The sequence below is a fragment of the Monodelphis domestica genome, chromosome 1 (genome assembly GCF_027887165.1).
Source record: "Monodelphis domestica isolate mMonDom1 chromosome 1, mMonDom1.pri, whole genome shotgun sequence".
In the NCBI taxonomy this organism is placed as follows: domain Eukaryota; kingdom Metazoa; phylum Chordata; class Mammalia; order Didelphimorphia; family Didelphidae; genus Monodelphis; species Monodelphis domestica.
This window is the reverse complement of record NC_077227.1, coordinates 125721015-125858412: the sequence shown is the minus strand read 5'-3', so window position 1 is coordinate 125858412 and position 137398 is coordinate 125721015. Positions and strand designations below refer to the sequence as shown.

General features: G+C 38.2%; 3 protein-coding genes and 1 long non-coding RNA gene across 4 annotated transcripts; 2 read left to right on the top strand and 2 right to left on the bottom strand.

Moving 5' to 3' along the window:
- Positions 1-31794: 31794 nt before the first annotated feature.
- BLM (BLM RecQ like helicase) lies at positions 31795-100246 on the bottom strand. The gene is made up of 24 exons (XM_007479294.3): positions 100128-100246; positions 99356-99473; positions 98874-99066; positions 93798-93899; positions 90676-91361; positions 81908-82085; positions 80470-80597; positions 77739-77871; positions 75337-76097; positions 69722-69913; positions 67037-67155; positions 56251-56364; positions 55548-55646; positions 55095-55243; positions 51012-51118; positions 50120-50280; positions 46012-46207; positions 44331-44521; positions 43240-43387; positions 42214-42413; positions 41662-41854; positions 40388-40510; positions 35604-35805; positions 31795-32289 (listed from the first exon to the last, which is right to left on the bottom strand). Exons 4-24 carry the CDS (start codon positions 93893-93895, stop codon positions 32112-32114), a joined length of 4356 nt encoding a protein of 1451 aa, XP_007479356.2. The 5' UTR covers positions 93896-93899; positions 98874-99066; positions 99356-99473; positions 100128-100246; the 3' UTR covers positions 31795-32111.
- Positions 53695-69728, top strand: LOC103099518 (uncharacterized). The gene is made up of 3 exons (XR_460456.3): positions 53695-53989; positions 65188-65426; positions 67455-69728. It is a non-coding gene; the product is annotated as an uncharacterized LOC103099518 (long non-coding RNA).
- A 3388-nt stretch (positions 100247-103634) lies between the features above and the next one.
- Positions 103635-105479, bottom strand: LOC100014294 (probable E3 ubiquitin-protein ligase TRIML1). The gene has a single exon (XM_056815568.1). The coding sequence runs from the start codon at positions 105477-105479 to the stop codon at positions 104097-104099; it is 1383 nt and encodes a 460-aa protein (XP_056671546.1). The 3' UTR covers positions 103635-104096.
- A 6229-nt stretch (positions 105480-111708) lies between these two features.
- LOC100014255 (cadherin-13-like) lies at positions 111709-118696 on the top strand. Its single transcript, XM_056815564.1, is given in 3 exon segments — positions 111709-111775; positions 117037-117516; positions 117519-118696. Coding segments are annotated over 3 exon segments (1317 nt in total). The 3' UTR covers positions 118289-118696.
- Positions 118697-137398: the final 18702 nt, after the last annotated feature.

Below are 137398 nucleotides of genomic sequence, written 5' to 3'. Positions count from 1 at the left end.
TTGTAAAAAGAGCCCTAGATTGATAGGCAAAAGACTTGCATTCAGATTGAATCTCTTAGTACTTACTTATTTCAATGACCATGGTCAAGTTACAGTACTTTAATTCTACAGGTCTCAATTTTCTTAACTCATAAGATAGGAATTGTGGAAGAACCTTTGCTCAATTTGATAAGTCCCCTCCCTCCCTTTCAATCTACGGGAGATTATAGAATATAGACCTTTATCATAAGGGAACTCATGATGGAATCCCAGTGAGTGAGGCTTTATCAAAGAGGATGGGAGACAGAGTAAGAGGGGATAGACTCATGTCAAAGAAACTGCTCCCTCTCAAGGCCTTAAAAGTGACATTCTAACTCATTATCCTGAGACCCTTTCCCTAGCTTTATCTCCCCTGGACTTCTTGCAAAGGCAATGGAGGAGATTTCTATGCCTCCCTTTCTCCTCTGCCATCTCTGTCCTATTTATTGGCCCTAATGAATCCCTCTATTTGTACCTCTGGGCAAACCCTAGACATGAACCATACCTAAACTTTGTTTTAGAAATTTCTCTAGAGTTTTATTTGGGGGGGGGGGGGCAGAGACAGAGAGAAAGAGTTTAACTCCCTTGGGTTCAGGCTTTCAAGGATTAAACTTGGTTTATATGAACCCATAGTTCCTTTTGGAGATCCTTGCATCACAAGGTATATGTAAAAGGAGGAGATTTAGACTAGATGATCTCCAAGGATGTTGGCACCTAACTGTAAAAATTAAAATTAAATCTTAATAATAAAATGTTATATTTTAAGGGATTTATTAATGGATTACTATTAATGATAATTGGAAATCAAGGAATAAAGAGGATGCTGATCAGCCAGTTCAAATGCCTGCCTTACCGCCACCAAGCTCACTGTCATCATGCCAAAGAGGGTTGGACCCTCCATGTCCCTGCCTAATATCCCCTGTCTACAAGAACTATGATGTAACAACAGGAAGTCAGTGGGCTCCTGGGAAATGTAGTTCTTTTTTTTTAGGATAACAGATTTTCAATTATATATAACAGCTACTTAACAAATGCTTGATGAAGTACCACTACTAGGTCTGTATCCCAGAGATCTAAAAAAGGGGGAAAAGCTTGTACAAACACATTAATTTTTTTATTATTCTATTTTATTTTTTATTATTTATTTATATTATTATTATTAAGATATTTATTATATCTTTTTGTGGTGGCAAAGAATTGGAAACTGAGGGGATGTCCATTAATTGGGGTATGGCTAAACAAGTTGTGGTATATGATTATAAGGGAATGCTACTGTGCTAGAAGAAATGATGAGAAGGATGATTTAAGAAAAACCTAGCAAGAAAAAGGAAAAAACAAACAAACCATGAACCGATACAGAGTGAAGTGAGCAGAACCAGGAGAACAGTACACATAGTAACAGCAATGATATATGGTGAACATTTGTGAATGACTTAGCTATTCTTGGCAATATAATGATCTAAGACAATCTTGTGATGAAAAACGCTATCCGCCTCCAGAGAAAGAACTGATGGAGTCTAAATGCAAACCGAGACATATTACATTTCACTTTATTTCTTCACTTTTCTTTTGTTTGTTTCAAGTTCCCTTTCACAAAATGACTAATATGGAAAGATGTTTTATGCTATTACACATATAAAAATCTTTTAAAAATGCTTCCTGTTTGATTTATTATAGTTGTAAATCCCATGAGTTTATAGTTATTAAAACCCAATACATTTCAGCAAACATTCAGCATGCACCCAATACATGCAAGGCCCTGTGTTAAAGACTAGGGCTACCAAGATGAATAAAGTTCCCATCTTTAAGGAGTACATTATGTCTGTAATGTATACAGACAAAAGATGTCCACAGAGGAGCAGAACACGAACTAAATTGAGGATGGAGAGAGTACTAGTATATGGAAGGATCAGACAAGGCTTCATGGGGAAGGGACCTCTTGAGCTGAGCGCAGAATATAAGGAACAGAAGGATTCTGCTAGGAGGAGAAAAGCAGGAAGTGCATTTAGATGTGGAGAGCTGCTTTTATAAATGCACAGAAGTGGAAGATGGAGTGCTGAGTTTGGTGAGTAGTTAATAATCTAGTCTTCTCCCAGTATGCTCCTTTAGGAATTGGTTTGCCTTTGTCTTGTGTCTCAGTGCCTGGTACAATTCCTTGTGCATAGTAGGTGATTTAATACATGTTCAGTAAATTTAATTCAACTGGGATCCGGGGTGTGATGGAGCCCTCTGAAATGGACCAATTGTTAGATTTTCAGAATCGGCATTCACACCTCAAAAATTGCAAGTTGTAAAGGCAGCTAGGTGGCTAGAGAGCCAAGCCTAGAGATGGGACATTCTGGGTTCAGATCTGGTCTCAGGCACTTCTTACCTGTGTGAGCCTGGGCAGATCACTTAACCCTAATTGCCTAGCCCTTACCTCTTCTGCCTTGGTATCAGTCCCAAGACAGAAGGCAAAAGCAAAAAAAAAAGTGATGGAGAAAAATGTTAGTAGTATAAATTAAGCTTAAAAAGTTTTGCAGTTTTTTTTTTGAAATCCAGTTGTTAAAAATTTACCAATATTACTTCTGCCTAGAAATAGCACGAGTGAAAGGGAATAATGTGAAATAAAGTCAGAAAAATTTCTAGAATTCAGAGTTTGGAAGGTCTTGAATGCTAGGTTGATGAATTTGTGTTTTGTCCCAGAGGCACCAGAAAAACTCTCTTACCACTAGTCAAAATTAAGAGGCATCGTATCTTTTTTCTGTCTTTAATTAATTAAAGAATTTCTTTTATTCATATCGTGAAACTAATACCTTCATCTATACTAGTCTATTCTCCTGTGGTTGTACTGCACAAATTTAGCACATTAAATTGTTGGTATACAGCACTTGATAAAATAAACCCTCTTCATCATCTTTTTAAAAGTTTACTAGAAAACTCACCTCCTTCAGGAAGCCATCCCTGACTAATTTCACTTAGCTCAGCTTATACTGTCATTTTCTCATCATCTCATGTAAATATTGTGGTGAAGTTATGTCCCTCTTTGAACTTATTCTGAAACATCATTATATGTAGGCTTCTGTGGTATGGTGAGGTGTGGTACACTGGAGGATGATTAGAGATAGCCTGGTCCTGGGAGTCAAATCTGGGTTTTAGTCCTGACTCAATAACAGACTAGACTCAACAACCCACTAGAACATCACTCCCCTTTTCTAGATTCTAGAGCAATACCTTGCACATCACCGCTGATTGACAGGAAGTGGCCTCCCTCCTACACTTCCAGTCTCATTTCATATCTTTCCTCTTTATTCATTGTCCATTCATCCAACTGGCCTGCCAGCTGTTCCCCATACGTGTTCCATTTGTAGCCTCTGTGCATGGGTGGTACCTCCAGTCAGAATGATCCCTCTCCTCACCTCCAGTCTTAGAATTCCCAGCTTCCTTGTCCATGTGGTCCTTTCTGCATGAAGCCTTTCCAGATTCCACCTAGTTGATCTTGAAATGATCTTTTATTACTTTGCATATACATGTGTCTCCCAGTAGAATGTAAACTCCTTGAGGACCAGCATTTGTTTATTTTTGTATCCTCCATGCCTAACACAGTATCTTGCACCTAGCTAACCCTTTAGGAATGTTTGATGATTTGACTTTACTCCAATAAAGAAATCAACAGACATTTATTAGGCACTCTGTTAGGTGCTAGGATTAAAGAATAAAAAAATTAGTCTGTTCATGTTCTCACAGCCTCAAGGAGCTAGGTTTTCCCTCTGTTCCTCTCTCTGTGTCTCTCAGTCCCTCTCTTTCTGTCTTTCTCTTTCTCTCCCTGTCTCTCTCACTTTCTGCCTGTCTCTCTATCTCTTTCTGTCTGTCTGTCTCTCACTTTCTGTCTCTCTTTCTCTTTCTCTTTCTGTCTGTCTCTCTACATTTCTCTGTCTGTCTGTCTGTCTGTCTCACTCACTTTCTGTCTGTCTGTCTGTCTCTGTGTCTTTCCCTCTCCATCTCTATCTCTCCCTCTCCCTCTCTGTATCTCTCTCTTTCTATCTGTCTCTCTCCATTTCTCTTTTTCTGTTTCCCTCTGTCCATCTTTCTTTCTTTCTCTGTGTGTGCCTTTCCCTCTCCTTCTCTCTCCCTCTCTGTATCTCTCTCTTTCTATCTGTCTCTCTCCATTTCTTTTTCTGTCTCCCTATGGCCGTCTGTCTGCCTGTCTCTTTCTCTTTCTCTCTCTATAAACTTGTTTTGTTAAATATTTCTTAATTACCTATACACATTTTTAAACATCCCTTTTTAAAAAGTCGAGTTCTAAATTCTATTGTCCCCTGCCACTTCTTCCCCACCCCTTGAGGGACAAGCAATAGAAAGAACTGGGATTTATTGTGAGAGGAAGCTGTGGGGATACAAGCCAATATGGGATTCATACAAAATAGATGCGCAGTGATCTGGTAGGGGACATTAATGACTGAGAGAGGAGTTGGGAAAGGCCTGTGAAGGAAATTATTTCAGCTGAATGTAGAAGAGATCTAGGATTCCAAGAGGTGGGAGTGGGGAGGAAAAGCATTGCAGGTAGGGGGGTGGGGAAGCCTATGCAAAATGCCTGGATGTGGGAGATGGAATATTGTGTACAGAAACGGCAACTAGGCCAGTGTGGTTGGAGTGTAGCATGTGAGGAGGAGTAATGTGTAATAAACTTGGAAAGAAAGGCTGCAGCCAGATTGTGAGTGTTTTAAATGCCAAACAGAGGAGTTTGTCTTTTATCCTTAAGGCAACGGGGAGCCACGGAAATTTCTCAAGTATGGGTTAGACTGAATTAGGAACAATAATTTGGCAGCTGTGTGCATTAGAAAAGGGGGAGATATTGGATGTAGGGAGAAAAGCTATTGCAATAGGCCACCCGAGAGGGACTAAGAGAGGTGCTAGAGTGGTCGCGGCAGTAGAGAAGGGGATGGAGGGGGAAGGTGGTTTGGAGAAACAGGTGAGTGAGAGTGAAGAATGGGGAATGACTCCTGGGTTGGGAACGTGAGTGACTCGGAGAAATGGCGAAGTGAGAGATGGTGTTCTGTTTTGAACATATTGAGTTTAACATGCCTACGGGACTTTCAGATGGAGATGCCCAACAGACAAGCAGTTGGAGATGTGAGAGAGGCTAAAGCTGGATCCATGGGTTTGGGAGCTATTTGCACAGGCATGATAGTTGACTTCATGAGGGCTGCAGAGATGAGAGATAGAAATAGAGAGAGAGGGAAGGGGGTAAGGAGGAGGAGGGAGAGAGAGAGAGAGAGAGAGAGAGAGAGAGAGAGAGAGAGAGAGAGAGAGAGAGAGAGAGAGAGAGAGAGGTAAGGAGGAGGGAGGGAGAGAAAGAGAGAGAGAGACAGAGGCAGAGAGACAGAGACAGAGAGACACAGAGAGAGAGACAGGGAGATAGACAGGGAGAGAGGGAGGGAGGGAGAGAGAGGGAGGAAAGGAGAGAGAGACAGACAGAGAGACAGGGAGACAGAGACAGAGAGAGAGACAGAGAGAGAGAGAAAAGAGGGAGAGGGAGAGAGAGAAAGAGAGAGAAGAAAGAGAGAGAGAGAAGAGAGAGAGGGAGAGAGAAAGGGAGGGAGAGAGAGAGAAAGAGAGAGAGAGAAAAGAGAGAGAAGAGAGAGAAGGAGGGAGAGAGAGAGAGGGAGAGAGCGGGAGGAAAGGAGAGAGACAGACAGAGACAGAGAAGAGAGAGACAGAGAGACAGGGGGAGACAGAGAGAGATGGGGGGGGGGAGAAAGAGAGAAAGAATCAGAAAAAGAGACAGAAATAGAGAGAATAGAGGGTTCAGGAAAAGACCCTGGGGTGTGTCAACCGTGAAGGAACTGGTCTTTAATGATGAGCCAGCAAAGGGTACAGAGAAGAATAATATTGATAGGCAGGAAGAGAACCACGACAGAGAGGTCTACCGAAACAGAGAGCAGAGAGTATTCAGATATCTGGGGTGGTCAGTAGTTTCCAGTTTCACAGAGGTTAAGACGGATGAGGCCTGAAAAAAGGCCATTGAATTTATCAATAAAAAGATCACTGTTGACCTGTAAAGAGTAGTCTTTATGAGAAAGAGGAGAGAAAGAGGAGGCAATGGGCATAGATAGCTTTTTTTTTTTCATTTGACTGGGTATAGAAGAGATAGAGGAGTTGGATTGAATGGAAATATGAATATGAAATAAATCCCCCCTTATGCAGAGAGGGGGCCTTCTATGTTGTACTTCCTAGTGGGGTTGACTTATATACAATGTCAACTGGTAAGAAGTGAGTAAAGCACACTGGAAAGGGAATTGCTTTAGTCAGTGAAAGACCCTTTATTAGGCATTTATTATATGCCAAGCATTGCACAAAGGAAGCACTAGAAAGGTCCCTGCCTTCAGGGAGTAGACATTCAAACAGTCATGTCCAAAAGAGAGAGAAATAATGAAGACCATATTTGGGGAACTATTTAATTTGGACAGCAAAGGACAAAAAGCTAGAAATAACGGAGGCAACTGAGAGGTCCATTGGATAAGAGGAGCCGGAAATTCCAATCTGAGGTCAAATCTGGTCGTAGTAGCTGTGTCCTTGGACAAATAATTTATTTATTTAGTTTTCTTTCAAAAATGTATTTATTTAATTAATTAATTCAGACTATTTTTCCATGGTTACATGAGTCATGTTCTTTCCCTCCCCTCTTCTCTCCTGACTCCTGGAGCCGACAAGCAATTCCACTGGGTTTTACATATATCATTTGGACAAATCATTTAACCTCTTCCAACCTCCATTTCTTCATCTGTAAAATAGTTATAATACTAGGACCTACCTTCCAGGTTTGAGGGGAACTAGGTGGTACAGTGGATAGAGCACTGGGTCTGGAGTCAGGAATAACTTGAGTTCAAATTCAGGCTTAGACATTATTAATTAGATGTGGGACCCTGGGAAAGTCACTTAATCCTGTTTGCTTCAGTTTCCTCATCTACAAAATATGCTGGAGAAGGAAATGGCAAACCACTCCAATATCTTTGCCAAGAAACCCCAAAATAGACAGTTATGTGGTTCAATGGATACAGAGCCAGGTCTGGAAATAGGAGGTCCTGGGTTCAGATATGATCTTAGATACTTCCTAGCTGGTCATTTAAATTTTCTTCTACCTGGGAAACTTTTACTTGGTATCGCTACTAAGACAAAAGGTAAGGGTTTAAAAAAAAAAGGAAAACCCCAAATGGGGTCACAAAAAGTGGGACACGACTGAAACTACTGAACAACAACCATAAAAACCTCTTAGGCTGTGGTGAGGATTAGATGAGATAACCTATATATCATACTGTATAAACTTTAGTGTGCTGTACAAATGCTAGCTATTATCACCACCACCACCACCACCACCATCATCATCATCATTATCATTATTATTATTATTATTATTAAGCCCCTGTTATATCCAAGGTGGTATATTGGCATTACACTAAGCATCTCTGACCTCTCTGAGTTTACAGTTTACTGGGGTGGGGAAGGGTGAGAAAAAACAGAGGCAGAAATAAAATAATACAAAATCATCCCAGGTGCAAACACGCAGAGAGAGCCCAGGAGGTGCCTTTTGAAGGTGGCCCCTTAGCCGGACTCTGAGGGATGCCAGGGATGCTGGGAGACAGAGGCGAGGGGGGCACGCTTTTCAGGCAGGGGAGATCATTTGATCAAAAACACAGAGAATAGAGAAAGAATCTCGTGTTTGGGGAACAACTCACAAGCCAGTTTGACTGGAATGGGGAAGTAAGTGGGTGAAAGAGAGTAAAATGAAATCAGACTGGAAAGGTAGGTGGAAGGCAGATTGTGGAGAGCTCTAAGTGCCAGGCAGGGAGGCTGGGGAAAAGCTGGCTGCAGTTCCATCGTATCTGACATTTACTGAGTATCTCCTATGCACAAAGTATTGTCTTGGGCGCCTTCTGCATGGGGGAGGAATCCTAAAAGATGGGAAGTCGGGGTCTTTGGCCCCAGGGAGCTTGTCATCTCTACTCGGGGCCAGAACACACAGGAGAACAATTGGAGAAGCCATTTTCTGAACAATATATCAGCCGATGCAGATGATTATGGTATATAATGTTCTTCCACTCACATAAAAATGTACATATATGTGTTGAGGGAGTTCATCACTATCCCTTCCAAATGGCACTGAGTCCCAGCTGGTTTCTTCAATCACGATTTATAGTTGATCTCAGTTCTACTTCTGGCCAGATCTTGTCTGATGATGCCGACCGTTCCCGCCCTGGACCATACCATTGAGATGATGTATATAACACGCAATGGGGGAAAGAGTGGGGGGACAGACATTCCCCCCCCCACATCTGATGTCATTTGACGCTCTGTCCTTTTGTTCCCTGAAGCTTGTCTGTGGTTCTTATTTGTATTCTTCAAGGTCAGCAGCAAATGTTTTGGTTTTACTTTGAGTCTTCCATCCATCAGGCATCATCACTTTTTCTCTTTCTTTCTTTCTTTTAATAATATTTCATTTTTCCCACAATTACATGTGAGAACAATTTTTTAATTCATTAAAACAATTTTCTTGAGTTCCTAATTCTTTCCCTTCTTCTCCTCTTCCTTTCTCCCCAAGACTAAAGTAAGCAGTCGTTTGTGATGGGCACTTTTCCTGCTGCCCAAATGGAAGCCCCAGGGCTAAGGGTAAGAGGGAGTCTTTTGGGAAATGGAGTCTCTAGGGCTCTCACTGTTCCCCTTTCCAACTTTACCACCTCCAACCCCTTGCTCAGGCCCCTGACTCGACAGCATGCTAGGGGATAGGTGGGGGAAAGGTTGGGGTTTTCTATTTCACTTCTAGGAAATGTGCGTGTTGGGTTTGCCCACATTAATCTGGCCTCATTAACCTGGGGGGAGCCGCGTCACTTCCTGGCTCCTGAGCATTGAGGGAAAAGCTTCCATACCAATGCTTCTTCCTTCTTTCCAGGAAATTGTAGAGAATTAGAACAGAGATGGTCTGGACACGACTTGCAATTTTTACTGGAAATCTCAATGCTGTTTTATTCTAGATGATGTCATACAAATGTATGGCATCATTCATGGTCAGCCCTTTATATATGGGTGTACCTCTGGTCTCTTTCAGGGAATCCCCGCCCCAGCCCCTATTTGATGCTCAGGATCTGGGTCTTCACTGTGGACCCAGCTGTACTTTGGAAAGAAAAGCTGTGTCAGTGACTGTGGCTGGGTGGCTGGGAAAACTACCCAGCACCAGAAAGAGCTTTACATTCAGAAATCAGCAATGAGACAGCCACAAATCTTCCTGGCCCATTTCACCCTGGGGGAGGAGGGGGGGTTCTCATTTGTTCACCATAGAGAAAGAACCTGAGAGGTTCCAAGTTTGACCTTCCACCTACTGTAAGAATCTCTTCTACAATCATTCTCTTCTTGACTATCTCCAGGGATGCTTCTCTCACTACCTCCTGGGTCTGTCTGTTACATTGCCTGACAGCTCTGTCAGAAAGTTATTCCAGATATTGAATTGAAATCTGTTCCAAGAATTCTTTTTTTTTTAAAGAAAATTCAACTTTATTTTATTTTCAGTTCTACCATCCCTATAACTCTACCCAATGGTTCAACCTCTACCTTCTGGAGCCACACAGGACAAAGCTACTCTTGATGCTGTATGAACTGTACCCTCTTTGAGCAGAAGGGCTGGAGGGAAGTTCATGCAGAGAGGGATTTTCCTTCTGTACTTTCTTTAAGTCCCATCTGCACCCTCAGACTTTTCCTATATATTTTCACCCCAGAGTCATTCAACACTGTTTCTTTGTGTTTTTCCTTGGCCGTGGCCAAATTAATGTGGCTGTTCAGAAACATACAGAACCGTAACATCTTTGAATTGGAAGGAAACTTGGAGAGCACCAAGTTCATCCCTTCATTTAACAGATGTGGAAACAAGCCCAGAAAAGTCACAGTACTGGCTTGTTGGTAGATAGCAGATCTCAGGTCTCCTGACTCCTCGACTGGTGTCCTATCTACTACACCTACTCTTCTATTCCCATTTGAGTTGGCGGAATGGTCCCCAAGGAAACCTGTGTAGAATTGACCTACTTGTATCTTGGTTTCATCAGAGACACTTTCCCCTAATCTCCCCTAGAAAATTGTGGAAAGCCGTTGGCTTGAGTTCTATCCTAGCCTCATGGCCCTCAGAGGACAGATTTTCCAGCTGACCCCAAATCCTCACAAAATAATGATGACAGACAATTGTCAAGCTCTTTTTTTTTTTAAATCTTTACCTTCTTTCTTAGAATCAATACTATGTATTGGCTCCAAGGCAGAAGAGTGGTAAGGGCTAGGCAATGGGGGTCAAGTGACTTGCTCAGGGCCACACAGACTCTAGCTTTTCTTGATAATGTCCAGTGAGGGTAACCTGTCAGTTTCCAATGCTGCCCATTAATTTTGGACAGCTATAATTATTAACAAGTTTCTCCTTACGCTGAGTTGACATCTGGCTTTCTGAAACTTTTTTGCACTATTTCTAACTCCGGCTTCTTCCATATGAAATCCCTTAAAACCTCTTAAAATCTGCTGTAATATCCCTTCAGTTACACATCGAGGGTGGGGAGGGAAGTCAGGTCATTGATCTCCTTCACCTTCTTCTCCACTTTCCCTTCTTTCTGCCATAGTCTCTGATTCTGACATGGGGTTCAGATACCTTTTCCCTTATTCATTTTCCATGAACTGTAGTTAGTTGAGAATCTTAGTTACATTCCAAGATTCCCAGAGGGCAATGTGGAGCTTTAGACTATGGACTTGGATGGATCTCTCTGGAAAAGCTATTTCTTTCTCATTTTGCTCTGTATACAATTCACTGTTATCACAGCATGCTAATTTTTGAATCCTTTGAATGCATGGGGCCAAGATAGAAGGGAATCCAGAAAGAGGAACTAGATACAGACTACAGGTTTATATTTTAATATTTTGACCCAGAATCCATTTAATCTCATAGATGAGCTGACCAGTGATGGTTAAACCTCACTGCTTAGAGCAGTCATACCCAGTGTGGGCTTGTCAGAGTGGGCATAGTTTAGGCATTCACAAATAGAGCACCCTTTGGTGGCCAACAGGGGCATATTGCAGACCCTCAGGAAAGGTTATCTATTCATGTCCCAGAGAAAAACTGACAAGACCATTGAGCCGGTGGCTCAAGTCGATGGATATCTGATAGTAGGTTAGATATTGCAGCCCTGGCTGGATAATTAATGAAATGACAGCTGCCTTCTCTAGGCTGGAAGAAGATAGCACTTAAGCCACATGACCCCAGAGCCCCACCGTAGAACACTTAGGAACCATTCCTTTTCATACGTCCTAGAGTTTCCTGTGCATTTGTTGCTTCATAATTTGTAGACCGTATCATCTTCCCTTTCTAGAAAACTGGGGCATTTGCTTCTCTACAGTCCTGTGGTGCTCCTCCCGCTCTCCACCAGCTTTCAAAGATCATTGGCAGCGATTGCTAATCATCCTGGCTGCCAGTTCTTTCAACCCCTGGAGATGGAGTGGCTGATGTCCATATGGGCTTGGTGACAGACTTCTTGAGGGCAGCAAGGGGTTGTCTTACTGTCCTCACCAAGACCTTCTCCCTTGCTGCAGGGATCAGTCTGGCCCCGTAGGTTGTAGCTCCAAGACTGTGATGGGTTCTTTCTTCTTGTTCCCCACGATGGTGAAGAGGAGCCCAAGGGGCCTGCTCTGTCTATAGATATCTCTTCTCTTCTACTAACCATTCTGCTTCTTAAGCTGGGGCAGCAGGGTGGTGACTTTGTAGGAATGACAAGGTGGGTGACTCTGACCCTAATTTGCTGTGCAACTTAGGCAAGGCGCTTCAATGAATCTCAGTTTCCCCATTTGTAAAAGGGGGAGTGGGGTAGGTAACTTTTTTTTCTGAATTGAAATTTTAATTTAATTAGTTAATTTAGAATATTTTTCCATGATTACATGATTCATGTTCTTTCCCTCCCCTCCTCCCCCACAGTAGGTGACGTGCAATTCTACTGGATTTTACTTGTGTCATTGATTAAGAACTATTTCCATATTATTTAATTGTGCCAGAGTGATCGTTTAGAGTCTACATTCCCAGTTGTATCTCCATCAAGGGGGAGGCAACTTTTAAAATTAGACTAGACAACTTTTATTTTAATGAATTTATTTTTAAACCCTTAGCTTCTGTCTTAGATTCCACACTAAGTATTGGTTCCAAGGCAGAAGAGTGGTAAGGGCTAGGCAATTGGGGTTAAGTGACTTGCCCATAAAGAAGGGAATCATTTGCCTGTCCAATCCACTTAGAAAAAATGATTAATGCAGAAGGTGTAGCGCTGCTTAAGTCCTTCCATGTTTGTGTGGGGCTCAATGCAGTGGACATTCTAGATGCTTTTTCCTTCCCTCCAATCTGCCATTGTGATACTCTCAGGTTAATCTTTCAAAAAAATTGTTTCTATGATGCCACTCTCTTTTCCCTGCTTACTTAAAAAACACCTAACCTTACTTCCTATCTTAGTAACAACTCTAAGATAGACAGCCAAGGGCTAGGCAAACAGGATTAAGTGACTTGACCAGGGTCACACAACTAGGAAGTATCTGACGTCAGATTTGAACCCAGGACCTGTCTCCAGGCCTGGCTCTCCATCCATTGAGCCACCCAGCTGTTCCTCCTTTAGATGATTTTCCTAATCATCACAGAACAAAGCCAAACTTGGCCTGACATCTGAGATCTTCCACAATCTGGTCTGCTTTTCTAATCTCATTTCCTACCCCTCTCAGTCTGGCCCACTTGTGGGCTGTGCTCGTTTTTATTTCTATCCTCATATTTACTCTTTCTATATTCTCCAACCTCTAACCCCCATCTCCATTCCCCTCCTTCTTTAAGGTCCCACAGCCTTCTACAAAATCTCCTGTGGGTTCCAATCCCATGGTCATCCCTCTCCCTTGAAATCTTAAGGCGTTTAGCATGTACTGACATATTTTCTCCTTTTTTGTGGGTAGAGATGGAGCTTCCTAGCTTTGCATCTCCCACAGAAAGCCCAATGCACACCAAATAGGAGGGTTTTCCATCTTTATGTTCTGTTCATGGGATTATAAGATCATAGCTTTAGAACTAGAAGGGACCACAGAGAGGATAAATGACTTGTCCAGGGTCACATAGCTAGTGTTTGATGCAGTATTTAAACTCAGGGCTCTCTGATTCTAAATCCAACATTCTATTCACTAGGACATTTAACTGCCTTAAATATTTGTTGAATGACTCCCTAACTGGGGCCTGGGCATGGAGGAAAAGAAAGATAAGATATATAATTCTTTCCTTCTCTAAATATAACCCCAGATCACGTAAGACACAGGAAAGGCTCCTTCTAGAACACAGAAGGCAAACCGATGGGTTCAAATATTCAGATCCTCTGGACTGAGGGAGGAAGGAAGAAGAGGAGCATAAAAGGTGTGTGGTTGGCGGTTACCAGCCTGACCTACATTACTAGGCTGAGCTGACCTCCATGACTAACCAGACTTCTTGAGTGGGCTGCTTCGTGCGTCTGGATACAAAGCTATCTTGTGACCTGGTTCCTCCAACCAAAAAAAAAAAAAGAAATCTTTTTGGCAGGATCTCTCTGGTAAGGGTGCCTGAAGGCCCTGAAGATTCAGGACAGAGAATGTCATGCCCTTTCTTTCACCTTATTCTTTTCACCCTGAAGGTGCATTTCCAGGGGAACATGCAAGGCCATCATCAGAACATATGGGAAGAGACGTCAGGGGAAACTCATGTCTATAGCATCAAGATTTGTTCATTAAAAACGAGTAGATGGGGCACTAAAAGACTGTCTGCCCTTTGACCCAGCTATAGCACTGCTGGGTTTAGAGATCATAAGGAAAGAGATCATAAGGAAAAAGACTTGTACAAGAATATTCATAGCTGCACTCTTTGTGGTGGCCAAAAATTGGAAAACGAGGGGATGCCCATCAATTGGGGAATGGCTGAACCAATTGTGGTATCTGTTGGTGATGGAATACTATTGTGCTAAAAGGAATAATAAAGTGGAGGAATTCCATGGAGACTGGAACAACCTCCAGGAAGTGATGCAGAGCAAAAGGAGCAGAACCAGGAAAACATTGTACACAGAGACTGAAACACTGTGGTACACTGAAACATAATGGACTTCTCTTCTAGCAACAATGCAATGACCCAGGACAACTTGGAGGAATCTATGAGAAAGAACACTATCCACATCCAGAGGAAACACTGCGGGATTAAAAACACTGAAGAAAAACAACTGCTTGACTACATGGATTGAAGGGATATGTTTGGGGATGTAGATGCTAAGTGATCATCCTAGTGTAAACAACAACATGGAAATGGGTTCTGATCAAGGACACATGTGATACCCAATGAAATTGCGTGTTGGTTGCGGGAAGGGGTGGGGGAGGGTAGGGAGGAATAGAATATGATTCTTGAAACCAAGGAATAATGTTCCAAATTGACTAAAAAAAAAAAAAGAAATAAAAATTAAAAAGAAAAAGAGAGGAAGTCCTTACTGGGATTCACTAAAGATAAATTGTTCAAACCTAAAAAAAAAAAAGAATGAGTAGATGGGATTTAGGACCCATAGAAAAGGATGGCAGAATAATGGCTACAGGCAGGCCAGGTACAAGTGTCCGAGTGTAGGTGTTTGGCAGTCTGGAATCGTCTGAAGTTGCTAAGACTAAGGGACCAGACGTCATCTTTGGCCCAACCCTTCTCAAAGTTGGGCAGTTGCCATGGTGACATGATGTGACCCTAAGGAGCATGGAAGGGGTCCCATGACAAAGCATCCCTTTTTCTCCCCTAACAGAGGGACAAATAACCAGTCACAAGGAAATAATCTGGGTCTGGAGGACGTGAATGATTCTGCTTTCAGGCGTCAAACCTAAAAACAGAGTCTGATCCTGACCTTGTAGCAGGTACCCTGGGGCACCATTTTGCTGCCAATAAGCCTGGCTTTGTGCTTTCCTACATCAACCCCCCTCAGAAAGCCTCCCTCTAGTCTCAGCTTTTACTCCGAGGTTGGCCCAGCTGCTCCTGGTCTTTACCTTCTTGGACTTTTCTCAGGGCTGGACATTTTCCCACCCCAAATGGGCAAATTCCCAAGCTGCCAGGTCATTAGTCAGAATGTCCAGGGACAAGAGAGTTTTGCTGATGTGTCTAATCATCTCTTCACATCTTCTCGGTCCCTGCTTCTCTCTCCTTTGAAAAGTGTAAAAAAGATGTGGTATGGTCAAAGAAATGGTTACTCTCCAGCTTCCTCTAAATGCTGGTTTGCCTCTCATTTGTTGGGCAATCTGACCAGTTTACTACTCGTACAAACCTCTCTGGGTCTCCTGGGTAAAATGGGAGGGTTGGCATAGAGCAGGGGTTCTTTATCTGGGGTCCGTGAACTTATTAAAAAATATTCTGATGGCTGTATTTCAACACAATGGGTTTCTTTTGTAACTACGCATTTAAAAACATTACTCTGAGAAGAGGACCAAAGGTTTCACCAGCCTGCCAGGAGGCGTCTATGACACACAAGCAGGGCGATGAACCCCTGGGCTGGGGGCAGCCAGGTGGCACAGGGGATAGGGCATCAGGCCTGGAGATGGGAGGTCCTGGGTTAAACTCTGGCTATCTGTGTGACCCTGGGCAAGTCACTTAACCCACATTCCCTAGCCCTTACTGCTCTTCTGCTTTGGAACTGATACTTGGTCTAGATTTTGAGGCAGAAGGTAAGGGTTTAAAACAAGCAAATGAAAAGTCCCCGTCCAGCTGATCTCTCCCGTTGCTTCATGCTCCAAATTCTTTGAGAATCAGGAGATTCTTTTGTTCCTCCGACTCTGTATATGGACCTAGAAGAGGCCAAGGAGTGCCCACGGCTGCCACCCAGTGGTTGCCTCCTGTGCCACCACAGCCATTGGGGCCAGGGTAGCCTCCCAGGAGCTGGCCTCAGTCCTCTGATCTGGAGTCTGAGACTTTATGAATGAAAACATTTGTTCCTGCTCCTCAAAGAGAGCTTGTTATTGGAAAGGCAAAGACTATGGCCTCGATGGGTAGTTCTGTGGGGAAAGGGACAGTCTCCTGGGGACGATGGCTGGGTCTTAACTTTGCAAGGTTTTCATTTTGTTCAGTTAAGCATCATTAATCAATCAATTAAGCATCCATTGATTATGCACCTTCTGTGTTCAAGACGTGGATCCAGGCACTGGGGATAGAAAAAGGCGATTGATCCTGTGCCTGCCCTTAAGAAGTTTAATGGAGGAGGGGGAGGGGGATGTACCCAGATAGAAGTATAATGCAATTCATTCCGACTCAACAGACCTTCGTTAGGCTTCGGTTATGGGTAAGGTGCAGCGCTGGACGCTAAGGATGCAAGGAGAAAGCAGCAGAATGCTCTCAAGGGGCTTATTTTAGTGGAGAATGGAAACCAAGCACAAGTAGATAAATAAAAGGATGTTCAAAGTAATTCATAGGTGAGGGCAGGGAATGGCCCCATGTCGGATGGGGCAGCCGAGTTATCCTTTGAAAAAAGCCAGGGTAGAGGTCGGGAGAGAAGCGATGGGAGGTTGGGGGGGCACTTAGAAAGCTGGAATGGAGGGAGCCACACAAGAAATTCCATTGACTCCCTATTGCCTCCAGAAGCAAACATAAAATTCTGCCTGATGTTCAATGCCCTTCATAACCTCCCTTCTTCCCCCAACCTTTCTAGGCTCTTAAAACCTTACACCCTCCACTGAGTACTCTTTGATGCAGTGACACTGGCCTTCTTACTGTTCCTTGAACAAGATATTTCATCCATCTCTTGACTTTTTTTTCCTGGCTACCCCTCATGCCCAGAATGTTTTCCCTTCTCTTGCCCACCTCCTCGACTCCCTTAAATCCCAGCTAAAGTCCTATCTCCTGGAGAAGCAGGGGGCCTCAGTGGATAGAGAACCAGGCTTGGAGACAAGGAGGTCTTGGGTTCAAATTTGATCCCAGACACTTCTTAGCTGCAGGACACTGGGCAAATCACTTAACATCCATTGCCTAGCCCTTACCTCTCTTCTGCCTTGGAGCTAATACTTAGTATTGATCTAAGACAGAAGGTAAGGGTTAAAAGGGAAAAAAATCCTTCCTCTGACAGGAAGCCTTTTACAACCTTTCTTAATTCTAGTACCTTCCCCTTGTTGAATTATCTCCAATTTGTCCTATGTATTTGTTTGTCCCAAGTTGTTTGAATGTTCTTTTCCCCTTTAGACTGTTAGTTCCTTGAGAACGGGCACCATCTTTGACTTTTCTTTGTATCACCAGGCTTAGCACAGTTCCTGGCACACAGTAGACATTTGGTAAATGTATATTGCTTGACTGAGTGCAATAAAACTAAAATAACCCAAGTTATGAAATAACCTCAGGGAGGGCGTTGTGGCAGAAGGAAAAAGGAGAGGGTCAGACTAGGTATGCTAGGAATATTTAGGGATACTTTGAGGGAGAAGGGCAAGATCGAGTGCTTGGGGGTGGTGGAAGAGGCTGGGTGCTTGTCACTAAATGCCCCAAACCACAGTGTACCACAGGCTTCGGGCAGAGGAAACACTTTCATAAGAAACCCAAGTGTGTGGCCATAACCGGCTTCTGCCTTCCTCTTTTTAGCAGCACTTTTTTGGCTGATAAACTGAGAGCTTCCTTTGATCCTAGAAGACCTGGGAGAGAACGAGATCATTGTCTTCTTATATCTGAAAGGTTTCATGTGGAAGATGGAGCTAGATTTGTTTCCTGAAGCTCTAGAGAACAAAAGCAGGGCCAGCGAGTAGATGTAACATGGAGGAAGATTAAAAATGCAAAATAAGGAAAAACTCTTAAGAATTGCCCAATACAGTAGTGACTTCTCCATTCTTTGATGTATTCAAGCAGAGAGAGAACAAAACATTTTCTTTTATTTATAACATTTGATTTATACTTCTTTTATATGAAAGAAAGCCAATATATGTATATAAATTTAAAGTGGTATGTGATAAGCACACACACATACATATAAATATGTTAATATATTTATCACATCACATTTAATTTGTATTATCGTTTGTGCTTAGGATAGTAATCTTGCGGGTAGGCAGCTGTTATATCTTTTTTTGGACATTTTCCTGTGCATTTCCTCCTCTCCCCTCCTCCCCCCTTTTACTTGGCACACAATAGGCTCTTAATAATTGCTTCTTGAATTGCCTCAAATGATCTCTGAGATATTTGAAGAGTGAGTTTTCTATCTGATTCAGAAAGATCAGGAGGGATTAGATGACCACTGAGGTCTCATCTCTATCACTCACAACCTTTGAGCTCCGCCGCAGAAAAGCTCCATGGATGTGAGAAAAGCTCCTTGTAAACCTTGAAGTGCTAGTAAATGAGTTATTATTAATTATCCTGCAGACCAGGAAATTCTTTTAAACATTAAAATAAATAGAATTCTGTGATGGCGAGTCTTGTTCTTTCACTGCTTCCAGAAACTTGGTTGTTGGGGACAGAAAAGCCATCAAGCTTAGACCATGGGCTTCAGAATCTGAGGACCAGGGACAGCTTGGTGGCTTAGTGGATAAGGAGCCAGGCCTGGAGATCTGGATTCTAATTTGACCTCAGACACTAGCTTTATGACCCTGGGCAAGTCACTTAACCTCAATTGCCTAATCCTTACTGATCTTCTGTCTTGGAACCAATACTTAGTATCAATTCTAAGACAGAAGATATGAGTTAAAAAAAAAAATTCAAGGACCAACCTGATGGCTAAAAAAGCCTCCCAGCTTCAGGAAAAGAAGCCACAGAAAAAGTTCCCCTCTACCACCTGAGACACTGATAAGAGAAAATAAAAAAGAGCTTTCTCATGTAGATTTCTAATGAAAAGGAATTTATTGGATGACCTTCCTCCCTATCCCCCCACCCCCCTTATCTTGAGCAAAACTGTCAAGCACTGAATTATTGAGAAATTGACTTTAGGGCAAGTTATTTCTGTTTCATTTGTAGTGACCACATTGGTACTAGTTGATTGCTTCATTTGGTTACAGACAAAATGCATTTATTTCAATATTTAAAAGTTTTCAAAAGAACATTAAGTGCCTACTATGTGTGAGGAACTGTGCTAGTTGTTAGCAAAATAACAAAAAATGACATTTATAAAGCATGTTAGGGTTAGCAAAACCAATGTCACATACATTACTTCATTTAAGCCTTGATAGTCTTGTGAAGTAGTGAACTGGTGTTGTTTCTCCCATTTTACAAATAAGGAAACTGAGGCTTTTTTTTTTCATGGGCATGAGAATGGTCCAATCTCTTTCTCTTGGATGGAAACTGTTCCATTTTCTAGTGTGGTCAACTCTGCTCTTAAGGGAGTTGCTCTTTTTTTCTTTAGGTAACAGCGGAAAGGAGTTTTAGCTTTGTCTGATGACTGGGACTCCAAGGAGCAGATCCTTCTCCATTCTTAATTTAGTTTCATTAAGATGATCCAGGCCTGGTCACCACACAGGGTTTGTTTGTTTTTTTGTTTTTTATCATAATCTTGGCCAGATCTGATACTCAAATATTGCTCCTCGCAAGTAGGCAAATGTGTTGGGCTTGTGAAAGATTTTAAGGCCTCACACAATTTTCCTTGATAAGTTTGTTTTTTTATTTTATTTAAAAAATTTCTTCCCTTCTTACTTAGAATAGGTACTTATTATTCATTTTTGGGTAGAAAAGCAGTAAGAGCTAGGCATTTGGGGTTAAGTGACTTGCCTAGGGTCACAAAGCTGGGCAGTGCCTGAGATCACATTTGAACCCAGGACCTCCTGATGCCAGGTCTGGCACTCCCTAACCACCCTTTCATGAGTTTGGAGATAATTCCCTTTGAGAACCATGGCTTCCCAGTTTCTCAAGGGAAACAGGAGCCCAAGCAAGGGTGGGGGGGTCATTCCATCAAATGGGAATGGTCAGTAAGGCCACTTAACTCTTTATTGGCTCCTCCTATCCAAAGCTAAGAAGCTGGCTCTTTCTCATGGGAGTCCAAGGTCCTATGAACAGATCTTTTTGTAGGCTGAACTCCTATGCCATAGTTAACCCTTAATGTCTTTGGAGTTGGAAGATCCACAAGCTACAATCTGCAAATGCAAGATTTGCACCCCAGGCTCTGGGGTAGGTGCCAGAGCCACAACGCCAACACAACATCAACATCCAGTTCCTGCCCTTCAGTAGCGGAAATCTGATCAGAGGAAACGCCGTATGTACATTCATGTGTCACCAGCCTGGAAGAGCGGGCTGGAGCCAGATCTGAAGAAATTTAAACCCCAAACAGAAGCATCGGCATTTTAGCCTAGAACCAATAGGGAACCGCTGACAAGTTTTGGACAGAAGAGTGCCTGGGTTGGATCTGTGCTTTAGCAATATCACTTTGGCAGCTGTGTGGGGAACGGATTGGAGAAGGGAGAGGCTAGATTCCGAGGTGATAATGTATCCGTCCAGCCAAGAGGTGCCTGAACTAGGGTGGATGTGCTATGACTGCAGGGAAGGGGATGGTTGCCAAGGATGGTGCGGAGGTCGAATCAATAAGACTGCATGCGTGGGACGAGGAGAAGAGTGAAGAGCTGAAGGTAACCCTGATGTGCCATCCTGGGTTACTGGAAGGAAGGTGAAGGTGAAGAGACGTTAGAAAATCAGGAAGAGAATTGGATTTTGGGGAAAAGATAATTAGTTCAGTTTTAGACATGGTAATAGGTAAATAGAAGATCAGGCAAGGGGCCATGAGGAATGGCCAGAAAGGAATGGATGGAAAGGAGAACCAAGAAAGGTGAGTGTCACAGAGAGGAGAAAACACTCAGGAAGTACATTTTCAAGGTGTCCAATGTTGCAGAGATCAAGTTGGACGAAGACTAAGAAAATGCCATTAGCTTTGTCAATTAAGAGATCATTGATAAGTTTGGAGAGAGCTTTTCAGTTGAGTGATGAGATTGGATGCCAGAATTTGAGAGGTTAAAAAGTGGGTGGAAAGGAAGTGGAAGTCATAAGTAAGAAAAGAGTTGAGCGTGAAGAACGTTGATTTGTTTGTCTGTATCAAGTACATTAGCTACCTTTATCCCTCTATATCTTTTGAGCCTGCACTTAATCATTTATAACTTCACGGAATTTGCAATCTCTCCAGTGGTACCGATTACAAAACATCTAATTCTCTGAACTCGGTCCAAATATTATCTGTCCTACCACAATTCTCCCATAGAGGATTTACCCAGCAGACTAGACTTGGTCAGCCAGTGAGTCAAGGAAACTATATTTATTAAGGACTTGTACAGTCTCTGCTCTCTAATGGGGGAGACAGCATGCAAACAACAATGCACAGGATAAATTGGAAATGGTCAACAGAGGAAAGAAAGGCACCAGAATGGGACAAGCTTTCTGGATTAGTGGAGTTTTAGTTGGGACTTTAGTTCAGGAGATTGGGATGAGAAGGGGAACGTTCAGGGTAAGGAAAATGCTGGGAGTCCGGAGATGCAAGGAGGCAAGTGTCACTGGATCACTATACAATGGGAGGTGGAAGAAGACAGGCCAGGTGGGGGATGAATGTCAGATGATGGAGGGCTTTGATTGACCAAGGATTTTCTATTAGATCCCGGAGGTGTTAGGGAGTGATTGGAACGCAGGGCACAACATGGTCCCATCTGTGGTTTAGGAAGATCACTTTGATGCTGAGTGGAGAATGGACTGGTGTGTGGAGAAACTTGTGGAAGGCAGACCAATTGGAGGCTATTGGAGTAGTTCCAAGCTCCAGGTGATGACTTGGACTAGAATGATAGTGGTGTCAGAAGAGAGAGATATATACAACAATGCTAATGAAGGAAAAATTAATAGACCGTGGCAATAAATTGGATATGGAGAGAGGTATTTGGATGACACTTAGATGGCAAATCTGGGTGCCTGAGAAGATGGTGGTATCCTTGATGGTGACAGGGAAATAAGGAAGAGGGAAGGGCTTTGGGGAAAAGATAATGAGTTCAGGTTTGGATGTGTTGAGTTCAGGATGTTTGCAGTTTGAGATGCTCTATAGACATCTGCCTATTAAACTATATATAAAATTTATATATAATAATGTAGATTGAATAATCTATTTAGTATATGGAAAAGTGAACCTGGAGATTAGCAGGTTAGGGCTGGATAAGTAGTTTGGGGAATGATGAGATAGTAACTGAATCCTTGGAGCTGATGAGATGACCAAGAGAAATAGTCAAGAAGGCTCAGGACAGAGCTTTGTAGAAACTCTATGGCCGGCAGGAGTGACTTAGATGAAGATCCATCACAGGAGACTGAGAAGTCAGACAGACAGACAGGAGAACCAGGAGAGAGTCGTGTTAGGAGATGCTAAATCCAGCCTGCTACCTGTTTTTATATTCCCTTCCCTCGTCGCCCACCCTCTCCACCATGGTTTTTGCATTTTACATGCAACAAGATTTTATTTTAAATTATATAAACCATTCTTAGCTCACTGGTCATATAGAAACAGGTGGCAGGTCTGGTCTGTGGTTTGCTGATTCCTGGAAGAGGGTATCCAGGAACAGATGATAGTGTCAAAGGCTGCAAAGAGATCAAGAAAAATGAGGATTGAGAAAGCCATTGGATTTGGCAATTAGGAGATGGTTATCAACTCTGGGAAGAGCAATTTAAATGGAATGATGAGGTCAGAAACCAGACCAGAGAGTTTTAGGGGGAGAGGTTTTCCTCTAGATCTTTTAAGTTTCTATGGGTACCAGAGGGGCCCTTATGCCATCCATCAAATATCTCTTATTATTACATGGCAAACCCATCCATTTTTCCAATCATACATTTCCTGGATGATATATATCTTATGATACTTACACATGAGTCCTAGCCAATATGCTGCAGATAACTTATCTCCAGAGTATGCCTCCTCATTGTCCTCAACTTACCTGCTATTATGATTTTGGATGGGGCAAGCTTATAGTTTTACATGTTTCAGTCTTACAGCATGCCTAGGAGAATATACATGTATTTCTAACCCTTGCCTTCCATCTTAGAATCAATACTGTGTATTGGTTCCAAGGCAGAAGAGTGGTAAGGGCTAGGCAATGGGGGTTAAGTGACTTGCCCAGGGTCACACAGCTGGGAAGTGTCTGAGGCTACATTTGAATCTAGAATTTGGTCTCTCAATCCACTGAGTTACCTAGCTTCCCTGAGAATATTCCTATTAATCATAAACTGTACAAGAACTTCTTTAATCACTAGTATGAATCCATTCTCTTTTCAATGCCTAGGAAAATTCTAATTACTTACTAGTAAATGGGTTTCTCTGAAGATGCAATTGTTTTTCAAAGGATTTCAAATTTCAAAATCTGAGTTATCAACAATCATAAGTGTGCTCCAAGTCACAAATATGCAAATTAAAACAGTATAAAACAGATGAAAACAACTCAGGTTCCATGTTACAACCAATCAAATTGGCAAAAATAGCAAAAATGTAAAATAGCAACTCTAGGGAGGGTCTGTGGGAAAACAGAAATTGATACAATGTTGGAACTGTGAACTGGTCTAGCCATTTGGGGAAGCAATTTAGAGCTAAGTTGGAAATAATTTAATTATGCATACACTCTGACCCAACAATACCACCAGTAAACTTATATTGTATCCCAAGAAGATCAGGGAAAGAGGAAAAGGACCCATCTAAACAGAAATATTTATTGCAGCTCTTTTTTAGTAGTGGTAAAGAACTAGAACCTAAAAGGACTGTCCATCATTTGAGAAATAGCTCAACAAAATATGGTGCATGAATATAATGTTATTGTGTCATAAAGAATGATTAAAGGAATATTTCAGATAAACTTGGGAAGATTTGAATAAAATAATGCAGAACAAAGTGAGCAGAAGCAGGACAATTTATAGAATAATAACAGCACTATAAAGAAAAGCAACTTTGAAAGATTTAAGAACTTTATCGATATAATGACCAACCAGGATTCGCAAAGACCAGTGATAAACCACACTACTAGGGAGCTGATGAACTCAACGTGCAGAATGAGATAGACCTTTCTGTGCAAGGCCAGGGTGGAGATTTGCTTTATGAAACTGCATCTGATACAATTATGGTATTATTTTTCCCATTTTAATAGAGGAGGAAGAGAGGGAAGTTGGAAGGGGAGAGTTAGTGATAGGGTTAATTGGAATTTTAAAAAAGTAAGAAAAGGAGGTCAGTCATTGAAGTATTTAAAAAAATGCACAGATGAGAACAGAATAAAGGTTTGGAGGAAACAGACAAGCAGGACAATTTGAGATAACATGTTGAATTTATTATTTGCTTTAAAAGCAAGCTGTTCATAATACAGATTGGCAGTTCCATGTCTAGTCCTCTTTCTGTTCTGCCTTTTATGTGGAAATGCTAATCTTGATGGGTTGTTGTAAGCATTAGATGAGACATTTTTTTAAAAAATCTTTAAAAAATTTTTTTTCTCCTTTCATATTTAAAAGCAATTTTTAAACATTTTTTATTTTAAAATTTATTTATTTAATTCATTTAGAATGCTTTTCCATGGTAACGTGATTCATATTCCCTCCCCTCTCCTGTTACCAATGAGCAATTCCACTGGGTTTTACATGTATCATTGTTCAAGACCCATTTCCATATTATTAATATTTGCAATAGAGTGATTGTTTAGAGTCTCCATCCCCAATCATATCCCTATTGAACCATGTGATCAAGCAAATCAAACATTTATTTTTAAACCCTTACCTTCTGTCTTGGAATCAATACTGTGCATTGGTTCCAAGGCAGAAGAGTGGTTAAGGCTAGGCAATGGGGGTCAAGTGACTTGCCCAGGGTCACACAGCTGGGAAGTGTCTGAGGCCAGATTTGAACCTAGGACCTTCTGTATTTAGGCCTGGCTCTCAAGCCACTGAGCTACCTAGCTGCTCACTAAACATTTATTTTTAAAAAGTTTTGTGTTCTAAATTTTCTACTTTCTTCTGACCATTTCTCTCCCTCCTTGCCAGCCCCCCAAGGCAATAAGCAATCTGATAAAGATTTTACATGTGTAATCATGTAAAACACCTTTCCATATTAATTGTTTTGTGGAAGTGATCCCCAATAAAAAAAAAGCAACAAAGAAAAAATATATTTCAGTCTGCATTCAGACTCCGTCAGTTTTTTCTCAGAGGGCAGATGGCATTTTTCATCATGAGTCTCTGGGACTGGCTTAGATCACTCTATCACTGAGAAGAACTAGGTCATTCACAGTTGTTCAACAAGAAATACTTCTGTCACTGAGTACCAAGTTCTTCCGGATTGGCTCACCTGACTTTGCATCAGTTCATTTGTCTTTCAGATTTTTCTGAAATCACCCTGTGTAATGTAAGAAAGAGAGGTCCAGGGGGTTGCAATGAGAAGCCAGGCTGAAGGAGAGATCAGCTGAAGAGCAGCGGAGGAGGGGCAGAGAGAGAAGCCTGGGAATTGTAAAGGGGTTAGAACTCTGAAGCCAACTGTCAATGGTCTTCCAGCCTGGGAGGTGAAGGAGGAGGGTGGTTTTCCGGGAGAGGAGAAAGAGCCCATCCGTTTGGGACCCGTTATTTTTTTCTGGGACCCCAAAATATCTCCACTAAGACTTCAAGAACTGGGACCTGAATTCTCAAGGGGATTTTGGACTGGGACTCACACTGGCCAGAGCCATCCAGATATTTCCCTGATATTTCTCTCTCTCTCCCCTTGACCTATTCCTGGACTCCTGAATTTAAAGCTAGTTAGCTGAGGGATGGGGATCAACCAGCAACTGGCCGGAAGAGGATTCACTTAGCCTCGAACCCCAAGAACTTGGGGGACCACTCTTCTAGAGGGGACAAGTGTTAGGGTTTCCTACTTCCCACTTCCCTTGCCTAATACCCCTACCTCTCCTTCCCTGTGTGATGCCAAATAAGTTGTTTACTACTTTAGAATTAAGTCTGGCTGGGTTCTGACACTAGGAAAGGGGACAGAAGATTTGGGGAGAATCACATCTCTCCCCAAAAAGAGGAAGGTTAGCTCAGGATCCCAGTGATCCAAACTGCCTGACCCAAGGAACAACATCTCTCCTTGATAGTGGGGTGACCCCAGGTTCCAAAGGGAAGTGACAGTGGGTGACCAGAGGCAAAAGAATCCATCCTCCCTCTCAACAATAGCTGGGACCAAAGGGGAGGTCATCTTACCACAGATAATCTCTCCAGGTCTTGTCTTCCATCTCCCAGAACTATCCTCTGAGGAGACATTCCATCAGGGAGACAAGACTTGGCTGCCTCTCTCCCTATTTCCCTCTCTCTCCTTCCATTTCTCCTGTTCCCCTCCCAATCCTTCTATTACATCTGCTTGTCATTTCTTATAGCACAAGAGTATTTCATAATTATCATGTACCATGACTTGTTCAGCCATTCCCCGAGTTGATGGGCATCTCTTCAATTTCCAATTCCTTGCTACCACAAAAAATGCTACAATAAATATTTTTGTACAAATAGGTCCTTTTCGGTTGTTGTTTTTAATCAAATGAGATATTTGCAAAGCACTTAGAGTGCCTGGCATATTATATAAAGTGCTTTATAAAGGTTTATTACATTCCCACATTCTATTTGATATTGGTTAAATTCAGAATTAAGAAAAATTATTAGAAATGAGACAACATAACAGAATATATGACCATATTGGAGCCTGGTTCTTCTAAATCAACTAATTAAATGGCAAATGAGAAAAAAAAAGGATGTTTTCAAGATGAAAGGTAAAAAATAAACAGAATTAAAAACAAGGGAGGGGCAGCTGGGTGGCTCAGTGAATTGAGAGCCAGGCCCAGAGATGGGAGGTTCTGGGTTCAAATTTGACTCCAGACACTTCCTAGCTGTGTGACTCTGGGCAAGTCACTTAATCCCCATTGCCTAGCTTTATTCGCTCTTCTGCCTTGGAAACCTACACAGTATTGATTTTAAGATGGAAGGTAAGGGTTTAAAAAAATAAAAAACAAAAAATAACCATCTGATTAATAAGAATTATTGAAATGACCAATAAAGTTGATAAGCCATTTGCCAATTTAATAAAAAAATAGGGAAAAATTAAAATATTTGAATTTTTAAAAGAGGAGTAAATTATAGTAGGGATGGCATAACATTAGGAAGAACATTAGCATAACAAATCATATTACTATTAGAATAATGATTATATCAATAGATGCAAAAAAGGCCTTTGAAAAAATACAGAACTCAAAATTAAAGAAAACCCCAAACCCCACATCTCAAACAAAGGAAGCACCTAAATATTTTTCCTAAATATGGTAAAAAGCATTTATGAGGGGAGTAACTAGATAGCTGGTGGATAATAGAGTCAGGCCTGGAGGGAGGTCCTGGATTCAAATGTAACCTTACACATCACTAAGCTATTTGGCCATGGGCAAATCACTTGACTGCAATTGCCTAGCCCTTACCTCTCATCTGCTTAGGAATCTACACTTAGTGAAGATGTTAAGATAGAAGGTAAGTGTTTAAAAAAACAAACAAATAAGGGCATTTATGTAAAACTGTGGATAGTATAATAAACTTCCAAGAAAAGGAATAAAAATGGAAATGTTAATTATAATAACAAAGTAGATTAAAAACAGAGCTAAACCTATGAATACACACATGAGATTTGAATAAATACAAATACAAAACAATTTTTATGAAAATAGAAGAAGTAAATAATTAGAGTTACTCAGTGTTCATGGTTTGGTCAGGCTAATATGACAAAACTACCCAAACAAGTTTACAAAATCAATGCTAAGCACATCAAAGAACTGATGGAATACATTATAAAACTGGATAAACTAATAAAATGGAAGGTCAGTTAAGAACATCAAGAGAAATAATACAAGATATCAGGAAAGCAGGGAAAGGGTTATTATCTCAAACTCCTGCAAAGAAATAATTACAAAAACTATTTAGCACTAGAGGAAAAAAAAAGTAGATCAGCAAAGATTAGATAAGCACAACCTAGAACAAAATGCAGAAAGCAGTCTTCTGTTCCATAAGCCTGAGCACATGAATTACTTGGGAAGACTTTATTATTCTACCAAGACTTCTGGGAAAATTAGATAGTACTTTGTTGGAAAAAAGAAATTAGACCAACATATTATACCACCTGCTATATACAAGTTCAAAATGGACCAAAAGTCTAATCATAAAGAAAGATCATACCATCAAAAAAAAATCACTTGAAAATGATAAGATATATTTTCCCCTATGTATAGGGGGGAAGACCACCAGTTGTGATATAAAAGAAATCACAAGAAAGATTTTGATTAAATAAAGTTTTTATACAAAAAAGCCAGTACATTCAGAATAAGAAAGAAGAATGAAAATTTTGCATTAAATATTTCTGAAAAAAATCTGAACCAAAAAAAAATCTGGCATACTGATCTTTTCTTCAACTGTAAAATGTAGATAGTAAAGCACTTAACTTTCAAGAGTTGTGAGGATCAAATGAGATAATACTTGTAAAGCACTTAACAGTACATGGCACATAGTAGGTGCTATATAAATGATTATTCCTTTATTCTCCCTAATAGAAATGTATAAAGAATATGAGTTATTTACTATAAGCAGTAAACTAGTATGAAGACAGTTTGCAAAAGAACAAATTAAGAAACTATTTGAAATATATATATAAAAGAATATATATTATATATTATATATGAATATATATTTATTTATAATATATAAATATTAAATATAAATATATAATATAATATACATTTATATATTATATTATATTCTATATATATAAAAGAATAATCCAACAAATGTTTATTGAAACAATGTACAAAGCACTGTTATGTATCAAGTACAGAAAGAGAAAAATAGTGCTTGCCCTCAGAAGCTAACATTTTACTAGGGGATACATATAAATTCAAAGCATACACAAAATAATTTTGAGAAGAGATTGCTAACAATTGAGGTGAATTTTAGAATTTCAGAAATGTCTCATATAGGACATGCTAGGTTGTGCTATGAAGTCAAAGGAACAGAGTCGTAAATTCCAGATTTTTGCAGAGGTTTGGAGGTAAGAGATGGAATGTTATACATAAAGAAGAGTAAATGAAGGTGATTAATATGAAAAAAGATGGGGTAGGTGTGTAAAAATTAAATTTCAAATAACAAAATATTACATTTTAAAGATTTATTAATGCTCATTAGAAATCAAGGAATAAAGAGGATACAAAATAAAAACCACGTGCCCATGGCTGATCAGTCAGTTCAAACGCCTACCTTACCACCACCAAGCTTGGGACAGGAAGTAAAGGGGCAGGACCCTCCATGTCCCTGCCTAATATCCTCTGCCTACAGGAAGTATGTAATGACAGGAAGTCAGTGTGCTCCTGGGAAATGTAGTTCCTTTTTAGGGTAACAGAATTTCAATTATACAGGTGGGAACCAGATGATGGAAGACCTAGAATATCAAGTTGAGGATTTTGTATTTTATCCTAGGAACAATAGGGAGTCATTAAAGGTTTTTGTGTCAGGGGCTGACATGGTCCAGTCTGATTTAGGAATATACATTTGGCAGCCCTGTAAAGGATTGGAGAGGGTAGACTGGAAGACGGGTGAGCAATTAGGAGGCTTAAAAATAAAACAAAACATCTGTACCTTCTGCCTTGGAACCAATATTATACCGCCTGCTATACACAAGTTCAAAATGGACCAAAAGTCTAATCATAAAGAAAGATCATACCATCAAAAAATTGGTTCCAAGGCAGAAGAGCAGTAAGGGCTAGGCTACTGGAACTGGGGTCAAGTTACTTTCCTAGGGTCATACACAGCTAGGAAGTGCCTGATTTGAACCCAGGTCTGACTGCAATCTGCTGAGCCCAGGTTAGGCAAGAGATGAGGACCTGAATTAAGGTGGAGGTTGCATGAGTGGAAAGGAGTAGACAGATGAAGGAGGTATTGTGGGGAGAGCATCACCAAAGCTTGGCAACTAATAGGATATGGAAATGAGAAGTAAAAACAACTGGGAGGCGGCACCTCACACCCAAACTGGCAACGATAGTCAAAGATGACAAAATTCATTGTTGGCAGGGATGTGGGGAAACGGGCAGGCGGATTCATTGCTGCTAGAGCTGTGAAGTGCTTCTATCCTTTTGGATGGCGACATGGAATTATACAATCAAAATGACAAAAATATTCATACCCCTTGAGTCAGAAATCCCACTTTTGGGTTTGTGCCCAAAGGAGGCTGGAGAGAGGAAGAGAAAAACCACTTGTAGAAGCACACTCAAAGGCAGGAGTACGACTAGTGACGGGAAAATCATGCGTTTGAATATTGGGGAAGAGCTAAGTGTGTATATGAATAGGATGGAACATGAGTGCCCTGCAAAGAGCGACAAATAGGAAGGCTACAAAGAAATTTGAGACTAGTGACGTGAAAGAACAGGTTGCGAAAAGGCCCCGAAGAAGGATCTATAAATGGAAGGGACTGTAGGTAGAAGATAACTTCAAGGCGCAGGAAAAGCATGGGAAGGGCATGAACAAGGCAGAGATCTGCCTCTCACAGAGCCGGTACTTGACTTTATCAGCTGACAAATAACAGGTTTTTTTTTGTTTTTTGGCTCTTTTTGCTTTGTTTGGCTTGATCACCATCATTATTAGTACTTCACTAATGCACTGCGTGGCCCCCTTCTGTGGATATCCCGACATTGCAGGGGAGCAGAACTTAAAACAATGTTTATGAATCACAAACTTGAGAGGCGCTATTCTAACCCGGGCGGTGTTAGGATAGGTTTATACCCCATATTGTTCCTACTTTTTAGAAAATTCTTGGCACTTTCTCAGACTCCCCAACCCGTGCAATCTCACTTTGCTTGTTCCTATTCCATGAGAATCAGAAGGGTAGACGAGGTCGAGAAAGGGCTGAGTGCGGTGTGTGTGTCCATGGGGAGAGGGGATAGAGCCTCTCACAGATGCCCGACTCCATACATTTTAGGAGGGAGAGAATGGCTGGGAGAACCCAGAGAGAGATCTCTTCTCAACAGGAAGGCCAGGTCGGGCAGCTGCTAGAATTCTGACTGGCTCAGAAGCAGCAGGGAGCGGGGTGAGGCACCGGCACCATCGGCTCCGTTCAGGTGGAAGGTTCTGGGGAAGGTCTGGAAAGCTCTTCTGCCAATGGGACGGTCCTGTTTCTGCCCCAGAGGAGTTGCAGCCAAGCTTCTTTTGTCCCTAAAGTGGGGAGTGTTAGAGGACACAAAGAGGCTCCCCGCTCCCGACTTGGGGTCCACACCGGCAATATCTGTGGTGTGAGGAATTCATGATGAGGAAGTTCTTTTGATAGGGATCTGCAAATGATTTTAGAGAACGGCCCGGGGAAAGCACTGAGAGATAGAGAGCAGGGCATAACTCGTGGTCATAAGGCTGTCACAGGCTGATCTTGAAGCTGACTTCAAGTCACCAAAACCGGCTGCTTCCAGTAACTGAAGAAAAAAGTTTTTAAGAAAAGGATGTTTAAAAACATTAAGTGACCCTGGGCAGGTCACTTAATCCTCATTGCCTAGTCCTTACCACTCATCACCACAGATAATAATGAAATAAAAATAATAATCAATTTAGATAGGCAATAGAGGAAAGATATTTTATGTTTGAAGAAATCGAGAATAAGTTCAGTTTTAGACATCAAGAATTTAAAGAGATGAAAGGAAATTCAAATGTAAATTTGGAAACAGTAAACATGGGACTAGAGCTTAGGAGGAGAATCAGGGCTAGAAACATTAGAAAAAGTTGTGTATTTTTGTATTCTTGAAATGGAAAACCAGAGCAACCACAGGATTTTAGAACACTTTATTATTAATTTCACTGGCTAGATGATACTCCAGATGCTGTTACAGACTATTTTGAAGAACATCGACCGTGGTTATATGTAGTAATAGCAAACTATGAGTATCTGAGAGAAACGTCCCTCTCCATTCCAAAAAAAAAAATATCATTCAAATAACAGGAAAGATCTCTAGTGTTTAAATAACATATACTTCATTAAAAAAATTTACAAGTTATATTATAGCACAATTAGTAGCCATTACAGTCAGTGCAGGTCAGATGATGACATATAAAAACAAGAACTATGTAGGTTCATGTATGGTTGTTACAAAAATGAATATGATGGTTGAAGGAATGGTCTATTTTTAGGCTGTGGTGGAGCCATAATCCCTAACTTTCTACTGGCTCCTGAAGTCATTTGAGAACTATAAGATGCTGAATTGGCTCCAACTGCATTTGAGGATTTGCTTTTAGAAGATGCCTTTCTGCATGTGGAAGACACCCTAGAAATGTGACCAAAAATACAAATTAAACCATGTTGATTTCATTTTGACAAATAAAATTATGCTTACCATGACTTATTTTAAGCAAATATCTAAATAAAACAACCAAACCAACTGAGAAAAGACAATGAAAAATACGCCCTTGAAATCAGTAACAAGAGGTAAAATGATCTGCAAGTTCAATTCTATCATCAGTAATAATATTTCCTACATTCATATAAGAATTGTCATATTGAGTAATACACATAGTTGGCCCAATACTGTTTTTTGGTAACCCTAAATATATTTTAGAAGTGGTTATGGTTGCCTTCCTTATGCTGAAGACGTTTATTTCCCCTAATAATCCATTATGGATTTATCTAATCCCTTTTTATATCTATTTGTATTTTCATTCTGTACAGCTTCTTGGTGTAATAAGTTCCTTGAGCTTATTTCCTGATCTGTATCCTTTTTCATTTACCTATGTATATTTTAAAGAAAGTAATTCCTAGATCAAGGAACAAATTCTATTTATCCATAAACATGTTATGATTGTGTAGATTTTGATTTTTTTATATTTTGTTCCATTTTGCTATGGTTATTCACCCAGTGCTGATTTTGTTTCAAACCCATTAAATGAATGAAAACACCTTAAAGTAAAGCCCCCAAACTCTTGGCCCATGCGTACCACGTAATCATATTCACATTTCAGGAAAGAGTATCTCTGGAAAGAAGCGGTGAGAGGGCCGTTTTCTCATTCCCAAACAGTCTATTCTTGGCATGGGCAAAACTGCTAGAGTCGGTAGGTAAAACTGTGCTGAGCTGGTTGGCTGGGTGGGCTTAATGGGCAAAGGTAACATGAGCTGCTTTTGGCCCCAGTCCACTAGTCTCGTGTGGGAGGAGCAGCTTTCTTCAAGTGGCTTCCCTGACATTTTATCCCACTGCTGCTCCCAACTCTAGGGCCAACTGCCTTTTAACTCAGAAAGAAAAGTGGGAGTGGAATGGCAGACTAAGAAGGTGAGGAAAGCTTCCAGCTGCAGCTCTCACTCCCCCAAAATGGTTTATTCCCAAGTCCTCCCAGCACCACCACTTCCCCTGCTGACCTAAAGATAATGGCTTTTAACAAAACAAAAACAACCCCCCCCCCCCCCCACACGGCCAGACGGCTTACAAAGATAATGGCACCGTTATCTATAGAAGCTCTTTGCCACAGAGCTATTTCCTGCTGTATTGTAACTGTGCTGAATTTATGCCCAGCATTAATTCCACGGCATTTTGACATGCCATTAGTGTTTCTGCATTGCTGTTAGGGCAATAGCTAGTGCTAGTGTTCTTTCTGTAGTGAAGACTATTGAGATTTTTGTTTAATTAGCCCTTGATCTTCTTAAGTAATTTAAAGTATCCCATGGCAAGGGTGAATGATGAAGTGGTCAGTCTTGGCTGTTCTGAACTGGAAGGGGAACAGTTTTTCCAGTTTCCATAAGCTGACCTCTTGCTGAGAAGTAAAACCTCACAAGAATACCTGCTATTTTTCCTGGGATTGCAGAATATTAAGTTTACAGATAGTCACTTCCACTTCACCTGGGTAATTTCTTTTACCCACAGCCAGAATGTCAAATACACAACCGGCTCATTGTTTACTGTTCTGAAGAGGCAAAACATGGAGACAAAAGGGCTAGGGTGAAGGGCTCTGAAAGACAAGGACTGCAGAGTGACAGTCACCTGGGTGAGCAGGAACAAAACAATAAGCAAATTCTCTTCTCCAGCAGCATGATGAGCAAAAATGGAATAGGAATAACAAATTGGCTTTTTATTTCTAAGACAGGGTGAGTTGTGGAAAAAAATGGATGACTAACAAATAGAAGAGAATTTTAGAGTGAGAAGAGATTCTCATGCCTGATAACATTATTAAAATTCGTCAACAAAATCTGTGAAGCTGTTTGGACCAAGCTGAGTTTCATTAAGACGGATAAGATTTGATGCCAGATTATTGGGGGAAATGTTTCTCTTTTATAGGTAAACAAAACAGCCCCAATATCTAATAATATGGTTTGTCTTAAGATTAGACCAAAATTAAAATAATTTGAAAGATCATTCACCTGTTTAGGAAACAATTACATTTTGTGCATACCCTATTGGGGAAATAAAATATTTCCCAAAGCAGCAGAGCTAAGGAAGAAAATAAGAACATTAAAATCCCAATGGAATAGCTGCTGGTCTCTGGTGTACTGAACACCATAAAATTAAATTCATGCTTAGTAATGAGCTAAAATTTCTGGGCATTGGCAGAAGAACTAGCATATAAAAGGTAGCAGTTCCACCCAGAAAGTGATAACTAGGGAAAACATGACCTCTGTCCCAACCTCAAACCAATTTTCAATTTTACTCTCTAGGAGGAAACAAGGGAGAATACAACAGCTTGCAAGTCTTACTACAGATTTTTCCCATTATCTAAAAACATCTCTGTGAAAACGTTGTTATTTTTAGTTTTACATTCTTTAGATTTAAGTAACAGCCACAACCCTACCCATCCCTTAACTAAAACAGCCAACAATTCAGAGCCCACTTGTAAGGCTATAACAGGAAGGCTTGCAGAGAGACAAGGGTATAAAGAAATGAAAAATGGCCCCCAGACCTTTGACTCATACTAGTCTGTGTAGACTCAACAAATCCAACACCTGATGCTTTTCCCTCCTTTACCAATAACCATGTTCTCCATTTTCTTTTACCCTAAATTCACCAAATATTCTATTTCTGGTTTTTAGTTGCCTCCTAAAATGATAGGTCGATGATATCATATGCTTTTGGTGTTTTAGAAATAAGAAGCAGCAAATATTAGATAATTCCATGGTGATCAGTAACTATTTGGTATCTATGTAAGGCTACTATGAACTAGTATATAATTGATAAAGACAGTAAATATTTTGGAAAAATAAGCTCAAGAAAATCACCCATTTTGAAAATAATTCAGGCTGAATCACTGCAGCCCAGAAAAGATAACTTTTTCTCAAACCTGAGTTACCAGTTTGTTAATGGGAAATGTACCCACTAGTTACTTTGTCACTTTAAAGCCCTGGTTTCTTCATTTGTAAAATAGTAAATACCTGCCTGGAGTATTGTCAGGATGAAATGAACTTAAAATATGTAAAAGTATTCTGTCAAGTGAAAAATGCTAAACAAACACAAGGTATTATTAAACAGCACTTAGAATGTATGTACTTTTATAAATATTTGTTGAATGAATAATAAATGCTTCCAACCAAACCAAAGCTATAGTTGTTTTCTTCCTGCTATTATGGATTGCAAAATAGAACTGAAAAGCAAAAGAAACATACCTCCTTGAATATGATTGCTGGTTCCCGTGGCTTGTTTTTTTCCTTTTTGCCTTCTGAAAGGTTGGCAATCTTCTCCTCTTTCTCTCATTTTTACTTTTATTTGAAAAATAGTGAGAAGATACTTGTGTTTCTTCTTCATTCACATCTTCCTCATTACTTCTGGCATTGTGAGGGCTTAGCCATAGCGAATCATTATCAGTAGCTACAAATGGGAAATAATGTATACATACTCTTAGTCAACCGTGTTTTGGTTTCAAAGAAACATTTTTAGAGTGGAGGGAAATAAAACTTTTGGACACACTGCTTCCTGGTATCCTGGCAATTTTTGTGGTGGAATTTAGCAAAGACAAGAAAGAACTTATTGGCTTTCAATCTTGGAGTTAAAATCTTTTCTCTCTCAGTCCCATAAAGGTAGTAATTCATTCATAATGTAGCCACAGCTCAAGAAGCAATTCTCGGCATTTTGGGAGTTATGACACTTGCTGGTTTATTCATCATTTTCATAACATCCCTCTCCTACTCATACGCCAAATACTCAATGGCAATACACATACATACACAACTAATGACACAGCTATTTATCTATCTACATAGGTCTACATATATAAATTTTTTACAATACCAGCTCTCAGCATTCAATGGTACTACAACTAATTATAATCACATCTAATAGGTAAAAGCTTATTTAACAATTAAAGCAACAAAACATTTCAGACCAACTTTTTCTTTTTCTATGCACAAACACATCTTCACATAACAGCTGCGAACACTTCACTAATTATGTTGTCAAAGGGCTAGGCAAGTAGACTTCGGCAACAATGAGAATTTACGGACTGATTTGCATCTCAGAACACAATTGTGCCTCTATCTCTATTTCATAAAGAAAATCATTTGCGGATTGGTAAGCCAGGGCAGGGAGGAAAGGAGAGATTTGTGCTCCAGTCCACCCCATCATGAGGATGATTCCTCATGTTGTCCCGACCAAAGGCTTCCCTGTCCATTATGGTCCTATTTCATCTATGCCTGAGCAGCTTTCAAGTATTTATCACACTAAAAACAATTCCTTTTCAACAAAGGAGAAGAGAGTGGTGTAATGAAAAAAGTCCTGGCCGAGTGGCAGGAAATCAGGGTTCTAAACCTGGTTCTGCCACCCCCAGGGGTGTGATTTTGAGCGTGTTATGAAATGTCTTTGGGTTGCAGATTCTTCATCTCTCAAATGAGGGGATGGACTGGATGACCTTTACGGTCTCCCTTTAGCATTAACATTTGATGATTCTAATCTATCTATTTAAAGTAAGGCTCAATTCTGGATAACTATTACCCCCCCCCCCCCAAAAAAAATCAGGAGGATCCTATTAGCCCAACTTCCCAAAAACATTTTTTATCATAAAATTAAAAAATAATGATGGAGAAGTCTCGTCAACACTGTGACTAATTTTAACGCCAAATTAACCGTTAAACAGACTTCCCTCTTCTTGGCAAATAGTGGACAATAACTAGGAAACAAGACCCATGAGGTTGGATATGAGCAATGTGTTGCCGAATGGAAGTTCTTCATTAAAAAAGGTTTTATTAGAGGAGTCTGGGGAGTAACAGGCATATGACAAAGAAATCAACATCAATACGACACTGGCGGTGTTGGAAAACCAAATCTGAAAAAGTCCTTGGCATGGTGGATGGAGTGCCGGGCACTGGGCTAAGTGCTGGGGATACAAAGGGAGGCCTCAGGGAGCTCCGTCTAATGGAGGTGAGGTGAGGGAGACGGGGTGTCGAGGAAGGTGCTGACATGAAGGAAGACTGCACAAGGTGGGCTTGGACGGAAGCCCAGAGGCAGACGTGAGGAGGTGCGCCTGGAGAGGGAACATTAAGGGGGCTGGAGTCAGTAGCCGGGAGCGTGCAAAGAGAGGAGGAGGGTGCGAGGAGCCTGGACAAGGGACCAGGCCATGAAGGGTCATGAGAGAGGTGACAGGGAGCCCCTGGAATCTGGTGGTGGGGTGTCTTTGATGTGGGGCCAAGTGAGGAGCTTTGGCACAGATTGGCTACAGGAGGGAGAAGGAGACTCAGATTTTGAGCCTGAGTGACTAGAAGGATGGTAGTGCCCTTGATACAATTCAATCGTGTACTGGTTGTGTCCATTACCTTTTGTCTAAGTATCAATTAGAAGTCAGAAGAGTCACAAAGTCTAGGCAATCAGGGTTAAGTGATGTGCCCAGGATCACACAGTGACAATGTCTGAGGCCAGACTTGAACCCAGGTCCACCTGACTTCAGGCCTGGCCACCTAACTGCCCCTGCTCCAGGCATTTTTCTCATTTCCAACAGTGCCCTTATTAAATTTGATATATGTGAATATCAAGAGGGCTATAGTCTTTTTTTTTTTGCTACAAATAAGGTCTTTATTTGTTTATTTTTTTTAAAAATATATTTTATTTGATCATTTCCAAGCATCATTCGTTAAAGACATAGATCATTTTCTTTTCCTCCCCCCCACCCCCCATAGCCGACACGTAAGTCCACTGGGCATTAGATGTTTCAAGAGGGCTATAGTCTTGATCAATGACACGTGTAAAACCCAGTGGAACTGCGCATTGGCTACAGAGGGGGTTGGGAGGAGGAGAGGGAAAGAACATGAATCAATGTAACCATGGAAAAATACTCTAAATTAATTAATTAAAAAAATTTTTTACAAGACAAGAAAAAAAAGAGGACTGTAGCTATAGAAATTTTTTTTGACAATGCTTAATTGAATGCTTAGAAAAGCTATTTTCTTAGGAAAAATTTCAAAACATTTTATATGGACAAAGAAGAATACAAAGACTTTATAAGTGTTTGTTTAAAAAAAAATCCTAATCTACTTTTTGACTTTATATCATTCCTAAAAATGGATCGGGCATTATTTCCATCTTGTAGATTGTGAGACTGAGGCCGAGAAGTTTAGATATAGCTTTCCAAGGTCACATAGCTAGTTAATAACTCTATTGGAATTAACATCCAGAACAAACAATTCCTCTCCTTGTATAAATCACTGGTCACTAAGAGCAAACAACCCTCAACTCTTACCTTCTGTTCTTTCATTCCTATCTTTCTTAATCCTAGTCTCGCCACCCCTCCCCCAAGTCCCCCTTCCCCTGCTGACCCTCACTGCCTCCACTTTGTCTCTCACTCCTCAAGTCTGGCTTTAGCCTCACTCTCTTTAAAGTGACTAACTACGTCTAATTTCCAAATCTGACGACACCTTCTCAGGCTCCATCCTTTACCACTGTCTGGAGTCAGCAGCACCGACCACTCTTCCCTCTCCTGGTGGTTTCTCCAGCTCACATCTACATCAGCCCCTTTCTCTGGGGCTCCCGAGGGTCCTGCCCAAGGTGGCTCTCTTCTCTCTCCCCCATATTCTCCCTTGGCTGAACTCCTGGCTCATAGAGCCTCCTGTCAAATGCCTACTGGGCCCTTTACACAAGATGCCCAAAGACATCTCAAACTCCATGCTGCCAAGGCTGAAGCCATCCTTCTCCCTCTTCTTGTAGAAGGTGCCAGCATCCTTCTGGTTTCCCAGGCGACTGATCTTGCTATCATTTTGTATTCTTCGTTCTCCCTTGCCCCATGTGTCCAATCAACTGACAGATCTTGCTGTTTCTGGGTCTGCAATGTCGCTTATGTCCGACGCCTCTTTTTTGCTCACAGAGCCACCGTGTGGTTAAGGAGCTCTTGCCTCATTTCTTACTTGTCTCCTCTCTGAAGCTTCGCACCCTTCCTGTCCATTGTCTACAGTGCTAGACAGGTGATTTCCTCAGAAGCCCAGATCTGCCCGTGTTACTGCCCTTATCACTCAGCTCCAGGGGTCCCTACTGCTTCTAGGATACTCTACAAACCCCTCAGATTAGTTGAGAAAGAACTTCCCGATCTGGCTCTGGTCACATACAGATTTTCCAAGTTCCTCTGGCACTCTCTGTCCAGTCAAAACGTCCTTCTCTTTGCTCCTCGAGAGATGCTGCCTCCTCCATCTGTGCCATTTTAGTGGCCAGTCCATGAGCTGGCATCATTCTTGTCTCCCCTCAAAGATGCAGCTCAAGCACAGACTTCTTCATGGCCTTTATGGCTTCTCTTCGCTGCTCTTGCTCTTTTCCTTCCCAAACTATCTAGAATGTTTATTCATGTCATCTTTATTCTGCACCCACACATATCTCTGCCATAAGAATGGAAGCTCCTCGGGACAGTGACTGGCATGCAGTAGGGGCTTACTGAGAACTACTGTTGATCTACTGTTTTTCCACTAGATCCTGTTATTCCATGGCCCCACTTTTAGTCTTCTCTAAGGTGAAAATTAAGCTTAATGAGTTATATTCCAGTGTACTAACTAGTGCCTTGATAGTTTGAAAAAAAAATAAGACAAAACAAAATCCTTACTTTGTGTCTTAGTATCAATTCTAAGACAGAATAGTAGCAAAGGCTAGGCAATTGGGGTTCAGTGATTTGCTCAGGGTCACATAGCAAGGATGTGTCTGAGGCCACATTTGAAGCCAGATCCTCTTAAATCCAGGCCCTGTGTTACCTTGCTGCCCCTGCCCTGACAGCATTTAAGATTTAATGTAACTTTCAAAGGGGCCTATCCTGAATAATAGTTGGGGGGTGGGTGGGTGGGGGAAGGGTCAGGCTTTCTGTGTCAAAATACTTAACAGAAAGTAGAAAAAGTCAAGTGCTGATCCAGGGGTTTATTTTTTAGAGACAGATTATATAAATAACTCTTAAATAAACAAAATGAAATATTGTATTGAAGAGCTACTGAACCTGGCAATGTCCACTCAGAATATTTCTGGAGCACTGAAATAACTTCAGCACCGTATTTTTCCAGTTTGTCTTCTGTAACACCATCAATCTGAAGCAAAACCTCAGGATCAGAAGATAGAGATTCTAAGCACAGGTAAAAAACAAACAGAAATCAGAAGTTATAAGCATCATTCTTATTGAACATTTATTAAATAGTATAAACTAAGCAATTGGGGGGGGGGGTTAAAACACATAAAAAAGTCTCTGTTCTTGAGTTTATAATCTAGCCAGAGGCATGGGACACACAAAGGCAGAAACAAATATTAATGTTATTAAAGTTCTTGTTAAGGACCAAACAAATGGCAATCAGTGTTATAAAAACTCAGGAGAGGGAGTAATTAGCAAGTGTATAAGGGAGCATGTGCCTGATTTGACCAGGAACACAATGAACAGATTTGTCTGACTGGACTACTGGGGGCAATCCTGGAGACCTAGGCAGGAGCCAGAATGTAGGTAACAGGTTTGGAAGTATCTGAACTGGAGGCTACGTAGTGAAGTGGAGAGCAGGGTTTTCAGCTTTGGAAGCAGAGTTTGGGATGGACTGGTTGGGTAAAGAAATTGAAGAAGTGGAGAGCAATGTGATCCCAGCAACCATCTAACAGTTGAAAGGGACTGGGCTAGGATGGTGGGGAAAGAATGGTAAGGAAGCAGGGATTATGAATGACTGGAAAGAAGACTATAGTAGAAAACAAGTGTTATTCTCAATTAATTATGGGAATATTTAATGCTGCTAGGGATTCTAATGAAAAAGCTGGTAAGACCATAGAAACACTTCCTATCTGAAGGTATGATATCAGAGAACAATCTGAAAAACAATGTAATACTGGATTTATTCTAAAAAAAAAAAACAAACAACAAAATAAAAACAAATCTCTTACTTTGTTTTAGTAATAACTCTAAGACAAAAGGGCAAAGGCTAGGCAAATGGGATTAAGTGACTTGCCCAAGATCATACAGCCAGGAAGTATCTGAGGCCAAATTTAAACCCAGGTCTTCTTGATCCTAGGCCTGGCTCTCTATCTACTGTGCCATCTAGCTGCCCTCTTCAGGACATATTCTTATCAAAGAGCTACTTTATCTTTATTTTATTAAAATTAAACTACATTTTTAGGTTTTCAACTCCAGAGATCATGAATTTTAGACAAAAAAAGCTATATTTATGATAAGGATTCTTTAGCAAAACTAATTTTTCCTCTATTAACTTATAGTTCAAGTAACTGAAGGTCCATCCATACCTGCAAGTTTTTTTAGAGTAACAGTATTAAATATATTGAAGTAATGGACACCAAAAACCTTCCCGAGGCCTTTGCAGACCTCAGTAAGTTCTCCCAGGCACTTCTTAACCAGTTCTTCTCTTTGGGATGTCTTCTCAACTAAAGCTTTTTGCTTTCTCATACTGCTGAAATTCTCAGTTTCTAGAAAGTCCACCTTCAGGAGAAAGAAAAAGTTATGTACTAAAATGCATATAAGCAAACAGATGCTTTAGAAGTAAAAAGAAAATCATCTGTCAGAGATCTGATGGTTGAATAAATTCTACTAAATTTTGATGTGACCAAATATGAAGTTTTTATTTAAACTTCCAGAGGAAATGAATAGAAATTCATAAGGGCAGAATGACCACAAATTTATAAGACTCTTTTATAAAATCTGTATTTCAGTAAAAATATGCCTACACACACATTCAAACATACAAATATTTATGGCTTCCTAATATATAACTATTTCCCCTTACTTACTTGAAAGATGCAGGCAGAAGGTAAAGATAAATTAAATTTCAAATGACCTACCTTTAAATACCCATTCAGGACAGCCTGGGCTTTCTCTCCCAGCATCACATAAGCGATTGCTTGGTCATTAGCATTAATATACAAATCTTCATCCAAAATTTTGTCAAGTATCAGCTTTTTCAGAAGTCTTTCGGCATTATGTCGTGAATAAGCAGCTCCCTTCCCAAATATGCCTGACTGAATCTTAGCACTTTTACTCCCTGGTGAGAAAGCATAAGAAGTTTCTTTAGCATTTTTAAGTAATAATCACCAGTATCACACTCTCTAATGATTCCCACAGGTTGATAAACTAATTTACATAGGTAGTCTGAACTAGACAAAACAGATTAAGTCTGAATGTATTATTTCACAGAAAAACTCATGGAGAGATATAAAATATATTATATATTTTTGGATTTTTTTTTTCTTTAAAATCATCTGTGCATAGAGGGGACAGCTGGGTAGCTCAGTGGATTGAGAGCCAGGCCTAGAGACGGGAGGTCCTAGTTTCAAATCTGGCCTCAGACACTTCCCAGCTGTGTGACTCTGGGCAAGTCACTTGACCCTTATTGCCTAGCCCTTACCACTCTTCTGCCTTGGAACCAATACCCAGTATTGGTTCCAAGACAGAAGGTAAGGGTTTAAAAAAATTAAAAAGAAATAATTAAACAGATGCCAATTGCCTCAAAATAAGCTAAAGAAACACAAGTAATTTCTGAATAATGCACCAACAATTCCAAAATAGATCTAAAACAACATAGAGGAAAAGGATGGAAGAAACTCTTAAGAAGTTTATTATGAGAACTGATCTGCGATAAAATTGGATAATAGACTTTTAAAATGGCTTTCCTCTAAAATTAACACCTGCATTATTTTCATATAAACTTTCATAATGGTTTAATAATGGTATAATTTTTAAAAACGAATTTTGTATTGTTATAAAACTTAAATAAAAGGGGAATATTTAACTGCATTTTTCTTCTTATCTATAATGAACTCCCTGGATTCTGTTTACATGGAGTAAAATCTACCAATGAAATAACTTACCCAGGAAAATATCGGCCAGCATGTTCATAGTAAATCTTCCACAAGAGCCCCTCATCTTTTTATTTCTTTCTCCATTCAGTGAATCATGCTCTTGAACAAACTTTATGATGTTTTTCACATCTTCTGTCACATCCCTTGTCTTGTAATCCTACCAGCAGGAAACAATTGTTTCTGTTGTAACTAAGATGGCAACTTATTTCCAAACTGCCAGGGTTGAAAACTCACTTCTATCTGATTATACCGTATATTGCTCTGCATTTATTGGTCTTCCTTAGAAATCACACTGTCCTGTTCTCTAATTGCTTCACAGATATTTGTCTTATTTCCTTAACTAGATTATAAAATATTTGTGGGTAAACGGCATCTTTTTCTTCCTTTGGGCAAGGATCCAGAGAATCTTGTACAATGAGAAACTCACAGCAAGGATTGATGCATATTTGTTTGAATTAACCAAACTTCTAAAATACAGAAAGGATAATTAGGTAAATATAGTAACAGAAAGGGGGTCAGGTCTTACGAGACTAGCAAATTATTCCTGAGATGTAAGTTGGAGAAAAGCATCTGCTGGCATCCTATACTTTTCTCCTCAGATGGCAGTCCAATATAATTGATCTAATGAACACATGGAATTACAAATCTGTTTATTTTTCTAGATGAGGATAAACCTTATTATTAACCTAACTCCGGTGAAAACAATAGCTTTTATCCTATTCCATAAAAATATTTTGCTTCATTTTGAATATTTCTTCTTCCTAGATGCTTTTGATATGTCATCCAACACATCCTGAAAAATTCTAAAAATTCAGCATAACTAATAAACACACAAAAAACTAACTATTCTAGTATTAGATAGCCACTCTTATAAGTCTCTAGGAAAGGAAGTAGCATAAATTTGCTGGTCACAACACATTTTTTAAAGTCTTCATTTTATAGAATCAAGACTTGTTTTCTTTTTGTTCATCCTTAGATTGTTAATCTTTTAAATCTAACATAATTCATTTAAAAAGCAATCAAGTGACCACTCCATTCCCAACATTAAAAACAAAAGAAATCCCACCCCAACAAAAATACATAAAATCCCTTCATTTTACCTTCTTTTTGCAGCAGTTATCACAAGTCACATCAGGGTATTCCTTACAAAAGTTAGGATTGAATCCATTTTCTCCAAAGTATGACAAAAGTTGAATTCTTCGACATTCTATTATGTTTTCACAGTAATGTACCATGCTATATAGATTATTGAAGTGAGTCTGTCGGGTATGACTGTTTCCATCTTTCTCCACTGAAAAATTTAAAGTGTATCACAGAAAAGTACACTTATTAAAACAAGATATCCATAATCTTATATTTTGCCAAAATGTCACTGAAATGACTTTTTCCTCGGAATAAGTAATTGATAAGGTAGGTGAAAATCTTTTTATCAGAAACTTTTCAGTAATAGGATATGGTCTATTAAATATATATTGATATATTTTAACTGTTACTTTCTGATTTAATAAAAACTCTTAAGACAGAAGGGCAAGTATTAGGAAATAGGTTTAAGTGACTTGCTCAGGGTCATAGCTAGGAAGTGTCTGAGGCCAGATTTGAACCTGTCATCCCAACTCCAGGCCTGATGCTCTATCCACTGTGCTGCCTAGATTCCTTTTGATCTATTAACTATTACTGAATTAATGAACAAGTATTTATTATGCCAGGCACTGTTAACTTCTAGTGATACAAATGAAAAGAAAGTTCTTGCCTCCAAATGCTTCAACAAAGCACTTAATGAACTTTTTTTAATACATGGTATAGAACCAAGCATTTCCCAAAAACATTGACCTAAAATGGTTAACATGACGTATATATTTAACATATTTATATTTAGGATTGGATTAAAAGTTCCAGTAACCTTGCTCATAACATTTCAATTGTCCACTGCAGAACTCGATAACAATTCAAATCTATATCACATTTTATATTTTATTAAGTGCTTTCCCCATAATATCTGCTGTGTAAGGAGCCTATTTTACTACTGAACTAAGAGGCAGGTTATAGTAGAGGTCTTAACCTTCTTTGTGTCAAGGATCCCTTTGGCAAGCTGATGAAGCCCATGGACCCCTTTTTCAGTATGAAATTTTCTGGCTATATTCATAATCGAAAGAAATGCTAGAATTCAGTTAGAAGTCAATGAAAACAAAGATATAATCCCCCCTCCCCCATCCAAGATCACAGAACTCCTGAAACTATATTCACAGATGATGTGGGGATCCAGGATTCCAGATTAAGAACCCCTTGGCAATACATGAATTTGCCCATAGAAACAGAACTAGAAGATATCAGGTCAAGGACTCAAATGCAAGGTCTCTTATGGTGCTGCCCCGCCACTTTGTATACTATTAATATTTGCTAAAGATTGTCTCAAATCTTCATTAAGCAAAACAAATCAACACATCAAATGCCATCTCCAATATATCATCTCACCCTTCAAAGTTTAATACTAAAGAATTATTATGAGTATTTAAAAATAATTAAAAATGGGCCCTTCATCAAATTTTAGTACCAATTTTGAAAATGTTAGTCATTTTAAAAACACTATCTAAATGGGGTATTCCAGAAGTCTTAGTTATAGATCTAAGAATTTATAAATCTTATATCTGTAACTAAGGCTTTTCGGACGCCCTGTATAAATATTTTGGTTGTTCTATAATTACATGCTAATCTAAAGGTAATATGACCAAGGGGTACAGAAACTAAAAACTCCTTAATATCCCAAAGAAAATTTTAGCTTACTAAGAATAAGTCTTTTAAGTCTGGTTACATCATGATAGTTGTAGAAAAGCAGACAGTGAGACATTTCACCATCTCTTCCAGCTCTGCCAGATTCCTGGTAATATCCTTCTACTGATTTAGGGAGAGATGAATGGATAACATAACGCACATCTGGTTTATCGATCCCCATGCCAAAAGCAATTGTTGCACAGATAACCTGAAATAAAATAGAAAATATTATCATGTTATAAAAACCTCACAAAATCTTAGCTTTAAGTTATGAATAAAAATGTTTAGGTATAATGAAGTATTTTATTTCTGGTAAAACCCTTAACTTCCACCTTAGAATCAATACTCTGTATTGGTTTCAAGGCAAAAGAATGGTAAGGGCTAGCCAATGGAGATTAAGTGACTTGCCCAGGGTGATAAATCTAGGAAGTGTCTGAGGCCAGATTTGAACCCTGGATCTCCTCTCTCTAGGCCTGGCTCTCAATCCACTGAGCCACCTAGCTGCCTCCCATAATGAAGTCTTTTTGGTTGTAATTTATGTATTTAGAATATTTTTCCATGGTTACATGATTCATGATCTTTCCACCCCTCGAGCTGACAGTTCACTGAGTTAGACATGCACCATTGCTTAAAATCTATTTCCATGTTATTCATATCTACAGTAGAGCGATCCTTTAACATCAAAACCCCAGTCATATCCTTATCACACTACATGATCGATCACATATTTTTCTAATGCATTTCGGTTCCCACATTTCTTTCTCTGGATGTAGATAGCATCCCTTCTCATAAGTTCCTCTGGATTGTCCTGGGTCATTGCATTGCTGCTAGTAGAGAAGTCCATTATATTCGATTGTACCACAGTGTATCAGTCTCTGTGTACAATGTTTTCCTGGTTCTGCTCCTTTCACTCTGCATCAATTCCTGGAGTTCTTTCCAGTTCACACAGAAATACTCCAGTTCCATAATGAAGTTTTTAATGAGAGTAAGATTATACAGAAAATATCAATAGCTTTCTGGAATATTTTTAAAAGAACTTTAATGTAAAATTCAAAATCACTCAATAATTTTTTTGATATATATTATATATATATTTATATAATTTATTTATAATAATATATTTAATATATATTAATAATAATATAAAATAATATAATTAAATAATAATAATTTTCCTTATGAATACAAAACTAGTATTGCATTTTATTCAATACACAGGGTGTCCCAAATGTTTAATGCAATTTTAAGATATTACTCTGTATAGTCTCCAAAGAAAAATGTAAATACCAGATGCTTCTAAGAGTTGCATCACTAAATTTTACTTTAAAATGTTCTAATGAACTATTCACATTAGGCTGATATTTCAGTTTAGTCACCCCAGTGAGCATGAATAATTCTCACATTGGTAATGTAGAGTCTCCAGAAGACTCCAAAGCAAAGAGAGCCTGAGCACCACAGTAAAGTATCATTTTCCTGAAGCTTTCTTGTAACCAAAGACGAGAGAGCAAAGACCACCATCAGTGACAGTCAACCTTGAAGTTTGTACATTTGTTCTTTTGATGTTAGAGATGCTAGGAGCAAATGGTGCTCTAAATGCTGCGCGCCTTCAGTTAGTCAAACAATAACAAACCTCTCCTGTAATTAGTCATGTGTTTTGCTTTAGCTGCTCTTACCACCAGCTCAAAGCTTTCTGTTCTCATAGATTGTCATGAAACAACCCCAGGTTTGCAATAACACTAGGCCAACTTTTAAATTCAAGATGTGTCAAAGTTTAATGGAAATTCTAGCAGCATAATGCCTTCCTTAAAGTATATGCTGGATATGTCTGTTGACTGGAAGAATCTTGTGAGGGTCAAAATTAAAAGTGGATCAATTCTGAAAAAAGACTTTCTCCAGAAAGCACAATATAATTTAAAATTGAGAGGAATTAAATACCAATTGATGACTGGCGAGTCTACCTGGAACCACCACATCATTAGAAGTCCCAGCCATAACTCCTTTTCATATTGGTTCACTCTCTGATCTACTCCATCTCCACACTATGTTGGTCCATTGATGTTCTCCTCCCTCCCCACCTCTTCTTCTTCTTTTTTTAAATAAACCCTTACCTTCTGTCTTGGAATCGATACTGTGTATTAGTCCCAAGGCAGAAGAGTGGTAAGGGCTAGGCAATGGGGATTAAGTGACTTGCCCAGGGTCACACAGCTAGGAAGTGTCTGAGGCCAGATTTGAACCCAGGACCTCCCATCTCTAAGCCTGGTTCTTAATGCACTGAGCTACTCAGTTGCCCCCTCCCACCTCTTCTTTAAAGGCTGTTTTTACTAATCAGAATATGAACTACATGAGAATAGGGACCATTTTATTTTCATTATCATCATCATTATTATTTTTAAAACCTTTATTCTCTGTCTTACAATTGATACTAAATACTGGTCCCAAGGTAGAAGAGTAGTCAGGGTGAGGCAACTAGGGATCAGTTTCTTGCCCAGGGTCACACAGGAAGTATCTGAGGCCATATTTGAACCCTGGATCTCCCCTTTCCAGACCTGGCTCTCTATCCACTGAGCCACCTGACTACCTTGAGGCCATTTTATTTTCTTGTTCTCGTATTACCAGTGCTTATCTGACAAAAGGCAAGCACTTAATAAGTGCAGTATCTATCATGTCCCAAAAATTATCTGTCAGTGAGAAGTTATGTCATCAATACTTTCAAATATATTAATATGGAAAAAAAGCTATATGACTCAGGTTGTACTACATTACACAAATAAAATTGTTCAGATAGAGGTTGACAAATTAATCTCCTATAAAAAAAAGAATACATTTTGCTGATGTTTTTGCTTATAGCTTTTTGCGAAAAATGTGTTGTTTTTGCAAGAACAGAATTTCAAAAGTAAGTGATGGTGATACAGAAGGAGGAAATGTGGCAGACCTGTTTTACAGCTGAGCCTAACATCAGAAAAGGGATCTGCAGGTTACTGAGTGTTTATCTAACCAGTGTGTCTGTACCCTTATTAAAACAGAGGGTAACTGTGCTGTACTCCAGGTTACCTGTCCTTCCAAAAATAAGAGGCACTACCATCAAGGTCAAATTTTCTTATAAGGAAAAGTATAATGAAGCCTCTTGTGGCAGATGGCAGGGTGTCCAGAGTGCCATATAAACACAACAGTGGAATAATGAATAGTGAGTGAGGATTTCATTTAAAGGTAACTGCAGTTTAAAAAGGACATCTTTGAGCACATGATTATAAGGTATGCTGCAAAGTCAGAAAACATCTAAAGAGCCGAAGCATTTGACATTTTTCTTGAAAAACCCTTACTGTCTATCTCAGAATCAATAAATATCAGTTTCAAGGCAGAAGAACAGTGAGGGCTAGGCAGCTGGGATCAAGTGACTTGCCCAAGGTCACACAGCTGGGAAGTGTTTGAGGCCAAGTAAGAACCTGGAACCTCCCATCTCTAGGTCTGGCTCTCTATTCACTGAGCCACCTAGCTGCCCCCAGACATCCTTCAACTGGGAAATCTTGTTTAGTTGCTAATTCCTCCTTTTATTTTCCTTCAAGATATATCTGTGTTTAAAAACCACTCACTATGAATTTGGATAATTTCTTTGAGAGGAGAAGATTTCATAGAAAAGTTAGCACTTTATAAAAAGCCACAGAATCAGGGCCATCACTTTAGCTAACTGGAGAGAGGAAAAAGTATATTTGTGTGTAGGGGAGGGGAAAAGGGACACAAGTCTGAATCTCTCTTGTGAATTCAGCAAGCTCAAGCCTTTTCAACAGTACAGGATAAAAATTCACCATGACTGGAATGGCTAATCTAGTAGCTCACACACACAAAATTATGATTTGATTTGAATGGTTTTTATAGTTTACTTTAAATCTGACATGACATTAAGAAAGCTGGGGGGCCAGAGCTAGATGCTATGGTAACATTTGGCTCAACTCAGAATTAAAAAGTTTAAACTTTATCTTTATAAAAGTTAGAGAATGTACTAAGTGCATCTGTCTTCCATCTGAAATCAGACTTGTTTCGATGTTGACTGCTGAATAGCTCTAGTTTTCATGTGAACTCTTACTCATCCTGTAAGCATTCACATCCCTTGCTTTCATGATACCTGGCAGCCATCCTGATTAATCCACTTGTGCTGTACTTCATCTCTAGCTGAATCACTGAGGCCGGCATGATAAGAAAGGGCAGCAAGACCATCCTTTTGTAAGGTGTCAGCCATCGTGTCACACTCACGCCTGGAAAGGCAGTAAATTATGCCCGAGTCATCTGTTAATAAATAAAAATAACTTACACTGAGAAAAATGGCATATTTTATTTCAATACTAGTTCTGTTTTGTTTTTGTAAAGGATGAATGAAGATCACACAGAAAGCACAGTCTAAACAGGGGAACTCTGTGAACTAGGTGTTAGGGTATTTAGTTCTAATTCTAGCTCTGTTCTTGAAGGGCTGAGATGACCTTGGATAAATTATTTTCTCTTTTGTAGAATCTTATTAATAAAATGGGAATAATAATCAATACTCTTTTTCTTTCTCAAATAACAATATATAGTCTTAATTCTCCATGGTAATGAGAGAAAAGAGTTGTGTGGATAAGTGAAATTAACCTGAGGTCTCATTTTCATATAATTAATTTTAAAAGTAGGAAGTGGGTGGGAGAGGGCACAAAAACAAAAAAATCTGGATTATGAACATACTGATGCTAAGCCAGAGAAAGTGATTATCTACTAAAAAAAAAAAAGAAATCACAATTGAGAGTTAACAACAATACAGATGCAGGTGGTGTATTTCATATATTTTGTGCTGATGATTACTGTCAAGCCAAACAGAGTTTTACCAACTCCAGAAATCAAAGAGTTGAAATATTTTGTACTATAAATAACTGCTTAGTAGTCTTATGAGAAAAGAATTATTTAATATGCAGTCTTCTATAGTCCATGTGGTATTAAAAAGACATTTTTTTAACACTTCCAAACATAATTCACAAGTTTCTACTCACGTGGGTGATGTTTTCTGATCCATTCTAAGCAATCAAATGCCACCTTTTTTGGTTTTTTGGGTAACACACTGTACTTCAGATTATGTCTGTTAAAACTCATGCTAAATCTAAAAAAGACCAGAGTACAAAATTCAGTCTTTTTGGAGAACTTGACTTTCACCATCCTCAGAAGTTCAAAGTAATGAATCCAAACTGAGAGCTAAAATAATGACATGTCTTAATGACCTGATTGAGGCTGAATGAACTGTATACAATAATGAAATAGAAGTGAGTAAAGGGTGGGATTGAGGAGAAACATATTAACTATTAAATCTCCTAACTTGCCATAATTTTTCACAGGCTTGCAAAATCTTGACCAACATTACCCATATATACAACATTGTATAGTTGGCCTTCCTAGGTCTTAGTTTCCATAACTTTAAAAGGAAGGGATTAGACTAACTGATCTTTAAGGATCCTTCTAGCTATAAATCCAGTGCTGAGACACATTATGTCCCATTTGCTTAGGATGAGAAAACACAGGTGTCTGTCTATAGCAGTGTTCACCAACAGCACAATTTTTCCTTAAAAAATTTTCACAAAAGTTATTCAGGGAATTCCCATTTTTTTTCACTATGGGCATATGAAAATTAGCATAGTTGATGCAAAAGGATGCTAACTGGCAGTCGCCATAACATAAGGCTGATGGAAACATGATGAAAACTATTTCTATTTTTTCACTTAAGCTTTCACATATCAATGCAGTGTTTAGAATTGATTTTTGCATATGGCATACATACTAGAACCTTAAGTATAATATTTAATATATTTCACATATAGAATATCAATTTTGTTAAATATGAAGGGTAGTACCTCACATATTTTATTCACATCTTTCTGAAAGTGACATTGCACTAAAATATTTAATTCTATATTCTGAAACTCATCAAATTTCTGTATTGAAGTACCAAAACTTAATTCTATGGAAAATAATATTAGTCCTAGATACTAAAACTAGAAGGAAGCTTAAATTATTTAAATTTCTTATTTCATATTGTTCACTTTAACACTTGTCAATTTAGTTTGCAATGTTTCCACTGTTATCTAAATCAAATGTCCTTTTTTGTTTTTATATAGAACTTTTGATTTCTATAAAAAATCCTCTATTAATCAGACTAATTCATTCGTCCTTTCTTCTCTTCAAATACCTCCATAAGTGGCTGTTTTTACTTATCTCAACATCCTCTTCATAACCTTTCACCTTTAGCCTAGCCCTCATTTTCATCCCGGATTTAAATGCTGTTACATGGCATAAAAATGAATATTCAAATGGGTCTGTGGTCTTATTATGTGGAATTTTCTCTCAAGTGATGCTATTTTTCATCTCATCTATCCTGAGTAATTCTTGTTCTCTGACAAATTTGTCACAAGGGGAATCTAGCTAATATGATAGAGACACCTTCGAGTTTTCCTGACCCTGTGAAGATACCAATGGATCATATAAGTTTTCTATTGGTCATCTCTCACTCTTGCCCATCCTTGGCCAGAACATGTTATATTTTGGTCATACTGCATATTTTAAAATGACATCCTTTACTCTTTTGCTTTGTGTTCCTTATTTGCTATATGTTGCAGCCTGCTCACATCTATATCTCTTCACTAAAACTTTAATTCTTGGAAGGCTGAAATATTCCATGACTAGAAGTCATAAAATAACATGATGGAATATTGGTATTAAAAAGATGAGCCTTTTTTTCTGGGAGAATTTTGGGACAATTAAAGGAACTTTGTAGTTTTTCATATGCAGTCCAACCTACTCCCTTTCTCTAAAGTTCTGAGTCTAATTCACTGTCCACATATAGTGATAAACAATGTCTATAGTTATCTAAATGCGTATCACAATCTGGACAACAGACTGCCTTCATTCACTTGGGTTTGATCTGGGTGATGGATAGGTCAAAGTATTTTTGAGCTTTTTTCTTTCTTTTTTTTAAAAAACACTTTACCCTTACTCTCTGTCTTAGAATGGATACTGAGGATTGGTTCCAAGGCAGAAGAGTGGCAAAGGGTAGGTTTTTGGGATTAAGTGACTTGCCCAGGGTCAAACGGTTAGGGAAGGGTCCGAGTCCACATTTGAACCCAGGACTTCTCATCTCTAGGCCTGGCTCTCTTCTAGAATGCTCTGCTATGTTCCAGGTCTTGATATAGCCATAATGGTGTTGTCTAAATTTATAAGAATAAAACCTACTTTCTAAATAATAAAAGGCCAAAGACTATGAACAGGTAGGTTTCAAGGAAAAGATTCTGAAATACCTATAGCAATATGAAAAAACGTTTCAAGTCACTAGTAATTGGAGATACGCAAATTAAAGCAAGTTAACAACAACAACAACAAAAAAGAAAATGGCAAATATGAAAGGGATATAGGAAAACACCTAACTAATACCCTGTTGAAGGAGATGTGAATTGGTCCAGTCATTCTAGAAAGCAATTCATAACTATTCCCCTTAAAGTGCCAGATGTACATAACCTCTGACCCATAGATACCAACACTAAACCTATATTGTAAAGGGAGCAGAGAAAGAGGAAAAGGACCCATAGATACAAAAATATTTTTAATACCTCTTTTTGTGATGGTAAAGAACTGGAAACTAAAGAAAAAGGGTATCCAACAACTGGGGAACTATTGAATAAATACATTATATGTGGTGGCTAGGCTATCACATCTACACTCCCAATCCTCTCCCCTCCCCAATCCAGTCCATCATAATACTGGAATACTATTATGACATAAAAAATGATTAAAGGGATGGTTTCAGAAAAATCTGGGAAGACATGTGAATTGATGCAGAATGAAGTGAGTAGAACCTAGAGAACAATTTATACAATTACAAAAATAACATAAAGCAGATAACTTGGACCTCTGAATAAATGACCAATGGCAATTCTATAAGACTGATGATGAAGCACACTACCCAGACATGTATTTTCTGGACACGGTCAGTATAGGAATTTGTTTTATTTGACAATGCGAATTTGTTACAAGGGTGTTGTTGTTGTTGCTTTTTTAATGGAAAGGAAAATAAATTTGTAATTTAAAGAAGTACTATCTATCTACCCACCTCAAAATAAGTAAATAAATGTTATCAGCAAAAAAGCAGTAGCATGTAGAGGACCTCATCATCTAAAGAGAATTCTTTCTTCAACTTGTAATCTATGTTGAACCTCCTTCTGTGCCATCGAGGATCATCTTTGGTGGACATACATCCTTATTTTATGTCTTATCTATTTTTTATCCTAATTACATGTTAAATTACATGTATTTGTTTTAAAATTATAAATGATGGGACTAGAATCAAGTATAGTCAGTATATGTAGGGACACTAAATATGTATTTAAAACCCTTCCCTTCTGTCTTAGGACCAATAGTAAGCATTGGTTGCAAGGCAGAGGAGAGGTGAGGGCTAGGAAATTGGGGTTAAGTGACATGCCCAGCATCAACATAGCTAGGAAACATTTGAGGTCAAATATGAACTTCGGACCTTCCATGTCTAGGCCTGGATTGCTATCCATTGAGTCCAGCTGCTCTGACACTATGTTATTTTAAATTTCTGGATGACTACTGTATAGGTGGAAATAAGAAAAGAGTTTACTGTTAGGATGTGAATAAGCTGAAAAATGTTTTCTATACCTTGAGAACAGTTTCTATGACCACAAATAGCTAAACAGAATATTAAAATGTGAGGGAACGTAAGGTTAGCTAGTGAACTACATCCTAGACCATGGATTTGGGTTCAAGTCTTGGCTCTGTCATTTATCAGCTCTGTGGCTTTGGATGACTTCCTTGGCTTTAGTTTCCTCATCTATAAATAGGGATATCTGCGCATTTACCTTATAGGGTTGGTATAAGACTTAAATGACATAATTAATGTGTAAAAAAATCTGCAAGCTGTAAAGTGCTAAATAAATGTCAAAAGTTATGAGCCCATAAAATAGAACATATAATTTAGTACTCCTAAAACAAATAGTGGAACATTGTCATGTATTTCAGAAAGAGAAGAGCAATATTGGAGAATTTTAATAGCAATTTTTTCAACAACTTACACTTGAGGTTTCAGAATCTTCAGTTGAGTTAGGATATCCTTTTGTACCCTGGGGTTAGCAGTGGCTGTAAGAGCCATCATTGGAACAGAAGGAAATTTTTGTCGAAGCATATTCATTCTCTTGTAGTCTTGACGAAAATCATGTCCCCACTAGTTGAAAAATCAAAGAACTTTTTCTAATTATTCGACTCTTCATTTGAAAAAGACTACCACAAAACAAAATCCTGTTAGTATTTTGTACCTTAATAAAAACATCAGAAAAACTATGAAACCATCAAAAGAGGCTATAAAGAACTAAACTGATTTAATTCATGGTTTTAAAATCATTCAATATGGTTTTCATACTAAGGATGGTTACATGATTATGGTTACATACTAAGGATAGATTTAAATTGAATATATTATATTTTTTACAAGATGCAATTTAAAAATATTTCAAAAAGACAATATTTACCTGACTGACACAGTGTGCCTCATCAATGACAAAACGTGCCAATAATTTTCTCTCATATAAATTTTCCAGAGTAGAAATCAGCCTGTTACTTGCACAGACCTAGACAAAAAATTTATCATGATAAAGTTCTAAAAAGTATAAAAACTCATGCCATTTCTGATACAAAGTAAGCAGAACCAGGAAAATATTATATACATCTAAAAACAAATAAAAACAATAATAACAAACCCATAGTTATAATATCTAAGCTTGGCAAGAAGGTGGCCCTCCCTCTTGAAGTGAGATGGAGGATGTGTGTGTGTGTGGATTATGGTTGTGGAACATTCTAGATGTCAGACTGTTTTTTTCAATGTGTTGGTGAGTTTTGCTAAACAAATTTTAAAAACTCTTAAAACTCTTTTTTATGAAGGATGGCTCTCTGGGAGGGAAAGTAGAAAAAGGCTAAATTGGGATATGTAAAGTGACATAAAAATAAAAGCTACTAATAAAAATATCTTTTATAAACTTAAAATAAGCTTGTTCAGGTAAAAATGTTATAAGGAACAAGGTTTTAGTAAATTGAGCATTTCTGGAATTTCAATTTGCTTTCTATGCTGGCAAATATATCTTTTAAAGTTAAAACACTTTAGACAATATGTCTAGAAAAATAGATATGATGAGCTTTCAAAAAGCAGAGTATGTTTCAAATAACATAAATACAAACCTTTTCTGGAGTAACATATAGAAGTTTTATAATTGGATCTTTTTTTGACAATTGGAGATAAATATTTGCAGCTTCAGAATCAGTCTTATCACCTGTCAGATAAGTAGCTGGAATCTAGGGGAAAAATTGTGCAATATATATTTTTACATATTTATTTAAGTTTAGTTTTGCATTTTAAGGCAATAAATTATATCTGACAATGATGACCAGATTGGGGCATTTTAATAAGTTTTATTGTCCAGGAATTTTTGGAAAAATTATATTCTATGACCCTAGAGAGTCAGGCATTTGGTTATCAAAAGGGAGAGATTTGAAGGTCAAATGGTGCTAGGTAGATAATAAAGACACCCTGGACGACAATGTTCTACATTTAAGAGAAAATGCACAATATTTGATAAACCTCTCTTGGGAGAATCAGTACCCGGGAGACTGACAAGAAACCCACATTTTCCCTACAGGATACAAAATCTCAAATAAATTTGCTGAGAATACGTGAAAGTCAAAAAGATCCTGACTGACTTCCGGTCAAGATGGCAGCTTAGAGAAAGCTAAAGTTCAGAGCTCCAGAAACCCTTCCTTACCGATCTCAAACGGAATGCTCCTAGGGCATCGAAATTCAAAATAAACAGCAGAATAGACCCCAGGAACACTCCTCCTGGACCTGGATCAAAAGGTACGGCCCCCCAAGAGTCGGAGCCCGAGATCACTCGGATCGAAGGGGAAGGCAAAGGGAAGGTCCCAGGACCCATCCCCCTCAACCCAGAGTGCTGAGTCCAAAGCAGCAGCAGGAACCTCAGGGCAGGCAGGGGGGACTTGGGAGCCGGCTGTTCTGAGGGCTGCCCCCTGAAAACGACCTGAGCCAGTCACGGGGGCACCCAGACAGCAGGGAGGCAGAGAGAGATGGGGGGGGGGGTGGGGGTGGGGGTGCAAAATACAAAGGAGCAAAAATACAAAACACAGAGGAGATAGAAGAGTAAACACAAGCAAATGCTCCGAAACCTTCCAAAGGAAATGGAAACTCTCCACAAACCCATGAAGAATATGAATCAGAAATGATCAAAAAGATGGAAGCCTTCTGGGAGGAAAAATGAGAAATAATGCAAAAGAAATCCACGCATCTACAAAACCAAGTTTGACCAAAGTGAAAAGGAAAACCAGGCTTTAAAGCAAGAACTAATAAAGCAAAGCCAAAAGACCAAGAAATTAGAAGAGAACATAAAATATCTCACTGACAAGGTGACAGATTTGGAAAATAGAGGGAGAAGAGATAATTTAAGAATAATTGGACTTCCAGAAAAGCCAGAAATAAACAGCAAACTCGACATTGTAATACAAGAGATAATCAAAGAAAATTGCCCAGAGATTCTAGAACAAGGGGGCAATACAGCCACTGACAGCTCACAGAACACCCTCTACACTAAACCCCCAAAAGACAACTCCCAGGAATGTAATTGCCAAATTCCAAAGCTCTCAAACAAAAGAAAAAATCCTACAAGAAGCCAGAAAAAGACAATTTAGACATAAAGGAATGCCAATAAGGGTCACACAAGACCTTGCAAGTTCTACTCTGAATGATCATAAGGCATGGAACATGATTTTCAGAAAGGAAAGAGAGCTGGGTCTTCAACCAAGAATCAGCTATCCAGCAAAACTGATTATATACTTCCAAGGGAAAGTATGGGCATTCAACAAAATAGAAGATTTCCAAGTTTTTGCAAAGAAAAGACCAGAGCTCTGTGGAAAGTTTGACACCGAAAAACAAAGAGCATGGAATACTTGAAAAGGTAAATATGAAGGAAAGAGAAAAGGAGAAAAATGTTATCTTCTTCTTTTATTCAAACTCTCTTCTATAAGGACTACATTTATATCATTCTATGTATACTAACATGTGGGGAAAATATAATGTGTAAATAGGGGGAAAAGAAAGACCAAACAGAATAATCTTTCTCACACAAAGATTCACATGGGAAGGGGAGGGGAAGGAAACTCCTATAAGAAGGAGAGGAAGAGAATTTTTACTTAAACCTTAATCTCAGGGAAATCAGCTCTGAGAGGGAAAAACACCCAGATCCATTGGGATCTTGAATTCTATCTTACCCAACAAGGGTAGGGAGAAGGGAAAACCAAGGGGGGGAGAGGGGGAGGGAAAACAAAAGGGAAGGGAAAGAGAGGGGGGAGGGGGAGGGAAGAAAAAGGGAGGGACTAAAAAAAGGAAACATATCAAGGGAGGGGACAAGGGGGACTGATTCAAAGTAAATCACTGGACTAAAAGGTAGAGCTGAAGAAGAAAGGTTAGAATTAGGGAAGGATATCAAAATGCCAGGGAATCCACAAATGACAGTCATAACTTTGAACGTGAATGGGATGAACTCACCCATAAAACGTAGACGAATAGCAGAATGGATTAGAATCCAAAACCCTACCATATGTTGTCTTCAAGAAACACACATGAGGAGGGTTGATACACACAAGGTCAGAATTAAAGGATGGAGTAAAACCTTTCTGGGCCTCAACTGACAGAAAGAAGGCAGGAGTGGTAATCATGATATCTGATAAAGCCAAAGCAAAAACAGACCTGATCAAAAGGGATAGGGAAGGTAATTATATTTTGTTAAAAGGGACTTTAGATAATGAGGAAATATCACTAATCAACATGTATGCACCAAATAATATAGCACCCAAATTTCTAATGGAGAAACTAGGAGAATTGAAGGAACAAATAGACAGTAAAACCATATTAGTGGGAGACTTAAACCAACCATTATCAAATTTAGATAAATCAAATCAAAAAATAAATAAGAAAGAGGTAAAAGAAGTGAATGAAATCTTAGAAAAATTAGAATTAATAGACATATGGAGAAAAATAAATAGGGATAAAGAGGAATACACCTTCTTCTCAGCACCACATGGCACATTCACAGAGATTGACCATACATTAGGTCACAGAAATATGGCACACAAATGCAGAAAAGCAGAAATAATGAATGCAGCCTTCTCAGATCACAAGGCAATAAAAATAATGATTAGTAATGGTACATGGAAAACCAAATCTAAAACCAATTGGAAATTAAACAATATGATACTCCAAAATCTTTTAGAGAAGAAATCATAGAAACAATTAATAATTTCATCGAGGAAAATGACAATGGTGAGACATCCTTTCAAACCTTTTGGGATGCAGCCAAAGCAGTAATCAGAGGTAAATTCATATCCCTGAATGCTTATATTAACAAACTAAGGAGAGCAGAGATCAATCAATTGGAAATGCAAATGAAAAAACTGGAAAGCGATCAAATTAAAACCCCCCAGCAGAAAACCAAACTAGAAATCCTAAAAATTAAGGGAGAAATTAATAAAATTGAAAGTGATAGAACTATTGATTTAATAAATAAGACTAGTAGCTGGTACTTTGAAAAAACAAACAAAATAGACAAAGTACTGGTCAATCTAATTAAAAAAAGGAAGGAAGAAAAGCAAATTAACAGCATTAAAGATGAAAAGGGGGATAGCACCTCCGATGAAGAGGAAATTAAGGCAATCATTAGAAATTACTTTGCCCAATTATATGGCAATAAATACACCAATTTAGGGGATATGGATGAATATATACAAAAATACAAACTGCCTAGACTAACAGAAGAAGAAATAGAATTCCTAAATAATCCCATATCAGAAAATGAAATCCAACAAGCCATCAAAGAACTTCCTAAGAAAAAATCCCCAGGGCCTGATGGATTCACCAGTGAATTCTATCAAACATTCAGAGAACAGTTAATCCCAATACTATACAAACTATTTGACATAATAAGCAAAGAGGGAGTTCTACCAAACTCCTTTTATGACACAAACATGGTACTGATTCCAAAACCAGGCAGGTCAAAAACAGAGAAAGAAAACTATAGACCAATCTCCCTAATGAATACAGATGCAAAAATCTTAAATAGGATACTAGCAAAAAGACTCCAGCAAGTGATCAGAAGGGTCATCCACCATAATCAAGTAGGATTTATATCAGGGATGCAGGGCTGGTTCAATATTAGGAAAACCATCCACATAATTGACCACATCAACAAACAAACCAACAAGAATCACATGATTATCTCAATAGACGCAGAAAAAGCCTTTGATAAAATACAACACCCATTCCTATTAAAAACACTAGAAAGCATAGGAATAGAAGGGTCGTTCCTAAAAATAATAAACAGTATATATCTAAAACCATCAGAAAACATCATCTGAAATGGGGATAAACTAGATGCATTCCCAAGAAGATCAGGAGTGAAACAAGGATGCCCATTATCACCTCTACTATTTGACATTGTACTAGAAACACTAGCAGTAGCAATTAGAGAAGAAAAAGAAATTGAAGGCATCAAAATAGGCAAGGAGGAGACCAAGTTATCATTCTTTGCAGATGACATGATGGTCTACTTAAAGAATCCTAGAGATTCAACCAAAAAGCTAATCGAAATAATCAACAACTTTAGCAAAGTTGCAGGATACAAAATAAACCCACATAAGTCATCAGCATTTCTATATAATTCCAACACAGCTCAGCAGCAAAAACTAGAAAGAGAAATCCCATTCAAAATCACCTTAGACAAAATAAAATACCTAGGAATCTATCTCCCGAGACAAACATAGGAACTATATGAACACAACTACAAAACACTTTCCACACAACTAAAACTAGACTTGAGCAATTGGAAAAACATTAACTGCTCATGGATAGGATGAGCCAATATAATAAAAATGACCATCCTACCCAAACTTATTTATCTATTTAGTGCCATACCTATTGAACTCCCAAAATATTTCTTTACTGATTTAGAAAAAAACATAACAAAATTCATCTGGAATAACAAAAGATCAAGGATATCCAGGGAAATAATGAAAAAAAAAACACATATGATGGGGGCCTTGCAGTCCCAGACCTTAAACTATATTACAAAGCAGCAGTCATCAAAACAATTTGGTACTGGCTAAGAGACAGAAAGGAAGATCAGTGGAATAGACTGGGGGAAAGCGACCTCAGCAAGACAGTATACGATAAACCCAAAGATCCCAGCTTTTGGGACAAAAATCCACTATTCGATAAAAACTGCTGGGAAAACTAGAAGACAGTGTGGGAGAGATTAGGAATTGATCAACACCTCACACCCTACACCAAGATAAATTCAAAATGGGTGAATGACTTAAACATAAAGAAGGAAACCATAAGTAAATTGGGTAAACACAGAATAGTATACATGTCCGACCTTTGGGAGGGGAAAGACTTTAAAACCAAGCAAGACATAGAAAGAATCACAAAATGTAAAATAAATAATTTCTACTACATCAAATTAAAAAGCTTTTGTACAAACAAAACCAATGTAACTAAAATCAGAAGGGAAACAACAAATTGGGAAAAAATCTTCATAGAAACCTCTGACAAAGGTTTAATTACTCAAATTTATAAAGAGCTAAATCAATTGTACAAAAAAATCAAGCCATTCTCCAATTGATAAATGGGCAAGGGACATGGATAGGCAGTTCTCAGATAAAGAAATCAAAACTCTTAATAAGCACATGAAGAAGTGTTCTAAATCTCTTATAATCAGAGAGATGCAAATCAAAACAACTCTGAGGTATCACCTCACACCAAGAAGATTGGCTAACATGACAGCAAAGGAAAGTAATGAATGCTGGAGGGGATGTGGCAAAGTAGGGACATTAATTCATTGCTGGTGGAGTTGTGAACTGATCCAACCATTCTGGAAGGCAATTTGGAACTATGCCCAAAGGGCGACAAAAGAATGTCTACCCTTTGATCCAGCCATAGCACTGCTGGGTCCCCAAAGAGATAATGGACAAAAAGACTTGTACAAAAATATTCATAGCTGCGCTCTTTGTGGTGGCCAAAAATTGGAAACTCTTTGTGGTGGCCAAAAATTGGAAAACGAGGGGATGCCCATCAATTGGGGAATGGCTGAGCAAATTGTGGTATATGTTGGTGATGGAATACTATTGTGCAAAAAGGAATAATAAAGTGGAGGAATTCCATGGAGACTGGAACGACCTCCAGAAGTGATGCAGAGCGAGAGGAGCTCCAGGAGAACATTGTACACAGAAACTAATATACTGTGGTATAATCGAACGTAATGGACTTCTCCATTAGTGGTGTTGTAATGTCCCTGAACAATCTGTAGGGATCCAGCAGAAAAAACACCATTCATAAGCAGAGGATAAACTGTGGGAGTAGAAACACTGAGGAAAAGCAACTGCCTGACTACAGCGGTTGAGGGGACATGACAGAGGAGAGACTCTAAAGGAAACCCTAATGCAAATATTAACAACATAGCAATGGGTTCAAATCAAGAACACATGTAATACCCAGTGGAATCACACATTGGCTACAGGGGGTGGGGGGGGGGGGAGGAAAAGAAAATCATCTTTGTCTTTAATGAATAACACTTGGAAATGATCAAATAAAATATTATTAAAAAAAAAAAGATCCTGACCTTTTAAGAAGGAAGAAAGGAAATAGTCAGGAACACTAGAGAAGATAGATTTCCCAGCAAAGAAGCCAGGTGCCTGAAGAATAAAAGATGGAAGATGGAAACAAAGAATTTAAAGGGAAAAAGAAGACAGGCAGTTCAGATCGAAAAGTACTGCAAGGAGATTTAAACTTGTACAATGGCGCATTCTCTTCACAGCACCATAACCTTTCTGGGTCTAAATTTTCCTATCTGCAAAATGAAGGGCTTGGAGCAATAAGGCACGTTTCAAATCTTATATTCTATTTTTCCTATGACTCTATGGAGAATTCTATAGACATACAATGAAAGGTAGTTGCCATTAAGGTATTCAGAGTGATCTAATAAATTTATCATCTCACATTAGTGTTCTAACACTAGGTCATACTCCTCTCCCCATTTTCTGTGGAAAAATAACTTTGACAGTGATCTTGCTTTGGGAGGTAGCTGGTGGGGATATTGACAGATACCCAAAATATGCAGGAGGATTAAGCTGTGATCATGTGTACTATAAGAAAATACAGCAGACATTCCTTGTGAGGATGAGAATCATGCTGGCTTGGCAGCATATAAAACATCTTTTATTATAAATTTAAAAATTTAGATTAGCAAAAAAGGGGCAAGAGTTCCCTTATTTTTCTATTACACACACACACACACACACACACACACACACACACTCTCTCTCTCTCTCTCTCTCTCTCTCTCTCTCTCTCTCTCTCTCTCTCTCTCTCTCTCTCTCTCTCTCTCTCTCTCTCTCTCTCTCTCTCTCTCTCTCTCTCTCTCTCTCTCTCTCTCTCTCTCTCCTTCTGTCTGTCTTAGAATTGATACTAAGTACTGGTTCCAAGGCAGAAGAGTGGTAAGGGCTAAGATAGATAATAGGGGTAAAGTGACTTGCCAAGGTCACCCAGCAAGGAAGTGTCTGAAATATTGGAACCCAGTACCTCCTGTCTCTAGGCCTGGCTCTCAATCTACTGTGTTACCTAGTTGCCTCTAAAGTCAAATTTGAACCCAGGTCTTCCTGACTCCAGGTCTGGTACTGACTAGATGGGTTGAAGCATGTCCATCCAAGAAAAATGACACTGCAACAGTAGTGATATTTCTATTAAAGGAGATTATACCTAGACATAGCATTCCTGATACCATAAATTTGGACAAGGGGTCCCACTTCACTTCCTAGGTTCCACAAGGAATCTATAAGAACTTGGAGATTAAGTGCAACTACCATTCAGTTTATCAGCCCCAAAGTTCTGGTCAGGTCAAGCATATGAACAAAGAACTGAAGACACAGATAGGTAAACTCTGTTCAAAAACACACTTAAAATGGACAGATGCTATGCCTCTAGCTTTGATCAACATAAGAACCAGGCCTAGGACTGATTTGCATATATCACCATTTGAAATGCTATATGGTCAGCCACTTTGGCATGATAGGACAGTAAAGCCACCTTACTTGTCCATGTTAAAAGGGGAATGCGTTCTTCATGAATATTTAAAACAGATACAACGCAGAATTAAAGAACTAAGGAAACTGGGTTTGTTTGTGCAAAGAATACCACTAGATTATTCATTGCATAGGATAAAACCAAGTGATAAGGTATATGTCAAGAACTTTAATAGAGAATCTCCTACAGAACCAAGATGGATCGGACCAACAATGGTTGCAGTGACAACCTCAACATCTATAAAGGTGGATCAAAGAGATCCATGGTTCCATGCTTCACATGTAAAATTGCATCACACCCATACTGTTGAGTAGCCCTAGGAAAATAATCAACAATAAATAACAGTCTCTAATAAAAACAAAGGAAAGCACACATGAAAGTACATATCAACAGATAGTACAGAAAAAAGAGCATTGCACATATTAAAATGACAACAGGAGCACCCCTGAAGCAAATAACTCAGTTTCTGAAAGATAGATATACAGCCAGCAACACAGACAAAAAGGAAAACATGCATTTAAAAGAGTAGCAGCCACAGAAAATCTCTATATTATATACAAAGCCTCTGCCAGCCACAGTAACAGAACAGAAAGAATGTTATTTCAAATGAATACATAATTCGCTAAATTCTATCTCCAAGAAATAATTACAGTAACCATACAATAAATCTCCTTGTGAAAAAGTCAAACATCAAAGATTAGAAAAAACTTCAAAGCACTATTCATAATGAAATCCTAAGAATGTATGCACAATACTATACTGCTTACACCCATTCATGAAGATGTACATATGCAAATCTTACTTCCACTCATGAAGATAAACACATGTAATGCTTACTTCCACACACGAAGAATACTGATAAGTTCTGACAAGCATTCATGAAGAACTCAGCTTACTTCCATGCACATGAAAATTTCAATCTTACATACATGCACATGTAAAAATCTCACATGCATGCATGTTCATGATTGTTCCAGGTGTTCCAGAATGGAAGAACACAGATCTTCAATGAAGAATGAAAGAAGACAAGACTGGCTTGCTGACCAGAGACCAGATGATGAAGACAGAGTTTATACAATCAACATAAAAGGACATGGAAGGATTGTGAAATTTTGGACTTTTGATCATGAGGATATGTAAGAATGCATCATATATGTTAACATCACATATATGCATGCACATCCTACATAGAAATGGAAGCTATCTCATGGAATGGGTAAGTATACAACAGCATGGCTGCAAAACAAAAGACACACTGATATAAATTTCTGTAGAAAATTCAAACAGGCTAAGATATTTCTTATCTGCATGAGTTTGCACAGAAATCTAAAACAATGAATATGCATGTACATAAGTACAACTTATGTACGTACACATGTAGAGACTAATGAACTAATAAACTAACTATATTAGAATAGTTTATTAATATTCTAATAGCTAACAATAATAGTGCCAGCTTAGTGAATTTGTTCAAGTCTTAGGAATGTAGAGACAGACATAGAACTACTTAAGTATAGAAGTAGATTGCATTATGATTTTAGGTTAGCAATTATTAGTACTATTTCCTTAGTTGAATTTATAGACATTAGGAGATAGGACAATTGCATATTCAAAATGTTATGAAAATTATTGGAATGGTTTGAAAATTGTTACATGATTTGTTATTATGTAAAAACCATGTTCATGTAAATCCCTATTACCTAAACCATTTTCCTATACCCAATCTTAGCATAGAACTAGACAGGATAACCAAGATAAGTTAGGATTTGTTATCTTGGGCGGGTAAAGGAATATTGAAGATAGTATAGGGTAAGAATAGTTAGTTAAGAATATATAAAAGGTAAGCATCATTAAAATTTGCTGGGTGCAAATTTTTTTAAAAGATAAAAAAGGGAGGGATGTAAAAGAGAGAATATACATGCATGCAAAGGACATCATCTGTCAATCAAAAGGTATTTGGAATGTTACTGGGAAAAACACGTTGGAGCTAAGCTAACAGTTGAACTGGACTGGACCCCTCTGGCTTCTAGAGCTGAGGGAGAGGCTTGTGAACTAAGTTTTTGGTTGTTTGTGGCTGATGGTGGAGAAGAAACTATTTGTATCAATGGACTTGAATTAATTAACCAGGCTGGTTGGCAGAAGAAAAAAGACGACAGAGAGTTGTCCTCATACCTCCCTGACTGACTGTGTCACAGTTGTGATAGAACTGTCATTTCCCCAATATCCTCCAAACCAAGGCTCCCTGCATAGAATAGGGAAAACCCCATCCCTCTTACCTTATTCTCCATCCTTTCCTGTCTTCTCCAATAAACCCTTACTTGAGTTAAAGAAAAGAGTATTTTCTCTAAAATATCATAGTTCACACTGAGTGAAAGTGAAGGGAAAGGGGGAGGGGAAGCTGAAGACTTCTGAAGAAGGGAGGGAGATTTGAAGAGGGAGGAGAGTAGGTAAAACTTGATCCATTAGTCATCTAGAATCAATAGACACCCTCAGAAACATCTATTACAGTACTCTATCCACTATGCTACCTAGTTGCCACTTTGCCTTTTCTTTTTTTAAACCCTTACCTTCCATCTTAGAATCAATATTTTTTATTGGTTCCAAGGCAGAAGATCAGTAAGGGCTAGGGAATGGAGGTTAAATGACTTGCCCAGGTTCACACAGCTAGGAAGTTACTGAGGCCAGATTTGAACCTAGGACCTCCCATCTCTAGGTCTGGCTCTCAATCTATTTGAGCTACCCAGCTGCCCCCTCCTTTGTCTTTTCTTACTAGCATTATTTTGCGGTTATTTTCATAAAAGGTTTTAACTTTGAATTCTCACTTACATCCAATGAAGTTAATTTTTGCACTTGGTCTACTATTAATGATCTCAGTGGAGAGATCACAATGGTAACTCCAGGAGAAACACAAGCTGGTAGCTGGTAACATAGACTTTTACCTCCTCCTAAAAAAAAATGAAGAGAAAACAGTCTATTACGCTATGGAACACAAAGACCAACATTTAAAAGTTTTAACATAAAGTGATAATGACCTAATTGGATAGCCAGTTATTTTCTAAGAGTGCCAACATTTTGGAATTATACTCTAAATTATACTTGTTCATACTGTTGACCTCAGTAATATTACTAGTAGATATATATTCTAAAGAGGTAAAAGATAGAAGGAAAGGTCATGCAGAGTATATGTAAAATGGTTGTGAACAAATCGGGGTATATAAATTTAATGTAATATTACTGTTCTCAGAATGACAAATATAAAAGAATTTGGAGAAACTTTGGAAGACTTATGTGAATGGAGGCAGTGAATTACCAGAAGCAGGAGTGCAATTTATATGATGAGCACAAAAAAGTAAAAGAAAACACTATCAAAAGACTTCAGAATTCTGAACAATGCAGCAACTGATTATGACAACAGAGGAGTAAGTGAAGCAAGCTTCATGAGAGGTGATTTTTTTTCCCCCTTGAAAATACTTATTTGCTACAAGGGGATGATTGTGGTGGTGAGTCATTGGGAAGTGACGAGCGTTTTTTTTTTTAAAAGAGCATCAATAAAAAGTTGCTTTCATAAATAAATAAAGCTAACTACTACTAGGTTTACATTCCAAAGAAAGGAGATCTTTTTATGTATAAAAATATTTATCTGCAGGGACAAGATAGTGTAGTGAACAGAGTGCCAGGTCTGAGGTCCTGGCTTCAAATTTGGCCTCAGATTTCCTAGCTATGTGACCCTATGCAAATCACTTAACTCCAACTGCCTAAACTTTATTGCTCTTCTGTCTTCAAATCAATTCAAAGATAATTTAAAGATTGAAGGTAGAGGCTTAAAAAGTTTATTTCAGTTCCTTTTTAGTATAAATAACTGGAAGTTAAGAGGATGAGAATCAACTGGAGCATGATAGAAAAAAAATTAGTTTATGAAGGTAATGAAATACTAAAGGGCTATAAGAAAGAAAAGAATTTCTGAAAAACTGTGGGAGACTTGCACATACTAATATAGAATAAAGTGAGCAGAACCGGGAGAACAACTTATACTATAACAACCCCTTCATTTTATAGATAAGGAAATTGAGACTGAAAGAGGATAAGTGACTTGCCCAGGGTCACATTGCTAGAAAGTGTCTGGGCCACATTTGAACCCAGGACCTCCTGACTCCAGGCCTGGCTCTCTAGTCACTGGGCCACCTAGCTGGTACATTTCTGAGGCAGTTTTTGAACTCAGGACTTCCTGATTCCTAACTTGGTCTTCATTCATTCACAGCATCACATACATGCTTCAGTTATCGCTGTTCCATATATATGCAGAAATGCTAATTAAAGAGTTCCAGTTACTAAAATGAGGATAAAAGAATTTTCTATAGTAAGAGGGAAAGGACAGTGCTCATTAATGTCCCATTTTCAATATTCTCTTGGTATGAGGAGAGTAGGAATATTCTCTGGATCTGGTGGGGAAGGCATGTTTCTAAATCATGTGCCTTTCACTGGAAGTGAGCAAAAAGTTACAGGGAGCATCTGATGACAAACTGACTCTGATTATTCTTAGGTTGTCAAGTTTAATCTGACCACCAGGGAGCTGGGAGCCAATGCTGGAGAGTTTTAGAGCCTAAAGGCTTTACAATTATAGAAATGATATTTGTTCTCTATTGTATTTTCAAGAAGAATTATTTTATTCTGTGCTACACAACTAAATGGAAGGCAAAAAATGATTAGCAAATTTGTGAAACTTGAGATGCTAATGATTAAAATTCAATATGCACTATGAAATCAGTTTGTAAAATGTTCAGCTTTGCCAATATTTAATGTAGTTATTAAGTGTTAAATATAATTAAACTTTTGAAGGATCTGAAGAAAACCCATTAACTTGTGGAATATTTACTAGATGCTTACTGACAAATTCTTATTTTGGACATCAATGAATTAGGGTTTGTAGGTAAAGGATAGTATGCTTGGATGGTTTTAAAGACTTTCAAAATGGAAATGTATGTGAACAGTTTAAAAAATGAACAAATGTCCTGTATTAAAAAGGCTTTCAATAGATTTATGACAAAATGTCTCAAATCTTTTCTGGAAGCATAAAATGTATAAATCCTACATAAATAAAAAAGGCAAAATTGATTTACAGTGAATTTGCCTCCCTTATACCAAAATCTCCCTCAGAGGAGTTGCACAACTTTTAAAGTTAACAGAGCAGCAAGGGGTATTGAATTTGAGGCAAAAGATAACACTGCAAATCACTGTATTCAGGCTGCTTGAAAAAGTGGAAGATTTCATATGAAACAAATCAATTCATTGTCAATATACCAACTTGATGGGAAGGCAACTGTTCCCTATAGTCACGATAAGAATAGAGTACTTGGGACAAGTCTAATGCATTTTCCCACTACAGCAGAAAAATTTTAGTTACTGAAAGACTCTTACAGGTATACTTTTTTATTTCTTGTTAAAGAGTTTGCATGTGCTTTCATTTAACATCTGCCAATGGACTCTTGCCAATTCATATCTATAAATACATACCAGTGGGCATTAGGACGAAACAGTCTTCACCAAGCAGAACAGCATTGATTGCCTCTAGCTGATTTGTACGAAAATGATGTAGGCCAAACTTTTTGTGAAAAATCTTCATCATTTCTTTTGTATGTGGAAAATCAAGACTTTTGAAATGCTCATGTTCTGGATTTCTGGATGGTCTATTTTGTACCGATTTATCTTGTAAGAAAAGAATCAATATTATGAAAATCAGTGTACATCTGCAGCAAAGATAGAATTTTTATTCATGTGCTATACACCAAGTCTCAAATCTTAGAGGGTTTAACATTTAGGACAAAAGAACAAACTATATTTTCTGCCTCTATTTCTTAAAACTATTTACCCTTCCTGAGTTTCCTCCAATCCAAATACTAGTTTCCTCTAGTATTTGGTTCCACAACTCTGGAAAAACTTGTCTCAAAAAGCCATCAGTAGCTCCCTTATCAAGAAAACCAGCCTTAATTTGCTTGGATTTCTCTAAAGAAGGAGACACTGTTGATCCTCTCTGCTTTTGAAACTCTCCTCCTTTGACTTTCCTGACACTCCCTTTGTTCTCTTCCAACTGCTTTTTTTTTTACTGTGATAATTGGTTTTAATGGCTGTCAGGTGAAAAAGATACCTTACAAAGCCATGTACTTCTAGAGGGAAGAAGTGGATTCATTGTTGGCTGTGCTTAGAGTTAAATGATTGTACCCATTTTTTCAATTCCCAGCAATTATGTAAAATTTTTTGGTTGAAATCTGCCTAGTGAGTTTCCATCTTTCCTCATATTAGAGAGACAAGGCATGGGTCTGTGGCGGGTAGGCTCCAGGTCTGCAGATTTGCTGGTCCAGATGTGGAGAAGGGAGATGGATCAGGGCAGATGGGAAAATGTCAAGGTAGACCATGTTTTTCTGGTGATGGATGGCTTTGATTTTCTTCCAAGACATCCCATGGGTTGGGGGAGGTCTTGGGTCAAAGGCCACAGAACTGAGAGTTTTGTGTTTGGTTTGCTCCCACTGCTGCTTGCATCTGCTGTACCCGTTTCCTCTGGGTTCTCCTTGCTGCAGCAACTACCAGCTATGAAAATTTTCCTTTTCTTATGAAAGGGAAGAGAAGAACCCAGGTGGGCAAGCAGGAAGTCTGAGTCCCTAGGACGAATTTTCCCCATGCAGGATTAACCTGGATGTCTGTTCTGCCTTCCCTTCTATTCCTGAAATGCCCTGGGCTCTCTTGCATTGAAGAATAGACATCTCATCCATCCTTTCAAGAGGGTGAGGACGTCCATGAATTCAGAAATCTGGGCTTGCCTGTTATGGTTTCAGCCCAGGACTCTGCTCTTTTGCTCTCCTGAGGTGTAAGTGGTACGTAGGAAGCCCCCATTTCACCTAACTTCCACCCAGACTGAGGTCTTGGAAGGACTCTGAAGACCCAGGAAGGAGGGCCTTCCTGTCTCAGTTTGGAGCCTCAGCTCCATGGGGAACTGAATGATGTGCCAACTGTCCTATGATGATTCCTTTTATCTTCCTTTGAAGTCTTTGGGAATGAGGATCTACCTGTCCTTATTGCTGCTTGGGCCAGGGGGCATATGAGGCGGGTGTTGGGTCTACAGTGGAGGCAGAGGTAAGCGGACATAAGGATGCAGGGATCAGAAGAAAGAGGTTGAAGCCAGGCAGAGAATCAACACCTGCCTGAGAAAGGCATTTGTTTAGCTGACAAAATAAAATAGCCTACATTGGGCACAAGCAGAGAGAAAGAAGGAAAATGGAAGAAATCAGGCAGCAGTTGTGCGTACACAGAAAAACCCCAATATATTTTCATATGCTTCCTGGATCATCTTGTGGGTCCACCATGGAGTTCACTGGCTTGGATAATGGGTATTCTTCATTCACCTAGCTGTTCCTCTGCTGCTAATTCATTAAAAAAAAAATCTTTTGATATTCTTACATGTATAGGAGATAGCCTGTTGGAGAACAGCTTTTAGAGCAGTCTCTTACTTTACTGTATCAACTAATTTTTCTATTAAAAAAACAAATACGGGGGCAGCTGGGTAGCTCAGTGGATTAAGAGCCAGTCCTAGAGATGGGAGGTCCTAGGTTCAAATCTGGCCTCAGCCACTTCCTAGCTGTGTGACCCTGGGCAAGTCACTTGACCCCCATTGCCTAGCCCTTACCACTCTTCTGCCTTGGAGACAATACACAGTATTGACTCCAAGACGGAAGGTAAGGGTTTAAAAAAAAAAATACAATGGGATTTTGGTTTTTTACCTTTCAGTGTGACTATAAAGGTATGAGTTATTTTAGAATATTGAATATTGTTTTCAAAAGCCTGCCTATTCATCCTTATACCTTCATCAAGGATGATCTTAATGTAATTTCCTTAAAACTTATACCCTTCTACTTCTAAATCTATGCAAATACTCCTGTATTTCACATCCCTCCCTCTCCATTTTCTATAAACCTAAGGCCTGAGACTTACCTTACCTATCCTGAGAATCTATTCCACAACACCTTCATTTATTGCCTGTCTATAGTATGAAGTATTTAAAAGATGTGTACTTGATCCGATCTAGCTGTTTCCCCTATTTTTAAAATTTCAGTGCCTAATCCTCTTTTCCACATCTGGAAAGATAATTTAGAAACTAAATGTGAAAAAAAAATTAAAAAGAAAGTGTAGCTCCACTACTTTTAACAATGAAGTTTATTTTAAAATGCTTATTTAAAATAAAGTTGAAGTTTATTTTTAAATGTTCATAGATCTTCCCCATTTTTTCTGTTGTCCTCAAATATCTATGGGATGACTTTGCTTAACTTCACTGCTCACCAAATATTATTTAAATTTGTCTTTCTTTTCCTGCTTGTTTTGAGGCACTACTTATACTCTTACACAATCCTCCTACATAGGATTTTAATAAAAAGAGTTCTTTTCTATTCTATTTTATTTCTATCCACCTGGCAAGGAAACCAGATGTTTACCAGTTGAGGTAGTTTCTAGAATTTAATGGTTTTTTTCATTATGACAACTGATTTATGTAAGTTAAACTTCTTTAGAAAATTATAGTATTCTGTTCTTTGTTGTTAATGGCATGTTTAAATTTGTCAAGTTGGAGCTTGTTTCAACTGCAGACTGTATCTGTTCATTTTTATTCTTTCTCAACTTTTAATTTTGATACCTTGGTATAACAAATTGGCTGTTTGGCTAATAAGCTGATTTTAGAAATAATACAGAAACTTCTACAGCAATTTTGAATTGTTTCCTAAATAAGAAAATAGAATCCATTTCATTTGTGGTGACTTTATTTGTGCTTTCAACATGTGCAATTCCAAAATCTTTCCTCTAATCATTCAGGATATATAGGCATCAGGGCTTCCATATGGTCTACAGGTCTTTGGCTCCTCATTTTTTACTCCTGAACTATTATCTTCCAATTTATTTTTCACTGTTTTCACTTAACTATGACCATCTTTATGTTTAAGTTACTGATTATCAAGATATATTGATGTAAATTTGTTGGTCCATATAAAATCCTAGATGTATTTTCTCTATTTCTTCATCTTCTACAAAAGATTCTGATACACAAACTGTAATTCTTTCCATAGTGGTTTACTGAAAATTCAGGATGACCCTAAAGGCTTGGGGCAGTTTTAAGCATGGGGAAAAAAAAAATTACTAGGATGTGTACTCTACTGGCATAGCTCTGGCAGCAAACTCAGATCATACAAATCCACATCCCATGATTGTATATCACGATAGGACTTAGTAATAGACAACAATCCTGAAATAACATGTTTAGTAAAAAGGAATCACTTTTTACAGTAGTTAATAATATAGGGGGAAATTAACTCATATTTCACAATACATATTATGATAAAATATACTTATTTTATCATAAAAGATAAAATAAAAGGGAATAAAGGGAATAAAAGGGAAAGAAGATATATTTGTAGCTAGGGAAGAAGTAGTGTCTATTGAGAAGAGAGAGATGTTTGGCTACAGAAAAGTGTGAAAATTCTTGCATGTTTAAATACAATAATAAAATTTCCAGAGGAAAGTAACGGAGTGGGGGGAAATGTGAGACACATGTAACTGATAACAGCCTTCTCTCCAATATACATTTGACTTTTTCCCTATCACATTAAACCCAATATGTTGAGAACAGAATTCTTCTTCCTCCCCCAAAGCCAGTTTTGCCTACTAGGCTCCCACCTGCCAACTTCCCTATTTCTGTTAAAGGTAAAACCATTCTTTCAGTGACCAATTGCAGCCATCTCATCCTTCCTTTTCCTCACCTCCCACACTGAATTAGTCACTAAGTCCTGTTGATTCTTCCTTCACAATGACTTTTCCAATTCCTCCTGCCACCATTCTAGTTCAGAGTAGAGAACAAAATACACTAATCTTAGCTCTGGCACTCACTCTAACTGCAATACTCAACTGTCTCATAAAGATATTTTGTACATCAATTATGACACATAATTTCATCATATTACAAAAATAAATCAATTAATGTGCAATTTTAAAGGTTAAAAAAACAAATCAGAATCTTCATGCAACAAAAACAGGATTATATTTTCATGAAATTTTACACACAAAGTTATTTCAGCTAAAAAATTTCTTGTAAAATTTTATAGGGCTGATGTAAGGTTTCATTATGTTTTGGCTTTCATCTGTTATCCTTTTAAAATAACTCCTCTTTTCAGAGGCTAATTTAATGTTTCTAAGTTTCCCTCACAGGGACTTTAATATGTAGTAAATAAACAATTTTACTTTATGAAAGTTGTGACTCCACAACTCCCTGGGGCCACATTATATGCTGAATATTTTAGTATGTAAAACTTCATCTTTTGTTGAACTAGATCCTTAATAACATAAAAAAAAATTAAAAAACTAAAATTCAAGAAATGCTTTTTGCTCTCTCTATCCTAAAGAATTATTAATCTAATTGCTTTAGAGTCAATACAACTTTATTTAAATGTAAAGCACCAATAATGTATTTTTTAATTACAAAAGATAGTTATAATTTCATATTTTTGAAAATTACAATGGCTATAAGCCATAAAATAACATTTTTGGGGAATAGACTTTTTATTTATTATTATTTTTTAAAACCCTTACCTTCTGTCTTAGAATCAGTATTTTGTATTGGTTCCAAGGCAAAAGAGCAGTAAGGACTGGGCAATGTGGGTTAAATGACTTGCCTAGGGTCACACAGCTAGGAAGTGTCTGAGGCCAGAGTTGAACCTAGGACCTCCCATCTCTAGGCCTGGCTCTCAATCCACTGAGCCACCCAGCTGCTCCTGAACTTATAATTTATAATGCAAATACAAACTTGGGTAGAAATAATGAAATTTCTAAGTTGAAAGAATTGCCATGAAATTTTTAAGACAGTTTTGTCTTAGAATCATGGAACTTTATGTTAATTTTGTTTTGTTTAAAAACAAAAATGCCTTTACCTTCTTCTGTCTTGGAACCAATATAAGTATTGTTAATATAATATAATATAATATAATATAATATAATATAATAATAAATATAAGTATCTACTGAGTTACCTACCTGCCATGAACCTTATGTTTAAAAGAAACTTAGAGATCAGTACACTGACATTAAACATTTTAACTTACCAAAGCAATTCTGAATTGAGATGCTTCTATTCTGGTTAGCAGATGCCATCAAAAGACAGTTTGTCTTGGTCATAGGAGTTCTTTCTGAAAATGATTTAATTGGCTGACCTTCCCTAATAGGCAAATATTTATTTTTGGATGATTTTTCCTCTGCTGAATTATAATTTGGGTTTTCCCAGTCAGAATCATCAAAGTCATCTACATCAAAAATATCAATATCCTGGGTTTCAGAAAAACCGTTTCTCAGGTCATTAACTGAATTAATGTGTTTATTCTGATCTTTTATAGCAGTGCTCGTGAGAAAATTGCCTAGGAGATGAGACCTTTTATATTTCTCTTCTGTCTTTGATATTTCAACAGAATTGCTACTAATAAAGGGTTCTGGTGATTGGGAACTGGATGATATTCTTTCAGAGTCATTTCTCTTGTCAGATGATGACTCTGACTTGTCTGGAGTAGTTCTTTGTGTGCTGCACATCCCTGTTGAAATATCCAGATTTGGAAATGTCCTTGTAGTTTTATCAAGAAAATTTCCTTCACAATCAGTAGTAGAGACAGGTTTGGAAGGAAGGTGTAGAGATTTAAACTCTCTAACTAAATTGCCTGTGAAGGCAGATTTACCCTTTTGAAATGAATGCAGAGAAGAAAAAGCTGTCATGTCATTTACAGACAGGTCATGTGAATTAGCCTGGTATATCCAATTCAAAGGTGGAGGACTAGTGGCATTTTTGTTGGAATTTGCATCAGCTAAGAGTTTTCTTCTAAAAGAAAGAAAAATAAAATGACATCAGGTCAAAATCTATTAGCTACAAAAATAAATTTTCTGTTCTCATTCACCTTACCTCTCATCATTAAAAAAAAAAAATCACTTTTTCCCCTAGCTCAAAAATTTGAACTAAAGGATTTTTTAAAAAAGGTAATGATTAAAAACAGTAACTATAGTTTTAGGCTGATTTAAGATCATCCAAACACAATTCTCAGTCAATGTCTGAACAGTTTTGTATGGAGGTCTGCACTTACCTTTGCTTATTTCAAGAGTTTAGGAGTAGGGTAAATTTAGATGGGCCTGCCATATTTCATGGTGGTAGAGAAAGAGAGATTACAAGGGTCTCACATATATTCATCCACTCACATGGTTGGGGTTGGGGATAGCAGGCAAAAGGTGAGATTGGTTCATATTGGGATGCTGGGAGTCCTCATTCAGGCAATGAGAATCAATTAAAGCTATACACCCAAATTAAGGGCAAGCTCACAGGTGCAATAATAAAAAATGTTGGGGAACACTGGTTCAGAGATAGATGATGAAACTAATTTTTAATTTTGGATTTTTAAAATTTTCCAATTAAATAAAACTTTACAGTGGACAGCAATATTATGCCTTTGTAAATAGAAATGGATTCTTTTTTTACATCAAAATATATGAATAGTAAAATATACTTTTGGCAACTGTGGATTTATAATTACAATGATTTCCCTAGTATGTGATCTCTTTCCATGAAGACAATGACGTTTTGGTATTCTACTCTTCAGATACTTTTACATTACATGTTGCACTATTACATTATTTCTTTTTTTAAAAACTTTAACCTTTGATGTTGGAGTCAATATTGAGTATTGGTTCCAAGGCAGAAAAGTGGCAAGAGCTAGGCAACTGGGGTGAAGTGACTTGCCCAGGGCCACACAGCTAGGAAATATCTGAGGCCAAATTTGAACCCAGGACTTTTTTTCTCTAGGCTTAGCTCTCAATCTACTGAGCCACCTAGCTGCCCCCTCATATTACATTGCTTATTATACTGTACTCAAAGTACTGCTGTTTTTGTACTCAACTTCAGCTGCTTGTTTTCTCTGAAGCTACCTGTTATAAACAGCTTTGATAATAAAAAGAATGAAAGCCAGAATTTTTCTGACTCTGTCCTATCAGAAGTGGGATCATTACTACTATCAATTCAATAAAGTTTTAAAAAGAGTCTGAGTGATTAGGGCAATGATTTGTTCTGTTCTATTCTTTTCTCTCTCTCCCCCTCTCATCTTCCTTGTCCCATTTCTTGAAGAAAGGGTTTAAATTCTCAGTTCTTTTCTTAGAGGGATCTCAAACTGCATAAGCCTGTTTCCTTTTCCTCATGCCATATAAACTATTTTTAATTGCTTGTTATTCACTTTTGAAGCTTCCAATAGTCATTTAACATAAAATTTCTAATGATTAATTATGCTACCCAAGCCTCTTGCCCCTAAAGACCTATTATTAGAATAGTACATTCACAAGGATATACAGAATATATATTTAAGGATATTCTATACTTATGTATTTTGAAAGACTAAAAAATTTTGAGTGGCTACATCACCTTACAAATATTTTGTACATAGATGAAATATGTATACCAAATAAGAAAAATTCAAGATACCTAAGATCTCGATGTTGGAGAAGTTTGTTTCCGCAATCCAAGCCTTTAAGTTGAATAATAGGAATAGTATCAACTAATGAACAGATATCCTCCATCACATGAAAAAGCTGTTGTTGCAAAGTTAACAGTTTACCTGAAAAATAATATTATGGTTAAACCTGGGTTTCTCAATAAGTAACATTTACATTTTAAGATATACCCAAGAACCAGTTTTCTTTATTTAGATGATTAGAAACAGTAACATTAAACAATTTTCTTATGAATATTGTCACCTTCCTTATACTAAAGTTCTATCATGTTCTCAAAGGCTATGCTGGTCAAATTGTAAAAGTGTGGGTATTCACTTTGGTTTGAGGACAAGCCAGGCTAGGCCTGGAGAAGCTCATGACTCATTTGTCCCTAGGGATATTGATTTTAAATGGTGAAAGGAGCCATACAATCCACACTAGTGGTGAGGAGTCATACTCATGAAATCCAGGTGTCTGTTACCATGTCTGCTATTTTCATAGCTTAAATAAGAAGTGAATAACAGGATCTTTTACACTTATCCTCACTTCTTAGCTTAAATTGGCCCACCTTTCTGACCAAATAATAAATGAATAAAGAATGATAGGTTAGAACTTGAAAGGACTTCTGAGATCATCTCACTCTTCTCTTTTTACAGGTGTTGAAGTAGAGGCCCATAAAAGTCAAATAAAGCTTATGCTCATAGAACATTTTGAAACCTCAAATTATTAGGAGAACCAATTAAATAAAGATCAATGATGATGACTATAAACATTCTTCAAGAAAAGCTTTGTGTACAAATGTGAAACATTGAGTGATATTATAGAAAGGAATCCTGGCTTCATAGAAGGAGACACTGATTTGAGTTCCAGTTTCTCCATTTACTAGTTATATAACTTTAACTTCATGAGGTAACAATGAATTATAAAAATGAGACAACCCTAGCACCACTTACCACACAAGGTTTCTGTGAAAGATGTTTTGCACATAATCAATTAATCAATAATAAAAAACAAATAAATAAATGCACACAATAAATTGTTAATATTGTTTTGACTTCATGTCTTTCACTAATGTTTGTCTTAAAAGGATGTTCAAACTGGTGGAAGTTACAAATGTGAAGAAAATGTTTTCTTCACATGTAATTTTAAAAATTAAGTTATTAATACTATTCAATTCTCCTTATGCTCAGAGACTATAATTTTGTATTGTAATATTGCACTTACATTATGGTCACTCCTATTTGGTGGGAATAGTATAGGGAAATATATTCGTTCCATGTCAGCCCTATCTCTGGTGACATGCTCTAAGATCAAAATGGAGCAGAAGAATTGGAGTATTCTCATCTAGGGGAAGAGTTAGTTGCTAGTAACATTTAGGGAAAGGTATCTGGCCCAGAAAAAAAGGGAACATGAGAGAGAAAGAGATAAGTGATATAGAATAATAGCTTGAGAGAACAGCAAAGTTTAGGAGAGGTGTGGGCCTGTCTTGAGAAGAAGGAAAGGGACCCACAGAAAGGGACATAGTGAAGATTAGAGAGTGGAAATCATAATGCATTAGGGGAAGCCTAGTGAAGAAAATGGGAGGGCAGCTGAGAGAGGGGGAATGAGAATCAAGGTAATTAGAAAGGGATTGGCCTTAATGAGAAGGCCACTTTTTCATAAGAGACTGAAGTAAAAAAAGAGGAGTGTTGTCAGGGAGTTGTGAGAAGATAAGAAGAGGGAGCTTGGAAGAATGGTCATTTTTCTCAGGAAAGAATGAGGAGAGGCTTTCCTTTAGCTTGTGAGTGGGGAAGGAGGGAAAGAAGCACTTCAGTGCCTACAATATGCCAAGCTGAGAACTTTACAAGTGTTATCTCATTTGATTCTCATAACAATACTGGGAGGTAGGTGCTATTATTGTCCCCATTTTATAGCAGAGGAAAGTGTGGCAAACAGGTTGAGTGATTTGCTCAGCTAGGAAGTATCTGAGGCTGGATTTGAACTGGGGTCTTCCTGACTCCCTGAGGGGGAGGTTTAAAGAAAGAAGAGAAGAGAAAGAGGAGTAACCAATGAGGGTACTGGGATAGAGTCAGTTACAGAAGAACAAAAGAACTGCTTCACCAAAGTGAGGACCTAGTTGAGGCTAGATAGTAAACATTTATAATGGACTGGCCAGTGTGGTTGCATTATTTCTCTAGTTACTGCATTTGAGGAGAAAGATGGTAGTAGAAATCCAACATTGGAGAATTGCCATGGTCTTTACAATAATAGTACAAGGGACTTAAAGAGCGGAAGATACGGGCAACTGGGGGCTCTGTGGATAAAGAACCAGGCCTGCATTCAAATATGACCTCAGATACTTCCTAGCTGTATGACCCTGGGACTTTACCCCAATTGCCTAGTTCTTATCACTCTTCCGACTTAGAACCAATACTTAGTATTAATTCCAAGACAGAAGGTACAAGTTTTAAAGAAAAAAGAAAGTTGAGGGTAATATTGAGTGGAATTGTTTAACTAAATGGTTGAAATTGGGAATGGAGGAAAGTGAAGCTGGAGCAGGGTTTAAAGTTTATGGAAGTACCTGTGAAAGCCCTGGGGAAAATAATCATAAAAGAAATGGAAAATTAATCATATTTTATATATGACCAAAGATAGAAAGTAAACAACTGAATAAAGCTCAGTTGCTTCATTATTCTCAAATGGGAATAACAAACATTTGCTATATCTAAAATATTTTTTCATACCATCATGTTTTGTACTGGTCTCCTGTATAGGCTGTAGGCTAGTTGTTTTCTCAGATTCTGACAGAAAGTCATCTGATAGCTTAGTACCATTTTTTTCCTTGTCACAGGTGGAAGACTCCTTTAGAGTACTACAAGTAACAAAAGAGAAAATAATTATAATATAGACTAAACAAAAATAAATATATTTCTAAGATATTTCATTTGTACCTGATATTCCTCAATGAATATTGACAATAAGGTACAAATAAAATTAATGATAGGAATATGATTACAAAAAAAGTTCTTTGCATAAAGCTTTTTTTCATATTCAATGGGCTGTGCAAAACAAGAATGTTTTCTTGATCTAGTAATACTAATTTCTTCAATGAATAATCTTATGAAAACAAGTTTAACAGTCCAATGCACACAACAGGCACTTAATAAATGAATACTGTATTGTACTGTTTACATAAGAATCTTTGTTTAATGTAATAATGGGCCTCTCTACTTCCTTTACAGAAGTGGAGAGAGCATGTGGAACATTGTAGCTACTTTCATGATTGACAGGATTTGTTTTGTTGAACACTTTTTGTTTTTTATTCTCTCTCCTAAGGGATAACTACAAGGAGAGAGGAAAAGATATGATGAGAATAAAGATAATGCAAAACCAAAAGATTATCTAAAAACTAAATCTAAAAAAGAAACAAGTTTGTATAACTGAAACTTTAATAATATAAGGTTTTAAGTGCTGTGGGAAGGGGAAAAAGAGGAACTTTTTAATAGTTTTATTATCCTATCAAATAACAATTATGCTTTGTCTTTGCATTCGACCTCTAAATTCTAATCAATTGCTTCCTAAAAAACGTATGAACAGAAAGTGGTGTAGGATATTCACAACACTTTGCCTCTCCTGCTACGGAACATAATGGAATTTTGCTATACCTTAATTTTTAGGAAATAAACCTCACTCAATGGTGGTGGTGGTCATGGGTTTGATTAGGAAAAGGAAAGACCACTTAGTTGGTGATGCTTTACTTTGGAGAATGACGTTAGAAGAACTCCATAGATTCCCCTCTGAAATATCAACCAAACTTCAATTACTGTGATGTGCCAGCTTGAAAGTAATAGGAGTAGGGGACAATCATACCTCCCAGGGTCCAAAGAACTCCTTTTTCCTTTCTACCCAGAAGGGTGGGGGATGTCTCATCTAGTGATATTTCATCTAGGCTCAGAAACCTAAGAATGAGTCTTCATTATTAATCCAATCATGCTAAATAGCTGGGAGGCCCATGAAGATTTCATATGCATAAGTTGAGCAGGGATTTGGGATTTTTTTTTCAGAATGAACAAAAAAGAAAATAAAACACTAATATACAGAATTAGGGAAATGTAACATGACTTAGCCAAGTCAAATTATTTAAGGCAACAGAAATGTTTGCTTATCAGTTGGCTATTTTACCTAAAATACTTCAAAGAGGAAGAGCAAGAGGAGGGAGAAAACACTTCTTCCTCTGGAGAAGGTGGAATAAAATCTATATCAAAATCATCTTCATTAAATTCTGCAAAGTCAGCACCTAAAGATTCATCAGCTGCATGTTGTTCAGTTCCATTAGGATATTTCTTCTTTTCGTTGTCATCTAAAATAAAACAGCTAATGAACATATATTTTTTCCATAATTAATAAAGACAATAGTGACTTGAGTACTTTAAAGAATCTTTAAAAATAAAAACATTAAATCTATAAATAAATCATAAATACAGTTGTTTTAATGTTTATAAATTAAACAGAAGCTATTTAGTTCTCAGAATATCCTTTTAAATGGAGGGCAGGGGACTCTGTATTAAGAGCCACTGACCCTCCTGGGATGGAAGAACAGAGCAAGATCATATAATTTGAAAAAAAATTTAAGTTTTGTTCCTTACTCCTCTCCTTCCCATAAGTCAAACCCATTTTTAAAGCATTAAGACATGCATCACTTAAGACAACCAAGAGAATATCATAAGACAACCAAGAGAATATCCTTTATTTCTTATACATGAAATTGTCAGGACAATTCTAAACAAGGAATTCTATAAACATTTTGCACAATGGTGGCATTATTGTAAAAAAAAAATATACATCTATACATACATACATCTATACATCTATACATACATACATACATACATACATCTTCCCAAAATGACTTCTTTGTAGAAGACATTTGTGTAGATATCAAGTTCTGACATATTTATAAAATAAAGAACTGTGTGACTATAAAAATGATTTTTTTAAATAGCCATACCCCATATATCAGTAAGGGAGCAAGAAAGGGGAAACCTAAGGGTACAAAACAAATACAGATAAGGAAAAGCCAGAAAGAGATCTACACAAAATACTCAACAGAACATACATGTACATATGTGTATCTGCACACTCTCAGGCCCACACCACCCCTGAGTTGCCATAGTTGGAGAATTTCATGAAATAACAGCTCCATCCTGTGGCCTTTTAGGATACTGACACTGTAGACTTAGAAACTGGAGTCTTGTTTTCACAACTATAGGCATAAATAGAGCTATTACCTTTTGAATTTAAGTAGAGGGCTTAGGGTTCCCTACAAGTTAAATGAATGAAAGATAATATGAAGAAGGAGAGAATACTAATAATTAGAAAGTTCTGGAAAGGTTTCATAGCAGTGGTATATGACTTGTCATGTATGAGTTTTGAAAGGAAGTGATGATTGAGGGCTTTGCAAGTATAGAAGAAGTTTGTGTGAAAGCATGGAAGCAGAGGATGTTGAGTTTGGGAAACAGTTAATAGCTTAGTTTGCCTGGAGTACAGAAAGAATGAAAGGAAATCTTATGCAATAAAGTTGAAAAGGTAGGCTGGATTCAGACCATACGACAGCTAATAAGCTGGTACTTTATCCTATAAGGGGTCACTAAAGATTTCTCAACAGGGAAATGGAATGATGAAACTTGTCCCTTACTTGGGAATATGATTCTGGCAACTGTGTAGATGGGGAGAGATGAGAGTCAGGGAGGCCACTGAGGTAGCTATTAGCCCAGGCTGAGCATATGAGGGCCTAATTAGGACCAGTGTAAATGGAGAAGCAGGGACAGATGTGAGAAATATTACAGAAGTGGAATCAATAAGACTTGGCAACTAATTGTATATGAGGAGGGGATAAAGGAGAGAAAATGTATGGGTTAATTCTGAGGTGTGTGGGAGAATGGGAAAGATGATTTCACTGAGATCATCTATAGATCTATCAGACTATAGAAAGAGAAACATATCTAGGACACAGTGTCAGGGGACATTCAGACTCAGGAGAGTGTGCTGGGATATGGAAGAAAGATCCAGCAAAAGATACTGAGCAAGAACACTCAAATAGTTAAGATGAAAACTGGGTCAGTGTAGTATCATAGAAGCCAAAGGAAGAGTGAAGATCTAGGAAAAGGTGGGAAATGGTGGCAAGAGAGAAGGCAAGGACAAGTAGGATTGAAAAATGGCTGCTGAATTTAGCATTTAAAAGATCATTAGAATTTTGACTAGCATGTATGACTTTGAAAAGCTTTTGCATAAGTAAAATCAATGCAATTAGGATAAGAAAGGAAACCATCAATTAGAAAGAATGTTCATTTCAATTATGTGATATCCACAAAATGTAGGGAATTACAGAACCAAAAAACATTCCTCAAGGAATTAGTAATCAAAAGGATATGAATACTCCCCCCCCCCCCAAATTATAGCTTTTTCCAAAAAATTGTAAGTGCTATCACTAACAATAGGAAGACTGCAAATCAAAAAATCTCTAAGGTTTTACTTCACACTCAGCAAATTGGCAAAAGAAAAAAGAAAAAAAGACATGAAAATACTCAGTGTTGGAAGGTGCTGTGAAGACAAGTACATGAAATACTATTGATGGAGTTCTGAATTGTTTCAGCCACTCTGGAAACCAATTTGGAATTATTCTAACAAAGCAAGCAAAATGTTCATATCCTTTGGCTCAGAGATCACATTGCTAAGGTAGAAGATAGAAAGGTCTCACACACATAAAAAATATTCCTAACAGGATTTTTTGTGCTGACAAAAAACTAGAAACAAAGTATAGTAGATACCTGTCAATTGGGGAATGGCTTTTAAACCAACATGCATGTAATGGAATATTATTATACTGTTGGAAACAACTTGAAAGGTTTAGAGAAGTGTGGGAAGATGTGATGCAGAATAATCTGAACCAGGAAAAGACTAAAACAATTTAAACAAAAGAACTAAAAGCCAATGCTGAATGTTTTTGATGACCAAGATTAGTTCTGGAGAAGAGATTAGAAAATTTACCCTTTTCCCTCCACCAAAAAAAGAAAATATACTTCACTACTAGTTTCCAATGTCCAAATACTGGACAGGCTGCCCAACTCCCATACTCTTGCTCTCCAGCATACCTCCAAAAGCAGCAAGAATGTTGGGTTCTCCTGAGAAATCCTCAAGGTGGTCAGAAACCCTCAGGTGGATACTTTTGAATGTTCTGGGGGAGCAAGCCTGCTCTAGGCACCAAAAATATGGCAATATACCACTAGGCCATGTACAATTCTGGCCCAAGCACTCTGATATCCCTTCTGTTAACATTCTATCCTGAGATACCAGAAAGAACTCTGAAGAACTAGCATTATAAATCTCAAAGATCCAGGTGATATAACCCTGAGAGATGAATGCCACTTCAGGAACCTAGGTGACCCAAGCAGGGCAAGGTAAGAAATAGTAGGGTGAACCATCCTACCTAAAAGGGTATGGAAACTGGCCCTAGCATGAAGTTCCCAATTCAGGAAAGTTGGAAAGATGAATAAAACAAAGAAAACACCTATTAATACAAAAAAATCATTGCAAATTGGGGAACCCCCCAAAAGAAAGTAACTTGGTAACAACTGAAAAGGAGAACAAACTCAAGGTGTAAAAAGAGATTCTCCACAAGGACTACATGAATACTGAGAAGAAATAAAACAAGATAAAATAATTTTAAAGATTTCTTGAGAAAAGAATTAGGAGGAGAATAAATAGATAAGAAGAAAGTGGTTAACTCTGCCCAGGAAATAGGCTAACAGAAAACTAGAATGGAACAAACAAACAAACAAAAAAACAATGACTCAGCAAGAAATATTAGAACAAAATCAAAATATTGGAAAAAAAGAAGAAAAGATGGGGACAGCTGGGTAGCTCAGTGGATTGAGAACCAGGCCTAGAGACAGGAGGTCCTGGATTCAAATCTGACCTCAGACACTTCCCAGCTGTGTGACCCTGGGCAAGTCACTTAACCCCCATTGTCTAGCCTTTACTACTCTTCTGCCTTGGAACCAATACACAGCATTGATTCCAAGATGGAAGGTAAGGATTTCATTAAAAAATAAATAAATAAATAAAAAGGTAAGTTATCTGATATTAAAAACAAATGCTTGGAAATCAGCCCAGGAAAAGAAATAAGTATCATTCAATTCCATGAAAAACCTTAAAACAAAACAAAACTGTCTGAATACCATATTTCAAGATGTCAAACAAAAACTGCTCAGATCTGTAAGAACTAGAGGGATAAAGTAAAAATAGAACAGTGACACCAATTACTTTTAGAAAGGAAATCCCAGGAATGTCAATGCCAAAATCCAGAGCTCCCACATAAAATTAAAAAAAAAATGCTGCAAGCTTCTAGAATAAAGCAGTTCAAGTACCAAGAGACCATAGTCATACAAGACCTGGCAGAAGTTATGAAAAATGAAAGAAGTTCTGGGAGTGTAATATTCAAAACAGTAAACTATATAGAATTACAACCAAGGCTAATAGCCTCTAGGTCAAACTAATTCAATAAAAATGGCAATATTAACTAAATTAATTTACTTATTTGGTACCATACCAAATCAACCTACCTACCAAAGGACTTCTTTATAGCACCAGAAAAAAATAAAAACAAAAATCATTTGGAGGAATAAAAAGGTCAAGTATATCAAGGGACTCAATGAAAAATGAAACAAAATGAAAAGAAAGAAAGGAGCTTAGCACTCACACTATACTATAAAAGCCATAATTGTTGAAACATTTTGGGGCTGGGTAAGAAATAGAGGTTGATTTTAGTGGAATAGAATAGGCTAATAATATACAGAAACAAAAAAACCACAGCCACCCGGTGTTTGAAAAACCCATAATTCTCAGCTATTGGGGCAAGAACTCACTATCTGACAAAAACTGTTGTAGAAGTAGAAAAAAGGGTTGGCAGAAACTAGGTACAGAGCATTATCTCAAACCATATACCAAGATAAGCACCAAATGGGAATGAGATTTAGACACAAAGTAACATCGTAAGCAAATTAAAAGAACATGGAAGAAATTACCTGCCAGATCTATCTTTGGATAGGGGAAGAAATCATGACAAAATAAGAGGTTCACAGGAGGTATTTTGATTACATAAAATTAAAAAGTTTTTGAAAAAACAAAACCAAAAGAACTTACTATGAGAAATGAAAGCAATAATTTCAGAGAATCCTGGGGCATATGAACTTGCACAAAATAGAATAAACAGAACTAGAACAATTTAAATAAGGACAGCAACACTATAAATTAAAACAACTTTGAAAGATGAATTCTGATTAATGCAATGAAGAGCTATATCTCTAGATGATGTAAACCTTAAAATTTCTTAGACTTATGAATGTTGGAAATTTCCCCATTGTGAAATTTCATACTTGAAAAATTTCCTACTGATATTAAGAACTCTACTGGAATGTGAAAACTCTTGGCATGGGAGGGTCCTTCTTCTCCCTACCTAAGACTACTTTAGGACAGAAACCTTTTGCTAAAAAATGGAAAGGGCTTTGATCTATGCTTAAGCATAGAACAGGAAGTTCTTTGAGTCATGATTGATTTTAGAATTGATACAATAGAGATACTTGGAATGACAGAACCAGGTCTTGGAACTTACAATCTCCACCCTACTCAGTCTAACAGGATTTAGGAAGGGCTGCAGCATAGATCAAGATTTAATTATTTGAGAATATGACCTACAACAGACATGTGGAAAGGAAACAGACCTCTGGGCGGTCCTGGGTTAAGCTAGAGCCACCATTGGCAGAGGGAAGACATGGACAGTGATTGGTAGATGTGAGAACTGAGGGGAGGGAACTTAGATGGTTTCCTTAAAGATAGCGGGGTCTGAGGACTGGAGAGTTGGAGAGGTTTTGCTCTGAAAGGTTGTACTCTGAGAAGTTTTGCTCCGAAGGAGGCTGGAGGTGGAGGTCCCTGAGACTGTTTCTCCATTTTGGTCATGTGAGTGATAGGGACTGATCTCTTTTCTAAGGGGTTGGGCCTTTTGGTCTCTCTCTCTCTCTCTCTCTCTCTCTCTCTCTCTCTCTCTCTCTCTCTCTCTCTCTCTCTCTCAATACCTTTCTTCCTCCTGTTTGTAATTAAAAACTCCATAAAAGGTTGACTTGAGTTTTCATTTAGGAATTACATAACTGAATTCCTTGGCGACCTTAAATTTATATATCAGTCTTTTAAAGTGATTTCCTTGTCACATGATGAAGGATATGACATCTCCCGGTCGAGATGATAGATAAAAGGTACAGAAGTAGATGTACATTTTTGGACAAGGTTACTACATGGTTTTCTTTTGCTCAACTTTGTCTATGTTACAAGGGTTTTTTTTTTTACTTTTTCTTTTGGTTTTCAGTGGGGAGGTGGGATGGGTTGGAGGGAAGGATCAGCAATAGATGAGAATGAGGGCCACTGAGAAATGCACAGAACACAGAAATACAGAAGAGCAGTACATATATAATATTATGTACTTAAAAAAAAAACAAATAGTATGAAATGGAGATTCAAAGTTTAATGGAGAATATCCTTTTTATGCTCAGCTGTGGGTATGGAAATACTATTTTATGGTTTATATTTTGAATAAAAATCACCTCAAATTTTAATAAAAATAAGATCAGGCAGCCAGGTAGTACAATGAATAGAATACTGGACTTGGTGTCAGGAAGACTCATCTTCCTCAGTTCAAATACGGCCTCAGATCCTTACTAGCTGTGTGACCATGGGCAAGTCATTTGCCTCAGATGCTCAGCTATAAAATGAGCTGGAGAAGGAAATGTAAAATCATTTCATTTATCTTTGCTAAGAAAACCCCAAATGGGGTCACAAAGAAGTGGACACAACTGAAATGAATGAACAATAACATCAAAATTGGATTAATAAAATGGAGAAATCCTTTACCTTTGTTATAGCAGTTTCAGAGTTATGGGGCTGAGAAGCTTGTGGGTGATCAGGAAGTGAAAGAAGAGAATGTTTGTAACTCTTTCCAGGAGTTAGGCAGTGAAAAAAAAGATAGGTCCATGCAGGAAGGTCGGGTTAGATGAAAAATTTTTTTAAAAAGGCAAGGGAGATCTAGGTATATTTTCTAATCAGTAGACAAGGAATTAGCAGACAAGGAAGAGCTGGAGGAGGCAGGGAGGAGGTTGTCTTGGGCCTCAAATGATTCAATCAGTTGTAAAGTACTTTCAATTCCACCCTAGTAATCACTCAAAGGGCATTTATCAAGTGCCCACTGGGTGCTAAGCACCAGAGATACAAAGACAATGGCAAACAATTCTTGTTCTCAAGGGCTTGCATCCCATGGAAAAGAGATCGCACGTGCACACACACTCAAAATAAACCCAAAGGTAGCTGAGTTGAGTCTTGAAGCAAACAAAGAATACTGAGAGGCTGAGGTGGGGAGGGAGTGCATTTTAGCCATGGGAGTCAGTTTAGAAGCATGGATAGGAGTGATGGAACAGTGAGTGTGAGCCAATAGCAAGAAAGCCATTTTGGACTGTAGGGCGCATGATGGGGAATAATGCATAATAAAGCTAGAAAGAGAGACTGGGGCCACACTGTGAAGGGCTTTGAATGCTTAATAGAGAGAAGTATGTCTGATTTTAGAGATAACAGGGAATCTGCTGAACTGGAGGTTAATGAGCAAGGGAGAGATACTGTCAGATTTTTTATTTAGGAGAATAACTGCTGTGTCAAGGATGAGTTAAAGAAGAGAGATGAGGCCAGGTAAGCAAAATGGAAGCTATTACAAGTCTTGAAGTAAGATGGCAACTCTAAGTTGAAAGGGAGGGATTTGAGAAATGTTGTGGAGGTAGAACTGAGAAGAATTTACAACTGACTAAATACAAGAGGTACAGGAAGGTTAGCAGTTGAGGACATGCCAAGATTAGAAACTAAGTGATTAGATGGATGCTGGTGCCCTTATTAGAGACAGGAAAATTCAGAAAAGGGGTGGGTATTGGAGAAAAGATATCATTTTCTGTTTTAGACATGCTGAGAAAATGAACATCTGGAGCTTTGCAAGAGATTCTAAGTCTAAGTATATTGTTTTAGGAGTTGTCTACTTAGGAATGATATATAATTAAATAAATGGGTGCTGATGAAGCTTAATCTGCAACATCTCTCATTGATCCTTTCTCTTGTCACTACAACAGCTGCCTGCTTTAACCAAGGAAACAGCCTTCTTATAGATACCACTGGAACATTCCTTGAGCACAAATTTTAAAAATCTATTTAAAATATGTTTAGTGGCTACCTACTGATTACCAAATTCATTTCCTCTGTCACTCAAAAATCTGACACCACCCTATCATATTAACTTTATCAGATACTGTCCTCTATACTTTACTCTAATCAAAGTAGTATTCTTTTTTACCTTGACCCTTCCGCCACTAACCACCAATGTCTGGAATTCTTTCCAGTATCCTAATTCAAATCTTTTTGAAATCAAATGCATCTTCCTCCAGGAAACCTTCCAGGATGAGTTACTAGACCTTCTCTCTCCTAATTATCTTTTCCCTCAGGCCTCATGTAATGCTTTATTTTGTAATTTGTAGCATGTACTATTATATATTTGAGCAATCTATGTCATCTTCTCCTTCTTGACCATGGTTCCTCAAGGGAAGGGACCATGTTTTACTGAAACTTTCTACATTCTCCTGAGACTCACTTGCAAGTGCCTAACATATACTCTGTGCATTAATATATTTTTGTTGATTATGCAGTAATTTATTAGACATTGAAAGGTTAATGGAAACAATAGCTAAGATATAGTTAGGACTCTAGGAATTAATTTCTTCAGAGTTAGCATAGATCTCCATCCAGGTCTAATATTTTATAAGCCTAAAATATAATTAACATATTGATAGAAAAGGTTCTATGACAATCATTACCTCTTTCCTTGCACAGATGAGTTTTTGAAGCATGACTTTCTTGAATATCTTCATTCCTAACCTCTTCGGAAACATAATCATCAAGGCAAATCACAGGACTATTTAGTTCTTCTGATTCAGGCAACTCTTTTCTAGTCAATTCCACTTGTCTGCTTTTACCAGATGGAAAATTCAAAAGCTCTGGATCAATTTTCTTCCCACTTGTCTGTGTTTTAGATAGGTTATTTTTATCCGTTTTTGATCTCTGAGTATTGTTTAGTTTTGTAAAATGAGTTCTGGAGGGTGTAGTAAAAGTTTTTGAATTGCCAGAAGTATCAAAGTCATCTATGTCATCCCAGTCATTGACAAGGATGGAGTCAAATGAAGAATTTGTTTCTAATATCTTAGAATCTTTACACAATTCCTTTTTGACACAGTTTTCTTTTGTAGGAGGTTGTGAAACTTTTGATGTTTCCTGGGTGTTCTTTGAAGAATTTAACAATATCTGGTTTGAACAAAACTTCTGGATTTGCTGTGCTTTTGAAGTTTTCTCTGAGGAGTCACTGATACTTGTCTGCTGGTTCTTGGCATTGAAGAAAGCCTTACTGAGAGGAAAGGTCTCAGTAACATTAACATCCTTATCGCCTAACACAGGAGCATGAGTAACACTGTTGCCAGGAGGTATTTTCTTTTTAAAAGTGAAACCTCTGAAAAGGTATATTATATTATTTTAACATCCCCATAAAAGACAACACATTTTATTTTTAAAAGAAAAACAAGATATTCCTAGTTAAGTTTTAAAATATAATTTTTACCAATATCGTATCATCCTCCCTGATATGTTTTCTTTAAAATCTATTTAATAATCTAAGACAATACATTCACTATCCAATTCTGGCTTTTTGAAAAGATTTTTGGTTTCTAACCTTATTGTACTATAAGAGCTGGATGCTCAAGACAAAGAGAGATGGTAACTTCCTTAAGGTCAGAGAGCAAGTTGCCAAAGGCAGAACTTCTAGCCACTGTCATACCACCTCTGGGACTGTTTGGGAGTTGATCATTTATTTTACAAGCAAGGCCTTTGAGTCCACTTTTCTGAGTCTTTTGGTATTTTGTTCTCATTAATTAACACCTCTTTCTGAGGATGAGCAGAACAAAATCAAAGAAACTCTAGCCATTTTTTTTGCTAGCCCTGGTACAGATTTTGTAGAGGAATATGAAACTACTGGCTAAAATGCAGCTGTTAGAGGATTTCAGTTCACAGTGCTATTTTAATAGCCCACTAGTACCTTTAACTCTATTTATTTACAAAGTTTTAATATTTAAAAATAAACATCTCTGACAAGTTTTATATAAGAGTCCTAGGGAACAGGGGCAGTTGGGAACTCAGTGGATAGAGCACCAGTCTGGAGGTAGGAGGTCCTATGTTTAAATCTGGGCTCAGACCCTTCCTAGCTGTATGATGCTGAACAGGTCACTTAACCCCAACTGCCCAGCCCTTATCACTCTTCTGCTTTGGAACTGATACTTATTATCAATTCTAAGACAGAAGGTATGATTAAAAAAAAGTCCTAAGAAACAAACATATTAACGTTAAGTCAAGCTTAACTACCCCAAACAAACAAAAAATGCAGTTAATTAGATCTCCAAGATCATTTCCTGACCTTTCCCCTTTTTTTAGAGAAAAGTAAGGCATCAAGAGGTCGAGTGATATGTTTAAGGTGACGGAAGTATTAGGAGGTAGAGGCAGCCAAGATCTAAACCTACATCTTCTAATTCTGAATTCAGGGCTTTTCATTATTCTACTGAAGAATAACTAAAGATATTTATTAAATAAAACCCCAACAGGTAATTTTTCTTATCAAATGTCCTAATATAGAACACCACAAAACAGAACAAAAACTTATAGTTTAATCTCTTAAAAAAAATTCAGGGGGCAGCTGGGTGGCTCAGTGGATTAAGAGCCAGGCCTAGAGACGGGAGGTCCTGGAACCAATATACAGTATTTATTCTAAGATGGAAGGGAAGGGTTTAAAAAATAATAATTCAATGTTCTAGATTTGAACTGATATATAGAAATAGAGGCAAAAAAATTTCAAGTACTAGCCAGCCAATTATAATAAGTTTGGCCTGCTAATATTTTAGAGATTGGAAAGATTCCAGATAAAGCCTCTGCATTTAAGTTATTAACAACATTAACCTGACTCTCCTTTGAATGAATGAAGATCAGGACAGAAATGGAGGGTGAGGGAAGGAGAAGGACATTCAGACTTGATGCAGAGTCTTAGAAAATAATGGTCAGAGAGAAATGGAAGTTCTCTGAGAGAATTACCTTGAATTAGTTCTTACAAGTCAGTATTGTTCAACTTTTTGCAAAAGTTTCAAATTCAAATCAATTGCAAATTGTTTAGCCAAAACATTTTCTACATTAACAAAGACAATAAAGGATAAAATGGTGAAGAAGTGAGTTGAGACCAAAGAAGACTGAGATGCAGAATAATGGATTCAGGGCAGGCAGATAGCACAGTGGATAGAGGTCTGGAGCCCAGAGGAGTCAGGTTCAAATCTGGCCTTAAATACTTCCTCTACATGATCCCTGAACAAGCCAACTTAACCCTAATTGTCTATTCCTTAAGGATCTTCTGCCCTAGAATTGATACTTAGTATTGATTCTAAGACAGAAGATAAGGGTTTTAAAAAACTCTAAGCATCTAGGCACTGATCTACACTGAGCAGGTGTATATTAGGTCAATCACAAGTTGACTCTGTACCTTCCATTCCTTGTGTATAAACAATGGGGTTATACTAAATGATTTTTATCTAAGATTCTTTTCGGTATTAAAATTCTAGGATTTCATGGATTTGTATCATCTTGTATCTCATAGGGATAGGGACTGGCCTTGTGATCTCATTGATATAGTGAACTCCCAGATGAGTCGTCCCCCTACTAAAGTAGAGTAGCACCTTCTTTGCAGCTTATAGTCTTAGGGAGCTGTCTATTGCATTGAGAAGTTATGACATGGCCAGTGTGTGTCAGGGGCAGGAACTGAACTCTGATCTTTCTGGCTCCCAGGCTAATTTTAGTCCTATCCTCTTTACCATATTACCTTTCATGTAATGGCATAACAGACCATAATACTTACGTAGATTTGGGTCTCAGAACATTTAATTTATTCTGAATTTCTTTGGCTGAATGACGCTCTAGTTGCTGTTGCAGATTATTCTGAGGAATAACAGCCATAATCCTAGATGAAGAGAAAGAAGTGATATCAAGTGTTCCATATTTATCACTGTATTTATAAGATGGGAGGGAAAAGATGCAGGAACTACTGACCTTCAAACCCAATCTTTCTAAAGTATCCAGAGTGATAATATGCTTCTTTTTGTACCATGTTAAGATGTAGAGAAAATACGTTATAAACTTTAAGATGTCATAATATTATTCACGCACTAATGTCCTACTTTGATGCCTCATTATAGAAGAGGCAATATATGCTCTAGAATAGGGGTCAGTAGATGTAGGCCCAGCTGGCCACTTTATGAGCCTTAATAAGAATGGTTTTTATATTTTTTTAAAAGTAAAATCGTTCTTACTTTACCAGCCATGTATACAAAAACAGACCATGGATGGCATTTGAGCCATTAGTAGTAGTTTGGTGTTCCCTGCTCTAGAGGCTCTTAAGCTAGAAAGACTTCAAGTTATATGCCTAGAAATATAGTTAATATACTTTAAATGGACCCCAGTTTGGTTAAATTTGTAGACAGCATGTTAGGATAGGGGAAGAATTAAGATCTATGTTGCCAAGAGTACCTTTACCAGCAAAACTAGAGATTCTTGAAGCATCATTAGGATACAAATAAGTAGAGAGGGTTAGGAGAAAAATAAAACAAAACAAAAAGAAATCGAAAAGTCTAATTAAATAATGGAAGAGAGTATATATTTCTTGGGTGGAGGTAAAATCAAGGAACAAAGAAGAAATCATAGTCAGTGGTAACAATGGTTTATTAAAGACAGATTTAAGGAACATAGCCCAGAAGACTTCAACACAAAAAAAGATTTAACAAAACATATTTAATATTTTCTAAATATCAAGTGCTTATTGCTAGAGTTTAGTGTCAAAAGAAAATCATGCTTACTAACAGAAAATGGTTTTGAAAAATTTTAAGAGATTTAATTCTTAATTCATGACTTCAAGTACTTAATAGAACTCCATGAAGGTGAGGACTTTTTTCTATTTTTATCTTTAATACACCCTAGTATACTGCCTTGAATACATATGGCAGTTGCATTAAACAAAAATCTAATTTTAACTAAAAGTGCTAATAATTCCAAATTCTCACAACCCTTATCAGCAAGTGACTTGTACTTCCTCTTCTTGTACTTTGTTCTGATAGTTGTTTGGATGGGGTGCTAATCAGGCATGCAGAAATATTCTGGGCAAGAACTAACATTAGTTAAATCTCATGTTTGTGATAGCCTAATTTCTCAGTTCCTCAAAGAACCTCCTGATTTTGCACCCATTAGGGTCAGCTATAAGTTCTGTACATCTGTGATTCCCCAGATCCTCTTCTTTGTAAGTCTTTCATACCATAAAACATGATGAAAAGCCTAATTCAGCAGTTTAATCTCAAGAGTTTAAATCACTTATGGAGCTCCTTGAAAGTATTGTTTTATACTTTGTATTTGTATCTCTAGAGTCTAATATAATGCTTGGCACAAAGTAGGAATTTCCCAAATCCTCTACATTTTGATTACTCCAAGAGTCACAAAGGACTTCCATACTTTTAATAATGGAGCAACTACCACCAAATGCTGGTAGGATTAACTATTTCTTCAAACCAGAATCCTTATAAATTCTAAGAGTTGCTTGTTTACAACTCTTTCTGAAAGCAGTGATGATGATGGTAAATTAGACAGGACCTAAGTAAATTCAGATCTCCTGTAAATGGCCCAGAAAAGCTTAAAAATACACCAAAAGGAACAATGACAGAGAAGAGCAAAGAGAAACACTCTAAGCTCCTTTATCCAGTGCAGGACTAGAAAACAAACAAACAAACAAAAAACACACCAGAATCCTATGGAAGATCTGATCAAAGATGAGGCTAGGAAGGTAGAAGCTCAAGTATGGTCCTTCCTAGTCTACAAGACAAGGCCAAGACTGATGCCCAAGTAGTGTAGCCATGCCCAGGGTACAGCAATACAACAGTATCAAGGTAGTCCCACCTAAGACACAAGAAGATACCAGTGCCCAGCATACCGCACATGAGGCACAGCAAGTCCCTCCCATAAGTATCTTCAGTCCCCAGAGCTAGGTGGCCCAGGCCTAAGCCACCACAAAAGGGCAGATTAGGGCAATAGTTGGGAACCACAGCCCCTATGATCTTCTAAGATGCTTGTTAATAGCCCCATGTGAAAAATAATTTGACCCCTATCCTATTTTAGTAGACCCCTGCCTGTCTTAAATCAATAATTTTAGACCTGATTAGTTTTAATCAGTATTATCTAGTTTAATGTGATTTCATTGGGTTGGTGATTATTTATTAATAGACAATAAAAAAGCAATTAATTATAGGCCCTAGTTGAATAGGTTCTAGAAATGAGTCTTTCCCTTCATGTTAAACAAGCTTCAATGTGGAAGATATATTCAGTTCCAAGATATAAGAGCCCTTCTGGCCTGTATGACTTCATCCTCACGATCCATGTTAAGCAGACCTGGAAAAGAGGCTTGAACTAATATTGAAACATTTCAATTTAGAAGCTATTACAAGACACCAGAGTGGGTATCTTGAGGATGGGCTATAGTTGGGCTGGTTATTAAATACCCACCTAATTGTTTGGTAGCAACGTGACTGGAGGTATACCAAGAGTTTGGGGGCCACCAATGAGATAATGTGCTGATGCCTGGATAGTCCAGGCATATAAGGATGAGCACTGAAAAGAATAAAAGCTGTAATCTGGAGAAGCTGGGAGTCTCAGACCATAAGGAAGCTCTGGGATCATATTTCTTGGAGGGAGTGAGGTTCTACTAATAGTTATAGGCTTGGAGCTCTGTCCCAGTTGTTTTATTGCAAACTGGACAAATTTCTGGCATTACAACCACCAATAACTTCAAGGTAGGATCTTGTCAGGTTTATATCAAGGGTCAGAGTCAGATCTGGGTTTGGAATTGTGTGAAAAGGAGCTAAGGCAAAACTTAAATCACACCACAAAGAAGCCAAGGCAAATGCCAGTTATTACTATAGAAGTTGGAGCCTACATTATACTAAGCATTTTAAGATGGCTATAGGACATTCAGTTACAAGATATTCCCTAAGCAAATGAGAACAAAGGCTGGGAGAGAGATTAAGGCTGGGCAAAAAAAAAGTATGCAAGGCAATTGCATAGATTTTATGATATGAAAAGATATGAAAAAATATGAAAACTGAAAATGCAGAAGCTGATGAGATTACCAAGTGAAATAGTATACTGAGGGATGACCAGGGGAGACTCAGGAGAGAGAGGTCCCTCTTGGTTGACTAGGGTAACATGAAGGAGAATCACAAGAGAACATTGCCAGAAAAACCCAGGGAAGATATTTTTCTTTGATTTTGACAATGATAAAGGCTGTAGAGACAGGAAAAGGATGACGATTGAGAAAAGGGCATTAGATTTGGCAATAAAGAAAACATTAGTAATTTATTTGTTTAAATGCAAAATTAAAAATAATACTATCACTAGTGACAACTACTGGTGAAATTCTACTGCTTCAAGGATCAGTAATTTCATCCACATGGGCAACCACTGACTCAGATCCTGTTCTAACTTAATAAATGGTTTCATGAATTGCTGTTTAGGGAAAATTCATAATCTTGGTGCTAACCATGTGAATTGTTAGAAAGGTCCGTGAATGAGATATACAAACCTTCAACATCACCATTAGGAACTTCTCCTATTAAGTTTTTCCAATCTTAGTAGATTCTATCAGATATTAGAACCTGTGCTTAGCTGACACAGGCCTTAAGAACCTACATATACACAGTCACGTGTACAAAGAGGAACAGAGTAGGATTCTAGTGTAGAATTATTCTCCTACTTTCCTCCAATATGCCCATCTGTGCTGACCACAATGCACTTTTTGCCATGGAAATCATGCCTTCAATATCTGAAGACCACCTAGTCTAAATCTTTCATTTTATGGATGGAAAAAATCCCCACAAAAACCAGAAATGAAATGAACTATCCAAATTTACATAGATAGCTTTGGTGGATGAGGTAGAACTTGGATACAGGGCTATACTCCATTAATACATCATAATATCTGATGGGAATGGATTCCTAGTCCACTATTTTATGACTATATCAGGTTATCTCCATAATGAGAACCAATCTCAGAGCCAGGAAGACTTACTTGATTTCAAAGTCTTGTCTCTGATACTTGTTGGATGTAGAAACATGGGAAAATTATTCATCTCTTAATATGCCAATTATGTTGCAGAGAAGGTGAAAATCTGCATTGATGGAGGAAGTTCCCCATAGTAATGAAATCAGGAGTTCAATCTCTATTCCTACTCTATCCCTCAAATCTTTGACATATATGCAACCATTGGCAAGGAAAAGCACATTGCCAACTCTTAAGTTAAAAATGAATACTTTACGTGGTGTATTACTGCATTGCTGCAGAAACTGGTACAGGCTTGCATAAGTCTAAATAGAAACCAAAGACACTGCTCTAATAAAACTTTTTCTTATTTTTTCATTTTTCTCCTTCCTGTTCTTCAGATTTGTCAGTAGCATCGCTTAGCTCATAGCTTAATAAAGTGCTGATCATCGGTATAAATGAACTTGGAAAAAATCTTGAAAACAGTAGGTTTTTACAGATACAGAAACTAAGGCTTAGTGCAGTACTCTTCTTCCCATCTTCACTTTAGGACTGCAAAGAGTGAAAACTCTTATGAGGAATAAACGGAGGGATTTCGTTAACAGGAGAGTCACATTGGCCTGGGTGGGAGTCAAGGACCGTGGGTACAACGGACAAGGTAACAACTTGTGTGCCCTTGTGTCACTGTCTCCTTCTGGAAGGTAAGGTTGGCCTTGAAGATTCCGAGAGCCCCTCCCACTCCGCTCTCCGACCCCGTTCCCGACAAGGCAAGTCCCGGCAAAAAAGTCCCGCCACACCAGGAGAATATTTCCCTTAACGGTACAGGAGCTCTTCCTACCCAAGTTGCACCCACAAACTCACCGCGTGGAGGTTCAGCAGCCACTGTCGTTAAAGGCGGAAAAAACACGGCAAAAGATCCCCAGGACAAAACGCGAACAGTTTCGCGCGTTGGAAGGTCGTTCGCCAATTGGCTTACTGTCGTGGGAGCGGGCCAATAGCATTGCTCTCTAGACATGGTAACGCCCCATCCGAGACGGAAGCAAATGGGCGGCCACTGAGGAGAGCAGAAAAGAAGGCGGTCCATGAATCACATGATTAGGAATTGCCTACCAGGTGGAAAGAGTTGACTCGAGCGCCGGAAATTGCGTTTTGTAGCGGCCAGAGGGGCCTATAAAGGTCCTACCCTTTCTCGTCTCGTTACTTGTGATTGGGTGGTTCTTAAAACGTGGCTCGGCCTTGTTTATTTAGGAAGTTCTGAGTATTCCTTGAAATACAGTGGAAAAGAAACAACAAACAAATTGTGACCTGAGGAATTAAGGAAGACGGTCTCATAACCAACTTACATTTTATCTCTTTGTATTTGTCCCTTCTCACCTCTGCCTCTGATAATAGTAACTCATCTCAATATCGTACTTTGAAGTTTGGAAAGAACTTTACATCGTCCTGATTCATTCACAAACCCTGGGTGGAAGCATAGATATTTTCGTTTTACAAATGAGGAAACTGAGGCTCAGCAAGCTGAAGTGACATAGACATGTTATTGTAAGATCTTAGGATTTAAAGCTGGGATCCTCCTGATTCCAGTTACAGTGCTCTTCCTGCCTTACATTAGTGAGTTTTAGTATACTGCCATGCTTTGTGTTAGGGAAAATTCGTAGCTCACTGCAATTCAGAACTTGTGCTGTCAACATGGAATAACAGTGCAAAAACTCACCAATATGGCAGTTGTGCAAGTTAGGTGACCCAGATGATTACAATGCTTAGTTTTCCTTGCATGAAAATGAAAATGTTTGTAAGATCCACAATTTACAGATATCAAATCTATCAGGTCAATCTCAAACTACTAAAATAATAATAGGATTTATCTAGAGCTTAAAGATTTGCAAAGCACTTTACAAATATTATCTTTGATCCTTAAAATAACTTCTTTATTTTTATTTTTTAAAAATATTTTTCCATATTTACATGATTCATTTTATTTCCCTTTCCCTCTCCCCTCCCAGAATTGACAAGCAATTCCACTAGGTTATACAAATGTTATCATTTGATACCTATTTCCATATTAATCAATTTGCAATAGAGCAATCTTTTAAAACCACAACCCAAATCATGTACCTATATAGACAAGTGATGCATTTCTACTTCCGCAGTCCTTTCTCTTGATATAGATAGCATTCTTTTTCATAAGTCCCTCAGGATTTTCTTGGATCATTGCATTGCTACTAGTAGTAAAGTCCATTACATTGGATTATTACACAATGTTTCACTTTCTGGGTACAAAGTTCTCTTGGATCTGCTCTGCTCATTTCACTCTGCATCAGTCATGGAGGTTCTTCCAGTTCATGTAGAAATCCTCAAGTTCAACATTCCTTTTAGCACAATAGTATTTCATTACTATTATATACCATAATTTGTTTAACCATTCCCCAAATAAGGGACAACTCATTTTCCAATTTTTTTTTTGCCACCATAAAGAGTAAGGCTATGAATATTTTGGTCTAATGCTTTTAACTTATCTCTTTGGGGGACAAAACTAATAGTGATATTGCTGGATCAAATGGCAGGCATTCTTTTAAAGCTCTTTTGGCATAATTCCAAATTGCCTTCCATAATGTTTGGATCAATTCACAACTCCACTAGCAGTGCATTAGTATCCCAGTTTTGCCACATTCCCTCCAACATTTATTACTTTCCTTTGCTGTAATGTTAGCCAATCTGCTAGGTGTGAGGTGGTACCTTAGAGTTGTTTTGATTTGCATTTCTCTAATCAGGAGGAATTTAGAATACTTTTTCATGTGATTATTGATAGTTTTGATTTATTTGTCTGAAAATTGTCTATTCGTATCCCTTGGCCATTTATCTTTTGGGGAATGGCTTGATTTCTTGTACATTTGACTTAGTTCCTTATAAATTTGAGAAATTAGACCTTTGTCAGAGGTTTTTATTATACATTTTTTTTCACAGTTTGATACTTTCTTTTTTCCTTCTAATTTTGTTTGCATTACTTTTGTTTTTCCAAAACCTTTTTAACTTAATATGATCTAAATCTTTCATTTTACATTTTGTAATGTTCTTTCTCTCTTGCTTGGTCTTAAATTCTTTCCTTTCCTTTAGATCTGACATGTATACTATTCTATATTAACCCAATTTACTTATAATTTCCCTCTTTATATTTAAGTCATTTACTCATTTTGAATTTACCTTGGTATAGTGTGTAATCTGTTGATCGAAACCTAATTTTTCCCATACTGTTTTCCATTTTTCCCTGCAGTTTTTGTCAAATAGTGAGTTCTTGTCCCAAAAGTTGAGATCTTTGGGTTTATCGAACACTAGCTTGCTGAGGTCATTTACCCCAAGTATATTCCATTAATCCATCCTTCTGTTTCTTAGCCAGTAATAAATTGTTTTGATGATCACTGCTTTATAATACAATTTAAGATCTGGTAATGCTAGGCATCTATCCTTTACAGTTTTTTTTCATTATTTCCCTTGATAGTCTTGATCTTTTGTTCTTCCAGGTGAACTTTGTTATAATTTGTTCCAATTCTATTAAAAAAAAGTTTCTTGGTAGTTTGATAGGTATGGCACTGATTAAGTAAATTAATTTGGGTAGGATTATAATTTTTAATACATTAGTTTGTCCTACCCATGAGCAATTGATATTTTCCCAATTATTTATATCTAGTTTTAATTATGTGAAGGGTGTTTTGTACTTGCGTTCATATAATACCTGTGTTTGTCTTGGCAGATAGATTCCTAAATATTTTATATTATCTAGAGTGATTATAAATGGAGTTACTCTTTCTAACTCTTGCTGCTGTTGGTGTCAAGGCTGCATTCAGAGGAGACTGAGAGGGCCTGGCCTCAACTAGTTCCACCCCCCCACCATTGGGTGTCTTCCTGCCTTCCTTTTGTTAAATTTATGGGTGGACTGAATATGTTTAATTGGTAGCCAGGAATTTAATTACTAAATCCCAAAAATGAATTACTAAAGTCAGAATGGAATTTATGGTAGTTTATTTTACAATAGAGGGGAAGATATTAAGGAAGAAAGAAAGAGAAAAAAAGGGAAAGAGAGAATGTGAGAGCTCCAGCTTCCTCTGAGCCAGGTTGGAATTCAAAGGCCCCATCCAGAGAAAAGGAATCTCAAGATGATGGGCCTTTCTGGAGGCTGATGCCTCCAAAAAGGCTGAGGAAATGAAGTCAGCCTTTACACTCACCATGTGACAGTTCAATCAGCAGATTCTTTATTAGCCTTAACTCTAGTAGAACTGCTTCTTACAAGAGGTTCCACTCCAAGTGGTGAGTCTTCACTCCAAGTGTGTCTCTGTTTCCACTTTTAAAGGCCTTTTTCTCTTGCGCCACTTCCCCTAAATTTTTATGTCTACCAATCACAGCCGATACTCTACTCCAGGACTGCCCACTTTTTCACACATGGGTCACAGACCTCCCATTCAGAGTATGAAATGGGTGTTCATATCTTTTTGTGGTTAAAATCCCAAATGGGTAGCTCTTCATACTCAACTTTAAGTACAATGCTTACATTTTTGAGCATTAAAATCTAAAATTAGATAGGGGATTACAATTTAATCTTCACAATCAAGGAAGAGCTAAATACCTTCATTGTTACAATCAGGGGAGATCCAAATCCAATCTCCACACTTTCTCTGTGCCCTGAAGCAAGGTGAAGTGCTCTGTTAGTATCTGCTTTCTTTGGGGGACTAAAAAAGCTGGCAGTGGGGCTGAGGTCAAGAGGAGTCTGGGGCTTTGGGTCTATGGATGCAGTTTTCAGAGCATGGGTTCTTTTCCTCAGGACTCTCCAGAAGTGCTTTTTGGTTTTCTCTTTCACCATGTTAGGCAAAAGGAGGGTTTTTGGCATGGGCCTTCAGAGTTCTACATCCTTTCCCTTGTAAAAATAGACTTGAATCCAGGTCTTCAATCCCCAGAAATCCTTGCTCCACTTCCCCAGAATGCCCTCTAATCTCACTGAATTCTCATCTGGGCCGAGAGCGAGATGGGGTATTTAAACCTGGTTGTGAATAGGCTTGGGCTCTTTTGGACTTCTGGAGCAGACGCGTCTCTTTCATGATGTGAGGTTATCCTGTCTAGGCCTCTCTGGTCTAGGTATGTGCTTTCTTATTCTGTATTTTTTTTAATCCTTAACCTTTAATAAACCTCATAAAAATATAATACTCCTTGCAGAGAGAAACTAATTTCTACCTGCCTCAGTTTCCCTAATTTTTAACTGTTACACCCTGTTACCCTTGGTTTCTCCCTGAGGCAGGAAGCAATTTGGTATCCCTTATGCAGGTGCTGTGTCCATATTTCTGGTGCTGTGGAAGAGAATAGGTAAAGAAAATCCCTTGGTGGGAATCAGTTGGCTAATGTTAGGCTTCCCTATACATTCCAATGTCATTGGACCTCTCTCTGGTGGTGGAAAGCCCTTTCCACCCTGAGTACATGGCCTCGCTTGACTGCCCTGCCAGGGAAGAGCCCAGTTGTTGCTTGGAGAGTATTGGCTGGTTTCCTGCTCACTGCTCTCCTGGCTCTGCTGACTTCACTCCTCAGCGGTCCCTGTCAGTCTTTCCAGGTTTTTCTTGAACACTCCCCATGTCCCCATGTTTTTGAGCACTGTTCCCATTTCAGCACAATGATGTAGCACCACCTGGTTCCACCATTCTCCAACTGCTGGAAGTGGCTCTCCATTTCCTATTGTAGTTTTCCTATCACCACCAGAGCTGCTCCTAATGTTTTTGTAGAAATCTGTCCCCAGCCTCCCACCTATTCTTGTGATCTCTTGGGCATCAGGACTTAGGCAGAGTGTGGCAGAATCAGCAGGCAAGCAGAATTTCAGAGCCCTTCGGGGCCATTCCCAAAATTGTTCTCCAGATCTCTTCGCCCCTTTTTTTGTGGTTTTGTTTTTCCTTTTCCATTGGTAGCTCTCTGGTGCATTTTCTTCCTGTTGCAATCTCTGGGTGTTACTTGCCAGTCCCCAACCTTCTCAGTCATGAATTCTTCACATGATGGATCCTTTCCCTGAATGGAGCCTCAGAGCCTAGGCAAGGTGGAAGGGCATGAGCTCCCTCAGGAATGAGGGCTCAGTGGACATATGGTGACAGAGCTGGGCTGGTTGTCTTCATGGATAAGGCCAGGAGAGAAGAAAGGCCTGAGAGGACCTTGGAAGGTGACTGGGGGAAAGGCGTAGATCAGGCAGCCCTGGGTCACATTGTAAAATGACAGGTGTCCCTCTTCGTAGTGGAGGAAAATGCCCAGCCTGTGCAGTGGTCCTGTGTCGTCAGGGTTTCCCATGGTGTGAGAGAGCCACAGGTTGAATTGGTTTCTCATTTTGAGGTGGGCAAGGGAGAGCACGCCCCCATGGATGCTGCCCTGGTCGTTTCCTGGCTCTCTACAGATGCCCACTTCCCACTCCATCTTGCTTCCTACCTCCACCTCCCAATAATGTCTCCCTGAGGTGAAGCTCTGAGCACCCAGCACAATAAGAGGACACTCTGCCTCTCCTTGCAGGTTGGCCAGTAGGTCCCTCCAGTGGAAAGCAAGCCTCACGCTCTTCAGATCTTCAGAAAGGATGAGACTGGAATGGGCTGTTCTTGGATCCAGACTGATGTGGCTTTGAAAGACCAGTAGGAGCTCCCTCATTCCAGTGATTCCACACAGAGTCCAGCATAGGGCAGCAGGCTCTGGACAGCAAAGCAGCAGCTCCCGACTCCTTTGCAAAGTGCTCCTCCCAGCCAGGAGCATCTCCACCAGGGGCTGCTCCAAAGTCTTCTCCAGCTCCTCAGTCATCTTCTCTAGGCTTTGGACATAGCGAGAGATTCTGGCCTCACTGGCCCTTAATCTATTCATATTCCTTCTCTTTTCTATGTCCAGGAGATCCTGTTGTTGGTCCTCTGTCCAGACAAGGTGAGTTTTGATGTATTCGGGCAGGATGACCCGCTTCAGAATGGCGGCCTCCCTACGGCACCTCAGCCTCCTGGCTCTCTCCTGCTCCAGCAGCACGTGGGCCTCTCTCTCCTGGGCCCTGGCCTGGCCCAGGGCTTCCTGCAGCTGGCCCTTGAATGTCTCCGCAGACTCTTCCAGGGGATACACACGATGACCTTCGTGCTCTTGGGGGAGTAAGCAGGAGACACAGAGGGGGCTGAAGTCATCTTCACAGAAGAGCTTCTGAACGGCTTGGTGTTGGCCACACATGTCTCCAGGAAGTCTCAGCTGCCTGCTGATGCTGGTCAGGTCCTCCAGGACCCGGGTGGACTCTAAGGCTCTGGGCCTACTGCTAGCCCTGCACAGCGGGCACGTCCATGGGACTTGGGCTTCCTGCCAGCTCCGAAGGACACACTCTCTGCAGAAGCTGTGCCCACAGTCAAGGGTCACTGGCTGGGTGAAGAGATCCAAGCAAATAGAACAGGTCAGTTCTGAACTGAGCTTCTCAGTCATCTCACTGACATCCATCTCTCTGGGACTTGATTTCTCCCTGTCTTGGCAAGACTCTCCAGAGGCTCCAGCTCCTGGGCTGATCTCCCAAGTGAGCAGTTCTCAGGTGAGCAGTTCCTTGGCTTGCATTCCTTTTTATAGCTCCCTGGGCTCTGCCCCTGAGTTCACACCAAGATGGGCTTGATAGCTGGGTTCACACCAAAGGGGGCTTGATAGCTGGGTTCACACCAAAGGGGGCTTGATAGCTGGGTTCACACCAAAGGGGGCTTGATAGCTGGGTTCACACCAAAGGGGGCTTGATAGCTGGGTTCACACCAAAGGGGGCTTGATAGCTGGGTTCACACCAAAGGGGGCTTGATAGCTGGGTTCACACCAAAGGGGGCTTGGTAGCTGGGTTCACACCAAAGGGGGCTTGGTAGCTGGGTTCACACCTTTGGTCTCCTGGCCCTGCTCTGCAATTAGTGTCAGGGCTGCATTCTCAGGAAGCTGAGAAGGCCTCCTCCCTGCTAGTCTCCCCAGTATTAGATGTCTTCTTGCCTTTCTTTCTATGTGCCCTGAAGCAAGGGGAAGTGATCCTTTGGCACTTGCTTTCTTTAGGGGACTGAAAAAGCTGTCAGTGGGGCTGAGGTCAAGAGAAGTCTGGGACTTTGGGCCTGTGGAGTCAGTTATCACAGCATGAGTGCTTTTCCTTAGGACTCCCCAGGAGCGCTTTAGGTTTTCCCTATGAGGTGGAAGGACAGTTTTTTGTTTTGTTTTGTTTTTTTTTTGCACGGGCCTTTGGAGTTCCACATCCTTTCCCTGTGAAATAGGAGGATAGTCTGGATTGATGGTTTTGTTAATAGTGAAATACCAAGGTTTTGATAGTTTCTTGGTAACCCACAGTGAAGGCCTCACAGTGGCCAGCATGCTATTTAGACTCTTTGAAAGATTTAAACCAGGACAAGGGTTTATTTTAAATACAATTGGATTAAGGAATTTGGATACTCTAATCTAAGAGATCTAGCTATTTCCCCCTTTGCAAATTTATTTCTTCCTTTCTCTTTTAGCTCCAAAAAATCCCTACACTGGCTACCTAAATTCCTTGGCTATCAGACTACCTGACACTACAATCCTCTCAGATAAATTTTTGTAAGGTGTACAGTTCTTCAAAGTAGTTTAGTAGTTTCTCTCTCAGGTTTCAACCCTGGCCAGTTAGGCCTAAAATGACTGTAGGCCTTCCCACAACAGTCATGTTCACTGGCTTTCCAGTCACAGATCTTCAGAGCAGATAGGAACACTCTCTCAGTTGATAGAAAACAAGAGTGGATCACAAAGTATGGAGGATTTCTCCAAACAGGTCACCAGAGTTGATAGCTTTGGCTTCAAAAGGATAGGAAACAAACTCCCCCCTCAGCTCACAAAGATTGCAAGGAGGAGGAAGTTTTAGCTTCAGGCTCTCTCAGCAACAGGAAATCCCAAATACCCCCCCCCCCAGTCACTCCTGATGTCCACTTTTATCCAATCCCCACATTCCAGAACAGTTTATGCACTTCCACAGCATGTAGTAAGGTCCAGTACACTCCCTCTTTGCAAACTCTCCTCTGTTACCTGTTTGCAACCCATTTCTCTCCTTCCCTCATAACATTCCATCTTTTTGCACAGATCAAAACTCATTTTGAAAAAAATGCTTTGGTGTCTGTGCACCAACAAACTTAATTCTCCTTATCATATTCCTATTCTAAAGTCTTACTCCAAAATAACAGTCTACACTCACTTACCTTATCCTAGTCCTATACTACCTTACTCTAAGGAATTGAACTAGGGAAAGGAAAGGAAAAAAATTTATAATAAACAGTTACAAAGATCAAAACAAAATGCAAACATTTGCAAAAACAAAACAAACAAGAAAATTTTCTGAACACAAATACAAACTATAAAGTATAAAAGAATGCAATAAAAAAGTTCAAAATGCAACCACAAAACTTTTGCAAAAACAGTGTAAAAAAACTGATTACTGCTACAGGAAGACTTGTAAGCAAGTGCAAGCCATGGAACTTTGAAGATCTGTCAATCAGAAAAATTCCAGAGAAGAATGTGGCCAGGGAGAAGGCAGTTTGAATAAACTGGCACACAAACTGATTTTACTCACCCTTCTTCCTTGAGACTCTGATGAAGAAAGCTGACAGAGAGATTTACTTTGTAGTTTTTGGTTACTGGTTTCAATTTGACAATTTGGGCTTAGCTCTGAAGATGTTTTCAAATTATTAACAATATTCCCTTTAAGACAATTCAACTCTACTTTCTTGATATTGAATTTATAATAGACTAGGGAAACCCAAAATTCCCTCCACCCTTATTTCCTACTCCCTACCCTTTCTTCCTTTAAAATAAATCCTTTTCCAGTATTTTGAAGTGAAATTAGTCTGTTGAAAGCTGCTATAACTTACCACCTCTGAATAGCTGTTAGGATCAAAAGAAGAAAGCAGGAAGTGGGTGGGAGGAGGAGAATTGAGAATTCAGTCTCTTCTTGGCCTTATTTCTTAGAGTCATTGTTTCAGCTTTTCTCTTTACCTTAAATACCCTAGTAATTGAGCCTCAAATATGTAAGTTGATACACAAAACAATCTTATCTAAAAAACACTGTTATAGCAGTGTATAAAAATAGAAAAAATTACAATAAAACACAATGTAGCATAAGTTTTTACAAAAATGCTATCTGACTAAAAAATAAACTCATGCAAAATGCATTTAAAAATCTAAGTTGAACAATTCAAAATAAGACTTTTACTATGTTAAATGCTATTGCTATTACATAAAACAAAACTGTCTATATAGAACTGTGACACTGAATATCTTAGCCTAAGAATAAGTTTTTGCAACATTTTAACCTATTCACATATATTTTACATAATCTATACATATATTTACACAAATGTATGTTACATATGTACAGAATCATAAAAACCTTTTGTATTATAGCAACTATCAACATTGAAATTTATATATTTTACATACATATACAGAATATACAAGATTATATATACACATACATACATTCCCTATATTACAATTATGTTATCCCAAACTATGTTACAAGTATATACATATATGTACAGAGCTATTTAAATATGTGTATAATGTGTACTACATATTGTGAACCTTAAAAAATTCACAGACCCTAATTCATAAGGTTAGGATTGTGAACCTTAAAAATTCCCCATTGGGACCATTCCCCATTGGGACCATTCTTATTTTGGGCAGTGAAGGTACTGAGATCAGGAATGTGAGAACTCTACTTAGATCAGGAATGTAAGACCTCTACTCCACCCGTACTTACTTAAGCCTGCTTTAGGGGAAAAAACTCCTTGCTGAACAATGAAAAGTACTTAAACCCATACTTAAGCCATGCCTATTTTAGGACTAATACAAAAGGGTGCTAAGTACCTATAAAGGTCAAGCAACTTGTGAATATACAAGGAACAAAGAGGTGAGAAACTTACTCAGAGCTTTCCTGGTGTGAATTACTCAAAAAGATTAGTCTACTCAGGTGTGAACTAAGAATGGTCTGTCCTTTGAAAAACATCTACTGTGATTGGTAGATATAAAGACTTAGGGGAGGTGACATAGGAGAAAATGCCCTTTAAATAGGAGCTCAGATTCATTCAGATTCAGGCATTGAGCTGGTGGAGTCAGCTGAGATGAAGCTGGTCTGGTGTCACTAGAATCCTTGCTTGGACAGATCTTGTGGTGAGTGATTAAGGACTGACTGATCTTTCTTTTAAGGGCTTAGGCCTGGGTTGGCCAGGGCTGCCCTGGGCTGGCCTATCCTTTTCTCATTATTCCCCTTTTTCTCTCTTTCTCTCCTTTTCTTTAATTCCTCATTTGTATTAATTAAAATCTCTATAAAACCCAGCTGACTTGGGTATATTTGAATAATTGGGAATATTTCCCTAGCGACCACCTTATATTTGATTTAAAACAAAACACTGTAGTGAAAACATATTTTCTGCGGTCACAAATTTACTCATCCACTCTTATATCTACTACAATTTAAGTCTTCTACTATTTTAATCACTACAGTTTATGACACCAACCATTTTAATTATTACAATGTGACTACCCTTTTGTGAATCTTAACCCTAATCTCCACATATCTCCCTGTCTGTTCTCTGATGTTACCTAAACAGAATATCTCAAATCAGATCGCCTATTTAGGTAAGACCTTATTGAAATTAATGTGTATAGCTAATCTACTATTATCCTAACCAATTTCTATGGTATCCATTTATCCACATGGATACTCTTGCTTATTTAAGATTTTATAACATTTAGTGAGAAATGTATCCTATATGTATATGTTGGATATACTCATACCTACCAAGTTCTTCAGACTCTCCTCTTCTCATGTTGCCTGTTGATTCTCTTCTGCCTTCACAGTTCTCAGTAATATTGTGTCGTGTTACATGCAACTAAAGTGGAAATGTGCTATGTTTAATGACACAGTATCTCACAGTCTCATGTCCATTAAATGTCTGTTCCTCTTCTGTGCAGAAATCTTATAATGTTTTTGTTACTCTGTGTGATAGAGACAGGAAGAGAGAGGTTTTGCAGGACTTTTTTTGTGTGGTTTTGTGGACCAAGATGCAAAGAATGCAAAAGCCAGGGTTCCAACAGAATGTCCCCAGTTGTTGGAGGTTGAGCTGACAGGGGGGAAGGGTTTTTGAACTTAGTCTCTGTCTCTCTGGATCTGAGCAGTTGGAGCTGAGAGGGTGCTTCTGGTCTCTGTGTCTCTGACTGGAAGTCACTTTTTTCCCTGGAGGCTTTTGCTGGCCACACTCTGAGAGGAGAAACTGGTTTTTGGACTTTGTCTCTGACTGTGAGCAGTGGAAGCTGATCAGGGGAGAAGCTTTTGAGTTGGTGATCTATTTGGCTTTTGAGCTGGCCAGGAGAAATTTAGAGACTTTGAACTTTGTTTCTTTCTGGGGTTAAGCTGAGAGATTTGGCTGAGTTGTGAAGCAGAAGAAAGAAGATCTTGAAAAGCCATTGACCTAAATCTTTCTAACTGTCTAAGAGCTACAATTGTGACTCCCCAAACCCTCAATTTTATCTCATTTAGATTAGGGGTTTCCTCATCCCTGTTACCTCAGTTTCCCATCCTGTTATCTCCATAAACCCCTTGACTGAGAAAGCAACTAGAATATCTTTATAGTTCACTCAGGAGGGAGGGAAGAAGCAAAGGCTTCAAAGATTTGGGAGGTGAGGGAGGAAAAAGGGAGAGTTTGGTAAGGGAGAGAGTGAGGGAGGAAAGGGTTTAGGAAATAGATTGATCCATCCAGTCAGTATGGATCAATAAGTAAACCCCAGGGCAGTCCCTTATAAGCAGTGTCCCCTATGTACCAGCATCCCTGTGGCAGCATCCCCCAGCATTTCTGTTCAACCTCCATTATAAATAAACAGGTTTAGGTTCCTGTAGCAGCCCTCTCTAGTCACAGCCAGCCAGAGAACGACAGCCATTGTGAAGTAACAGGTTCCCCTCAGTTTACCTTCTCTATCTCAAGAAGTAATAGTTTCCTCAGTTTACCTCTTTATTACATCTGTCAACTTCAGATCAGCTGCTTTTAGTCTGATTCTGCTTATGCTGTCATCTTAAGTTCTGCTTCTATGCTGTTATCCTCCAGTCTGCTTGAATCTCCTCTTCTACTGGATTTATTCTCTCCTTACTGAACTTTTTTACTGTCTTCCCTGTATGCTAGTTTGATGTGTGAGCAATGAAACCATGATTTTTCCTCTAAGATCTTAACTGCTGAAGATGAAGTTAAAATAACACTGAAAGGACCAATCCAATTCTCTTGTGTGGCAGATGTTTTTGCAAAGTTCTTAATATAGACTGAATCTCCTGGTTTTATATTGTGCAAAGAATAGTCCAGAGGACCAGACTGGACTAACATTCCCATGTCATGTAGTTCTTTTAGTGTCCTTTTGACACCAGATCCCTCCCAAAAGTATGTTCTTGGCAATGTATCCCAACTATCTGTTTTGACTTCTGGATAGCTGCTAGCAATTCTGTTATTATATCTGCATGTGCTATTTGTTTTACCCCAGCTGTGATGAACTCATGGTTTTTCCAAATTGCACCTGTTGCATGACAAATCAAAAAATGCATATTTCGAGTCTGTGTATACATTAGCTATTTTGACCTCTGCAAGATTGTAGGCTTGCTTCAACAAGATCAATTTGGCCCCTTGTGTACTTATGTTTTGGGGTAGAGATGCATATCACAGAGTCTCAAACTCTGCGATTACTGCAGTTCCCATGTAGTGTATACCATTATACATGTAAGAAGAACCATCCATAAAAAGAATTAGGTAAGGGTTCTCAATAGGGGTATCTCTCAAGTCCTGCCTCAGTTGTTCCACTAGTTTAACTACTTCTTCACACTCATGCAATGACTCCTCACTAGTTAGTAAGTCAGATAATAGTGTTGCTGGATTTAATATATTATACCTCTTTAGTTCTGTAAAATTAAATTTAGCCTCTAACAGTTAAATTAGTTTCTAGTAATAAAAAGTATTATATTTTGTGAAGTTTATTAAAGATTATTAGAAATCAAGGATACAAAATAATAAACCACATGCCTAGGGCTGATTAACCCATTCACAGCCTACTTACTACATGTTGCAATGACTGAGTAGAGGAAGCAGCTCTCAGGAGGCAGAAAGCCCGTTAAATACAAAATTGTGATCTCGCCCAGGTTGAGACTCAGGTGAGATTATAGGGAATTCAGGGAAGTACTAAGAACTTCTGGGAATTGAAGTCTGGGGTTCAAATCTCCATTTTTACATATCACCCTGTGATCATATTGGGAAACCAGTTTCCCCAAAAGGATCATGGAAACATAATCAACTTAAAGATTACAATAATTTGAGGATAAGAGGAAAAAAACAAAACAAAACCAATGATTACTAGGTGCATTGACAAAAAGCCAGTAGGGAGCAGTCCCCTTTGGCATAAGAGTATACATACAAATAAATTTTCAATCAACCACACCTAAAGTTCATTATTGATCTTCTCATGCACAGCTTGTGGTCTGTGGAGGCATCTTCATGGTGTCTTCTCCAAACAGTTCAGTTTCTGGATTTGGAGAGGTAGCAGGTTTCTTAACCTAAAATTTCTCTCTCAAGGAATTTAAACTTTGCAATTTAAAATAATAATAAAGTTTACATTTTTACATACCCCCCCCCCCCGCCGAAGAGGGTGATTGAAAAACACAGGGATCACTTAGGGATGCATGACTGAGTTATGAGGTATATGAATCAATTGACAAAAGAAATAAAAAAAACATTAAAAAATCCAAATAAAAAAAGATAATTTCTGGGTGAAATACAGACTATCAAAGTCTTATGTGTAAAAATTCTAAGTAAAGGAAAAATAAATCTATAACAGGTCTTTGAATCAGGGCCCAATTAAAATGGTATAAGTAATTAAGCATTTACCCAGTTAGTAGCCAGGACTACAGAAAGTTGTCACATTATGAAAGACAGAAAAGGGACTAGATTATAGGAGCCAGGTAGGAGCCAAATTTGAGATACTTGTCTGTAAGTATTTTCAAGAAGAGTGTGGATACAAGGAAGGCCTACGTCTTAATGTATGTTAAGTGTCTCAACCTCAATTCTCACACTAGGTTCAAGTCCTTTGTATTGGCTTAGAAGTGCATCAATCCTACCTGGATTGGTTTCTTTTTCTTCTTTTTTGACCTGTGTGCTCTTTTGGCACAATTCAGGTTTAGCTTTGTGATTCTTTGGCCCTGTGCAATGCTCCTTTTGTATATTTTGTCCTGGAATCAGACAGAATCATTAAGCAAAGTCACATAATTTTTTAAAACAACCAATGGCATCATTTTTTATAGTCTCAAACTTTTGGGACATGCATTGACATTATAGCAAATGTATTTTAAACTTATATTACTGCTACATCAAAAAGTTAAAGAAAATCTTATTATTGGTGACATGTGCTTCAAATATAAAAAGGAGAGGAAAAAATAAAAAACTGAAATAGTATATTGCACATGCAAGCAAAATATAATAATAATAGAGTTTTAAGATTCAAAATATAGCTTATAATCATTGACACACTGTGTCAGCTAAGGAAATGTAGAATACAAGGCTTTCTCACCAAAAATGAGACCCACTTCCTCTTCATGCCTGGCCATGATCGACTGGGAGTATGAGCAAATGAATTTCACAAGGTAACAGTTTTTAAAAAATAAAGAACAGTAGTAAAAATATGTAAGTATCAATATCCCCAAAATTCTCAATAGCCCAATTAATTACAATAGCAAACAAAAACCACTATCATTTTTACATGAGTCTGCTGTATGACATTTAAAGAAAATGAATACTTGTCACAAGTTTTTCAGGTTTAGCAATATTTCAACATTGGCAAACATATTTCTAAACAAAGTAAAACTTATTTGGGTCTAGAACATCATCAAGAAATCTAGATATCATTTAAAAATATGGCAGAGGAGTCTAGGAAAATACCTCAAAACTCTGTACTGTTGATGTTGGGTAAAGTGAACTGAAGAGTTATAAATGAGAGATGCTCCTCTTTGGGGAGTGTAAAGATTACAATTTTGGGGAGACTGAGGCAGGTAGAAATTCGTTTCTCTCTACGAGGAGTATTATATTTTTATGAGGTTTATTAAAGGTTAAGGATTAAAGAAAATACGGAATAAGAAAACACATGACTAGGCCAGAGAGGCCTAGACAAGATAACCTCACATCATGAAAGAGACGCGTCTGCTCCAAAATGGAAGTCCAAAAAAAGGCCGAGCCTATTCACAACCAGGTTTAAATACCCCATCTCACTCTCAGCCCAGGTGAGAATTCAGTGAGAGTAGAGGGCATTCTGGGGAAGTGGAGCAAGGATTTCTGGGGATTGAAGTCCTGGATTCGAGTCTAGTTTTACATTCCCCCGTGTGATCCTTTGGGGAGGACTTCCCCAAAGGATCATAAAAACATAATCAATTTTAAAGATTACAAAAATTTGAGGATAAGAGAAAAAACCCCCCAATAACTGCTGGACGCATTGACAAAAAGCCAGTTAGGGGGCAGTCCCCTTTGGCATGAAAGTATACATACAAATAAATATTCAATCAACCACACCCAAAGTTCATTTTTGTGCAGCTTGTGGTCTGGAGGCTTCTTCATGGTGTCTTCTCCAACAGTTCAGTTTTGGGATTCAGAGAAGTATCATCTTTCTTTACCTAAAATTATTCTCAAAAGGAAATTTAAACTTTGCAATTTAAATAATGATATTTTTTTACATTCCCCCATTAAGAGGGTGATTGAAAAATACAGGATCACTTAGGGGTGCATGGCTGAGGTATGAGGTATATGAATCAATTGGCAAGAGAAATTAAAAATCATACAAAAATCCAAATAAAAAGAAAAATTTCTGGATGAAAATATAGACTATCAAAGTCTTATGTGTGAGACTTCCGGTCAAGATGGAGGCTTAGAGAAAGATAAAGTTCAGATCTCCTGAAACCCTTCCTTACCGATCTCAAACCGAATGCTCCTAGGGCACCAAAATTCAAAACGATCAACAGCATAGACCCCAGGAGTCCTCCTCCTGGACCTGGACCTAGATCAAAAGGTACACCCCCCCCAAAAGCCAGAACCCGAGACCACTTGGACCTAAGAAGAAAGGTCCTAGGACCCATCCCCCCCAACCCAGAGCGCCGAGTCTGAGTCTGAGGCAGCAGAGGCAACCTCAGAGCCCCACGGCCTGCTATTCTGAAGGCCACATCCTGAAAACAACCTAACCCAGTCAAGGGGGCACCCAGACAGCAGGGAAACAGAGAGAGATGGGGGAGCTCGTAACCCCCTGGCTGGATCCTTCCATCGAAGTCTCACGAAAAAAGTCCCTGCCTCAAGGCATACTAAATTCAACCCAGGGAAAGCTAATCTCATTAGGAGCCCTCGGAGCTCCTGGAAAATGAGGGGATGCCCATCAATTGGGGAATGGCTGAGCAAATTGTGGTATATGTTGGTGATGGAATACTATTGTGCAAAAAGGAATAATAAAGTGGAGGAGTTCCATGGAGACTGGAACAACCTCCAGGAAGTGATGCAGAGCGAGAGGAGCAGAACTAGGAGAACATTGTACACAGAGACTAATACACTGTGGTATAATCGAATGTAATGGACTTCTCCATTGGTGGTGGTGTAATGTCCCTGAACAATCTGCAGGGATCTAGGAGAAAAAACACTATTCATAAGCAAAGGATAAACTATGGGAGTGGAAACACCGAGGAAAAGCAACTGCCTGAATACAGCGGTTGAGGGGACATGACAGAGGAGAGACTCTAAACTAAACTCTGAAGCAAATATTGACAACATGGAAATGGGTTCGAATCAAGAACACATGTGACACCCAGTGGAATCATGCGTCGGCTATGGGGGGTGGGGGGGAGGAAAAGAAAATGATCTTTGTCTTTAATGAATAATGCTTGGAAATGATCAAATAAAATATTATTTAAAAAAAAGTCTTATGTGTAAAAATTCCAAGTAAAAAGAAAAATAAATCTATAACAGGTCCTTGAATCAGGGCCCAATCAAAATGATCTAAGCAATGATGCATTTACTCAGTCAGTAGCCAGGACTTCAGAAAGGTACCACACTATAAGAGGCAGAAAAGGAGACCAGATTATAGAAGCCAAGGTTTTGGGGACACTCATCTGTGAGTATTTTCAGAGTGAGTATGGACACAAGGAAAGCCTATGTTGTAACAACATGTTAAACATAGTAACCTCGAGTCTTCACAATAGGTTCAAGACCTTTGTATTGGCCTAGAAGTGCATCAATCCATCCTGGATTGACTTTTCTTTGGCTCTGTGAAATGGCTCTTGTGTGTATATCTAGTCCTGGAATCAGACAGAATCATTAAGCAAAGTACCATAATTTTTTTTTAATAATTAGTGGCATCTTTTTTATAGTCTTCTAGCTTTTGGGGTATGCATTGACAAATGTTATTTTAAACTTATAGTACTGAAAAAATCAAAAAGTTAAAGAAAATCTTAATACTGGTGACATGTGCTTCAAATATAAAAAGGAGAGAAAAATAAAAAACTCAAAAAGCATATTGCACATGCGAGAAAAATATAATAAAAGAGTTTTTAAAAATTCAAAAATGTAGCTTAAAATCATTGACATTCTGTGTCAGCTAAGAAAATATAGAATACAAGGCTTTCTCACCAAAAATGAGATCCATTTCCTCTTCATATCTAGCCATGATCACTGTGAGTATAAGGCAAATGAATTGAACAAGGTAACATTTTTCATTTTTAAAGAACAGTAGTACAAATATGTAGATATCAATATCCCCCAAATTCTCAATAGCCCAATTAATTACAATAGCAAACAAACACACTATCATATTTCACATAAGTTGCTGTATGGCATTTTTTAAAAACTATGAATTGATGGATATTTGTCACAATTTTTTACAATCATAGCAAATCTTTCAACCTTGGTGAATAAACATATTTTTAAACAAAGTAAAACTCATCTTGGGTTAAGAACATCATCAAGAAATCTATATATCGGGTTGGAGCCTGGTGTTTGGAGTGGAGGAGCCCACAGACTGTTTCTCCATTTTGGTCACACTCTGGAAAACCCTAAATATGAACTGATCATTGAAGCTCAGGACATGGCTGGTTTGGACGTTGGTTTAACTGGGACAGCAACAGCTACCATTCTGATTGATGACAAAAATGATCACTCCCCAAAGTTCACCAAGAAAGAGTTTCATGCCATTGTCAATGAAGGAGTTGTGGGAGTGATTGTCAATTTAACAGTCCAAGATAAGGATGACCCTACTACTGCAGTCTGGAGAGCAGTCTACACTATCATCAATGGAAATCCAGGGCAAAGTTTTGAAATACATACGAATCCCCAAACCAACGAGGGAATGCTTTCTGTTGTCAAACCTTTGGATTATGAGATTTCAGCATTTCACACACTATTGATCAAAGTAGAAAATGAAGACCCATTGGTTCTTGATGTAGCATATGCCCCAGCTCTACAGCCACAGTCCAGATAACTGTCTCGGATGTAAATGAAGGCCCAGTTTTTCACCCTGACCCCATGACAGTGACCAAGCGTGAGAACATCACTATTGGCAGCATGCTGTTGACAGTAAATGCCACAGATCCTGATTCCTTGCAGCATCAGACCATTAGGTACTCTATTTATAAAGATCCAGCAGGATGGCTATACATCAACCCAATCAATGGGACAATTGATACAGCAGCTGTCTTGGACCGTGAATCTCCATTTGTCCACAATAATATATACACTGCACTTTTCCTTGCAATAGATAGTGGTGATCCTCCTGCAACTGGCACTGGAACTCTACAGATAAAACTGGAAGATGTGAATGACAATGCTCCTCTTATTTACCCCACACTTGCCAAAGTTTGTGATGATGCCAGAGATCTCAATGTGGTCATTCTGGGTGCATCAGATAAGGATCTCCACCCAAATACTGATCCATTCAAATTTGAATTGAATAAACAAACTGGGTCTGATAAATTCTGGAAAATTTCTAAGATCAATGACACTCATGCCCAGGTAAGCCTTCTTCAGAACCTGAAGAAAGCCAACTACAAACTACCTGTCATGGTGACAGACTCGGGCACGCCACCTTTGTCAAACACCACAGAACTAAGAGTGCAAGTTTGTTCCTGTAAGAAATCTAAAATGGACTGCAGCTCAGCTGGGATCCCGCATATCAGAACCACCTTAGTTCTGCTTCTTTCATTCTTCAGCTTAGTATGGCTGTAAGAAATCCTGACATTTGAAGCTCTACTCCCAAGTTGCCATAGCAACGGAAAAAAAAAGAAAAAGAAAAAAATCGATCTGAAGACTAATGTTTACCGTCACTGTACTTCTCAACTAGGCCTCTACTGCTCCAGATTTCAGTTTTGTCTGCTACTTCACTTAATTTCTCAAACTCTGCTCCAGTGTCTGACAGCTCCTGCCTTCCTTTGTAATCGATGGAATCCTCTTGCAAGTCCTGATGGCCACGCAGTTACCCCGAGCGCTGAACGATCATGATCATGGCATCTCACTTGACCTGGGAATGGAAGAAAAAAAATATTCAAGGATGACTACTTGTTTTTGATATCTGTTGACATGTTGCTATTCAGCTGTTCAAAATGCTTTGTCTGTGGGTTGGTATTTGTATATGTATGAGTATGCGTATGTGTATATATATATATATATATGTATATACACACACACTGTATTTATATAGAGAGACTATACACCATAGGTTAGTTTTACTATGTTGTTCATGCTGACAGATCAAATGATAGAGGGCCAGAGTAGCCCAGCCATTGAGGACGAGCTCTGAGCTAAAGCAGCTGCCAACACCTGAGGGTGCTCAACTTCTAGATACCCACTAAAGCCCTGAGGTGCTCCATACTTGTCACTGGGACTCCAGGACCCAGTGGCTGCAGAGCTGGCTTATCTACCCTGATGTTCCTCCTCCAGCATGTAACAGTTAAAATTTAGGGAATATGGGGAGACTGAGGCAGGTAGAAATTAGTTTCTCTCTGCAAGGAGTATTATATTTTTTAGAAGTTTATTAAGGATTAAGGATTAAAGAATATACAAGTAAGAAACATGTGCCTAGGCCAGAGGCCTAGACAAAATAACCTTACATCATGGAAGAGACGCCTCTGCTCCAAAATGGAAGTCCAAAAGAGCCCCAAAAACCTTTGCCACCAGGTTAAATACCTTCTCGATCTTGGCCCACCTCAGAATTCCCGTGAGATTACAAAGCATTTTGGAGAAGTGGAGCAAAGGCTTGTGGGGATTGTAGTGCTGTATTCGAGTCTATTTTTTACAAGCATGGGCCTTAGCCCTAAAGACGAATGTTCTCTAGTGCCTAGTAAGAAATGACCAGGCAGGTCTGTCCAAAGGGAGTCTGCAGCGGAATGTTCTGCCAGGCAGGGAATTCCTTCTCCTAAGTCTCAGGGGGTTCTAGAACTCTCCAGACCAATTTCCATCAGTATGATAGTCCATGATTCTGGGGAAGTTATAAGGAACAGAGTAGGGGAAATAAAAATCCTGTACCAAGCAAAGGGCTGAAACTACTCTACATGGGCACCAACCCCGCGTGTCCATGCGCCTTGAATATCTGGGTGTCACTGGAGTTTTCAGGGACATGGGTCATCCAAGAGATGCTACGGTTTCTCCTCAGTATGTGATAAATCCACCACAGCTAGGTGGTGAGGTAATGGGCATATTGAGGAATACAAGCAGCACTGTATTTTATAAATCTAGAAACACATATACATATATACATGCACACAAGTTTGTTTTAACTATACAAATACATATACATATACAATACAAGAAGTCTTGTAAATAACTTTTTTTTTTCCTTCTGGTGAATCAACCACCACGATTTGCAAACCTGATAAAAAAGGGTGTTCATAATGTATGAAGAGGAACTGATTTTCATTAAGTGAGCATGTAAAGGTTACGAAGAAGCTACTGCTTGCCCTGAAACTTCCATCTTGTGAATAAAAACTGTACATGAACCATCAAAGCTCACACCAAATTTTTATATAAAAACAAAAGTAGTGACAGATTGTAGCTTTTCCTAGAGCTTGCCAGTAACTAGGTAAGGAAAGTGTCTTAGCATATTTTACTGCAGTTGCTTACTAAAGGGTTTAACCACAGAAAACAGAACAAAAAAAATGCTTTCTTATGCAATAGGTGTTGGCATCTGCATCCTTTAGTCAGAATTTTCTAGTGATTAGGGGTCACATATTGTCTTTCTTGCTATGAAGTTATAAAACTAGTGCTCCATACACTGTATTTGTTTCAATAGTAAATCTTTTGGATGCATACATAATACAAAGCGTTTTTTTCTCTCCATTAAATAAATGGGTATTGGTGGTTAACACTACTTAAACAACAACAACAACAACAACAAAAAGAAATCTATATATCATTCTGGTGGAAGTAAAATAGTGAACTGAAGAGTATAAATGAGAGATGCTCCTTTTTGGAGGCTTTTTTAGGGGTACAAATGCCCTGAAATTAACTGCCCCAGCTTCCATTCACATATTTAGAAATGCAGGAAGGTTGGGGGTTATAATTGTATTTCACTTCAGCTATGGGCCTTACTGCATGGTAGGGGAAGGCAAAAATAACCAGAGATTGTTAAAAAATTACAAAAATCATATTTAAAAAACCCTTAAAATCAGTTTGAGATATTTAGCACATTAAATTTTCCAAAGGTTGTTATAGCAAGTGTAACCAGTTCTGATGAAGTCCATCTATCCTCTATGTGACAATTTACAAAGTTAAACTAGAAAGGCTGTTTTTTTTTTATATGGGCTTTTAATTACAATGATATTTTTTCAATATATGGTTATAGGGGAAAAGCAACAGAATTTTAAAACTCAGTACATTAAATGAACAGTATAACAGAATAACATTGAGTCCAGTAATATATGTACTTCAAATCACAAAGTTAAACCTTGAACAAAAGCAAACAGTAAAATGCAATAAAATACAGAGATTTGTATAAACCATTGGAGTCTGAAATGCCTTAAAATTTAGTCTCTTTAAAGTTCCTTGGGTATATATATATACATACATATGTATATATATATATATATAAATTATTAATTATCCATTTAAATGTCTATTATCAGAAGGCAGAGTGGTAAGGGCTAAGCAATGGGGGTTAAGGGACCCATCCAGGGCCCCACAGCGGGGGAGTATCTGAGGACAGATTTTAACCCAGGACAGCATGTCTTTAGGCTTGGCTCTCAGTTCGCTGAGCCATCCATTTGCAAATTCAAAGTTAAAGTTGAATCTTTTTCCCTGACAGGCAGGTGAAGTCGATAAAATTACCAGAAGTCAAAAGGTATCCTTTTAAATAGCCCATTGCTTTTAAGTTCCTGTTTGGAAAAGTCTGTTTCTTCTCCTCTCCCTTTTCTCTCTCTTCTCCTATGATCTGCCCAGGTGGTCAATACCCCAGTTTTGTTACCAGCTGGTAGAAATGAGTCCTGAGTGATCTGATCCAAGGATCTGGGTGATGAGTTGGCTGGGGTCATGCTCGTGAGTCTGGGGCGCAGAAACAGGCAGGCAGGGCCGGAAGATCGGGCACTAGGTGAGAGGCCAGGAGCAGGAGCCAGAGCCCAAGCAGGCCCCCAGGGTGGGCAGAGCCAGGACCAGGTGAGGACGGATAGAGGTCAGGATCGGCAGCAGGAAAAACAGGCAGGCAGAACGAAACAGCCGGGAACCAGCTGAGAGGCAAACAGCAAACAGGCAGGCAGGGAGAAGCTAATGGCTGGAATGAGCAGCAGCTTTGCGAGGGTAAAAAAACCTCGACCAGAATTATAATCAGAGAGATGCAAATCAAAACAACTCTGAGGTATCACCTCATACCTAGCAGATTGGCTAACATGACATCTATGGAAAGTAATGAATGCTGGAGGGGATGTGGCAAAGTAGTGACACTAATTCATTGCTGGTGGAGTTGTGAATTGATCCAACCATTCTGGAGGGCAATTTGGAACTATGCCCAAAGGGTGATAAAACACCGTCTGCCCTTTGATCCAGCTATAGCACTGCTGGGTTTGTACCCCAAAGAGATAATAAGGAAAAAGACTTGTACAAGAATATATTCAGAGCTGCACGCTTTGTGGTGGCCAAAATTGGAAAACAAGGGGATGCCCATCAATTGGGGAATGGCTGAACAAATTGTGGTATATGTTGGTGATGGAATACTATTGTGCTAAAAGGAATAATAAAGTAGAGGAATCCCATGGAGACTGGAACAACCTCCAAGAAGTGATGCAGAGCGAAAGGAACAGAACCAGGAAATCATTATACACAGAGACTGATACATTGTGGTACAATCGAAGGTAATGGACTTCTCTATTAGTGTCAATGCAATGTCCCTGAACAATCTGCAGGGATCTAAAAAACACTATCCACAAGCAGAGGATAAACTGTGGGAGTAAAAAACAACGAGGAAAAGCAACTGCTTGACTACAGGGGTGGAGGTGATAGGACTGAGGAGAGACTCTAAATGAACACTCTAATGCAAATACCAACAACATGGAAATGGGTTAGAAACAGGAACTCATGTAATAATCAGTGGAATCATGTGTCGGCTATGGGAGAGGGAAGGGTGGTGGTGGTGGGGGGGAGGAAAAGAAAATGATCTTTGTTTCCAGTGAATAATGTTTGGAAATGACCAAATAAAAGAATGTTAAAAAAGAAAAAAAAAACCTCGGCCAGAGAAATGTGGATCAAAAAAAAAATTCTAGGCACTAGTGGTAAGCCAACTGTAAAGATTAAAATTTTTGGGAGACTGAGGCAGGTAGAAATTAGTTTTTCTCTGCAAGGAGTATTATATTTTTATGAGATTTATTAAAGGTTAAGGATTAAAGAAAATACAGAATAAGAAAGCACATGCCTAGGTCAGAGAGGCCTAGACAAGATAACCTCACATCATGAAAGAGATGCATCTGCTCCAAAACGGAAGTCCAAAAAAAGGCCGAGCCTATTCACAACCAGGTTTAAATACCCCATCTCGCTCTCGGCCTAGGTGAGAATTCAGTGAGATTAGAGGGCATTCTGGGAAAGTGGAGCAAGGATTTCTGGGGATTGAAGTCCTGGATTCGAGTCTATTTTTACAGGAGTCAGCCAGGGTTAGGGGTACCATGCCCTGGGATTAACTTCCCAGCTCTTTTGGTATGAGACTGTGATGTCCCATCCATTCACATTTTTATAAATGTGGGAGGTGGGGATTATAATTGCATTTCACTTCAGCTACTAAAATGGACCTTAGCTCCTGTTAGGGGCAGGCAAAATAACCAGAGTTGTTGGAAAAAAATATAAAAATCATGGCTAAAAGACCTCTTAAAATCAATTTGATATATTTAGCTAAAACTTATTAAACTTTCCAAAGGTTGTTATACAATTGTAACCAGTTTTTATAAAGTCCATCCATCCTCTATGTGACAATTTACAAATTCAAAATAGAAAAAGGGCTTATTCAATAATATTTGTTCAGTATAGTTAGAGGGGAAAAGCAATAGAATATAAGGTAGGTAAAACCCAATACATTAAAATGATTCAGTGTAATAGAATAGTATTGAACGCATTAATTTAATATATGAACTTAAAACCAACAAAATTAAAGCTTAAACAAAACAATCACCAAAATGCAATAAAATACAGAGATTTTTATAAAACATTGGAGTCTGAAATGCCTTAAAATATAACCTCCAGTCTCTTTAAAGTTCATTTTAAAAAATTAATTATCCATTTAGATGCCTATTGTCAGAAGCCAGAAGATTGGTAAGGGGCAGGCAATGGGGCTCAAGTGACTTGCCCAGGGTCACATAGCCAGGAAGTGTCAAAGGCCAGATTAGAACCTAGGACCTCCCGTCTCTAGGCCTGGCTCTCAATCCCCTGAGCCACTGAGCTGCCCCCCCGCCTCCCATAGTGAGGGTGGGTTTTAGGAATCTCAAATTGGGCCAAAGAGTTGCAGGGAGATGAATTTCTCCCCTGACTCTCAGGTGAGATAAGTAACAGAATCAGTGCACTCAAAAGATATCCTGTGAAATATGCTATGCTTGTAATCAACTTCCTGTTTGGAAAAGTCTTTTCCTTCCCCTCATTGTCCCCCCCTGTGGTCTCTGTAGCCTAAGGAAGAACACCCCCATTTTTTACCAGCTGGTGTTTGTGAGTCCTGAAGAAACTGGAACAGCTACCAGCAAGCTGGGTTCTGGAGCTGGGCCTGAGGTGATGAGCGATCTGGGTTGGAGGTCAGAGTTGCTTGGGCCATGGCTGGAGCCAGGCGGATCGGGACCAGGAGAGCAATTTGGGTGAAGCAGGTCCAGATTGCTGGAGCACAGAAACAGGCAGCAGGAGCTGGGCAACAGGAGCGAGCTGAATCAAGAGGCTTTGATAAAAAGCCTTGGGGAAACATGGCATAGAAAAACATTATCTAGGCTATCTCATTAAAAAAAAAATTGAGAAGTTCTCATCCCTTTGTGGTTGGCATTAACTGTAAAATTAAATTTAGTCTTTAACAGTTAAATTAGTTTCTAGTAATAAAAAGTATTATATTTTGTGAGGTTTATTAAAGATTATTAGAAATCAAGGATACAAAATAAGAAACCAAGTGCCTAGGGCCGATTAGCCCATTCACAGCCTACTTACTACATGTTTCAATGTCTGAGTAGAGGAAGCAGCTCTAAGGAGGCAGAAAGCCATTAAATACAAAATTGTGATCTCGCCCAGGTTGAGACTCAGGTGAAATTATAGGGAATTCTGGGAAGTACTAAGAACTTCTGGGGATTGAAGCCTGGGGTTCAAATATCCATTTTTACAGTTCTATGCTCTCGTTACCCAAAAGAATGATTTCATAATTAGAAATTCTCTGGTCTGAGTATGCCTGTGTATGAAATTTCCTCATAAGTGCCTCAGTTTGGTGAGTACAATAAACTGTTAATGGGTGCCCCAAAACTAAATCTGCTGACTTTTGCACTAACACTGCTGTGGCTGCTACACCTCCAAGACAAGGAATTGTCCCAGCTGCAATTGGATTGAGCTAGCAACTATACTATCTGGTTTGATGGAAATTCTGTCCCAGAGTCTGTGTTAGCAATCCAGATGCAATCCCTCTGCACTCATTTACAAAAAGCTGAAATGGTTTTGAATAGTCTGGTATCCTAAGGGCTAGGGCAGCCAGAATTGATTCTTTTAGCTTTGCAATGGCTTGAAGATGTTCTGGTTTGAACTTTAAAGGTTCAGGTTCTGAGTTTCTTGTCAAGTCAGTAAGACACTTAGTTATCTCACTGTACCCAGGCATCCATTGATGACAGAATCAGGCTGTTTCAGCAACAGGAAGTCCCAAATCCCCCCAGTCACTCCTGGTGGCCACTTTTATCTGATCCCCACATTCCAGAACACAGCATACATAGTTCCACAGTGTGTGGTAAGGTCTAGCACATTCCCTCTTTGCAAATTCTCCTCTCTGTTCCCTGAGGCAGGAAGCAATTTGGTATCCTTTATGCAGGTGCTGTGACAGAAAGCACATGTCCATATTCCTGGTGCTGTGGAAGAAGACAGGTGAAGAAAATCTGTTGGTGGGAATCAGTTGGCCAATGCTAGCCATCCCTCTGCATTCCAATACCATTGGTCCTCTCTCTGGTGGTGGAAAGTTTTTTCCAACCCAAGTCCATGGGGATGACCTTGCTTGACTGTCCTGCCAGGGAAGAGCCCAGTTGTTGCTTGGAGAGTATTGGCTAGTTCCCTTGCTCACTGCTCTCCTGACTACACTCTGCAGCAGTCCCTGAGAGTCTTTCCAGGTTTTTCTCAAATGCTCTGGGTCCCCATGTCTTTGAGCACTGTTCCCATCCCAGCACAATGATGTAGCACTATCTGGTTCCACCATTCTCCAACTGCTGGAAGTGGCTCTCCATTTCCAATTGTAGTTTTCCTATCACCACTAGAGCTGCTCCTAATATTTTTGTAGAAATAGGTGCCTCCTCTATCCCTACCCTTCCACTCTTTCTTGTGATCCCTTGGGCATCAGGACTTAGGCACAGTGTGGCTGAATAAGCAGGCAAGCTCAATTTCAGAGCCCTTTGGGTCCATTACCAAATTGTTCTTCAGACTTTTTATTTCATTTTTTCCCTTTTTTTCTCGTTAGCTCTCTGTTCATTCCATTCTTATTGCCAATCTACCTTTCTCATGTTCTAGTAAAAAGTGGGCCTCTTTCACCTTTGCCCACAAAGTAATAAGGGCTCTTCTAGGTGTCCCTTGCATTTCTTAGCAGACTCATCTATGAGATACATGTGTAACTTCAATACTTTATTTTTCAAAATCTAATCATGTCAGAATTTTTGAACTTAAAGGAAGATGTTAGGCATTGTTTACTTGGTTTTGGGAATGTTGTTATGTTTAGTTGTAATTTTGGTGATTTTTGATTTATATCTTGTTCTCCTTTTGAAATATTTTTCTGATGCTTGGATGAGAGAGTAAATGGTGATCTTCTTTTACTTTTTTCCCTCCCAACAGCCAGGGTCTTCTAGTAAAACCTAGACCAACTGGAATTAGGGCATAGTAGAGAAGTCATTGAGAGAAGTTTATGTGTTGCATAGTGAAGTGAGAGAATTAAGAGATTGAAGTGTTAATAATTCTATGACCAGTCACAATTTTAGTGGACTGATGGTGAAGTATGTTACTAACCTCTTTAAAGTTGACCTCAACATAAAGAATGATATACCAATTTTTATATATGACATTTTGGATACTTATGAAGTGTTAAAAATGTACTTTCCCTTCATTTATAATCAATTCCTTCCATTGCTCCACACCAACAAACAAATATAAAAATAAAATGTTAAAAACTAAAACCTTTATAATAAGGAAAAGTAAATCAGAAGAAAATGCAAATTGTTCACACCTGAAACAATATTCCTTCTTTTGCATTTTCTTTTCTTCTTCTCTGAAGCATTATGTTAGTATATTTTTCATCTTCAGTCTTATAGACTTATTGCTTTGTCCAGAGTTCTATAGTTTTTCAAAGTTATTTTTCTCTCGAATGTTTTCATTGTATAAATTCTTCTAGTTCTGTTTATTTTGGTATGTTTCTGTTCATATGGTTTTCCCCAGTTTTCTACAAAACTATTACATCATTTCTCATAGCTCAATAACATTCCCTTATATTCACACATCACATTTTGTTTAGTAATTGTCTGAAAGGAGAATTTTCCAATTTTTAGCTACTATGAAAAGAGCTGAATATGTGTTTTGTTTTCGGAATGTGAGAAGGAAACAAAATAAATGCTCATTAGTTGAAAAAAGGTAGAAAAAATAGGTGGGATCTGCTTCTGGATATGAAGGACCATGCATTTCAGGATTGAAGAGAAGATGGAGAAGAGGAAGGATACCTACACATATTCAGAGACCCTAAGTGGAATTATGAGCACTGAGGAATCACATAAACATTGGAAGGGTGACACCTATGAAAGGAAGGACAAAACTAAGGCCCTTCCCTTTTCTGGTACTTAAGAGATCAATGTAGTTCAGAACCCATGCAAAGAACTGTAGCATGAGCTTCCCTTTTCTTCAACTATGAATCATGAGAAATGTGTAGGCCCAAATACAGGAGACTAGACAAGGAAAATGTTGCTTGACCCCCTTAGGAAATGAAAAGAGTTATCCTGATGGTTATGGGACCTAGGTATAAGAGTATTAAAATGTTTTTTTGTTGGATTTAAGAAAACTTGCTTTATAATTAATTGACGACTTGTTAGTCTGAATGTTTATACAGGAGATGAGATTCTATTTTAGGAGAGCAAAATGAGCCCAACACTGATGTTTCTCATATGAGAAACATAGTTTCTCAGCATTGGGGGACCAGCTATAAAGGTTTTATGTGAGACATCCAGATACTGATGTTCCCTGGGTTTCTGTAGGTGGAGATAAAAGTCTGAGCTGTGGATCCATGCAAACTGATGTTCAAATCCTGTCTCTGAAGCATATTAGCTATGTGACCTTAAGGAGATCAGTTGTTCTGTCAATGTCCACAAAATTATAAATAGAAGTTGCAGAACAGGTGTTGATCTACACTGGAGGTGGGTGCTTTCTTTCTTTCTTTCTTTTTTTCCATTATAGATCTTTATTATTTTTATAACTGTCTTTCCAAGTGGGAGATATTATCCCCATTTTAGTTACAAAAATAATTTTCTATTCCTCCATCCCCTCCCCTTCCCCCTCCCATAGTCGACGTGCAATTTCATTGGGTATTATATGTGTTCTTGATCAGAACCTATTTCCATGTTGTTGGTGTTTGCACTAGGATGTTCATTTAGAGTCTACATCTCCAATCATATCCTCCTCAACCCATGTAATCAAGCAATTGTTTTTCTTTGGTGTTTTTACTCCCGCAGTTTTTTTCTCTGAATGTGGATAGCGTTCTTTCTCATAGATCCCTCTGGGTTGTTCAGGAACACTGCATTGCCACTAATGGAGAAGTCCATTACATTCAATTGTACCAGAGTGTATCAGTCTCTGTGTACAATGTTCTCCTGGTTCTGTTCCTTTCACTGCATCAATTCCTGGAGGTCATTCCAGTTCCCATATGTGAATTTAAAACGATTCCCCCTGAATCAGACCATTCTTTTGAAGATGTGATTTAGCTATTTCCTGATCAGTAACAATGGAGATACTTGGAATAACAGAATCAGGTCTTGGAAACTCTACATTCTCCACCCTACTCAATTTAACAAGATTTTTGAAGGTCTGCATCAAACTCAGTATTTAATTATCTGAGGAAATGGCCTTCAACAGACATGTGCAAAAAAAAGGACAGACCTCTGGGCTGCCCTAAGTCAAGCTAAGTCCTCATTGGTACAGATGAGACACAGAAAAGTGATGCAAAAATGTCCATATAAGGCATGTCACTTCCTGCCTCCTTCTCTTTTCCTGGAGAGGTGACTCTGGCTGGCAGCATGCTAGGCATTCCGACATCTTGGGAGTGGTGGCAGTTATTGTCTATGTTTTGGCGGTGAGTTTTGTCCTTGACCTGATTCAGGTTCAGGCATCTCAGCTGAGCCCCTTTTGGAGTTCAGGTTGATTCCTTCCTCCTTCACACTCCAAACTCTTACTTTCTAGATCTTCTAATCTTCCCGCCTGGTACCAGCCAGGCAGGGGGCGGGGGTGGTGGTGGTGGTGAGAAATCCTTCTCCCTTTCCTTCTCCCTTCTTCTTTATTTTCTCTTCTATATCAATTAAATCACCATAAAATTTGGCAGCTGACTTGGGTATTTTATTATTTGGGGTTTTCATTAGGATTTTTATAAATAAAATCCTTGGCGACCTAAATTAATTATACATTCAGTCTCAGCCATAATTTCACCCTTTACAGTTTGGCTGACTACGTCGGTTGTGACGAAATACCCTTAATCTTCTTAACTTTCCTAAACCATTTTTCTACTGTGACTATCTTTTTTTTTTAATAGCTTATTTTGATCAGCTATAGAGGTAAGTAAATTTTGATTTAATTTTCTTTTTTTTCCCTTTTCTCCCTCTCTCCTTAAATTAGATAGAACACAGCTGTTTTAAATCTTAGCAACAGGGCCCTAAGGTCCTAGCTGGGAGAGCTGTTTCTAAATCTCCTTTCCCTTAGGGAACAACTGCCTAGATTAGGAGTGGAAAAAATCTGTAGAAAGTTTTGGCTTTGTCCTGCTCCCCATGTGTTTTGTGAAGACCATTAGAAAATAATTTCTCTCTCTCTCTCTCTCTCTCTCTCTCTCTCTCTCTCTCTCTATATATATATATATATATATATATATATATATATATGAATATTACATTCTTTGACATTTATATGGCAGTTGAAGAATTAGGGACATTGAGGAATACAGCACACCTCCAATTTTCTATATTAATAGGTAATGTCATTTTTGTACTTCTCAATACTTTGTTGAGAGATGCTAAAATGAAAAAAATGAGGATAAAATGCAAGCCCAATTAGAAGATTTAAAATGTTTCTTACAGGATCAACTGGCAAACATCCACTCTACCAGAAACAGACCTGTTTCTGAACCTTTGAATGAGGAAATTTCCTTCCCTGAAATAGAGATGGAAAAAACCTTCCCTATAGCTCAGCTAACAGACTGCTCCTCTCATGGTCTGTAAATTTTGGCTGAATTTAATCCCCAAAATCCTTCCCCTGCAATCCCAGTTTCTCATATTCCTTCTCCTACACAAAACCAAATTCCAGCCCAAAGGAGATTTTTTCCTCCTAGAGAAACTTGTTCTCATAGAACTGAACCACAGGTACAAAATTCAACTAGAGGCCTGTTTCCTCTAAGAGAAGTACCTGAAATAGGATGGAATGGGGATGTGGTGACTTTAAGATGCAAGATACAGTTTACTCCCCAAGAAATAAATGAATGTACGTGAAATATCCCCACATATGAACAAGATCCCTTTCTAGTAGCAAAAAAGATGACAGAAATATTTTTTCAGTATAATCCATCTTACAAGGATGTTGAAAATTTGCTACAGGCTTTTTTAACGGAAGGTGAGAAAAATAAAATAATTACTCATGTCAATGAAACCCAGGGGAATAATGCAGCACATTGGCCATCTCAGGATCTCAAATGGGACTATAACAACCCTGAGGATTATCTACAACTATACCGTTGTAGAGAGGCCATCCTAATGGCAATGAGAGAATGTGTAGACAGTATGGATAAGTGGATGGAATTTGAAAAAATTAAGCATGGAATTCCTCCAGTTTATTATTCCTTTGAGCACAATAGTATTCCATCACCAACATATACCACAATTGGTTCAGCCATTCCCCAATTGATGGACATCCCCTCATTTTCCAATTTTTTGCCACCACAAAGAGTGCAGCTATGAATATTCTTGTACATGTATTTTTCCTTATTATCTCTTTGGGATGCAAACCCAGCAGTGCTATGGCTGGATCAAAAGGCAGACAGTCTTTTAGTACCCTTTGGGCATAGTTCCAAATTGCCCTCCAGAATGGTTGGATGAATTCCCAACTTCACCAGCAATGAATTAATGTCACGACTTTGGCATATCCCCTCCAGCATTCATTACTTTCCTTTGCTGTCATGTTAGTCAATCTGCTAGGTATGAGGTGATACCTCAGAGTTGTTTTGATTTGCATCTCTCTGATTATAAGAGCACTGGGTGCTTTCTATACTAAATTAACAATAAATGTAGTTAAAAGAAAAAAAAACCCAAACAACAAATGAGGAGTCAGTGAAGTTTTTTTTTTTGGTAGTGGATTAATGTGTTGAGATCTTTTAAGAAAAATTATTAGAATATTTATAGATTTAGGTGTATATTATATATAGTTATGTGTAAGAGGAAAAAGTATGAGATTGACTGTAAATTAAAAAATTTATTAATTAAAATGATTTTTATTTATTATTTACTTATATCATTTATTAATTAAAAGTAGTAGGGGAAATATATGGAAAAATATATGTTACTTTCCTTTTGCTCCATTTAGCTTGCTATTCTTTGGCTGCCATTATGGCACCCTAGTCATTCTCACAGGAAAGTCTAGCCAGGAACAAAAACAGAAGAAAAGAGAGCGAAGTTCCTTCTTGCCTCAATTTATCAAACTTATCTTCATCCATTAACTCTCACACATCATATCTTGGGAGCCGACCATGACTTTTTATATTACCTGGGCAAACCTGGGAGGAAGTCCAGAGATCAGGGCAGGGGACATCCGCCCTGCTCCCGTCTCGTGATCTTGACTCTATTGCTGCATTTTTTCGGCTGCCCTTCTATCATCATGACCCAATTCACTCAATGATTTCCTTCACACAATCCTTATCTTTGGGTCAAGTTCAGGCTCACACCATGTACTCAGGTAGTCCTTGTCACTTGCTTGATCCCAGAAATGTGGGGGGTAAATTTCCTTCACACATATGTATTAGCATAATAATAGGTATGATTATAATCCCAAAAAAGATTTTTAAAAAGAGGAAAAGGATTAATAGGTATGAAAATATTTATAGTGGGTCTTTTTCTAGTAGCAAAAATATGGAAATGAAGAGTGTACCCATCAGTTGGGGAAAATCTGAACAAACTATAGCATAAGAATTCAATGGAATGCTATTGTGCCATAAGAAATGATGGAATAGCTTCAGAAAAATCTGGAAAGGGGAATCTAGGTGGCTCAGAGAATTGAGAGCCAGGCCTACAGAGGGAGGTCCTAGGTTCAAATTCCACCTCAGACACTTCCTGTGTGACCCTGGGCAAGTCATTTAACCCCCAATGCATAGTCCTTACTGCTCTTTTGCCTTGGAAACAATACACAGTATTGATTCTACAATGGAAGGTAAGAGTTAAAAAATAAATAAATAAAAATCTGGAAATACTTGTATAAATTGGTTCAGACTAAAGTGAAAATAACCAGAATAATTCATACAATAACATCAACATTGTAAAGATAAACAATTTTGAAAGACTTAAGAACTCTGACCAATAACAAAGTAGAAATTTGTTTTGCTTGACTACTCACATGTGATACTAGATTCTTTTTTCTGTCCTTCTCTTTTCCCTGACCCTGCCAAATGAGATGAGGACTGAAATTTGTTCAATAAAAAATTAAATTACATTAACATTAAATTAAAAAATAAAATTGGATGAGGTAGTGTTTGTATGAAGAATTAGAATTAGAAGGTGAAGTATTGGGAAAATAGGAGATAAATTAGAAAGGTCATTGTTTTAAACTGGAAGGGACCTTAGAAGTCATTTAGTCCAACCTCCTTATTTCCAGTGAAGAACTGATGATTACAAAGTTGGAGTGACTTGTCCAAGATCTCAGAGGTGACCTATCTATCACAAATATCAATATATCAACAGGACCCAGGCCTCAGACTCTAAATCTATTGTTTTTCTCCCTATTGCTTCAAAGCTATTGTAATTGTACAGTAAAGATACTATGGTAGCCTGGACTTTGGTGAAATCAATGGGAATTAAAAGAAAAGGACAGAAGGGAGAGATATTACAAAATTGGAGTCTATGAAATTTGTCAAGTAATTAGATGTCAACAGGGAAAGAGAAGGAATGAAACTGGACATTAGTGTATTATGATGTGGTTACTAAGAAAATAATAATTAACAGATCTAGTAAGCTGTGTGACTCTAGGAAAATAACAACCCCGATTGCCAAGCATTGATAAATCATCTACTGTAGAGTTGTTACTTAATGTTGATTCTACGACTGAAGGCAAAGGTTTAAATATAATAGAACTAGTAGGAAATTCAGAGAATTAGGGTTTAGGATAATAAGTTTAGTTTGTTTTTAGTTGTATTATGTTGTTATTATAGTTTCTTCCATGTATATATACACACACATATATATGTATACTTGTATATATATATGTATACACATATATACATATATATATATATATATAAAACTAGAGGTAAAAAAATAGGTTACTACTAAGAGAAATGGGAAAAGAAACAAAATGGGGTAAATTTATATGTTACAAAGAAGTGCATGGTGGGAGTGGGGGAGAACATTAATACACTGGAAGGGTAAAGAGGTTGGAGATAGGAAATACTTAATTCTTACATGCATTGAAATTGACTCAAAGAGGGAAGAACAAATCAAATTTATTATGGGCAGAGAATTGATTTGCGCCCTATAGAGAAGTAGAAGGTTAACAAATGAACTAGTGGGGAGGGAAGCAAATATAAGGGAGGGAGAGGGTGGGAGGTAGTTTAAAAAGACTGTAAAGAAAATAAGAGGGGAATAAGAAGGAAGGGGAGGTAAAAAGGGAAGTAAAATAAGCATGGGAATTAGGGGGACTGATTAAAAACAAAACACTGGTGTAGAAGGAAATAGTGAAAGGAGAAAGGGCAGGTCTAGGAGTGGAAATCAAAATGTTGGGAAATACCCAGTTGGTAATCATAACTCTGAATGTGAATGGAATGAACTCACCCATAAAATGCAAGCAAATAGCAGAGTGGACTAGAAACCAAAATCCTACCATATGTTGTCTACAAGAAACACACATGAGGAAGGTAGATACACATAGGGTAAAGGTAAGTGGATGGAGCAGAATCTATTGGGCATCAACTGATAAAAAGAAGGCAGGAGTCGCAATCATGATATCGGACAAAGCCAAAGTAAAACAGGCCTAGTCAAAAGAGATGGGGAAGGTAATTACATCCTGATAAAAGGCATAGACAATAAGGAAATATCAATACTCCACATGTATGCACCAAATGGCATAGCATCCAAATTTCTAAAGGAGAAACTAGTGGAGCTCAAGGATGAAATAGACAGAAAAACTATACTAGTGGGAAATCTGAACCTTCCTCTATCAGAACTAGATAAATCAAACTAAAAAATAAATAAGAAAGATGTAAGAGAAGTGAATGATATCTTAGAAAAATTAGAGTTACTAGATATGTGGAGAAAAATAAATAGGGATAAAAAGGAATACACCTTCTTTTCAGCACCACATGGTACATTCACAAAGATTGACCATGTATTGTAAATCTTAAAATTTCTCAGACCCTACTTTATAAGATTGGATTAAGACCATTCCCCATTTGGGCAGTGAACTCTACTTAAAGCAGGAATGTGAGAATTCTACTTTACCTACTTCGGGTCTGCCCTAGGGGAAGATAAAGTTGTAAACTCTTTTCTGAACAATGAAAAGTACTTAAACCCATACTTTTCTTAAGCTAAGTACCTATAAAGGTCAAGCAACCTGTGAATTTACAAGGAACAAAGAATATAGAAAACTTCCTCAGAGCTTTCCTGGTGTGAATTACTCAAAAATCCACACCTTCTTAGGTGTGGACTAAGAATGGGTGGTCCTTTAGAATCATCTACAGTGACTGGTAGATGTAAGGACTTAGGGGAGGTGACAGAGAAGATTTTGCCCTTAAAAATAAGAGCTCAGGGAAGAGCTGGGGAGTCATTCTGAAACATTCAGATTGGAGAGACTCATTCTGAGGAGACTGATTCTGAAACATTCAGATGGAGGAGGGAGCTGGTAAAAGCAGTTGAGATGCTGCTGGCCTGGTGTCATTAGAAATCCTTTCTTAGACAGATCTTATGGTGAGTTATAAAAAACTGACTGATTTCTCTTTTAAGACTCAGGTCTAGGCCATATTGGCTTGAGGTCCTTCATACTTGCTCCTTTTCTTACTCTCTCTCTCTTTCTTTGATTACTCATTGTATTGTTAATTAAAATCTCTATAAAACCCAATTGACTTGGGTATTTGAATAATTGGGAATATTTCCCTGGTGACCACCTTATATTTGATTTTAAACCCAAGACACTGTAGTGAAACATATTTCTGCGGTCAAATTTACTCACCCTCTCTTATATCTATCACAATTTATATCTTCCACTATTTTAATAACTACAGTTTAGGACCTCAACCATTTTAAATCTCACAGTACTAAGGCATAAAAACATTGCAAACAAGTGCAAAAGAGCAGAAATAATAAATACAATCTTTTTAGATCACAATGCAATGAAAATAATAATTAGTAAGGGTACATGGAGAGGCAAATAAAAAAGTATTTGGAAATTAAATAAATAATATGATTCTTCAAAATTGGTTAAAGAACAAATTGTAGAAACAATTAATAATTTCATTGAAGAAAATGACAATGATGAGACATCCTTTCAAAACCTATGTGATGCAGCCAAAGCAGTACTTAGGGGAAAATTTATATCTTTGAATTCATATATTAACAAATTAGGGAGGGCAGAGGGCAATGAATTGGGCATGCAAATTAAAAACTAGAAAGTGAACAAATTAAAAATTCTCAGATGAAGACTAAATTAGAGATCCTAAATCTCAAAGGAGAAATTAATAAAATTGAAAGTCAAAGAACTATTGATTTAATAAATAAGACTAGAAGCTGGTACTTTGAAAAAACAAATAAAATAGACAGAGTACTGGTTAATCTAATTTAAAAAAGGAACAAAGAAAACCAAATTAACAGTATCAAAGATGAAAAAGGAGACCTCGCCTCTAATGAAGAGGAAACTAAGACAATCATTAAAAACAATTATGTCCAATTATATGGCAATAAATATGGAAATCTAGATGATGTGAATGAATATTTACAAAAATATAAATTGCCTAGATTAACAGAAGAAATAGAATATCTAAATAACCCCATATCAGAAAAAGAAATTGAACAAGCCATCAAAGAACTCCCTAAGAAAAAATCCTCAGGACCAGATAGATTCCCAAATGAATTTATCATTCAAAGAACAACTAATCCCAATATTATACAAACTATTTGACAAGAATAAGCAAAGAAGGAGATCTAATAAATTCCTGTTATGACACAAATATGGTACTGATTCCAAAGCCAGGCAGGTCAAAAACAGAGAAAGAACACTATAGGCCAATCTCCTTATGAACATAGATGCAAAAATCTTAAGTAGAATATTAGCAAAAAGACTCCAGCAAGTGATCATGAGGGTTATTCATTATGATCAGGTGGGATTTATACCAGAAATGCAAGGATGGTTCAATATTAGGAAAACCATCCACTTAATTGATCATATTAACAAGCAAACCAACAAAAGTTACATGATTATGTCAATAGATGCAGAAAAAGCCTTTGACAAATACAACACTCATTCCTATTGAAAACACTAGAAAGCATAGGAATAGAAGGGCCTTTCCTAAAAATAATAAACAGCATATATCTAAAACCATCAGCAAACATCATCTGTAATGGGGATAAACTAGAAGCCTTCCCAATAAAATCAGGAGTGAAACTAGGATGCCCATTATCACCTTTATTATTTAACATTGTACTAGAAACACTAGCAGTAGCAATTAGAGAAGAAAAAGAAATTTGTAAGGGGTGAATTTAGGGTTGAGACTGAATGTAAAAATTATTGGTCGCCAAGGATTTAATTTCTTAAATCCCAAATGAAACAATAAAATAAATAAAATAAAATAAAATGAAACAATAAAATAAAATAAAATAAAAAGGAATAAATTAAGAAAGAGAGAGAGAGGGAAAAGAGTTAATTTAAACTGCTCTGGCTTAGGCTGAGCCAAGGGGAAAAGGAGTCAGTCTTATAACTTACCATGTGACCATCTCAAAGAAGCTGTCTGAGGGAGTTCCTCCAGGCTGGAGTTCCAGGAGCAGTTTAAATTAACTCTTCTCTCTCTCTCTCTCTCTCTCTCTCTCTCTCTCTCTCTCTCTCTCTCTCTCTCTCTCTCTCTCTCTCTCTCTCTCTCTTTCATTTCTTCCTCCTATTGTAATTAAATCACCATAAAGTTCCATTCTGACTTGAGTGTTTCATTTAGGATTTAAGAAATTAAATCCTTGGTGACCAATA

Coding starts and splice junctions, on each gene's coding strand:
- BLM (XM_007479294.3), bottom strand. CDS start 93,895: ATGGCTGTTATTCCTCAGAATAATCTGCAACAGCAACTAGAGCGTCAT. Junction 91,362..93,797: donor GTTCTGAGACCCAAATCTAC/GTAAGTATTATG, acceptor ATACCTTTTCAG/AGGTTTCACTTTTAAAAAGA. Junction 77,872..80,469: donor GACCAGTACAAAACATGATG/GTATGAAAAAAT, acceptor ATTATTTTTCAG/GTAAACTGTTAACTTTGCAA.
- LOC100014294 (XM_056815568.1), bottom strand. CDS start 105,479: ATGGATGTCAGTGAGATGACTGAGAAGCTCAGTTCAGAACTGACCTGT.